The sequence below is a fragment of the Macrobrachium rosenbergii genome, chromosome 36 (assembly GCF_040412425.1).
Source record: "Macrobrachium rosenbergii isolate ZJJX-2024 chromosome 36, ASM4041242v1, whole genome shotgun sequence".
In the NCBI taxonomy this organism is placed as follows: Eukaryota; Metazoa; Arthropoda; class Malacostraca; order Decapoda; family Palaemonidae; genus Macrobrachium; species Macrobrachium rosenbergii.
This window is the reverse complement of record NC_089776.1, coordinates 20,168,361-20,312,539: the sequence shown is the minus strand read 5'-3', so window position 1 is coordinate 20,312,539 and position 144,179 is coordinate 20,168,361. Positions and strand designations below refer to the sequence as shown.

Here is a 144,179-nt window from a genome sequence, read left to right as displayed (position 1 = left end):
AAGTCATCAACAGTATTCCAATCTAATGTCTACTACTCTTGTTGCACATACAGTTAAGTCTACTGAAAAAAAATGTTCCATGTGTTTTTGAAAAATATGTGCTAATTTCATTATCCTTTATACAGCACATGTCGTCTGAATATCTGAGTTCTTCTATTTTGCTTCCTGCTCTATTTGAGTTTGTATAACTACAGTCCCACATCGGGTTGTGAGCATCAAAATCACCCACTATTAATGTAGGTTCTTTGGCATTCTTCAATAATTTTTTTAATTTTATCAATGTTGTAATTTTAATATTAGGTTGATTGTATAAATTATATATTACATAATTATAATTTTTATTCCTATTCAAATACTCGATATTTGCAGGTCAGTAAGGTTTACAGGTACTTTGTCATAACATGCTTTGTTATATACATATACAGCAGTACCTAAATTTCCTTCTTCCTCTCTAGATGTAGATGCTAAGGTATATTTACCTATTGTTGATATTGTTTTGTTGACATATTGTAAACATAATATCACTGGTTCATATTCTTTTATTAATCTTTGTATTTCTCCTAGGTACAATCTGGTTGGTAGACCATTTACGTTCCATTGTATAATATTGTAAAGTCCCCACTCAAAGCGTTCTCTGTGGAGAACATCCGGTTTTCTGCAGTGCCTTTCTGTGACCTAAGGTCTAGCGGAATATATATTTATCATCACAATTGTAAACTGTGTATATGTTGTCTTTCCTAGCAATCATGTATTATGTACAAGCAACAAGTTGTTATTTCATATGTCAGACATTGTTTATCACTATGTTCTCTGTATGAACCTGTCCTGTTTTTAAGGAAATAGTTTGACCTCATGTCACCTGTAAATCTTTGTACCAGCGGTCTCTGCGAACAACACAGACGTCCGCATCCCGCTTTACAAGCAGCTAATTTCATCAATAAAGCAGCAGTACTTGTCTCCCTGCTCATTATTTTCCACCTCTCTCACAGTGGTGACCCCCGGAGTGGTTCCCAAAAGCCATTAACGGACCTAAACAGTGACTAAGTCTTGGCCCGGTGAACCTAATCCACGCCCCTAACGGACAAGCTACGGTGCTCTAACAAAGCGTTCAGGCATTAACCAACCCTCGTTGGCAGGTCGCCAACATCATTAGCGGACCCACACGGCACACTCCCCCAGCGTGTATTGGTGTGAGTGTTCCCACACACTCCAAGTAAGAGCGCAAAGAGAGCATGGATGGAGACGTTCCCAACCACATAAAAATTACCGCGAACCTCTTGGAGGCGGACACCTCCCTCTCGCAACCCCCTCCCGCACGCACCTCCACACCAATACCGCCCCACATGATGACCCCCTTGACAGACCAACCAAAGACGGCCCTTAACATAAGGCTGCCACCATTCACCAGAGAGAATGCGGCGTCTTGGTTCTACAGGGTCGAGGGCCAGTTCAGAATAGCAGGCCTGACTGACAAGGTGTTGAAGGCAGACATCGTCATTAACGCCCTCCCGGAGGAGATTTATGAGAAGATCTCCCCATACTTAATGACCACATCTTAGAAGACGAGATGTCATGTCTTCTACACCAAGCTCTAAAGACTGCCCACTTGGCTTGACAGACCTTAAAGCCTTTGAAGCCGCTCTTGAAAACCCCTTCTGTCTGAGGAGTTTCCTGACAGTCTGAACCCTGTCAGGGTTAGAGTGGACAATCCTTGGTGGAACTGCCTGAAATAGGGCTGTCTGAACAGACTTGGCCTCTGTGGTAACAACCTCAGGAAGTCTATCAGCAGCCTGAGGAGATCTGGAAACCATTCCCACCGCGGCCAGACCGGGGCAACTAGAGTCATCGTGATGTTCATGTGGTTGCAGAACTTGTTGAGGGCTTCCCATACCATGCAGAATGGCGGGAAGGAGTAAAGATCTTTGTTTGACCAGTCTTGAAGCATGGCATCCGTCGCACATGCTAGAGGGTCTGAGACTGGCAAACAAAATACTGTACTGGAAGACGATAATTCTTGGACGTCGTAAACAGTTCTATAAGAGGTCTCCTGCCCCAGCTTCCAGAGATCCTTGCACACCTGCGGATGAAGAGTCCACTCTGTGGGGAGCACCTGTCTGTGATGGCTCAACCGGTCCGCAAGGACGTTGAGTTTGCCCTGGATAAACCAAGTCACCAATTTGGTCTGGTTGTGGTCAGCCCATAAAAGGATAGTTCTCACCGCTTCTTTATATACATCAGGGCCGTAGTGTTCTCCGAATGTATGGTCACTATTTGATTGTAGACTAAACAGCTGCTAGAGATTGATCCCTGGGGAATCTGATCCTCATCAGGAACAGTCAGACAAGTGCTATAGTCAACATTTTTTTTATTCCACTGGGGCATTTCAGCTTTAACACACTAACCCATTTTTGACCTAAAATAAAGCTGAAACGTTCCAGTGGAATAAAAAAATGTTGACTATAGTGCTTGTTTGGCTGTTCCTGATTGTAGACTACTTTTGCAAAATGTTGTAGGCTCAGCCGAATTGCTGTCAGCTCCTTGAGGTTGATGTGCCAATGCATCTGCCCCTGGGACCATGTTCCAGACGCTTCTTGGTTGCCTACAAGCGGCCCCCCAACCTAGATCTGACGCGTCTGCATAAAAGTCTAAGTTGGGGTTCAAAAGGAAGAAGGGACCTCCCCTCTGACAGTGTCTTCTGATTTCCATCACAGCAGATCCTCCTCTATTTCTTGTGAGATCAGAAAGACACGTGTCTGGATGAGCTTTCCTGTCCCAGCTGGCCCGCAGGTAAAACTGAAGAGTTCTCATATGGAGCCTTCCTAGGGAGACAAATTGCTTCTTGGAGGCTAAGGTACCTAGAAGGCTTGGCCATTGGTTTGCTAAGCATGTTTGACGGGGGAAGAATTCGTCAACTTTTTTCAGGTATGACTGAATTCTTTTGGGGGATGGAGAAACCTGAAAACTCTGATAGTTTATCATCATCCCAAAACAGAGAATCGTCTGTGATGGAACCACCTGGGACTTCTGGAAGTTGATTAGCAGACCTAACTCCTGTGCTAAGCTAAGGGCCTTCAGAAGGTCATCCATGCACCTCTCCTTCGACGGTGATCAAAGGAGCCAATCGTCTAAAAAGAGAGATGTTTATCCTCATCAGATGTAGCCACTTGGCGAGCGAGTGAAGCAAGGAATCAAGTGAATACTTGTGGAGTGGTCGGTAGCCCAAAGCATATGGCTCGAAACTGGTACACTCTGTTGCGGAACACAAATCTTAGGTACTTCCTGGACTCTGGGTGTACAGAAATGTGGAAATAGGCATCCTGCATGTCTATGGTTGCCATCCAGTCGCCCCGATGAATGGATGACATGACAAGAGTGACTTATTTCTATACTGAATTTTGTTCTTTCAACAAAGAAACTCAAGGCGCTTACTTCCAGTACTGGCCTCCATCCCACTGATGACTTGGGGACTATGAAGAGACGGTTGTAAAAGCCGTCTGACCTGATTTCTTTGACTTCCTCGATGGCTCTCTTCTCGAGGAGGGATGCGACTTCATTCAAGAGGCCTGAAAGACACTCGGATCCTACCGAGTAGGTGGTCAACATGATGGGCGTGTTGACTAATGGGGGCTTCTCCTTGAATGGGATGGAGTAGCCCTTCTTCAGCACTGACACAATCGACTCCTCCACTCCCCTTGCACTCCATTTCTCCCAGTAATGGAGGACCCTGGCTCCTACCAGCACGTGGAGGAAAGGATCCTCACTTCTGAGCAGAGGGCTTGGAGGAGGACTTCTTAAAAGGTCAAGAAGAGAACTGCAGGTTTGTTCTGGGTCTTGACTGGGTTCTGGTTCTGCTACCATGAGAGGGCTGAAGGGGAGAAACGGTCCTGGTACTTGGAAACAAAGGATCCCTGGGGCATCTAGATGAACGAGCTAAAAGGTCTTGTGTGCTTTTCTTCTGAACCGCCAAGGAAATGTCACTGACTGTAGACTGAGGGAAGAGGTGCTGGCCATAGAGAGGAGAGTATAAAAGGGCAGACTTCTGTGAAGTCATGACGCTCTTTGTGGTGAACGAGCACCAAAACACTCTCTTCTTCAGTACTCCCATGGCGTAGAGAGAGGCTAACTCTCGACAGCCATCCCTGATGCCCTCATCAGTGCATGACAGGACATTCAGCCAATCTGCCACAACCTCCTCAGGTAGCGAAGAGCAGTTCTTGATCTTTCGGGCTAATGCACCCACTGACCAATCCAAGAAGCTTATCACTTCAAAAATTCTAAAAAGATTCTTCAGACGATGGTCAAGCTCTGTAAGGGAGAGCAGCACCTTAGCAACGGTGAAGGCTGACCTCTGAGGCAAGTCAATAAGTCCCAAGAAGTCCCCCTGGGAGGAGGCAGCCACTACCAGTGAGGGAGCTTCCCTGGTGTCATCAGAAGAATACCTCAACACAAAAGATGGGAGGGAAGATAACTAAATGAAGACTTCCTCTGCTGTCTCTTCTCTGAGAGCCAACTCTCCAGCTCATTGAGAGCCTTCCTAGTGAAAGATGAGAGCACCATCTTCAGTAGCCTGGAGGAGTCAACAGGCTTGTCACTTATGAAAACGGTCGAACCTGGGGAGGCCGGGGCCGCAGGCGAGACGAATCCCAGGAAGTTTTGCGGCAAATACTTCAATAAGGCTACATAGGCCGATGGAGGGGAGCCCTCATCCACGTAACCTCCTTAACCTTCTTCCTCTGACGAAACGGGATAGATGCAACTCCTTAGGGGCCTGAACAGAAGAAGGCTCTCTCTTAAGAAGACTTAAGATGTCAGCCAGCTGTCACTGAATCAGTACTAGTGATGGGTCTGTAGTATAAGTAGTGGGAATAGAAGGGCTACAAGTCACCAAGCCTTTGGCATCTGGTGCCAGATGCGTTGGAAAAAGTGCTAAGAGCTCCATGAAAGGCAAAGTCCGCCCTGTAAAGACGTCTTCTTTACCCATTAATTACGATCATATATCGCATCTATCAACGCAGCAATAATCTCATGTATATATTTGTATGTAGAATTTCCTAGCCTTTTCGCCAATATATATTTTATCACTGTATGTACATTACAGTATGTCTCTTGTTATTGTTATTTGATTGACTATTAACAAACATAAATTGCTCTCACTCAGCGTGCGGGTCACAGAGACCTGGGGTCGGGCACCACGTTTCCATCCGCACACTGCTATGTATTATGCCCAGGTAATAAATCAATCAGTGCCCAGTTCTGTCTTCTTTGACCTCACAACTGGTGACCCGAGGAGCGACGGTAAACACAGCGGTTTTGGCTTTGCCATTAACAGACTCACTACGGCCGCTTTACCTTCAGAGAGCCTTTAACGGAACCATACATCGACAAAGTCTAGACCTCTGAAAGCTCCTTCCTCGGAGACCACCCACACCACTAACGGACTAATTACGGCGTACCTTCTTCAGGTACGTTCTGGCATTCTCAACGGTTTGGCCCTGCCATTTACGATTCACGTCGACCATATTCAGAAGTCATTAACGGAACCACATGGCGTATAGTTTTGACTTCTGATGAGCCCCAAACACCATTATTTCGCCTTTTGGTGCGAGTCAAAATGTCAGACACTGAGGTAGAAAGCCGTTCCAAGGACACACAGATCCTCTGCATCCCCCTCTCGCCTTCGAAGGCAGCAATAACCCAGGCGATGAAACTGCCACCATTCTCATGGCAAAATACCACATCCTGGTTCCTGCAGGCAGACGTCCATTTCCGTGTAGCTAAAATCACGGACAAGGAAACCAAAGCGGATATCACCATGACAACGCTGCCAGAGGAGGTCTTCAACAGAATCACTCCATGGTAGGAAGACCTATGAAAGAAACACATTGACTCGTACTCCATGCCTGTCCCAGAGAGAGCCCAATGTGCCCTTGACCTGATGAACCACCCCTGGGGGACGCATCACCCAGGGATGCCTGGGACGAACTACAAGGTCTCCTGATGCTGCCAGGCTTCGACTCAGACGGACGGCGGAGGGAGATCAGCTTGTCGCAGGAAATATTCCTGCGGCACCTTCCGCAGGAGGCGAGGGCACAAATCATGGAAGCAGACGCGCTTTCAATGTACAAATTGGTAAGCTTTGCACATAAACTCCATGAGGCCACCAAGGCCTCCAAGCACGCCGCAACACCTGCAGCCTGGTAGCAGAAGAAGCCAAAGAGGGGGACACGAAGGCGGTATGCAGGAAAAAGGCGCCGCTGCAGCAGCAAAAGACGAGGACAAATCCAGCCTGGTGTTACCTCCATCAGAGGTTCGGAAAGGACACCAAGAATTGCAGAGCCCCCGTTCTTTCACAAAAAACTAGCAAGGCAGCCACCCATAGCAGCAGTGGCCGTAAACCTTAGAGAATCCCAGCCAGTAGGATTCTTCATCCACAATGCCATATCAGGACGACGGATGCTGATAAGACATGGGGGCTAAGCAGTCTGTATTTCCGCCATCAGGGTAGGACCACGACCACACATCTGGAGCTGCAGCCGCACTAGTGGCCGCAAATGGAAGCCCCATCCACTGCTACAGAACTCGGACCCACAGAATATACATCCTGGGCCATAAATATGAATGGCCCTTCATCATCGTAGATGTCAAGTTTCCATTACTAGGCGCTGATTTCCTCGCACATCATGGGCTGCTGGTAGACGTTGGCCAAAAACGCCTACTGGATACCGGAACCTGCCGCTCCTGACCGCTCTCCGCCAGACCGGGAATGCCCACCGTATGCTCCATCTCATTGAATAAATACAGCACCCTCCTGCACGATTCCCAGATGTCTTCAAGCCAGAACTGAGTCAGGTGCCAGGTACCCAGGCCAAGCACGGCATCCATCACCACATCACCACCACACAGTCCCGCCGACACATGCCAAGTTCCGCCGCCTGCCGCCCAAGAAACTCCAGGATGCTCAACAAGCATTCGCCGAGATGGAAAGGATGGGTATCTGCAAAAAGGCGTCGAGTCCACAGGTGTCCCCCCCCTCCACATGGTGAAGAAACCAGACACTTCCTGGAGGCCCTGTGGGAACTATCATCAGCTGAACCTAGTGACAACACCAGACCACTATTCCCTGCCAAATATGCAGGACCTAACAGGAGCCCTGCACAGGGCCAAGATATTCACAAAAATGGATTTGCTCAAGTCCTATTTTCAGGTGCCAGTACATCCCGACAACATTCCAAAGACAGCCATCATCACACCGTTCGGGACATTACCCTCTCCTACTCCACCTTCAGCCTCGGGAACGCCGGGGCCACATTCCAACGCCTGATGGACAGCATCTTGGGGGACCTACCTTTCTGTGTCTGCTATGTGAACGACATCCTGATCTTCTCCAGGTCCCCGGAGGAGCACCTGGGTAACATCCGGGCTGTGCTGAAACGCCTTCAGGAGAACGGACTGGTCGTCAGATTCGACAAATGTACCTTCGGAGTGGAGAAGGTAGACTTCCTGGGACATGAGGTCTCTCCAACAGGTGTCTGCCCATGGCCTCCAAGGTGTATGCAGTGAAGGATTTTCCACTACCAAAAACAATCAAGTCCCTCCAGGAGTTCCTCGACATGGTCAACTACTACTGACGATTCGTGCAGGACATCGCCCACATCATGTATCCCCTAACTGGAGTGCTGAAGGGGAAGCCAAAAGCACTGACTTGGGAAGTCCCACAGCAAAAGGCGTTCGAACAGACGAAGGCAGCCCTCGCCAAAGCCACCACCTTAACATATCAAGACCCCACTGCATCCCTGAGACTTACCACTGAAACCAGCAACGTCGCTTACTGAGTGGTGCTGGAGCAGACAGTAAGACGGTTTCCCCTGCCCACTTGCGTTTTTTACCCGCAAGTTAAAGCCGCTAGAGACCCATTACAGTGCATTCGACAGGGAACTGCTGGCAATCTACCAAGCCGTGCGGCACTTCAAGTACCTCTTGGACGGCAGCCCATTTACCATCCTGACAAACCACAAGCCGTTGGTACATGCGTTCACGAAGGCGGGAGACGCAAGGTCAGCAAGACAGCAACAGCACCTGGCTACTATCTCCGAATTCGGATGCACCATCAGTTACGTCCCCAGCAAGACGAACCCGGTAGCCGATGCCCTATCAAGGATTGAAATAAATTCAGTCCACCTGGGCATAGACTACGAAGACCTGGCGAAGGATCAGGCCGCAGACCCGGATATGGCAGCTTACCGCACAGCACTTACCACACTGAAGTGGGAAGACATGCCAATAGGTGAATCTGGATCGACACTTGTCTGCGACACCAGCACAGACCGCCCACACCCCGATACCTGCGTCATGAAGAAAGCAGGTGTTCGACATCATCCACGGGTTGTTCCATCCATCAGGATGAACAACAACGCGCATGATGACAGAGAAATTCGTGTGGCACGGGATCTGGAAGGACATATGAGAATGGACGAAGAACTGCATACCGTGCCAGACAAGTAAGATTACAAGGCATACGGAATCAGGCATCAACCACAATGATGTTTCAGGCGCATCCACGTAGATGTCGTAGGACCTCTACCACAATCAGGGGACGCCAGATACCTCCTGACAATCATAGACTGTTACACAAGATGGACGGAAGCAACCCCAATGGTAGAAGCATCAACAAGCGCCTGCGCAGAAGCCCTACTATCAAGTTGGATAAGCCGTTTCAGTGTGCCGGACGATATAACTACAGACAGGGGCCCCGCATTCTTTCGGAACTCTGGGTCTCCTTGGCACGCCTGAGGGGGACAACACTCCACAGTACGACGGCATACAACCCAGCGGCCAACGGTATGGTGGAAAGGACCCACTGTTCATTGAAAGCAGCTCTGATGGCACGTTGTACTGACGAGAATTGGAAGGCACAGTTGCCCTGGGTCCTGCTGGGTCTCCGCACCTCACCTAGGGCAAACAGTGAGGAATCTCCCGCAGAAAAAGTCCAAGGCGAAGCATTGGCCGTACCTGGAGAATTCTTCCCCACGGAGCCGGACAATCCAGATATATCCCTTCCAAGACTAAGAGAAATTGCAAAGAAGTTCGTGCCCTGCCGGAAGACTTTCGCGGCCAAGACCCATAACTTCAGCCCAGAAAGCCTGAAAACCTGTACACACGTCTTCATGAGGAACGACGCCCACCCTTGACCAGACCATACAGAGGACCATACCAAGGCGTCAGTAGAACATCCAAGGCCTACCTTGTCAACATCCATGGGCAGGAAGACTGGATATCTATTGACAGGTTAAAGCCAGCCTTCCTAATGGACAGCGGAAGCCGGGAGGAAACCGGCAGACATCCCAGAATTCCTCCACAAAACAAGACCTCAGATGAAGAGATTGGCATCCCAAAACACAGCCGAGGACGTCCCAAGGGCCGCATTAAGGATGTCATCCGCCCGGCAAAGCCGCCAGTTGACTCAGCAGTCGAAACCGCCCCACAACCGCAGGTATCAAGAACTCGGGGTTGGCTCCTGCTCCCAAGAAGATACCATGATTACCATTCAACAAATCTTCCAATCAGAATTTCATAATAATTGTCTTGGGGGGGGGGAATACTTGTAAAGACGTCCTCTTTACCCATTAATTGTGATCATGTATCACATCTATCATCGCAGCAAGAATCTCATGTATATATTTGTATGTAGAATCTCCTGGCCTTTTCGCCTATGTATATTTTATCACTGTATGTACACCATGCCTCTTGTTATTGTTATTTGATTGACTGTTAACAAACACAAACTGCTCCCACTCAGCGTGCGGGTCAAGGAGACCTGGGGTCAGGCACCACGTTTCCGTCCACACTCTGCTATGTATACCTTATGCCCAGGTAATAAATCAACCAGTACCAAATTCTGTCTTCTTTGACCTCACAGCCCGTGTACTGAATTCTTGGGCGCTGTAGGGAACTCAGACACTGAAGGGCGTAACCAGAGGCTCGGGCACTGCTTGGCGCTCAGGCGCTGCTGGAAGCTTGGCTGCTTTCTTAACTAGAAGATGGGATAAAGAGATGGAGGAAAAAAAGTTGGTCTATTGTAATTTGGTCTCTCTGCCTGCCTGATTGTACGCTGCTGCCTGCACCAGCGAGAAGTTTAAAAATATTTTGTAAATATTGTCATGTCGGTATTAATTGCTTACCCCATCGCAGAATTGAATTATCGTAAGGCGAATTATCGTAACTCGAGCCCTACCTGGGTACCTGAGTATTTTAATAGTTTTATCACAAAAAGTGCATTTAGTCATGACAATAACATGAAAATACAGTAATTAGTGAATATTTCTCAGTGAAAAATACACAAATGGGCGAATTTTCAGCTAACAATGCGTGCATATGTTCCAAAGAGAAATCCGCGAAATAGGTGAGTCCGCGAATCATGAGACCGCAAATACAGGGAGTTTACTGTACAGGTTCATGTGTTTCCTGTTCTTTACTGCTAAACCCTAATGGATATCCAGAATGAAGAAAACGGTTGATAACCTGTGACTTTACCTTGGATCAGAAATCCCTGAAACACTATTGCCACAAAAGTAGTGGTCATATTGAAATACTACCGGAGAAGGCACACTAATCCTGCAGCCAGACCCAGGTAAGTCACCTTAGAGTCAAAAAGAATAATACTGTACATATACAGATTCTTGTGTTGTTTCCCTTTGATCAAAAATTCCTAAAACACTACTGTCATGAATGGTGGTGGTCATGCTGAGATATTGCTAGGGGAAGGTGCAATAATCCTGCAGCTAGAACCAACATTATTTGGTAAGTCATCTTATGACCACAAAGAATTTAATACAAATACAAGTTCTTGTGTTGTTTCCTGTTCTTTACTGCCAAACCCTAACGGGTATCTAGAATAAAGAAAATGGTTGATAACCAGTGACTATACTTCACACCAAAAAGTGATCTGGGTTGTTGGGATTGATTTATAAGGAGCTAAGCCATTTCATCATCTGTCAATTTCTTTAGTACGCCCTTTGAGGATGAACAGCGACTATGCTATAACAAAAAAAAGAAAGGGTTTTGATGTAGGAAAAACCTACCTTTGGTAACTGCTGTGAGTCCTTAAACCCACCCACTTTCCCTAAAGAAAAGGCATGGGAAGGGGGGGAATATTTATCTTGCACAGACCTGGCATGTAATGAAGAAGGTAGCCAACATAAGCATTGTCATCACATCTGTGTGAGGATAAAGGAAAAATCAGACATAGTCATTGCAGGACAGGAAATAAAGCTCCCTTGTCCTGAGTCCTTTATATTCTATCACTGTGCCAACTAGCACTATTCTGGCTGAGACCAAATATAAGAGAATTCTTTGAGACTGGTTGGTATGTCTTATGGATAACACATGGAGACAAAATTGTTCAGATGAAAATTACACCATTTTTGCTGAGTCTCGCCATGCTGCGAATAGAACTTACCACACAGCTGAGAGAAATTACTATAATTCCTTGAAAAGGAAACTTGAAGGAATTACTCAGCCTCATCTGTGGTGGACTGAATTGGCATCATCTGTCTCTGGGTCAAGCTCAGCTTCCATTCCAGCACTATTAACAGATGATGGTAGATTGGTTACTGGCCTTAAGGGAAAAGGGTGAACTACTTTATCGAGCTTTTGAAGCTAAGCAATTAGTTGAGGATGTCCCTCTCCCTGATACTTGTCATCTTGAACCTCTTCTTCATTTTAACATGCTTTTTCCCTTCTTTTTGAAGGACTTTGATTTGGTGTTGGGGTAGGCCGTAGCCTCGATCGGCTGCCCTACCTGACATCGCTTAGACCCCGGTAACAATGTGTATGTGTATCGTACCAATCCCCAGCTCCCTTTCTCCCAGCAGCGAGGAGAACTGGGCGGTTAGGTCGACAGTTTGAGACATGTGAGGCGTCTGTTATGTTTTTAGATGTTGGAGTGGCTTTGTTTATGTGTGTATTAGTCTGTAACACCCATTTGCTTTCAGCAAACCTATCCGTTGATTACATACGTAATCCCGGGGTGTCTACACGGATAGCAAAGTGTCCGCCTTCTCTGACCAGTCGGCTGCAGATTTGAACCTGTGCCACGGACCTCTACGAAGTCCTACGCTGCTGCTCTACCGACTGAGCCATTGAGGCTCCACTTGTCATCTTGAACCTATTCTTACAAAATTACAAAATTTGCATTTCGTGCTAGGGATGTTAAGATAGCTGGGGTGGAGAAGATCCTGATGGTTTCTTCCCTTTGTTTTTAAAAAAAAAAAGTTACTAATGTGTTGTCTCTCAAGATTAGTAGATTCCACAGGTTTTTATGTCAACGTAGTATCTTTGCGGATGAGCACAAGCTTTGTAATGCAGTGCCTGTTCCAAAGAATGACATATATGCAGACTGCAGTCACTACAGGCCAATTTCTATTCTCCCTGTACACTCTGAAGTGGCTGGAAACATATTTTCAAGCCACTATATAAGTATGGGAATCTAAAGGATTGTTAGCTGAGAGTCAATATGCATATGGGAAGCAGTTAGTGCCTGCGATGCTCTTTTAGACTTGACATGCAATTTGCAAGAGAACCTTGATAAGGGCTTTGAGTTTAGAGTACGGTAATGAAAATGACATTTTTTTTCATAATAAAATTGGTTTTATATATACTTACCAAGTAATTATATAGCTAATTTATTTACCTCAAGCAGCAACTTTTTTTTAATTTAGTGGTAGCGCTTCTGTAAGGAAGGGTGTTGTCTAGTTTATTAGTGGTTCCTTACTGAATGCATGTACAGAATCTTCGAAGTTGTTATTGGCTGGTGCAAGCTGCAAAGTAGTTTCTACACACAGACAGAGATCATGTTTCGGACATCTGTGCTTGTCGACAGACAAACAGATGGCAATGGTGAGAGACATAATAAACATACAATGATAAAACATATATCAATGGAAAGGCCAGGAAATTCCACATATGGACATTTGCATGAGATTCGAGACAGACTAATGAATACAATGCAGTAGCATAATATATGTGAAATGGTGAGACATTTGGAGTCTTCACAAACAGAAACATACATACATTTTGATACAAAAGATTTGGTGGAACATTATGAGTACATGATGAGTACATTATGAGTACATGATTGGAATGCTTGCATGGCAATGCAAGCATGCCAATCATGTACTCATAATGTTCTACCATACAATCCTCCTGTCTGTTTCTCTCTAACCATTGTTGTCTCGATTCATGTACAATTACCACTACTTACATTGCCATGCTACCATACAAGTTGCATTCCTTCAAGCGCTCCCCTCCAGCTGACACACGGGAGGGAGAGAGAGAAAGCGGGATGCTTTGTCTTGTTTTGTCTGATGGATGATTCACACACACGTGTGCCCATAGGACCGCCATGTGGTCCCTTACAATACCGCACCCCCCAGGCAGGCCCTGATGCAGAAATCGTCTTGCTGACAATTCGAATGGGCACGAAGGGCTTGGGCTTTGGGCAGGCAGGAGGCTGAAAGACAGCCCCGGCCAGCAGGAACTTGAGGAGGACAGCGGCAGGCTGAAGGATGACGTCAGCTGGTCCTTCATTGGTCAGGTCGTCCGGTACGAGTTCAGGGGCGGCGGCAGGCTGCCTGGAGGAGGCGTCCAGGGTTCCTGCGGTGGGGTGGGTCATTTCGGAGGGTCAGACATCTACTGAAGGCTCAGGAATGGTGGGAAGCTGAGTCGGGGAGGCGGCGAAGGGTTCGTTGGTGCGTGGGTTGTCATTGTGGGTCGGACGTCTACCATTGGCTCCTTCGGGTCACTCTGGGGTCACCAGTATAAGGAAGGTATTGAGTGATATACTGGCTGAGTGTTGTCTAGTTTATTGGTGGTTCCTTACTGAATGCATGTACAGAATCTTCGTAGTTGTTATTGGTGGTGTGAGCCGCAAAGTAGTTTCTACACACAGACAAGGCAAAACAGAGATTATGTTTCGGACATCTATGCTTATTGCCAGACAAACAGATGGCGATTGTGAGAGACATAATAAACATACAAAGATAAAAAATATATCAATGGAAAGGCCAGGAAATTCCACATCTGGACATTTGCATGAGATTCAAGACAGATTAATGAATACAATTCAGTAGCATAATATATGTGAAATGGCAAGACATTTGGCATCTTCACAAACTGAAGCATACATACAGTTTGATGCAGAAGATTCGGCGGAACATTATGACTACATGACTGGAATGCTTGCATGGCAATGCAAGTAGTGGTGATTGTACATGAACCGAGACAACAATGGTTAGAGAGAAACAGACAGGAATATTGTATGGTAGAAGTTGCGTTCCTTCGAGCGCCTCCCTCCAGCTGACGCACAGGAGGGAGGGAGAGAGAGAAAGCAGGATGCTTTGTCTTGTTTTGTTCGATGGATGATTCACACACGTGTGCCCGTAGGACCTTACACTTCTTTTGTTTACATGTAGGTGATGCCCCACCCACTACCAAGGGAAGTAAGAACAACTTGGCAGCCAATAACCAATTTGTTTGTGCCCTCACATCCATAAGAGGGGAAGAGGGCGGGCTCTGATTCTGAAATTACTTGGTAAGTACATATGAAACTAAATTTTATTATGAAAAATGATAGAAACACGATATTTTCATAATAAGATTAAGTTACATATATACTTACTAAGTAATTACATAGCTATAGTTCCTAACTCACATGGCAACCCTTTTTTAAAATTTCACGGTAGTGCTTCAATTGCTTTGTCACCTAGCCCCACCCACTACCTGGAAACACTGGGAATGACTTGGCAGACAACTTCAATATGTTTGTGCCCTTATGACCACAAGAGGGGAGGAGGGTGGGCTCTGATTCTGTAATTACTTGATAAGTACGAGTACCATCCTACTTACAACCGAGCTTAGTTCCAACCAACCGGTTGTAAGTCAAAATGGATGTAAGTCGAACGTTAGAAAGTGGCTGACATACTGGGTAGGGAATAATATCAAACCTTTGCTATATAAAGTACCTACATAGCAATGTAATGTAATGTACAATCTTTTTACCATAATATACTGATATATTTTAATCATTTATGCAATGTATATTATGTACAGGTAGGCATCAAGTTACAATGGGGTTAGGTTCTTGCATGCATGTCGGAAGTCGATTTTAATGTAAATCAGTTTGCAATTCACTCTATAGACAGTTAATACCAAATAATACTGCTAATAAGGCAGGGTAACTCAAACTGATGCTGCCTGAGTGATGACAGAGCTCTCGCGAGATGGAGCATTGGTGAGTCAAATCAGTGGTCAACTTCCGTACTGCGTGTACTGTTATGCATCAGCCTGCCCAGCCCCCCGCCAGAAGTACAGTTGTAAGTACGAGTGGTTGTATGTCAAGCAGGTTGTAATTCAGATGGTACTTGTATATATAAGTAACTTACCCAGTAATTACATAGCTGAATTCCACATTGAAAGGTGGGATACATGGGCATACTCTTCTTCAAAACATTAAGGAATGGTAATGACTTTGAAATAGAAAGTTTGCCAGCACTGATACAATGCTTGTTGTTTCCTTACCTGGGAAGAGACCTACTGCAGGAAAATACTGCCTCTAGTTGGTGCTCATCTTAACCTGTAACAGTGTGGCGGTTGAGCCATGGGTCACCTCTACTTAAGTGGGAGCCTTGCAGCAGAGGATAGGCCTGATCGCTAGCAAAGCATACACAAGTCCCCTTGCCCTGGGTGCAGTACCAACAAAAAAAACAACCAGACAATGCTGTCACCTACACTGAAAAGACCACCAACCATTCACTAAGACTGGAGGGTACTCCTGGTATAGTGTACCCCAGGCTTCCCAAAACTCAAAACCTTACGCCAAGGCGAAAAGATAGTAAGATAAAAAGAGTTCTTCCTATGATTCTTCCCCAATACTATGCCAACCACCAATAATGGCCCCAAGGTACTGCAATTTTCAAACACTGTTTCAATTCCTTTCAAATAGTGTGACACAAAGATAGATTTGCACTTCCACTACGTCGAATGAAGGATGGAAGTAAGGGATATATTATGCCTGAAAGCAAGGGAGGTAGAGACTGCTCTGACATCATGAGCTTTCAGTTTGAAAGTAGGAAAAATGTTCTCCTGACTCTGAGAGTGAGTCTCAGGTCCATCCTCTAATGGACGACAAACTCCTAGAGCTCCTCAGATAAAGGAGGAAGTCCGCAATTTGTGTTAAAGATGTCTCAGAAGAAGGGACTTTGTGTCTGAGACACCATCAACGGAAAACTGCCCAGTTTGCTAGGTAGACCCGCCAAGAAGACTGATGCCTGCACCTTGCAACAGCCTCTGCAGCTTCTCTTGAAAACCCTTTCACTCTGACAAGCTTGTGGACAGTCTGAGGACTGTCAGAGCAAGAGCGGACAACCCTTGGAGGTATCTCCTGAAGTGGGGTCGTTTGAGTAAAAACAGTTTTTGGGGAAGGAGTCTCGGAAAGTCCACGAACATTGCAGAAGGTCAGGGAACCAAACTCTCAGAGACCAGAATGGGGCTGTGAGGGTCATAGTTATGTTGCAATGGGAATGAAATTTGTTCAACACCTCCCTGACCATCCTGAAGGGCGGAAAGACATACAGGTCCAAATCGGACCACTCTTGCAGCATGGCATCTGTTGCCCATGCTAGAGGGTCTGGAGCAGGAGAACAAAGAGAGGAAGGCAGTGGTTCCTTATCCAGACAGACTAGGGGATCCAAGGTCCACTCGTTGGGATGGATCTGCTTCCGATGGCTCAACTCATCTGCCAAAAATTTAGTTTGCCCTGAATAAATCGAGTGACCAAAGTCACTTGATTTAGATCTGCCCACGGAAGAAGGTCTCTTGCTGCCTGGCACAGAGAGAAGGAATGAGTGCCATCTTGCTTTGGTATGTATGTTAAGGCTGCGGTATTGCCCGAAAGAACTACCATTGTCTTGCTGCAGACCACACTTGAGAAAGACTGAAGTCCGAAGTGAACCGCTTTCAGCTCTGGGACATTTATGTGAAGGTTCTGTTCTTCCGGGGACCAATTCTCTGAAACTTCCTGATTCCCTAGAAGTGCTCCCCTGCCTAGATCTGATGCGTCTGAGTAGAAGTCTAGGTCAGGGCTCAGAGGACAAAGAGACTTTTCCTCCAAAAGTCTTTCTTCGGACAGCCACCATCACAGGTTCAACTTGAACTCCTAGGTTATAGGAAACACGTAGGTGTCCGGCTGTCTTCCTGTTTCAGTTGACTTTGAGGAAGATTTGCAGGACTCTCATTGATGCCTGCCCAATTTGACAAACGTCTCAATGGATGACAGAGTCCCCAGCAGAGTCTACTGACAGGGCTAGCACGTAGTCCACTTGAATATTGCAATATAATATGGACCATCTGAAGGCAGCTGGCAATTCTCTTGGATGATGGAAAAGCCCAAAAAGTTCAAGAGTTGAGAGTCACCCCCAAGTAGAGGATCTCCTGCAACGAGGTCAACTGGGACTTCTGGAAGTTGATGAGAATGCCCAGTTCCTGAGTGAGAAGAATCTTGTGCAAGTCCTTCGAGTACTTCTCCCTCGAAGGGGGTCAAAGAAGCCAGTCGTCAGGTACAGAATGACGTTTATGCCTATCAAATGAAGCCATTTTGCTAGAGGAGCGAGGACTCGAGTGAACACGAGGTGCAGTAGAGAGGCCGAACCAATGAGCCTGAAACCGGAAGACTTTGTTCTGGGAGACGAATCTTAGATACTTCCTGGAGTCCAGATGGATGGGAATGTGGAAGTATGTGTCCTGCATATCCACGGTTATCATCCAATCACCCTGGTGATTGGATGATAACCGTGAACTTCGTCTCCCAGACAAACAGACTGAGGACGCTGACATTGAGGACTGGTCTCCAACACCCCGATGTCTTGGGAACCACAAAAAGACTGTTGTAGAAACCCTCTGAGCTGACATCCTTGACCTCTTCTATAGCCCTCTTTGGAATGAGGGAGGAGACCTCCTCCAAAAAGGGCCGAATGTTTCACCGAGCCTCTTGAGTAGGCCATCAATATGATGGGAGAAGTGACTACAGGGGGGCTCTTCGAGAACAGGATGGAGTAGCCCTCTTTCATAATCCACGGTTCTGCATCTCTGATCTTCCACCTCTCCCGAAACTCGAGAAGTTCGGCTCCCAATGGCACACGAAGGACTTCCTCCTCATTTCTTAGGCACAGGCTTTGTCGAGAACCTCCTGATGGATCTGGCCGAGAAGCGGACACTGGGCGGGACTAAAGCTGTGACTTGGGCTTACTTCCATGAAAGGACTGCTGGTGTGGAGAGGCTGTCTTGGGAGCCAATGCAGACGAATCCTTGGGGCATTTGGAAGATTGTAACAGAAGATCTTGAGTAGACTTCTTTTGGAAGTCTGAAGCAATTTCCCTCAGTGTCCTGAAGGAAGAGGTGATGAGAGTCCAATGGCAATAACAAAAGAGCAGATTTCTGGGTCTGAGTGACTCCTTTAGTAGTAAAGGAGCACCAAAGTTCTCTCTTCTTTAAAACTCCCAAGGAGGAAAGAGCAGCGAGCTCAAAAGAGCCATCTCTAATTGCCTTGTCTGTGCATGACAGAACTCCCAGCTAGTCCGAGGCAATGTCTCCCGTTAAATCATTAAAATCATATATCTTCTGGGCTAGTGTTCCAACTGTCCAATCCAAGAAACTAAAGACCTTGAAGAGATCCTTAACAAAGTGGTCTAGTTCCAAATCACGAAAACATTATCTTTGCCGACGAGAACGCAGAATGACGGGAAGAGTTGATGAGGCTGGAGAAGTCCCCTTGGGAGGAGGCAGCGATTCCCAAAGAAGGAGCTTCCCCGATGACATAGGAAAGATATCTCCTACGGACTAAGTGTGAGGGAGGGAAGGTGAAGGATGCTTTGCTCCCTCTTAGCAGAAAGCCAATCCTCAATCTCTTTGACAGCCTTCTTAGCAGATGAAGAGAGCACCATCTTTGGGAGTCTAGCTCTGTCATCTGGATGACTCCTCATCAGAAAGGTCAACGCAGGCAAGACTGGGGCAGCTAGGGTGAAAAGGGAAGGAAAGGTAGCCAGCAGATACTGAAGCAGAGTTGCATAGGCTGAAGGAGGAGCAGGTTCTTGCTCAAACTCCTCTTCTCCTAAAGATACTGGAGACAGTGTTGTATTACGAACAGGCTTGGAGATGGAAGGAGCTTCCTTCAATAAGCTCATTATTTCAACCAACTGTTAACAGCTCATCTTGATCTACAGATGCTGGAGACTGGTACTGAAGAGTTGGCGCTGGGCACTCGGGGGCTGAGACCAGCACTTGGGAGCTGGCACTGGGAGCTCAGGAGCTGGCATTGGGAACTTGGGAGCTGGCACTGGGCACTCAGGAGCTGGAGTCAGGCACTAGGGAAGTGGTGCCGAACGCTGTACAGGAGCCAGGCGTTTGGGACAATAATGATGGTCACCTGAGAGAGAGTTGTGCGCTTGGGAGCCAAGTGAGGGAACTCAACAGCTGGGCACTCACAATTAACTGCAATTTTCACTGTAAAAGCAAAAATTGATATACCAGACTCCATTTAGTAACAACAAAACAAGGAAAGAACTCATCCTGAAGTTTTTGGTTGAAGCTGCTCGACTTTCGGCTTGAACACCGAAGTCCGGTAAATAACCAGCACAAAAAGAAAAGCTGCTGCCAACACCTGATGTTAACACCAGCCATCGCAGGGGGCAAGACTAGTCACCTATACAGAACATCGCAGGGGGCAAGACTAGTCACCTATACAGAACATCGGTGTCGCTACCGCGAAATTTAAATTTAAGCTACTGCAAATAAACGAAATTAACAGCTATGTAATTACTCGTTAAGTTACTTATATAAAAAGAGTGCTTCCTATGATTTTTCACCTAATACCATGCCAGCCACCAAGAGCGGACCCAAGGCACTGCAATTGTTAAACAGCATTTATACTTCCTTTTAGTGAGAAGCAAAAATGGACTTGCACCTCCGGTAGGTAGACTGGATAATGGAGGTAAAAGACATGTTAAGTCTAAAAGCCAAGGAAGTAGACACCACTTTCTCTCACTTTACAGTTTGGTAAAATGTCCCCCTGGATCTGGGAATGTACTTTTTTTCAATTAAATCTCTTAGGAAGAACGACAAGGTGTTCCTTGATAGAGGACAAGATGGGTTCTTTAATGAACAGCAAAGATTACTAGATGGGCCCCTAATGTTTTCTGTCCTATTCAGGTAATATCTCAATGCTCTGACCGGACACAGTATACTCCCTCTTCTTCCCCTGACTAAGAAATTCCATTAAGTTCTTCACAGTGAATGACTGAGGCCAGGGCTTGGACGAGTCCTCGTTCTTGGCCACAAAGCCTAAGGTGAATGAGCAAACGGCATCCCCTTCAGAAAATACCCACTCTTTTATCAATCGTTTGCATTTCGTTGATGCGCTTAGTTGTAGCTAAGGCAAAGAGGAAAAGAGTTTTATGCATCAGATTCCAAAGAGAAACAGAGCAAAGGGGCCCATCAGCCATTTCAGGACCACACCCAGATTCCACAAGACCAAAGTGTTGTCTCTCTCGTGTTCCATCATATCAAACGACTTTACCAGGTCTTTAATATCAGAGGTCAATGAGAGATCCAGGTCTCTTTGCTTGAAAATGGAGCCAAGCACTGCTCAATAGCCTTTAATGCTAGAGGAAGACAAGTTCTTGGTGTACCTCAGAAAAAGAGAGAAAAATAACATTTTTATAATAAAGTTTTAAATATACTTACCAAGTAATTACATAGCTATAAGTTTCTGTTAACCAGCAGCTAGAATTTTTGAAATTCATTGGGGGAGCCGCAGTCCTGTCCCAGGAATCCTCGCGCTGACAAATCGGAGTGAAGTTCGCCATGAAACAAGAGCAATCACAACTTGAAAAGGAAGACCCTCGCTGCCTCCGAAGCGTGAAACTCCTGTACCTCTCTCCCTGGAAGGAGACCTTGACAGATCCCAAGAAATCCTCCTCAGCTACCTGGTTGTACTACAAGACAATCAGGGGACTGACACTGAAAGCACGCCAGGCAGCTGAACTCTGAAGAAAGACAAATTCATCGGAGCTCTCTTTATCCGTCTCATGCCCATCGGAACAACCGAGAGGAAAGAGAACAAGTGAGGAGAAAGAGTGCCCCTACCTGTCCTGCCAGGAACACCAGCAGGAGAGGCAGACCGTGAGCAATAACCAACCAAAGGAGATGACTGCCACATGGACGAAGACTGCTTGTGCTGTGGCAAAGCGCTTTCCTGGGAAGAACAGAAAGTTCACTCGAACCGTGCCGAGAACCCAATTTGGAAAAACTGAGCGGGGCCAAGCTGAGCCGAGCCAATCATGCAAACACGATCCAGACTGGGTGGTAAGCGGTGGACTGAGAGGCAAGTGGAGCGAGCTGAGCCAAGCCGAGCCGAGCCAAGCCAAACCGAGCCAAGCCAAGCGAAGCCAAGCCAGTCTCACGAACATGACCAGGGCTTGGGAGGGGCAAGAAAGCTGAGAGAGCTGAGCTGATCAAGCGAACGCAATCAGAAAAGGACAGGGCAGAACTCGTCCGCTGTGAACTAGTGCTAACATCCCAAACTCTAAACCCCTTCAAGGACAAGGCCCATCGAGAAGAAGGTTTGAATGGGGAATTCTGTGTCTGCTATCCTGCATGCTCAGACCCTACGGTTCAAGACACAGGGATGAAACCCAACCAAGCAACCGAAGCAGCTGGCAGGCTGTATCGAGACACCTGGGTGTCTCAGCAACGAGACACCCGGATCTCGGCACTTTCTCTTCGTCCCGTGCCTCTCACCAGGAGGGCGCTCATGAGTCATAGACTTCAAGCGATCTACGAGACTCCCAAAAATCAGGAGAGGCTGCTTTCGGTTTCCTAAGAAACTGAAAAGAGCCAGGCACAGAACCAGTCTTAGATGCAGACTTCTAAGACTGGCAATGAGGGCGCAGCCTCGCGGCCCCCGAAACCTGAGACACCAGAGGAGAATGCAAATCGGTTCCCATCCGACGGTGGGAAGAGTTAATGAGAGAAAATTGCCTCCCAGAAAAGAGGCAGTCCCTTACAAGTCCTGCAGGACTCCCAAAGGGAACCTCTTCCCTGCTTCTGGTGTTCAAACCAACAGGATCGAGACACCACGCTGGGAACCTGACTGAGCACTGGTAAGCACTTGGCAGGAAGAGCTGAGACACCTGGGTGCCTCCGCCCTTTCTCTCGCGCTGCTCCTGAACTGGGCCAGGGAGAATACTCTCCAGACCAGATTGGGATACTCGATATTCCACAGAATCTCAAGCATTCGGAGTGGCTCGCGAACGAGCACCCAAAGCAGCATCTGTCTTAGAGGCAGAACCTCTAGGACTGGGAACTGGAGCACAAACCAAGGTCTGCATTCCCGCAGCTCCCGAAACACAAAATCCAGGGGTATGCAAATCGGTTCCCAAACCCGAAGGTCAGGAAGAGCCAACGAGAGACCCACTGCCTTATCGGAAGGAGGCAGTCCCTAGACGCCCAAAGGGCTTCAAGGGGTAAGAGCAGCCTTCCTCTCCTTTGGCCGACGGGGTTTATCTAGTTTCCAGGGATCCTCTCAAAGATACGCTGAAGATAAGCTGAAGAAGACAGCGGCTATCTTCACAGGGCGACTTCCTTCACCTTCACTCTTGACATCTTCTACAGGATGGTGGCCACAAAACATCATAAACTCCTTGAAAATGTTCAATAATCCTGAACTTAATCAGAATCAGAATTTACAGAATTACCATGTGGGATATTAGAATACATCCCTGGATTTCATTCATTTTGAAATTTTCCCCACCAAAAATCAGGTTTCCCACTGCAGTCTCTATATTTATAGGATAAAAGAGGGTCCTGTATCTTTACAACTACTAATCTGATACTGAAACAAATATCAGTTATATTAAAAAACATAATAATAAATTTCATGAGCAATTTTGCGATATAGCCAAAACAATCCAAGGAACAGTAGTTACACATCTACACCAAGGGAGCCATGACTGTGAAGTCAGTTATTTCAAACATCTGAATTCCAAAATAGCATTAAACTGGTGAAACATATAACAAAAGAACCAATCAGGTTTCAACATTGTCTATGTACCTACATTTCCAGATGAAAAGCACAAAAGACTTTCAAAATACATCAGCCATCCTTCTGATAATACACCAGGATAAACAAAACCCAAATGAGAGCACCACTTGCAAGTACAGTGCAGCATAAAGAATTCAGAAAACGTTGGGGGGGGGGTAACAATATTCATCAGCAAATATCTTGGTAGCAATTCATTTGCAATTGATTTTACAGATCCACCCTTAGTTAATATTGTCCTACATATGTTTTTTAATTATTTACAGCAACAGAGAGAACAAACCTGTAAACCAAAATACCCACTCATAAACAAACACTAAGCAGCCAGGAAGCATCTGCATCCCTCTTCTCTCAGTCTCCCATACAATACCTCCACTACGGTATTGTACGCTGCTACTGATTTCTTTTGGTAGAATTTTCCTTTAAACCATAATTGATTTTTTACTTGAAAGTATAAATTTCCTGTTTTAATGTGTACTCTGATAGTTTTTGACATTCATTTTGTTAGCAAAAAGTAGTTACAGAGCTAGTGGACCCAGCCCTTACATCCTATAATTTGGGGGACCACAGTGGTCAAGTGAGGTTTTTGGGTGGGGAAAAAACACATGTAAATACAGGGAGCAAATTAACCTAACCTAACCTGGGGGCCATGTTACCTGGCTGGGGGAAAGAGGGTTGCCCTTTCCCCTTGGACCCCCCCTAAACCTAACCTAGAATGCTGAGTCCTTACCTAGAACTAGACCCACTACCTAACCTAACTTAGAAGACTGTGTTGTTACCTACTCGGGGGCTTTGTTACTCCTGAACCCCCCACCTTACCTAACCTAGAATGCTGGACCCTCACCTAACCCTACATCCACCAGCTAACCTAACTATTAATAAAGTTACTAACTACCCAACCACACCTCACTTAACTTATGGCACCAGGCCAGACTGTGGAGGGTTAAACAGTGGTTCACATACAAAATTAACTTCCATGTTGAGAGGTGAGAACATTTCCCAGAGGGTACCCTTGAAATAACTAAGAGAAATTTCAACACTTGTTTTTTCTTCGACTTTGAAGCTTCACTGTAACCACTACAATACTATTAGTGTCATTCTTTCCTATAATTAAAGGAAGAATTGGACTTGCAACACTGCAAAGAATCAGGTAAACATTAAAAAAAGTTGGACAAGAGTGTCTGTGAGGAGGAAGAAATTTTAGATGGAATTGAGGGTTCTGCACCCTACATTAGGCTTAGTTAAATACATCCCCGTAGTAATTCTAGAAAAAAGCTTTCCCACTGGGGTCCCCATAGCTGTCAGCCAAGGATACTTACAGGATATAAGGAAGAGTCCATTATCTCTATGACAATTGACGTTTTTCGATGTTATTTTATTTTGCTTTATACTGAATTTAAAGTAATATTTTGTCGGCTGGCTGTAACTGAACTGTAACTGACCTTTGATGACTACACGACTTGAATTACCTAACGTGGGGTAGGGCTAAGCCAGCATCCCGCGGCGAGCCCACCACCCCCCTCCATAGCTAATACAGCAAAAATTGTATACAACCAGTAAACACCCTACGGTACGTTAGGCTGGTATTTTTAGGGGTGTTTACTGGTTACAATTTTGCCGTATTAGCTATGGAGGGGGGTGGGGGGCTCGCCGCGGAATGCCGGCTTAGATCTACCCTGCTGGTAGTGTAGTCTCCAAAGGTCAATTACAGTTTAGTTACAACCGGCCGACAAAATATGACTTTAAATTCTTGTAAATCAAGTAAAATAACATAAGAAAACGTCAATTGCCATAGTCTAGCTCACCGCAGACAGCCGGCTTAGAATTACCCTTAAAGCTAGTCATTTGCTACCAAAGTGAACATCAGAAATATTCACACCTCACATTAAAACAAAGGAAGACCACATTTTGAACTCCGAAATGCGATTATGATTTACAGAACAAGTTATCACTTAGAATCCATTATAGCCCATACCATAAAAATTAACAAAAACAAACCAAATTTCGGTGTTACTGAAAATAATGAATTAACCCCGGGTTACGTTTGGATTAATATGCTCCACTGGCGTACAGCATGGACGTCTCCTAACAATTTAAATGGCAAAGGTACAACCAAGGGTAAAAAAAAAACCGTAACCTGTAACGAATTGCAGTCAACTGACTGGTCTACGTTTAGGTTAACTAAAACTATGGAGCTTTGGCTATCCTATTCTTGGGGTCAAAACCAGGCTAGCCCATAGGCTACGAGTCAATTTCTAATTGTTAGGCTACATCCCAGGACATAAACCGATTTCGCTTTTCACTATGTTATTTCAGGCTAGTCAATAATTTAATTTCAAACTTGTACTCTGAAGGACTACTCACAATTCGATTTCAAATTAGACTGGCTCGGCTCAGTACTTAGGCCTAAGTAATCTGATTCTAAAACACTAGTCTAACCTACCTGGCCTCAAGCTGGAGCATGATTAAATGTCCTACTTTTGCTGTATGTAGTTGAAATTTGCCTTATTAGAAAATTATATTGTTGCGAGTACTCACATACCTTTTTGCTACCCGAGGTAGATAGTTACAATTATTCAGAAGGCAGTTTCTCGTAAAGATCACACGCGAGACGGACACTAGGTATACTTCAACCACTGAGGCAAAAACGTAACTGACAAGTGACTAACTGACAACACCGGGAGGTAACTAGAAATACATTCGGAGTTTGGAGGACTCCTGTGACTTAATTATTACTATAATATTTGGTACTCGATTGATGTCAAGGAAACCTGATATAATGTTCCTAGACACTGTGGTCTATATGACTGAATATAACTAAAATTTTGGATAATCTTTGGGGTTTTATTACAAAAAAAAAAAACACAAATATACCTTCAAACGTGATGATCTAAAACATTCCATGATACGCCAGGTGTTTTGAAAGCAACAAATACATCCCAAAACCTACACACGTTCTTTTGCATTATATTATTAAACCTACAAACGTTCTTTGCAACATCTGGATACTGTTTAGTTAAACATAAGATAATTTGTATGCATAGTTATTTGCCCCTATAGACGATTGGCCTAGGCCTATATTCTGTCTCACTGTAATAGCCGTTCGTCTACGGTATATACTTTTCTTATGCTATATGTGCCGCTGCTGGTTTACCGTCGTAGAAGGACAGTGTTTTCTTGCCCATTTTCCCTTATCCCTGGTACTCTGTCGCGGTAACATTAACCTTGTTGGTCATTTTTAATTGAATTTCTAAGTGTTGCAAGACTCCTTGTAGCAGGGTAGACCTTGATTTTTTATGTAAAAGCCAACGTAGTTTAACTACTTTCCTAAAACCTTAGGAATGATGGAGTGTTGCCAAATGTATTATAGGTACTGAAATCCGTCAAATGTGGCCTCAAAATCCGTATTATTCACCCCACATCCGTTAATCTTCCATTGCAGACGAACCTGCTTCCATTTTCTTTTCAACAGAAGAACTTGCCGCACTATAAGCTGATATTGTTCCCGTTTTTTCCACAACACTATAGGAATATCGTATGAGTGGCAATTTTTGTTAATTCTTCTAAGTCCTTTTCTTTCAGTATGGACTGTATTGATAGATTTTAAACTTAGTCTGTTTCTTAGCTCCTTCCTAGGTTTCTGTAAAAGAAAACTATTGTGCCGGCTTTGGCCGTCCGTCTGCACTTTATTCTGTCGGCACTTTTTCTGTCCGCCCTCAGATCTTAAAACCTACTGAGGCTAGAGGGCTGCAAATTGGTATGTTGATCATCCACCTTCCAATCATCAAATATACCAAATTGCAGCCGTCTAGCCTCAGTAGTTTTTATTTTATTAAAGGTTAAAGTTAGCCATAATCGTGCTTCTGGCAACGATATAGGATAGGCCACCACCGGGCCGTGGTTAAAGTTTCATGGGTCGCGGCTCATACAGCATTATCCCCATAGAACGTCAATAACAGAGTGCCGATCTCCCTGCCGAACGTGTGACCTTGGCCATATATATATATATATATATATATATATATATATATATATATATATATATATATATATATATATATATATATATATATATATATATATATATATATATATATATATATATATATATATATATGTGTGTATATATATATTGTTACATTCTGGGGCTGGTTGGGATAATGGAATGGGGATTTTAATTAACTGCCTTGAAAGCCAACACAAGCACTCAGAATGTAAGTGATAAATGGAATGAATAAACTGACTTACCTTGATATCACATCTAAGTAAACAGAGAACGGGGTGTCGCCATGGGGATAAAATTTAACCAGTTATGTAATTCAAAGTGAATTTATTTAAAAATGAAGCAATCAGGAAATTAATATGAAAGGGCTGCCTGAGCAGCAAGCAAGCACATACAATGTACACTCGGCAAGAAAAGTGAAGATATAGTTTTCATTAGATTTCGTTCATCGAATTTCAATTTTTTTCTAACAGAAAACACATAATCTCGGTAAATTTACTCTAGAATATGAAAATACAATGCAAATTATATCATATATGTTAAATCTACAAAAAAAAAACGTTCAGATTCTTAAAAACACCATGCATGTATGAAGTAATCAGAATTTCTCAGATGACTTCGTTCATAGAGATCTAAAAGATAGTATGTGGATATCTCGGCGTAGTACTATTCATCAGAGCGGCAATATTTACTCGTTTTCCGTTATGAACAGGCTTATTATTGCATCATCATACGAGGTAATGTTAATTTCTTTAATTTTTACACATTCATGTTTGTATTTCACAGTGTTAAAAGTCAGTTGGAATTAATGGCAGTAAATGTTGTGACACCTAGGGTAGGTTGACCAAATCTATTTAAATCTGCAAGGGCGTTCTCTATGATGTGAAGGGCAGCGCAGGAGCTTCGGGGGAAAACACAAGTAACTGGACGTTTCTTGACGTTGCCATAGTTTCTCTCTCTCTCTCTCTCTCTCTCTCTCTCTCTCTCTCTCTCTCTCTCTCTCTCTTGCCATTACTAAAACATACTATACCAATATAGTGTAGCTCAATCTCTAAAAGAAAAAAACAATGAAATGAGTAGCTCTACCGATAGGCCTAGGCTTACACAACAGCAACTCTCTCTCTCTCTCCATTGCTAAAACATACTTTACAAATATAGTAACGCTCATTCTCTAAAAGAAAAAAAATAATGAAATTAGCTCTACAGTACATATAGGCCTAGGCTTACACAACAGCAGACTCTCTCTCTCTCTCTCTCTCTCTCTCTCTCTCTCTCTCTCTCTCTCTCTCTCTCTCTCTCATCATAACAATGCATTCGTTCCTTTTCGTTGGACATTGCTCAAATTTAACTCTTGATTTCATTATGGAAGATCGCGTTTCCGATTATGCAAGCATTCCGTTCATTGTGGTGTCATAAATTCATTTGTGTAAGGTTGCTTGGTAAGTTACGTCGAAAAATGTTTATTTTGCTCAGAACTGTCGTTGCAAATTACAACTTGAACGAATACTGTGAAACTTACTACTGCATTTAAGTATCAATGATTTCATTATCGTAGACTATGATTGAAAGTTATAAGAGGTCAAGCAAAAAACAAACACAATAAGACGGAAGCTCCTCCCCTTTCTAAAGTTGCCAGATGTCGCATTATTGAGCAACATATGTCCGAAGATTTAAAAAAACTGTACCCTCACTTTCCTTGCTGAGTGTACAATAAAATTAAACAATATGCAGCAAATTGCTGAATCTGAAAAGGCTTTGGCCCTGAAATAGTTTAACACGCAAATGAACGTGAAGGTTGCTACTGGTTAAATGATTTTTGTTGGTAACTCATCTTGGTTCATCAAGGTTGGGGAAGCGGGGGCGGGATGGCCAGTGCCCCGAACTGCTAATCAGAAGATTCTTGCACTTGGCAGGATGGCAGTTAATCGTCTACGCTATTTTTGTTTCACAATGCGTGGAACAGGCCGCCCGAGGTGCTGGATAACAGGTTCTGGAAGAGAATTCCAAGTTAGCATTCAAAACCAATGACTTTCTCTCACATAAACTTAATTATGCACGTTGGAGGAATTGATCAATTAGATTTAATTAGCCCGTGGTGACACTATGGAGGGAGTAATCTAATTCTGATCACTGAATTAATTTAATTTGAGTCTGGGGCGAGTCATGAGGGGCAAATGGGTCTGATTTGACAAAGGGGGCTTTGTTTAGGAGAATGAAAGTTGGAAATTCGGAAAAATGGATAGAAATTCACGAGAAGAAAAACAGAACTGGCATGGTTGCACTTCAAGATGTACCTGATTGCATCTGTGCAGAGAGCTCACTTGCACAAAACGAATTTCAGCTGCAGGAGTTCACAATGCCAGCGTACAAAAGAAGAAAGGACCACTCCAACTAAATGCGGTCATGTTCTCTCTTGGAGTTTCTGGGTGCGTCTGAGGTCTGTGTGGGCGTGAAGTGTCTCATATTTTTGTTTTTGGCGTCGGGCACAAGACATCGGTCGACCTGAAATGCAATTTCCACCAGTACAAAGTTCGAAGGGAGATAGATCTTATGGCTAAGACTCTTAAAGGTAGGAGAGCAGCCCACTTACATCCCTGATTCGCCCTTTTGTACTTAATGGCTATCTAACAACACCCCCCCCCCCACCGAAAAACATCTGATGGTGGGGCTAAGAGGTCGGTATTGTTTTCCCCCAAATCAGGTGATCTGGGGGATAGGCCTACATAAGTTCACCTCCCTTTCATGGCGTCTCCTCCAGCTGCTGGTTAAATTTGATTTTTTATCTAACGGGCCAAATGGGATATATATGGAATATGTATATATATAAATATATATATGTGTGTGTGTGTGTGTGTGTGTGTGTGTGTGTACATATGTGTAAAAAGGTCATATAGCTGTAGGCTTCTTAGGTGCAATCAACGGGGGCATCTAGGAAAAGGCACAAGTATATCATATCACAGTTTATTATTTAGCAATGCCACATTACATCATCAAGGCTAAACTGAGCTAAAAAGACTCCCTTCTTTTCAGCTCAGTTTAGCCTTGATGATGCAATGTGACATTAATAAATGCCGTCGGCAATAATAAAGTGTGATATGATATATGTATGCTTTTTCCTGGATGCCCTTTGATAGCAATATATATATAAATATATATATATATATATATATATATATATATATATATATATATATATATATATATATATATATATATATATATATATATATATATATATACATATATATACTATAAATTTTTCAAGGGTTAATATGATGGCCACTGTGCAATTTCTTCATAATTCTCCCTGAACTTACACAACGTAGGGTGAAGAACTCCTTTGACAGGCTCCTTCCACCAGGCACTAAAATCCAATCACAATTTCTTTTGTCACCAGTGTTCATTTAAATTAAATAAGTCAACAATCAGTGACCTGGACTCAAAGAAGAATAACAATACTGTGCCAAAATTAACGTGGATTGATGCAAAAGGAGTTTCCAAAAAATATTAATATTTAATTACCTAAACCTCAAGACAGAAAACCCCTTGGCTTATACAGAAAATGATGAACAATGTGGATTAATTTAGATATCCAGAACCAAAACTTTTAGAGGACTAAAGGACAACAACACACTAAATTTTTCAGCAAGAAGATCCAAGTAGTAACAGCTACAACTCCTGAACTGACTTCAAAAAGGTGATGAACTGTATTCCAAAAGAAAGCACTTTGACAAATGAGGCCAATCACAAAGCGATTGACTCCACTGACCAAATCATTTCAAATTAAATAGGATAATTATAGTTATATAACCTGGTCTCAACAAACAAATCACCAGAGAGGAAAAAAAAAGAGTGGACTGAAATTTACTGGACTAAAGTATTTTACCAAATTTTAAATATCATTATATTACAGGAAAAATTAAGCAACAAGTTACCAGTCCAGGAAGCACGCTTGGAGTGGGAAGGACACTCCGAAATCAAACCAGTGAGTGGAATGGACCCTTTAACCATGGTAGGCAACCTTCCTAAGAGAAGATTACTCTGAATGCAAACCTTATTATCCAACCTTGGACTGTGCCCTAGCCATTGTATCATGGCCTTCCATGGTCATGGGTTTGAGTTCCCTTGCTTGAGGGTTCAAACAGGCATTTTCCCTCTTATTTGTTCACTTTCCTGTTTTTTCGAAAGTGTGTAGGACAGGCTAATATGAAAGCAAATGTTCCTTGGTGGATTAACAGGAAAGCACCGTTTTCTTTACCAAATTTTTTCTTCTGGGTATTTTATAATTTAATTTCTTAATCCAACCTGACTTTCCTCCCCCAGTTGTTGTGGCAAGCTTGGCTGGTTTCTTATTTGCCTTACAAGGTGTACCGGCTCCATTTCATTGACCAATTTCTTCTGGGGCTTCAATATATATATATATATATATATATATATATATATATATATATATATATATATATATATATATATATATATATATATATTGCGACGAAGAAAACTTCTTTCCAAGCAACCTCACCTGTTTTTACATCCGTAATGTAACAGAAAAAGAAATAAATTTCATTTCAATTGTTTTAATTACTAGAACTGTGGGTTTTCATTCGCCCCTTCATAAACTCTCTCCTTCATTTCCAAAATGGTTAAGCCTTTAATCCTTCTCTCTGTTCAAATGACTGCCTAAGGCCTTGTTTCCAGGTGACCTTCAAAGAGGACTTCCTCGACGATGTCAGACAACTAGAAAGGGAGGAGCCAAGAAAGAGAAAGTTGGAGCCACACCGCTCTGGCAGGGTAACCTCTCCATGAAGCCTGACTATCCCATTTGCTCGCTAAGGAAAACAAGGCGAAGATTGATGTTTTGCGCCATCTATCTGGATGCCCAGATGTAATCCCCTGAAGTTAGAAATAGACGATGCAACAGCAGTTGAGCGAGAGAAGTGCTCAGAACTCCACCAAGGACAGATGCCCTTACCTTTGCCTGTCCCTTGTATCCTCCACGTGTTTGACCCAGAGGTTTGAACCAGTATACTTTTGTTGTGGCATCCCTTTAATTCCCTCCTCCAGCGTCAGTTCCTCATTGGACGGGTTGGTATCGTTCTCGGCTAGCATTCTGCTGGGCCCGCGTTCGATTCTCCAACCGGCCAATGAAGAATTAGAGAAATTTATTTCAGGTGATAGAAATTCATTTCTCGTTATAATGTGGTTCAGATTCCACAATAAGCTGTAGGTCCTGTCGCTAGGTAACCAACTGGTTCTTAGCCACGTAAAATAATTCTAATCCTTCGGGCCAGCCCTAGAAGAGCTGTTAATCAGCTCAGTGGTCTGGTTAAACTAAGGTATACTTAACTTTTCCTCCAGCGTCGGCACCCTATTGAACGAGGATATCGTCATCTTGACAAAGGTAATGTACCGGAATAGGGTTTCGTAGTCAGTCATGATTCCTGTTATTTCTCTGTCTGATTTATTTTCTATTTCCACTGTGCGATCACCTTCAGTAATTTGTGTTGGAGCATCAAGTGTTAAGGTAGTTATGAATTTAGTGTTGAACTGAGTTATCTGGCACCATCTGTGCATTCCCTCAGTTCCCTTTGAGCGTCTTATTATTCATGAAAGTAACCGTCTTGCATATTTTGCAGATCGGCCCTTGGCTGTGGAACCACTCGGCTCTATCCCATGTGCAGTGGCCTTATGCCATCCCCTTCTACCCCTCTGCGATGTTTCCTGTTATGAAGAGATCATCGGCGTAGAATATTTCTCCTGTGCAGGATTCATTCATTTAGCAGGCCCCTATTATTACCTGCCCAGTAATTCGTCATTCTTCTGATCTGTGTGTATTATGTAAATATAATTAATTAAGAGAACCCTTGAGTTTATGTAATCTTTCCTCACATGAAGAAGGCCCTAAGCCACAGTATTTCCATTGATTTGTTTGTCTTCAGAATTGCCTTAATCAGTCTATTTAGTCAGATGTCTTAATGAAATACAGTTGATTTCTTGATAATGTGAAGAACTCCCTGCGATTATCCGTTGCCACCCAGAATCAAGAAAGTATCGGAGGTATATTCATAGCATACATACAGTACATACACATATATATGTGTGTGTGTGTGTATGCATATGTATATATATATATATATATATATATATATATATATATATATATATATATATATATATATATATATTGGTATAGCTCTTATTGTGCTTACCGTAATGCTAAAGCCTAGTACTAGTGAGAGATGTTGTTCAGGCGTCTTGTATAGTTTATTGGGTACCCAAGAAACAATTCTCTCATGAGGCACAGTAATTTCCCTCCTTCGGGAGACTACTCTATTGCTTCCTTTCTGGTGAAGCCCCAAACATTCCCTTTCTCTTCTTCCTTCATTTATCGGAAACATTCCCCCGAAAGCCTTTGATGCTCTTCGTTTAGTCTTTTCCCTCGATGCCAAGAACGTCTCTCTCTCTCTCTCTCTCTCTCTCTCTCTCTCTATACATATATATACACATTATGTATATACATTATATATATACATATATGTGTGTATGTGTATATATATACAATACATATGCACACATATATATACATATATATGTATGTGAATATTTGTGTATATATATATGTATATACACATATGTATACACACATATATATATTATATATATTTAATTTCCAAGTCATAGAACGTCAATCACTGGAGTGGCGATCTCCCTGCCAAACGTGTGACCTCGGGCGGCCATATTGAAAGGTCCCAGTCCAGCTTATAGTCCTATACTTTATTATTATTATTATTATTATTATTATTATTATTATTATTATTATTATTATTGTTATTATCTTTTTTACTATTATTATCTTATTATTACTATTAATATTATTATTTTTATTATTATTATCATTATTATGATGATGATGATGATGATAATGATTATTGTTATTATTACTTGAGCCAATTTCACAGAGAAAAATAACCTTACAAAAATAGGTTGGCCTGAGCACTCCAACCATTGTGGTCAAGGACTAAGCATCTGCTCTTGGCTCTATGCAGTGTTTAGCATAAATGGTTCCTGTAAATTACAGGACTTTCTTTGTATACAGTCACTAAACACTAGCTAAACAGTTACAATATAAACACTTATTATTACACTTATACTATACACTATTTAAACACTCACACTATATACACTCACACTCACTAAACACACATATTACTATACACTTACCAAAACATTATTATTATTACATTACTAAACACTAACTGTCGTTAAGTGATTTTACTGGTTATTATCTTATTATTACTTACCTTCAAGTTTTTTTTTTTTTTTTGATGTTTTTCAGTTGCCGTTTTTCTTTCTTCAGTCGGGTTTTATTTTTGGAGTCGACGCGTTAGTTTTTCAAATTACGCCTACGAAGTGAGCACGTCGTAGAGGTGATGATGATGATGATGATGATAATGGTTATGGCGTCTCCATCGGAGGTTTTCTGGTTTTGGATTCTTGTCCCTGTCGTGCAGCTGAGGGCTGTCTTTCCCAATGGAGGACGTATGTTTGGTTTTTTTTCTGCCTGCTGTTGTTTATTTTTTGCCTTTTTGTTCAAAGCTACTTTTTGTTTATAAAGTTATTGTTTACCTTTATTGTACTTAATCTTTTTGCCAGACCTGACTACTTGGTAAATAAATTAATTTTGGCCTTTATTGTTTTTGTTGTTTTCCAACCATTGCATCTGCCGTCAGTCATGACTAGTATGTTAAAGCATCGGTGCTCAATGGCGACCGTGACAGGATGGCTCTGGCAGTGTTTAGCATTGGAAATGTAAAAAAAAAAATAATTTTTTTTTTTTTCTTTTAGGTGGGTAGGTGTCACAGTGACTTTCGGAACTGCTGGTTATACAGTTCTTTGTGGAAACACTCAAGTTTTTTTTTTTGTTTTGTTTTGAAACAGTGAGCTGTTTTTCTTTCTTACAATAAGCACTAAACACAGGCAGTTTTTGGAGTCGACAAGTTTTTGAGCAGCAAATTGGACACGCCTTTACAGTGGAGCACGTCGTAGAGGTGGAGTGTGACCATGAAACGTGTGACCACACTTATCTTTGATGACACTGAGGCTGTTCGTCTATCGGGTTTTTTTTTTTGTCGTTCTTGTCCCTGTCGTGCAGCTGAGGGCTGTCTTGGTCGATGGAGGACTATACACTTTTGTTTCTACTTTTTGTTTATAAAGTTAATTGTTTAACTTGATTTTGTTTACTGCCTTTTGGCCTTTATTGTACTATGGTTTTTATCTTTTTGCCAGACCTGACTCACTTGTAAACACTTAAATAAATTAATTTTACTTTATTGTTTTTGTTGTTTCCACTCCTTTGTTTGTTGCATTCAATAACTGAGTACTAAACACTAACTGAATGCTCAAAACTGAATGCTCTAAACGCTCACTAAACACTCACGAAATACTCACTGTACCCCAAACACTCAGTAAACATTCACTAAACACTCACTTAATCCTAAACATTAATTAAACACTAAACACTCACTAAGCGTTCACTAAGCACTCACTATATACTAAACATTCACCAAGTACTCACTATACACTAAACACTCACTATACACTAAACACTCACTAAACCTTAAACACTCATTAAAAACTAAATACTCACTAAACCCTAAATGCTCATTAAATCCATAAACAGTCATTAAACACTGAACAGTCAATGATCATTCACTAATCACTCGTTAAACTCACTAAACACTTACACACTAAACATTCACTAAACACTAATTTTCACAAGACATTCGCTAAACACTCACTAAACATTCACTGAATACTTACTAAACATTCACTAAACACTAACATTCACTAAACCTTAAACACTCACTAAACATTCACTAAACACTTCCACATTAAACATTCACTAACATTCACAAAAAGTTTACTAAACTCTAAACACTGACTAAACATTCACTGAATACTTACAAACTAAACATTCTCTATATACTAACATTTACAAAACATTCACTAACCCCTAAACACTCACTAAACATTCAATGAATATTTACACACTAAATATTCGCTGAATACTTACACACTAAACATTCACTAAACACTAACATTCACAGAACATTCATTAAACCCTAAACATTCAATAAACACTTACACACTAAATATTCACTAAACCTAACATTCACAAAATATTCACTAAGCCCTAAACACTCGCTAAACATTCACTGAGTAGCCTACTTAAACACTAAACATTCACTAAACTCTAAACATTCACTAAACACTATTTAAACCCTAAACGCTCACTAAACATTTGCTAAACACTTACTCATTAAATATTCAGGATAAAAAAAATTTACAATCGCACTAAGCCCCTGTTCAATTTGCGCGGTTACCAGACCTTTAAAGATGGCCGCAAGGCTTTGCAGCATCGCCCTGGTGGAAGACCACCGAACTACAGTGCATAGTGCTGGTACACAGATAGCATCTCTAGATATATACCTTCTACGATTATACCGAGACCACCGAAAGATAGATCTATTTTCGGTAGCCTTGATTATACGCTGTAGCTGCTGTACAAAAAGCTCGATTGCGCCGAAGAAACTTCGGCGCATTTTTTTACTTCAAACATTGAGCTGCTAAAATGCCTTTTCACTGAAGCAATTTTGATTGCGGTAAGAATAATATACTAATAGCCAGCTCATGTAACTCCCAGAATGGTTAATTCCGGATGCGACTTTGTAGGTTCCTGCTTCAATCCAGAACTTTTCTTGCTGTATGACTATTGATAAACTGCGCCGCTGTCTTTCAATTTCCTCAGTATCTTCAGCACTGCAACCAAGTAATTCTGCAATATTATCGATGGGATCCTTTATGTGGTTTAAGCAGATGTGACTGAAGATACCGTGATGGATTGGGCGGGGGGGGGTGGGGGCAACGATTTGGAGGAGGAGAGCATACAAGCCCCGTTTCATGTAATTGTGTTCCAGCTGCAGTGAATGTTTCTTTACATCATTCAAGCAACCAAACAGCACTTTGAGTTGAATGCTTTAATATTTTTTTTTCATCACATTTTCTCCTGCCTTCTTCCTCATGTGTTCCTGTGCACGATCTCCCCCTTCTGTTTCACAACGGCACATCAAAGAAATCTTTTTTCCTTATTAAACTTCTCATTTCCTCACCCCACCACTTGCTACAGTGTATTTATTCTCTCCTCCCACCCTCCTGTACAAAAAACAATTCGCTGCTACAGCATGAAATATTTAACTCGAGCACCCAATTCACCGATGTTCTCTTTATACGCTCTTCTCACTTCCAAATTCAACTCACTTTTCTTTATTGCATGTACAGCCACGCTTTCACCCTTTCTTCTCCATTGTAAACTTATATCTATTTTAACTTTTGCACCAATAAGATAACAATTAAAAATACTTCATCTACTCATGAAATTCCAACCGCCAAGCCCCTTACCAAAAATATTACTAAAAAAAAAAAATCCGCTCTCATTTACTCTAGGAACTTTACACTTTCAAATATCGCCATCTCTCTAGCAGGATTTCAGTCACCCTAGCATAATCACCGTTTCTTATTTTCCAAACCGAGCTAGGTATGCATTGTCTCACAAAAACATTCTCATTTCAACAACATAAAATCAACCTGGGTCTAAGAACGTTCGGTGTAGTTAAAGATATACAATTTTGCACAATTTGGTAGTTACCCTGTAAAAAGGTGCTAGTAGTTTGCACAGAGGGATTTAAGCAAACGATACACATCAGGGTTTTGGGTTCCCCTGTATACACTGCACTTCTTATACAATTAATTAGTGCGATCTAAGATGATTAAGAATGCCAGCGGCATTCTTCGCTGACAACTCAGAGACCGTAAGTATCTTGTGTAAGACTTTTTCTGAACTGCCATGACTAATCGTCGAGTGATGGTTTCAGGAAAGTTACAGTATGCAACTTATCGCAGAGGACCACCATATAACTATATATACATTTGTTAGTCTCTCTCTCTCTCTCTCTCTCTCTCTCTCTCTCTCTCTCTCTCTCTCTCTCTCTCTCTCGTGTGTGTGTGTGGGTATGTGTGCGCGCGCGCTTCGTTTACACAAATTTGAAGTTTCCTTTACTATTATCATTAGTTTCCAGTTTGAAATCGATACTTTTATTAGCTTGAATATAAATTGAAACGCCATAGCGGGTGTGGGATCAGCGTTAGAAAGAAGTTTACCATGTAATTTAAGATATAACAATCTTGTTGAAAAGAAATCTAAAAATATAAGTCTGACGAGTGTTGTGAAATCTAGTGAACAGCCATAATAGGTAGTTTACATTGCGTGAAATAACCCGAATACCATGGTTGCAAGTTGATGAGGAAAATTCACTAGAATGGCTATAGCAATAACAACGTACATTTTTTTTTATATAGAAGAATCATTATTGCTAAAATTATTATGATACTGTGTTCTAAACCAAGGAAAATACTGACCAATGTCTAATGTTAAATTCGAAAACACTACACTGTATCATTCATTTTTGGGGCCAATGCGCATGCCTACATTGTCTCTTCTGTCATCGACCAGGCAGTGCGTGAGTTGCCATGAATTATTTTGTTGATTGCATCAGCGAGCTATTGCGTGAACAGAAACATGAGGAAGATATTCTTTAAACTACTTAGTTACAATTTGATTAATTTAAGGATAAATAAATACATTAAATAGATCTGAATAAGTGGAAGAATGAAAATAAATGACTAAAGGGCAACTGTATGAACGTTTGGCGGGCTGTCAAGTGAGAAAATTACCAGAGTTGTGCATACCTCCGTAGTCGTTGGTTGTGTCGTCTCGTTGTCGGAGTTCCGTTTCTCTGTAGTTTCATGATCACCACGTCGAGAGATTCTCAACGACATCTGTTCCCATTTATTAGTGAGATAAACTATTCTTTTGTAAATAAATAGTGTTGGACGTTTCGCCATCATGTCCTCTCTTCTACGAGCACTCTTCAATGGGACCAGTAAACATAAAAGTAAGTAACGAATGAATTGTACGGTGTTTAATCAGGCCACCTTTGTTGACCGTTTTTTTTTTTATTTTTGATGGCTTAGTGCTGAAAGGAATACCTGCATCTTTCTTGAGACTAGTGGCTTGCACTCCAGGGCTATATAGATGAAGCGTAAACTAGGGAGACAAGCAGTCTGACTTGAATTCGCCTAGTTGTAAGGTGAAAATTTCCCCAACGGTATATCGTCAGCTTGCGTGAAAAATTTGCCTGCTATGGCCATTTTATTATTTTGGGCCATTCGCCGGCTTTTTGTTGGTAGACTTTATTATTATTATGGGAAGGTTTCATTTTGGCTACAACTAGGCCCAAAACTAGATTAGATACGGCACGGGTATTAGCTAAACGCAAATAATAGGCTACAACTAAGCCTAAAACTAGATTAGATACGGCACAGGTATTAGCTTAACCTAGATAACAGTTTTAAGTACGTTCTGTGAAGGTTTAGGTCATAGGATTCAAGTAATCCATACACATATACGTAGTTGTTAATTTTTTGCTGAATTTAAGGCAGGACCATACACAATCTTGGTTCATTATGTTTGACTAACCATTAATTCGAGGTATCAGGTCCCGAAAATTGCCACCAGACTTGACCGGAATGTATGGCAGTAGGGCAGTTCAGCATTTCTTAAACTAAATACAATTGTTTCCAGTACGAATTTGCAAACCATGTTTTATGATAGTCCTTAAATACACACTGAAGCTGAGCATCTCTGGTTCAGTACAGTGTCATTAGTCTTGTTTAGCCTAATACATACTAGGCCTGTAGAGTATCCAGAACATTGGCTAGTAAACTGCAACAAGCTTCATCTTTTTGAGCTATTTTACCCAAAAACATCAGCTATCCCAATTACACTGCACATAATCGTAAATTCTGTGACTTCCTCTTTGATTGACCTACAAAAATAAACTTTTTTCCTAAGTACCAAAATTTCCGTCTCCTAAGTACCAAAATTTCCGTTTTCATGCACAGTTATTTTTTTAACTATACAAACCTAGTACAGTAGGCTAGGTTTTTTAGTTGCCAGACATCAAACTAGTTTATTTAATCCTAACAGCACACGCATCCATGTAGTCTCGAGTGAAATAGGTTTATGGGCTTTTATTTTGAAACATTTTCGAAAAGCCATTTTTGCTTTCCCACATTTGGGCGGGCATGAGTGTACCGTGGTGGTTGACCCACGCGAACTCACCCGGTGTGTGTCATAGCAACGTTCAAATAGAAGCAGCATTCTCTTGTTTTTAGCCCGAAATACATCAGAAATATGTATATATATATATATATATATATATATATATATATATATATAATGTATATAAGTAAATAGTTCAGGCTTGAGCTGTCTGCAACGATAGCTTAGGTAACGAAGTCTGAAGTGTTCCAGTGTGTCCATGGCCCCCGACCCCCGTATGACATTCATTCTGCAATGTATTTTCTGTGTATTAATGCAAAAATCTGTACCTGAATTAGTAATGTGTAGAATGTAGAATGTTAGTCAATGTAGGCTAGACGGCGAGGCGTTCTGTATGTGTTCACAGTTTCAAATAGCTTGTGATGTGTTTTGAACCGTGTGATTTAAGTATATTTTTGTGCATGTTGTTCGAGTCTTATTAGATATTGAAAATAAGTTTATAGAGTATTAATGTCAATTCTAAGACATTTTTGTTTCTGTGCCTAACTGTGGCATATTGTAGCGAAAGAGATTTTGGTTGGATTTAAGAACTGTAATTCGTTTACATATGTCCCCATAATACTTTAGAGCAATTTTCAACTAAAGGTCCAGTGGGTTGCTTTCTTGACTGTTTTGGTCATGACATTTATCTTTTACCAACGACGAATCCTTTCTCAATTTGTCATTTCACAACTGATATTTCTATCTTCAATTTTGTATGTAATGTTTAATACGTTAACTCATCTGTGTCCTGCTTGACTCCTGTTTTCCAGTTGTTCCGTCTACAGTTTTCTGACACCCATGCAATAGATATCGTTTATAAATATCATTTTTTTATCAAACAATATAGTAAGGTATAGTAATACAATACAGGTGAGATCATTTGAGAAATTTACAAAGATAAGGAGGAATTTACCGTCTTTCGTTTTGTTTTTGTTCGTCCCCGAGGGCCTGGTGCTAAACGTGGCAGAATCTCCCCGTGGCGCCGTGTTTCGTGTTTAGTGCCAGCCCCTCGGGAATGAAAGCAGTGATAGCCTATAAGCAATAGAAGGCCAATTCTCCCATTATCTCTGTAGGTTTCTCATTATCTCACCTTTACTGCATTATATACACCCTTTTCTATGTTCTCCAGTTAAGAAATTACATTAGAAGACGTTATCTTCGTGCGGCCGCCTCCTTTACATTGGCCATGGATTCTGATGTATTATTGACAAATTTAGCATTACCATCACGAATGTATGGTTAACCCATTATAAACCTCACCCTACTTTTGCAAATTATTAGGGACGAGTTAGGTTTCGGGGTCCAGGGCAGTCCGTTTCTTTCATAAGCAAATTTTTCAGTGATTGAGTGCTCAAGAATGTGTTAAGTTGTGAGGATTCCAAAACCTCCCTTAGTTGTGTTGGATAATGTGATATGGGTTAGGAAGCATCCCCGTTTCATAAGTTTTTGTTTTCCCTTGCCCAGGCTTCTCACTGTAGCCTCCCATGTTGTTAGGAGGGCGGGCCCTTTTGTATTGTTTACCTAGTATTTCAGACATATTTGAAATTCACTTAATTCACCCCTTTGTCTAACAATGTGGGACCCTAGTGGGAAACAAATCAATGGTCACATTAGGTTGGAGTGTCCAGAGGCTACCCATTTTAGTTGGGATAGTGATTCGTGTGACAAGGTCAGTCTAGGTTTTAGAGGTCTAAACAAGTAGTGTGAAGCCCCTTCGGTCAGTATGTAGCTCTTAAGTGTAGGTTAGGATGCATCCTTGTATTTCACTAGTTGTGTCCCCACCCTGTGTCCCAAGTTTCCATGTATAGTCCCCCCATTATTGATTGACGGTTGGTCTTGTAATGGGTCGACTAATCAATTCCAAAGGAAGTGAAGGTGGGGATCACCAGAAGCACATCAGACCTATTAGATTATATTTGCGACCCCACTGCATCATAGGTTGGGAGGTAACAAGAAATTATCTTTCCATATAAGTTACGAACGACAAAGTAAAATATCCCCTCTGTCCTTGAAATTACAGTATCAGAAATTAATTTGAACACAGCAAGAGATGAGTTTGGTATATGCTGCTATCAAAGGATATATTAAACATTTTTTAAGCACGTTATTTTTCAGATATAACCTTATTCTTGCTTACCAAACATAGGCACTACAGAAGTATAGAGTGGTATGATGGTAAGGTTGTCTTATGCAGTTATACTTTGATGTATATGGCAGCCTTGGTTTTTAGATGGTACTGTTGTTCAAATTTTCTTAAGCCGTTATAGGTTTACTAAAAAAAAAAATGTGAAATAAGGTCTGTGCACAAGACAGGATATGACTTCAGCAGTTTTCCATAACTAGTGTTACACTAATTTTAACGTAAGGTCCGGTAATGCAGAAATATAGTAAATTTGTGTTGTCAGCTGAGCTTTGGTTGACTTCATAATATTGTCCATCTTCATCTTCATTGTCATACCTGTGCTCGAAGTTTGTACGCTGTTCATAATGCCTATTATGTAAATTTCTCCATTATTCGGACGAAAATAGATGAAAATCATTGCTGATGTCATAGGTATGAGTATCTGTGGTCTGCCAGTATTCTCCACAGGGTTATATCCCGGTTCCATCACTGATGCCATTCAGTTTAGTGATCAGCCGTCAGGTTGAGGTCGATCGACTATGTAGCCATGTATTAAACAAATTGTTACTCGCCAATAAGTACCGATTTCATGTAGATATATGCATATTAGTTGTGCATTGTTAAACATAGTTGCCTGCACCGTACATCCTCTAGTGATTGATGGTAAAATAAAATGGCAATTATGGTGTGTTCTGGGAAATGCTTCCTTACGTAGAAAATTTAATGTAAATTATATCTAGGGTTGTGCAGAGATCTAGGCCACGTCAAGTTTCTTGTATCATGTTTTAGTACTTTTCTTCGGATGAATTGTTTTGGAGGGTAAACTTACTGCTTTGCTAAGTAACTGGGGAAGTAACGCTAAAGATTCTTAAATGGTAGAAGATTTTCTGGCTCGTCAATTCACGGCTTGACTCAGTTGAATTCAAAATAAGACATTTACCATTGTTATTGCATTGAAATGCGTAGGGAATTAAAATTTGTGGTCCCCACCCTTATTTTGTCACTATAACTCATTATAGGACAAAAGCCACGTACTATGCATTATTATTATTATTATTATTATTATTATTATTATTATTATTATTATTATTATTATTATTATTCTGAATATGAAACCTATTCATATGGAACAAGCCCACAGGGGCCATTGACTTGAAGTTCAAGCTTCCAAAAAATATGGTTGTCATTAGGAGGTAAAGGGAAATACATAAAGAAGAAAAGATCCCACTTATTAAAGAAGAAAAAATAACTAAATTACTAAATGGATAGAAATGTATTGAAATGCATCTTCGCTTGAGCTTCTGAAGTTCCAGTTGCTTTGGATCTGTTTTTTCGCCAAACATACTTTGAGTTGAAAAGATAAAAAAAAAAAAAATATCGAATAAAAGCTCAGAAATCCTTGTGACGTTTTTCGACAGTTTTAACTGCACCGTCCGTTTCCATTGTAGGCCTATACAACATCAGTGATTAATTAGACGTTTCAGTACACTTTATATATCTTTGTAGCAGGGATACTCTACTGTATATTTTTCAGTTGTCCAGTAGCAAATTATGCCCAAATGTGTCACCCGGTATGTTAGGTTTCGAACAGTTCACCTCTTCTGTACACTGAGCCCTATGATGCCTAGAGACTTGGCACTAGGATCATTGACGTGGCTCTTGATCATCTGTGCAGCTAAACCCCCTTGCTGCAATGATAGCAAAGTTTGTCGGTCCTTCGGATAAACATTTTATCGTTTGATCAGATGTTGATATTGCAGCGACCTCCAGTGTCCGTTCATTCTTCTTGCATTGCCAGTATGTATTGTTGGATGGCCAGTTTTTAAAGCAAAGTACACACGTATACTAGTTTTACTTTTATCGAATTCTGTTATATACTGAAAGGTCGTTTTCTCTCTCTCTCTCTCTCTCTCTCTCTCTCTCTCTCTCTCTCTCTCTCTCTCTCTCTCTCTCTCTCTCTCTCTCTCAGCGCCTTTCAACGAGATTTAATTTACCTTACACAATTCATTTTTATGCTGGTGGAGTCTACCAGCGCCCGCGTGTTCTAACCATCGTAATATTAACGCTAGCATCTTAGTTCACAAATTTTCGTACACTTACAAGACCGAAAAATTATTAAATACTATTTCGAAAAGTATTTAAAGCAGTAAAGATCCAAAATTACTTGTGTTATAGAGAAGTCCTTTGGTCTACTTTTTCAATCCCTGGATCTTGCACCCTTTGCAGGATTAGAAAAAATGGAACTGCACGAAAGGTTGCTTATCATAGTTTAGCACACTAGATTGGGTTTTCCAGCCCCACAAGATATCTCGTGTCATTCTCTCTCCAAGTATTTCATTGCATTATTGTTTAAACGTATGTATATATATTTGTATATATATATTTTATATATATATATATATATATAGGTATATGTATATATATATATATATATATATATATATATATATATATATATATATATATATATATATATATATATATGTATATATATATATATATATATATATATATGTATATATATATGTATATATATATGTATATATATATGTATATATATATATATATATATATATATATATATATATATATGTATATATATATGTATATATATATGTATATATATATATATATATATATATATATATATATATATATATATATATATATATATATATATATATATATATATATATATATATATAGTGTGTGTGTGTGTGCGCGTGTGTGTGTATGTAAACGTATATGTATATATGTATATATATAAACAGATTAAGTAATATAATTAAGCTATTAATGTCATAATATAGGTCAAGGTTTTATATTTCAAAATCAGATAAATCCTAGGTATTTACGTAAGAACGTTTGTAACGCTTTCCACTTTGTCGTCAAGCAGAATGTTAGATTTGCAACGATCGTCCGCTAAACTAGTTGATGTTTATATCCTCAAACCTTGGCTGGTTTTTATGAATAAAAAGGAAGGTCGCTTAGGGGTGAAAGGCAGACAGATACAAGAGGAAGATCGAGGTCCAGTAGCTATCTAAAGCCATTGGAGGGGGTAAACCACGCATAATTATTATTGTCATATTGTTTTAGAAGGAAAATGAATTAAAATTTCTCCTTTTCCTCCCACTGTTTCCTTCTTTAAGCAGTTTTTATATAGACAGCTTAAACTGGCCATGTTAATTATTTTTCGTCTTGGTATGTAGGTGCAAAATTCCCTTGAGCTCATGAAGCTGAGAATCCAGCCCGAGTTTCCGGTGTTTTTCTCTCATTAAATTAACTGCCTTGTGTTCCGAGATTTTCATTTCTGAGGTTGGAGATATACAGTAGTTGGGTCACTCCTGACTGAAGTTATCGTATTCTTGGTAGATAAGAGTGCCATGTGCAGTAGTTTCAAGTTTTTGTTTATATATTTTTATATGTATGTATTATGTAGATATATAATTGTGTATGAGAATATATATATATATATATATATATGTGTGTATAAATATATGCATATATTAAATATGTATAAATATATATATATATATATATATATATATATATATATATATATATATATATATATACAGTATTATATATATATATAATTGTGTAAGAGAGAGAGAGAGAGAGAGAGAGAGAGAGAGAGAGAGAGAAACTAGATGCTTGCTTAAGAGGAAGCCTCAAGGTTTCGTCACCCGGTCTCGGTAAAACGGGGGTGGTGTTGCGTCAGCTGGGCACTCTACTGTATACACACCACGGAAGTCACGTATTTGCCGTAGTTGGTTAAATGACAGCTTTATTTAATGACTCTGGAATTTCGTGCGATTGAAGGAAATGCCAATTTAGTATACAGACTTGCATTTAAAAGACTAAAATTAATGTACGTACGGGAAGCAAAATAAACTTTTTTTTTTAGTTAAAACATCTGCTGTTGTGTTGCGTATTTCACGTCTTTTATTTTTTTTAACTTGCAGTTAAATATACAAAACGCATTCACACACGCCTTCAACTCCCAAAATGTCATTTACCGGTATATGCTTAGTGATACTAGGTACTAGGTAGTCTATATTTTTCCATCTTTACACGATGGAACCCCGCCAGTTTTTAAAGGCAGATGGGGAGTCGGAATAGAAGTTCATTTCGTTGATTCGTCCTGGGGTCTAAACTGGTCTAGACTAAATATAAGCTGACAATCCACGCAACAACATAAGCAACGGCTACAAGTCACAAACATTCTTATCGGCTGGAATAGATTTGTCTACCTGATATAATATGAAAAAAAGAAACCGGTTTTACGATATTGAATATTGATTTCTTGGCTGGTGAATTGAATGTTTATCAACTGTGATGTCACTTTTGAAGCACTAAAGCGACACAGCTACATGAATGGCTAGATTTTGTAGAGACAACCATTCTATGGTTAAAATTTTCCCATAAACTTTGTCTCCATTCTTAAGTATTTTGATGCATATCAAGAATTTCATGTAGTGCGATCATTTCGTAAATTCCATCGGTTATAATTTTTTTATCTTATTTAAAAATGTTCAATGTACAATATACATAGTCTCGAGTTGCAATATTACATGAAATTTCCTGTAATAATGTTCCTCAGTACCTCACCTTAGTACCTCACTTTAAACCTATCCTAAATTTTTTCCTTATTTTTATTTTACAAGTGTTCATCATACAACATTTACAGTATATGTAATAAGTTTTATATAGTCTGTAACCATACACAATACTTAGTCATTAACATTCAAAATGTTTTTGTAATATACACCTTAGGAAATAAGTTTTTAATTTTTACCTTATAAATCTCCATTAACAGCTTTTTCCGAAGATTCCATTTATGTTTTAGAATGCTAAACAAGGCGTTACAACTTATATTCTGTCTTTTCCCGTTCCATACTGTTAATAGAAAATCAATAATATCTACAGCATAATTATGATCTTTATTAGTATTACAATTAAAATAAAAAAGAATAACATGAAGAAAACTTTGATTTCTTAAGTTACGTAATATTTCTGTACTTTAAAGGCTCCAGAAAATGTGTGTTTTGTTACTTCTCTTGACATAAAACTACGGTTTGTGATTTTAACAGAAACGTAACCTTACCGTGACTGGATCACCCATATGGAATGTTACGTAAGATCAGAAGTTGTATCTGGGGCTCTGTTGCCAAGCAGACGAGGAATTGTTGATAGGCTCAGGACCAACTGTGTTGGTAGGGGGTTATGTCAGTTAAATAAAAAAAAGGTGGTATTATAAAAGACTTTATGGTGGCGACATTGTATTCAGGGAGGGTAGAAATGCCACTGTAACAGTTTCAAGTGGATGGTATAGTTTACTTCGTTTACTTGTTCGCACCAGAATTGACCTCTTGTGCTTCTAAGAACGGGGAATTTTCATGATTACCATTCGAAGATTTCTTATAAAAATGGTTTAAACTGTTCCATTTTGAATGTATTTTACAGAGAATTATTACAGGACCTGCAAGCTCAGAGCTTTGAAAAAGAAGCCATGAATTTTGCTTACGTGCACCTGGGAAAAGGGGCTACAGGTGCTGATTCCCTTACTCTCACACGGCCGGAAAAAAAATTCCCAAGTCTACTTTGTTTAATTTTGATGAGCCGGTATTCGAGAGGAGTTCTGGAGGCAATTTAACATGTTTAAGCTTGCTCTTTGTTCGGTGTTGTAAATCTTGCCTTAGATCATGCGTTAGGGAACACAGTTTCTACCTTTCAAGCTACGCTCTTGCGTGTTTTTCTCTGAAAGCATTTATCACATCCTTCAAACCTTCAGTATTTCTTAGAGAGTTTTGGTAATTAGGGTAAGGAACTGTCGTGAAACCCGTTTTTATCCGGCCTGCACACCACGTTCTTTGAATTTCAGGCTTAATCCTGGTAGTATTCTGGGGTAGAAGTGTGTTTAGGACAGGATGCAGATGTTTCGTGTATGCGTTCGTCATGGGAACTTCCTATCAAACACCTGTTTTTCGGTTTAAATGCAATATTATTATGCTTTTAACTCTCTCTCTCTCTCTCTCTCTCTCTCTCTCTCTCTCTCTCTCTCTCTCTCTCTCTCATATAATATATAATAATATATATATATATATATATATATATATATATATATATAATATATATATATATATATATATATATATATATATATATATATATATATATATATATATATATATATATATATATATATATATATATATATAATTATCTTCTATAACCCTCTCTCTCTCTCTCTCTCTCTCTCTCTCTCTCTCTCTCTCTCTCTCTCTCTCGTGGTTTTAAACAACTAGTATGATGAAGCTTATTGCAAAAATGTCCACGTTTTGGTATGCTCGATAGTACCGTATTAGCATCAATATAATAAACTCGAGGTTTCTTCTGGCAAGTAGACATGAACTCTAGTAAGAAATAAACATTGCAGTTTATGAGAACGATAAGGGTCATAGTAAATATTTTTGAAGTTTTTTTTTCCCCTTGGTTCGTTCTTTTTTTTTTTTTTTTTTTCTTGGTTCGTTCTTCTACGAAGTGCGAGAGACTTATAAATTCTGTTCAGAAGCTATTCAGAGATTCGGGACCCTGAATTGAGGCATGAGACGAATAGGTTTACTCGGCCTATGACCGATTTTCTCCCTCTTATCTGCACATCGGAAGTAAATCAATTTTTTTTCGTAAAGTTAATAGAAAAACGAGAAGCGATTTGGCTTTGGTCAGGCTTTTACCCGAGGTCACATGTCAAGTTCGTTTGCTAATATTGATAGTTCAAATAATTGGGTTATTTGGCTTTAAATAACCCAATTCCTCCAGTATTCTCCTCCCCCCCACAATAAGTGTGTCGTTGTCTGGGAAAATTTATGATACAGCTTTTCTCCATGCTGCGTATCCGTTTGACAGATTTTTGTATCTTTGGAAAAGTATAGTACTACTTAGGCATATCAGATTTTTGTATCTTTGTTAAAGTGTTGTAGTTCTTAGATTTTTGTATCTTTGGAAAAGTCTAATAGTTCTTACTATCACCTACCCTCAGTTCTTAACCCAGAAATTCTTTATTCACAAAATCCAGTCTTGTCTTTCGTTAAATTATTTCTTATTTTCCGAAACAGTATTTGAATTGCGTTCCCATAGTTTTGGCAGTCCTCCAACCTGCAATGTATCTTGCAGAGTTCTCTGTATTCCTGGCAAACAGCCAATATTGCTGAAGGTATTCTTGGTCTTTTAATTTTGTGCAAGTTTGGCACAATGGCCCGGGAATGTCTTCGTGCTAATAGTTAGTTACTTTTAACATTTGTCTCCCGGTTTGTGACTGAGATTCGAAGATAGGATATTACCCCAATATGTACAGTATGTATTGTCTTGATATATGTAAAGTTCTTTCGGCATCATATATATATATATATATATATATATATATATATATATATATATATATATATATATATATATATATATATATATATATATATATATATATAATTATGGATGTATGTGTTCGTCCCAAACTCACTCACTCTCTCCTTAAAACAACTGTGTCATTTTATCTCAACAGGCACAGAAACATTTTGTAGTCGTGTGAGAGAAAGTTTGTTCAAATTCTCTAACTGAAGTCACGTTCATACCGAAGTGACTGTACGCACATCCTGTTATAAAGCTATTTTTTTCTACTTAGGTATACTCTTAGTTTTCCCCTTACGTGTTGGAAATTAATTTAAAAACTTTTGTTTATTCTTTTTATAATGGTAATACAGTTCTTAGTTTGATGATATATCTAATTTTGTATTGTTCATTTGGTTTCACCGAGGTTCATGGAACTCCATCAGGTCAGCTTGACCGGACTTTCTCTGAACAAAATCTGTTATTTGATATACGGTTACAGGTCCGTAATTATGGCATAAAATTTGGTAACACTGGTAACAGTTCCAGATTTTTCTTTCTGGCATTGATTTGAAGTGACCTCTTCTTTTTTCCCGTGAATGTACTAGCCTTATTCCATGCAGACCTTTCTCCCAAAAAGATTTACATTAATTGCGAAAAACAAAGATATATGAAGCAATGTTGTCTGTTTAAAACCCTTGAATGGACAGTTTTTCATGCAAAATAAATATGCAAAAGTTTCTGAATAAGTTCACTATGCCGAGGTGTATTGCTAATTTTGATTGTAACCACGGACATAATATGAACTAAAGGTCTCTTTGGGTAGGTGAAATTGAATTTAGATACTGATTGCGCTGGAGAGACTACTTGTGTTGTACAGTGTTTAGACTGTCAGGTTTAGAACATGGTTATTTGCTTGGCAAAAAAAACCTGCGTTTTTGTAAAAGTTAGTAAATGGTGTAGATAATTTTACATTTTCCTCCCCATTTGCGCGTCGTATTACTACTAAAAGAACTTTTCTGTTATGAATTCCACATGAGAGATTTATCTAATTCCTTTATATATAGAGAGAGAGAATTTCCGACTGGTTAGCTAGTGTTGTTAGGGGTATCTCAATAGCATATGAAGGTAGCATTGTTCTTGACCGAGAATTTTAAGGTAAAGAAGGCAGCGTTCTGATGGTAATGTTATTGGGTGAAGGTTGTCGTCATGTGGTGCTGAATAGTTAGTAATCCGTTACGTCGTTCATGTTGTTGCATAGATTTTGTACGACTTACAGGTGGCATGCGCTCTAGTTCTCGTTATTTGTGTGGGTAGTACACTCTTAACGCTGGTGTTGATTGTTATAACTTTCACTTACATTGTGACAAGAGATCCTTCATTATTTTCTATAACAGGGTTTTTTGCTTGGTAAAAGAAAAAGCAAAACTGCGTCTATGATTTTGTGCTGACTGTCGCTGCAAAAAACCTGGTGCAGTTTGTGATACGTCTGACCGATCTTGTACGATCTTCACGTAAGGGAAAAGCCAGCGTGCGAGGGAGGGAGGGGCCAGGAGTGTTCACGTGAACAGCACGGGAACAGTATCAACCCCTCCCCCCTCCCCCTCCCCTTTTCTCTCCGTCTGTAGAGTATCGCGGTGGGGAGAGGTTCAGTAGAAATGATATTTGAATGAAAAAGTCCGACTGGCCGAGCAGCTGTGCTTGGTATCTACTATGACTTCATTACTGCATATATTCACTAGAAGCATTTGTTTATCTTGGGAGCTTTTTGTTAGAGGTACATAAGCGCACGCTTTATAAACCTTGTTCGCTACGTGAAAGATTTCTCCTTAAATTTTGTTTGGATTTGCAAGTGTGGTAACATTTTCCTTAGAATAGGAAAGCAGATTCACATGTTTTTCTCGATCATCAGACCGGTTGAAGTTTTGAGCTGTGGTTTGAGCTAGTTGTGAGTCATCTTGCGCTTGCTTTTGTTGAATAACCTTTCTTATTCTCATGTTGCATTTGATAAATCCACATACTGAAGGCTTAAGTACGCCTCTCTCTCTCTATGAAAGGTTCCGGTTCGTTGTTGTATCCTTCTCTGCTGCTTATTAAATTTAATGACCAGTAGATTAAAGATAAACTTTCGTGTGTAGTTTTGTGCCCAACTCCCTCTGATATATTTACTTGTTTTAGATGGTTGCAGTCGTGTCGTTTTTTCGAGTTATTGCCGATATGAGATTGTGCAAAGTGAACGTTACCACATCCATAGCTCATAAGATTAAGTAGCTTGAAAAAATTTGTCATAGGTATTTTTGGGTTCCTTTCGAAATTGTAGATAGTTCTTGTGATTTTCATTGTCAAAGAATTCCTTTTCTATGACCAAGTGTCCCTTTACCGTGAATATGCACTGCCGTTTCAAATTAAAAGTAAGGAACTTGCATGGCACTCAGCATGAAAGGAAATTTTCTCAATAATGTACTGGCGCTATATCATCGCGGTAATGTAGCATGGTATTTAAATGTTTCCACACTAGAGTTGCAGTTCGTGCTTGAACTTTGCATGACATGGGTAAACATACTCTAGCATTAATTACAGTAGAATCTGGCTTGTTGGATGTCACATGCAATGTAAGCGAACTTTTGATGAAATTAAGATTAAAATATTGGAGGTTGCAAAGTTTTGATCACGGGACCACGTGCTTCAGCCGTGACGTTGTAGAGAGTTGCCAACTAGTATCAGCGGTCTCCAAGTGTATTTTTCTCCACCTCCCCACTGCAATGGGTATTGTGCTACCTGCTGAGTGTTCGTTATTGTCGCGAAGATTGCATCATGACCCCATTAGTGTACAGGGGTTGCCCTTGAGTATTTTGTTCGAGATGCTGATCTCCAAGCAAATCTTATATGCTGGTTGCTTTCAGCTTTTAACCCTATTTTTAAACGCAGTTATTGACCTTGCTTGTGTTTTCATTAGGTTTCAGCATGGCATTTGACTCGGTTATTGCCATTTGATGTTGTGATTGGTTTAAATTCATCGTTTTATCACGAGATTTCCGTAGGAAATTAAGTGAATTTCATATGATGAAGATTTAACGGACTTAGGCGTCTTGACGAATGTAACCGAGTCGAGAAATGTAGATGCAAATATCACTGTAGATGTGAATATTGCCGTCACTACAGTTCGTTCATTAAAATTTTATTGTAAGAAAGCGAATGTTATCTGTTTGACAGTGTAATAAAACTCGTCTTCAAGAGAAGTATTGATATTTGTCGTGTGCAAATCGAAGCGATTCATTATGCACGCTGCCTGCAGAGCAAGATTCCAGAAGCAGAATGTGGTTTTGAAGAGCATTTTCTCAAATACAGTATTTTATATGTATTTGTGGATTTATCGCTTTAACTAAGGTGTATTCATAACCTGCCATGGTTGTTAGTTTATCGTGTTGTAGAATGGTGTATTAGTCTTCGTCAAAATATTTAATCAAGAATTTGAACAAAACAAGTTGAGACTTGGACGGACCCTCCTTTCCTCCCGCGCACATTCTTCCATGTTCCATTTTTGGCAGCTGTCTTGCAGGTCTTGTCTTTGGCACCGTGCAACTTACTCGAATTTCCGTTTTCCTAGATAACTGGAATAACTTAACAATAAATCACAAATCACAGATTGAGTTCTGAAATTTTATTTTATCGGTGGATGTTACTAAACGTGCGAAATTCAGTTGGTAAGGATAGAGTTACCAACAGCACGAGGTATTCTCGTAACCTAGATGACGTCCAGTCAGTGGTTAATTATATTTGAAAGATTTTTCTCTTTCACATTATTTTAGCCACGTTCGAGTGCTATTTCTCAGACATATATTGATATTTAAAATCCTCAAGGTCTTGCTCTTGATATATCAAAGGAAAATAGATATGCGAGTCAAGTATTTATTATTAAATGAACGTGCAGTATATGCTCAGTGTTTTGTGCGATAGCACAAGCGCACACGCACACATTTTTTATACCAGAATTATCCACTGCAGGACTTGGAAAGTTGATGAGTAATATTATTTTCCATTTTAAACTTTCAAGATCAGCTGACCTTGAATAGTCTGAACAAATTACTAAGAGAGCGTGTAAAGCAAATTTATGCTTGAAAGTACTTGAAGAATTCCATTGTTAACATTTATTTCCTAATCCAATTAACCCCAACCTTCACATCGAGTAGTGTCATCTTTTCTATGAAATTCCTATATTAGTGTTGTCCAAGTTTTTTCCCTTCAGCATATGACCTTATAGAAAAAGCGTGTCCGTTCTCAGGTCTGCACCTCAGTGCAATTAAAATAATGAATCCTCTTCCGCACGAAGCATTTCCTGTTAGATACTACTTCCACATTCTCTTCTCTCTCTCTCTCTCTCTCTCTCTCTCTCTCTCTCTCTCTCTCTCTCTCTCTGCATTGTATTTCCATACAGTGCCTTCCCTGGGTACATGACTCTCAGGGAGGTACAATGCATTTACATTTCCTGGATAAGCATGATTGCATTCTCTCTCTCTCTCTCTCTCTCTCTCTCTCTCTCTCTCATTCGTACAATGCATTTCCTGGATTAGAGTGATTCCATTTCCTGAATAAACAACTCTCTCTCTCTCTCTCTCTCTCTCTCTCTCTCTCTCTCTCTCTCTCTCTCTCTCTCTCTCTCTCTCAAGAAGAGTTATTATTTTACAGTGCTGCTGTTATTTGTGGAACTAACATGGAAAGATGCGTGAAATCGACGGAACTGGGTCTGTAGACCTCATTTTCTAGAAGGCTTTCATTCCTACCCTTGACTTCCCTTTGTTATGGAGTCGTACCTCTCCAGGTGAAGTCTTGCCAAGCACTGCATGCTTACGAAAGGGACGTTCAAAGCTCAAAAGTAGTGTCATTTTGGAAGAGGAGTTGTACCGAACGTCGAGGAGAAAATGATTGTTCTCAGGCTGTAGTCGGGGAGAGTTTGGGACAGTATGTTGGGGGCAGGGAGTATCCTTTGAAGGTTCAAGGGCATCTAGTCTTAAGTCTGTGTGGATAGGCTCCAACCGCAAACAGTTCTTATCGTCGGAGATAATCTGAGTGGAATACCTTGCTTTGTGTATGTAGGTTATCATGGGCTAGTTAGAATTTTCCAAGTAATCGTAAGTTTTTTACTTATTTGTGGGAGTTGGAATTTGATGTTCATCATGCTAGTGGCTGAACAATACCTTGAAAATACCTTGCCTGCTGGTTTTGATGTGGCTGACATTGAGGTTATCTCTGTAATTTCAATGCTTGGGACGTTTCATTTCACTAATAATTTTAACTTTTCGAATGCCAGCTTTCGTGGTGGAGTGACTAGCAATATGTTAGTCTTAATGGCCGGTACGGTAGTCCTTAGAGTCACAGTACAGTGTAAGGTAGTCCTTAGTTTCACAGTACAGTGTAACAAGTTTAGACTAGTTTCGCGAACATTATAAATTCCCATCTCCAACATGGTGGAGGAGACTTCCTTTTGTTTTATTACCGTGGAGATAACTCAAGATCTGCGCTAGTGCCTGTACATTGCTATAGATTACCTATATTTAGTTCGTCCATGGTATCTGGCTTGTTCAAAGCCCATTATTTACGTCTTTTAGTTTGAACCATAAATCGTGGTTTGCCTCTAATGAAACTTGTTAGTATACGTATGCGCACGCATGTTCCTGCAAGGCACGTGTAATAGAATTATGAAAAGTATAGGACAGTCATTTTCGTGATGGCTATTAACCAAGTTTGTGATAATAACTTAATTAGAAAACTAGAAAAACTCTGAACTTTATCACTTCTGTGTACTGGTAGCAACGACTAATGGTAGTTCCTCGTAGGACGAGTCGGTAGAGTTCTCGGATAGCACTCGGCTAGGCCCGAGTTCAAGCTCTTAGAGGAATTTATTTCTGGTGATAGAAAGTCATTTCTTGGTATAATGTGGTTCGGATTCCACAATAAGCTGTAGGTCCCGTTGCTAGGTAAGCAGTTGGTCCTTAGCCATGTAAAATAAGTCTAATCCTTCGGGCCAGCCCTCTCTAGGAGAGCTGTTAATCAGCTCAGTGGTCTGGTTAAACTAAGGTATACTTAACGACTAATGGCAAGTACCAGCCTTGTGGTTTTTCAGTCCCCACAATCTCTCTCTCTCTCTCTCTCTCTCTCTCTCTCTCTCTCTCTCTCTCTCCAAGTGTTGAATCACCTGTGTAATACACTTGAATCACCTGTGTAATTTGCCTTATTATAATTCTGACTTACATTTTTAGGCGAAAGCTTAAGCTCCGTGTTCATGGTTGATCCAGATAAAGACCGTGAAAATATTGTAGTCCTTAAAGTTTTGTAGTGTTCTTAAGAGTTTAATCTATTGTAATGGAAACTTGAAATATTTACCACTATCAAGAGAGAGAGAGAGAGAGAGAGAGAGAGAGAGAGAGAGAGAGAGAGAGAGAGAGAGAGAGAGAGAGAGAGATTCACAGGGATCATCCAAGTATAGCATAGAGAAAAGGTATAAAGAAGATCCAAACCCTCTGAATATGCTGTTTTAGGTCACAGGTTGGAGTAATGGATATTTCTTGTAGCTGATGTAGGAGAAATTATTCCAGTCCCAGAACTCTCAGTTGTCTTCGTTTGAGAGTTGAGCAAAGTAATGTTGATCTTATTTCGAGGGTTATGTCCACAATGAAGTTCATGTAGGCCAATCCTTGGTATTTAAGCAAAGCATGTTGAACTTCCGTCTGTGTGCTCAAATCCTACAGTATGCAATATTAGTCGTAGGGGTTAAATAGGTTCTGGAAAGTGCAAATACACTTGATAAAAAAATAACTGCTGTATATTTTGCAGATGAAGGGTTTCGCCAACAGCGAAATTTTCATAATTCATGAACTGGGTGGTAATTGGAAACTGCTGACCTATTCAAAACGCACATTTCTGATGTAATTCTGTAGTAACTCTTTATGGAAAAAGAACCAAAGTCTGCTGGATTAATAGGAAGCGTTTCATTTATAAAATGGTGAGGGGCAGTGGGTTGGCGAGAGTACCCCTGCACTTGCTTGTGACAGTCTCATCAGGTGTAGTGCCAACTCTGCGGAGGTGGAGTGTCATTTGTTTTTAAGTGTGTTTACTATTACATTTCGAAATACGATGGCTGCTGAATATCTTCCCCCAGGTGAAAATAACCAGAAAGCAAAGAGTTTGGATTTTCCGGCTTTTAATTTTTAGGACTTTGTTAGGTATAGTGATTGATGTAAATTTTATTTTCTTGAGATGTGGACTCGGTGTAAACAACTTGAATTGGTATTGTCATCTTGTATTCATAGCAAGATTAAACATCAAAAAGACATTTTTTCTGGTTCTGGAGATCTGTGGCTTTTTTGTGAATATGTGAAGTGTATTCGTGATTCTTAGTATTTACATTTCTGCACGTGGCGTATACACAGAGGTTCCTGTTTAAAATTACTGTAACGTTGAAATAGAAATTTAATTCTGAGGAAACATTGTCAGCTCTCCCAGAATATCATTGATTGTCAGCATTTCAGGAAGGTGACGAATTTCACACCCCTCACTCACCAGTGAAAGTCCTCGAGTGTATTGACAGGGAGAGATTGCATCACCCATCCAACTCATTTTATATGTAACATTGTATATAATTTTGTATGTAACTATGACTGTTTAATCATGAAAGTTTATGCATTTTAAAAGCTTATTTTTCGTTGTACTCGTATACGGCTCGACAGAGTTTATGCTGTTATTGATAGAATAAACCGAATTGCTTTAGTTTTGTCAGGTGATAAAAGGGCTCTGTCATCATTCCTCTGATTGAGATGTTAGAATACCTGGAGGATTGTTGTAATATTTGTATTAAAATGTAATTCTCTCTCTCTCTCTCTCTCTCTCTCTCTCTCTCTCTCTCTCTCTCTCTCTCTCTGAATGGAGAGTTTACATGACTAAACGTATCATGAAACTTAATTTGTTGTGTTTTAACATCTTAGCAACAATTTTATAAATGTTCAAGTATGTAGTTTCATGCGGTGAAACTTTTTGGAAATCCGGTTATGTTTTGATGAAAGAACACATGCACAAGTTGTTCCCGTGGTTACTTTCCAAACAGCGTTTAGTTCAAAGTATGTTTGCTTTCACGTAATGCTTATGATTAGATTTGTGAAAACACTACCCCGTTCTGATAAACATCTCTGCATTAAGAAATTATAGCTCTGTTGAGCCATTCATATCTAGTTCAGATACTTAAAAGTTATTTTTTGTCTGCTTTTTTTATTAGTCTGTTGTAATGGGGCATATCGTTTCTAGGAATGTCATACTTTGGGTGTTCGAATGTATCGTCCATATTCCAGTAAGCTATGCAATGTTTGGATGGAGTCTGCAAAACAGTATACTCCTGTCGGTGTCACTTCTATTCAGCAAAGTGGGTAGGGATTCTTTAGGTTGTGACATCGAAGATGGGATTGTATGCAGTATTTTTGCATTCATCTGGGTGTTAACGTCAATATTTTTTCATGTTATAAAAGTACATTATCATATTTTGTTGTAAATACACATCTTAGCATTTTCACAAAAATGCCGAAGTTTTGTATTCCTTGGGATGTGGAAATATTCAGTGTTTACGTTGTGAATTTTTTTTATAATACAGTTTTGAATATTGATCTGATATATTGCACGGTGGCCTAACTCGTGCGCTGCCCTTAAACGAATATGTAGTGCAATTAATTTAGTATGATAGTAACAGTCATTAGTAGTAGGCCCATCTTTGGGTAACCAGTGCTTCGTGATTAGGGTCATATTTCACTGCCAAAGTAAGGCGTTCGATAATCTGATCGCAATGAAAACGGTTAGCCCTGGTCTGTGTGGTTCTTCCTGCAATATTGTAGGTAGTGGACCCTGTGGCATGTCACCTTTAAAAATGGGGACCAGAAGCCAGGAGGGATGCAACTCCACAAGTCGTCTGTTTTATTGATAGGTTGTCTTCATTTGTTGCCCGAAAGTATGGCGTCATGAAAGTAGGAAATAAGACGATAGCCGTTTTGACTTCATGTATTTTCAGTATCATTGTATAAAAATTATATTTACAGGCTAATCCGTTTTGACGATGTATATTTTCAGTATCAGCGTTTAGCAATTTAATTAAACTGCTTATGGTTAGGTTAATAGTCCAAATTGTTTTTTTTTTTTGGATGTGCAATCAAAGTAAATGTCTTCGACAATTTGAATATTTGCTGTTAGCGAAATGTAAGTTCTTGATTTACGCGCGTTTCCACTGTATGGCTGGTCGTGATGAGTCGTTAGTTTCTTCCCTGTAATGACGACTCGTATGTATCTCCCTTCCATCGTATAGAGGTCAAACAAGACGTTGCTATGTGGAGGAGTGGCACTTGTTGTCACGCCAATCAGGGCAGGAATCGGCAGCACCCTACAGCATTTCCCTCACACGCACATCCCCGATTGTTGCTAGGAGAGTGGGGAGAGCCGCTCGTGTTGTTGGAGCGAGTGGAGAGAGCAGGTGGTGAGGAATGGGTATGGCAGGGGGACGGAGAGGGCTTGGGTGTTCGCTTAGAGGCTTCCACAGAAGGTGGGATTAGGATTTTGTCAGCAGAGGGAGGTGGTAAAAGTTTTGTTTGCTGCTTTGCGAAATGTTTGATCAAAAATGTGTACTCAACTCCTGGGCAGCTTGAATTAATGGTGTGTGACGTAACTTCCTCCAGCCGATTCAGGGGAGGAGAGTACGTTTCTTGACAGGTTTACTTGAGAACGATTCGAATGCAACGGCCTGCAGCCGCCTTAAATAATTGTACAGGATGTGGGGGCTTGAATACCACGTAAGTATTTGGATATGACTGTCCTTGAGACGGTAGATCGGTGATGGTATTTTTGAACAGGTAATGGGATTTTTCTCTCTCTCTCTCTCTCTCTCTCTCTCTCTCTCTCTCTCTCTCTCTCTCTCTCTCTCTCTCGTGGCTCAGGTGAGAGGTATTTATTTCCATAATAACGACGGTGCTCACAGGGGACACTGGGTGGTTTTTGGCTCCATGCCCACAAATGACTTGTGCAATGAATACTGTGTGGGAAACCTTCATTTGCTGTTATTTCCATTGATCTTTAGATGGGGACCATACTGTAAAAATGTAATTCTGTGAAAGTTCAATAGACAATGATTCACTGTCAGTACCGAACCACATTGTAGAATTTGAGTGGCCAATAGGACTGTTTCCTAGTCTAGGCCCGAATGTCAAAGTTCGTGTGCGTTATTAGTGTAATGTAACTTTAAATGCATTTTGGAAAATAAAGATAATGGTTTTGTACTAAAAATTTCCGTATTCAATATTGTATAATAGATGGGAAATTTCTTATGCACTAGATTAATAATACATTTTAGGTTGATAGTTCACACTGACTTTTGACTTCAGACCAGATGGTGATTATTGTAATGACAAATTATGGATTATTACACATGACTTGTAGTTCGTAGTTACCGAGAAAAAGTTCATAAGCACACAACGTTACACTGTTTAGTATGACAGCGAAAATTATCTGAGACGTCTGAACCATAGACTATATCTGCGGTCTGAGCAGCCTGTCTTCCATCCCTTGATAATTTGAGGAATCATCACAGTTATAATGCTTATTCAGCTTCTCACCTTTTCATACACAACGCAAATTACATGAATTTATAACGTGAAGGCTTTTACCAATTGAATTTTACTTATGTAAATAAGATGGAAATTTTCCTCTTTTCAACTGCCGTATATAATTTTCAAAATGTAATATGGAATATTTTTCGAAATAATAGTATTTCTTCTTCAAATGCACAAACTACTTGAACTTGATTCTTTAGTCAGATGTTTGAACCAAATGAATATTCTTTTTTATTCTTCAGAGCATACTTTTGAATGTTTTTATTAAAACATTAAGTGAACTCCAATGGGCGAGTTCGGCAGCATTTCAAAGGCCGCGGGACCGGTTTCCCCAGGAGATTCAGTTAGTGATAACTGCGTCTTTGTCATTGGGAAGGTATGATGGAAGCGTTGTCCAGAATATGAAATATTCAAGATACAGTCTTTCGGCAGTTCATTATCATTATACCAAATAACACCAAAAGTGAGGTTATGAATAAAATTGAGTGTACATTGCAGTAAATAGTATATCCCGTCCTTGGATCATCCATTGCCTGCAGTAAAGTATAATTCTGGTGCGGGGTATTTAATATATAATTTCAAAGTATAAATTGCATATTAGCATTCAGTATACAGAATATACAGAATTAATGGTTTATATTCGGTGTGCTTCAGAATATTGCAGATGGGGTTTTTGTTTTGGAAGCACAGTACGGTATATCACATTTGCAGTATAAGTTTCCCAAAGTTATTAATTTCAAACTGTGGTTTGGCTCGTTCAGAAAAGAGAAAGTTGGAGTGGGTTGACAGCAAGATAGAGATCCAAAAAGATAAGTTAAAGGCTATAAACGGGTTATAATAGGGGGAAATGCCGTTAGTAATGCCAACAGTGCACCATGCGAGGTGCGCTGACGGCACTACTACCTTACGGGGGTGGGGTTATGATTTGGGGTTGAACGCTGAAGGAGTAGGAACAGTGAAAGCAACGGGGTGGTGGGTGCCTAACTTTCATGTTATTCCGTTAATCCACAATGTTGCTGTACGTAAACACCCGCGGACACTTGTCTAACGTCGTCAGGTATGAACGTGACGATGTGACTGAAGGAAGTTGCAGTAATAAGTGTATCAGATATTGATAAAGAGCTCCACTGGAGGAGCATGAGTTGTACTTTGTTTTTACGACGCAGGTTATGTAGATCTAACTATTCTACTGAAAGAGTCGTGATATGTGTTCAGGGATGGTGTTGAGGTACTTTGCATGTTGTAGAACGGTTCTAGTCGTTGGTAATTTTTCAGTTTATATCTCTCTATCCAAAATTCTTTTAAATACAGTTCATTTCAAGGAAACAATGTTCATAGGTCTTTCACTGTACACAATTCCCATTGTATCAAAATAGGAGATAATTGTTCATCATTGAATGATCGTATTTGAAGCTCTTAAATTTTGTATCGTCATTGTTTTAACTTTGATGCTTCACAGTTAATTTAAACATCACTTAATTTTCAGCCCGGCAGACATACGTTGGTGCGTGAAGTGAGTTTACAGATGATCGAAAAGTATCAACTTTGCACGAACAATCCTCCAATCTTTTTCATTATTTAATCGCCTTATTGCCCAGAGAATACTATATAGGATCGTATATGTTGTAAGTGGGTTACGAGAGACAGCGCAAGTAATTTTAATTGTGAAGTATGGCCTTCGGATAGCTTCTTTAGTTGCATAATTAGAATGTCGTTGTTTAAGAGAAAGCAGGAAATGGTGAACGTGGTAATGTGGTCATGGAGAGAGAGAGAGAGAGAGAGAGAGAGAGAGAGAGAGAGAGAGAGGTAGCTTCTTTATTCCATTCTGTTTTACTGCATATACGCGTTACGTGACATCTGCCATGAATCTCCTCCAGAGATTAACCGTTTGTAATTGCCCCGGGTGGTAACATGCTAGGCTAACGTATAGGACGACACAGTGACCTTAATAGGTGATGGTATCTTGAAGCGTTCTAGAACTTCTTTCGTGCATCTCATTAATTGTTTACCTTGATTGACAGCTAAATTCTTTTTTTTTATCTCATTTGTCCGGTAATTATAGTTAAGGACAAATTCTGTACAGTTGCTTTTTATAAAGACCAATTGTGATATATCTTGATTAAAGATTGATTTCCGTTTCCCATGAAAACCGATTGTTAAGCATAAATTTCCGGGCGAGTGGTTCAGATTCCAGTTCCTCTTAGTATCCAGTTTTTCCTGAGTATTGTAACGAACCCGTTTCACTGCAGGGAGAGTGACGTCATTTAACGTTATGTGTGAAATTATTAGTTTTGGGAGAATCTTTTGACGTCGAATTGGTCAGTTGTTGGAGATCGTAGACTGTTGACAACCTGTCAGTTTTGTGTCTTGGGCAGATAGTTATTTTACATGATGGTTCGAAGCTTCTTGGAAGGAGGTTATAAATTAGGTTGGAGAACTTTTTTTTTCTTCGCCTTAGCATGAATTCGAAAGCATTCGTATGATTTTTTCTGTCGAACACACATGTCAAATAATTGAAGGTGACGTTCTTTGGTGCTAATCGTATCAGCTCTGTTTTTAACTCCTAAGTCTAATGAAACATCTTTTTCTTATGTAGCAGTTATATAACGGAAATTGCCTGCGTTTCGAAACAGGACCAAGAGAACTGGTAACGTGGCGGTATTTTTAACTATTGAAGATTTTGAAGGTCGCTAATGACAGCTGAAACAAAAGACAGGTGTCTCACTGAACATAAACCCTTTATGATCTTTGCCTAAGCCTCGCCTCACCCAGGTTACGAGCCAGGCAGAATGTTTTGGAAGCCTTAGCTGGTAGAGCTACCATCCTTAGCTCACAAGAGATCGTAAGGTTGTGTTGCCAGTTGGAATCTGTCAAGTCCTGAGGAATGTTTAAACATGGTACCATAATATAAGCGAAGCCTGATGATAGCCCGTTGGTAGAAAATGCTACTTACAGACTCCAGACTGTATACTTTTAAGCTGTGGTAGAGGAGGCTGGCATGGGTGGAGTTACCCATAGGCAGTCGTGCCTACCCCAAAGGACAGAGTACCTTCCCAAAACTCAGACCAAAGAATCTTCATTCAGGTTAAGTTAGATGAGGAGAGGGCTGGCTGGCACTGGTGAGAATAGGCTACCCTTAGGTTGTCTTGATCCTAGGTTTCAAAGAATTCATGAATCTCGAATTTTCTTGTATCATAGCTCTAAGTCAAATGGTATGAAGATAAAATTTGAAATTTCAACTTCAAGAATTTAGAGATGCCTGTTCTTCAGCAGAAGCCACAGCCCCTGGAAGGATACAGTGAGTATGGAGGTTGGGTTTAAATCACAGTCTACAAACTAGTTGCTCTAACCTGTTTAAAAACTAATGGAAAAAGTGATTAACACTAGACTGGTATGACATTTGGAATCAAGGCTTAATTCCTCAATCGCAATTAGGTTTTTGAAAAAACTGGTCTACTCAAGCCCTGGATTGTCCAACAAAATTTAGCAGGGGTAATATGGCAAAATCTGACAACTGTGCCAAACAGGTATTCGCAGCTACATGTTTGAAATTCCATAGAGAAGTATCCTTAATGGTATATTATTATCAGAGAGGTTGTTTCCTATCCTGTTAAGAGCTCTTTGTTGATGAAGTAGCCAACCACTCTACTGAACTGTAATGCCACATCAGCCCGTAAGCACCAGTAGAAATTTATCAGTATCATCAGTAAATGGGCTGATGACCATGTACTAGATGCCGACATACGTTTCATGTAGACTTGTACCGTTTAAGCATTTAAAAATACTTGTGCAACATGTTGTGTGTTCCCTTTTAAGCCGATGCTGACAACATAAATCGTAAATACTGGACACCTTTGGCCACATTTTTAGAATTTCATTCTTGCCAGCAAGGGTACAGAGGTAGCCAATACATTAAAATTTAGACCAAGCATTACTAACTACCTAGGTAGCATTATTCTTTAGTACCATGTCTGCCCTTTATTATTTACCGTAAAGTAGACCGTACCTGTTGACAAAACCATTTTCCAGAATTTTCATATCCTTGCCTTTACCATGGTCTTGTTGAGGCCTAGGGCATACCATCCCGGTACCAATCATCGTGACTTACACCCAAGATTTTCAAGTCTTATCTTGTGGATTTAGTGATAAAAACACATTCTTCATGTTAACATTGAATGGTTAAGAAAAACCCACTGTAGAAACAAATTTTAAGTAAATAAATGTATTTTAGTGACAATGTATGTACTTGAACTGTTTTCTCTGTTTTTTTTTAACCATCTAGTAGAATGTTTGCTCTCTATGTAGATGGAAAGTTTCCTAATCACGTTCTGAGACTCGCTGGTCTTCGGCATAGCTGGATAGTCAAGAATTTTTGCACCAACATCCAAAGAATACCTGTATCCTCTGAACCTCCGTTTGTATTTACATTAAAGCCAATCAGTGAGGCCCACCCCAACTCATTCTGTCGATTTATTACACTGTGAATACACGGTGATAGATTCAGGTTTATCAGCTCTGACCTGCTGATGGACTCTTCTTCTGTCGTTAAAGCTTATATTTTTCTTTTTCCCAATTTACGTCATGGTTCACATTGTGTAAATATCATTGCCAAAATTATACAAAGCTGCTCTGCCTCATGTGGTAGGCAAATCGTCCATTTGATTGTAATAATGAATTTCAGCAAAGACATTTAAAGAATACGTAATAGGACACCTGTGCATAATCATTATGATTTTCGTGACTTGTGCTCTGACGGATGATGGTGTTCTGATAGGAGCTTGAAACTTTGCCGAGATATCGCCTTCGATAGATCTTGTTTAGTGCTTTAATGTTAATGTATCCTTAGCCGAACGAAAAATTAGTTGTTTCCAAGTAGACGTACATCTCGTGGCGTCGAGTGGTCCTTGTTTTCTTGGGTGCGTTTGATGCAACCAGGAATTGACGAACGCGGCAACACACACACAAAGCCGTGACCTTGAACTCTTGCATATACAAGACTGAGATATCGTTAAATGTATGCATTTGACTTGTAGGAACTTCATTCTTGAGGCATGTTGGAAGGCCTTCCTGTTGGGTTTCAGGAGACAAAACTCGATGACACCTACCTGATGTCAAGGTTTGTTATGGTGTGATGTCCCAGTTAAATAATAATGACAGTGATCACGTGAAGTAATAAATTATTCGAGTTCATGTTTCTTCACGCACTATAGCTATTTGAATGCATAATGCTTAACTCTTTTACGCAGTCGGACGTTTATCATTAACATATCAAGTCTTTAAAATTGAAATTCGGCAGTTCCTCGTTGGAAGGGTCGGTATAGTTCTCGGCTTGCACTCTGCTGGGCCCGCGTTCGAGTCTCCGACCGGCCCATGAAGAATTAGAGGAATTTATTTCTGGTGATAGAAATTCATTTCTCAGTATAAAGTGGTTCGGATTCCACAATAAGCCGTAGGTCCCGTTGCTAGGTAACCAATTGGTTCTTAGTCACGTAAAATAAGTCTAATCCTGGCGAGCCCTAGGAGAGCTGTTAATCAGCTCAGTGGTCTGGTTAAACTTAGGTATACTTGAATTGAAATTCGGTCTACCATATATCATAAGTCGATGCTGCTCTCCACCAAAAACATATGCAGTTTGTTGACACAGTACCTAAGGTACTGGAGAGAAGTTTAGTTATCCTGAACACTTTGTTACTTTAACTTTTTCCCTGTAACTTTGACATTCTTTCTGTAACATGTGAAAGGAAAAATTAAACATTACGGAGTGGCTGTTAACCTTAGCGGATGCGCACGTTTGATTAGCATTGTTATTGTTAGAATATGTTAGTTTTAACATCTTATTTAAAAGTAAAATCCACTCGAAAGCTGCTGAATCACTTAATATTTCAATATCCGCTTGGATAACTTATGGATATCTTAGTAACGTGGGTCATTGCTCTTAGAACAAAATGTCACTGACATAGTGTACAATTAAATTATTGGAACCATATGCAATTGAAATTTGTCTTAGCCACTCAGTTTCAGGCAAATATTAAGCTTTAAAATCCGGAGTAAAGGCACATCTGTCATGTGTTTCATAGTTTCTGAAGTGTATTTGTACATGTATTTATTAAATTACTTCGTAAACATGACCACTAAAATCTCCTATTTTTCAGAATTGTCGGAAAACTGGGCCACAACGCGGGAACCCGTAGTGGAAGGTGTAACCTTCTACTGCAAGTATCTTGGGTCAACAATGGTGGATGACCCGAAAGGCGAAACCACAACGGCCGAGGCCATCAAGCGCATCATCCAAACGGCCAAGATGACCCTCCTGAAGCCTGACAAGGTCAGCCTCCACGTCTCCGTCGAGGGAATTCGCGTGCAATACACGGAGACCAGTGCAACGTTAATCCACACATCTATTTACAAGTGAGCAGTATGTTAGTTCATGTGATTGTAACAGAGGGTTTACTTGCTGCTTCAAATAAGTGCTTGAATGAGAGGCTTACAGTGACCATTAGTGTTCTTATTGTGCGAGCAACTAGTCACCTCCCCATGACTTTGAGGTTATTGCTCTTCTCCCAAATCATGCCGTAGTGAGGCTTTGTGAAAATAAATGGGTTTTGTAAGTTATTCATTGTTTACAAGAACTTGCATCATATTTACCCTTCGAAGGCATTTTTTCTCTATTACAGTCAGCGCTAGTTGTGAAGAGGCTTGTTTATGAACATTTGGTTAGTACTACATTGTTTGTACTGCAAGGTATGTGAGTGGTGGTTCTTTCTCGAGTGACATCTGGTCTGGCGGTATCCGTGTCAGTGTAATATTTGTGGCTTAATAGGCCTCCCCGTATTGGAATCCTGTGGCGTAACCATAGATAATTTTCTGGCTTCTCTATACGGACCCATATAGAATTTGCCTCGTTGCTGACCCGTTATTGCATAGGTCTCAGTAGTGTGATTGGTGCAGAGGGTGGAAGTGACTGCATGTTTATATTTCAAGTCTATTAAGGTCATCGGTAAAAGTGTCATTGTCATTCGTCGAGTTTCCGAATTCGTTTCGGATGACGGAGATTGGGGTCGAAGTAACTGTCTGTGGACGCTGTTCGGAGGGAATTTTTATGGCACCGTAACAGCCGCAAGACGCACAATTCCTCGCTATGGTGTGGGAGAGAGAGATCTAGAACATGAATAATTCGTGTAGGGTTTGTGACTCGTCCAGATAGTTTGCTTGTTTGTAAGGCTTAACAATTTAGGTATCGTGGAGCCTGGTTGCACGGAGACTTGGAAATATTCTTTTTTTTTTTTTTAGCAAATTTTTTTTACTAAAATGTGATGTTGATTTTTTACTGTTTAGTAAAGCAGTCTAATTTGATAAACACTGACGTTGATTATTTTCATAATTCAGCTACTTATCAGTCATAATAATGGATCCTTTGTTGATTCCGCCGTTTATTTAGATTACCATAACACAGAGGATAGTGTTACGGAAAACCGTTTTTATTTTAGATTTAGTACTGACGTTTTTATTTTAGATTTAGTACTGGTAATTTATACGGAATGTCTAACCGAGGTAAGGTGGAAAAACAAGCATCGGTTTTTAGAAATACGGTAACCTAGGGTCGTTTTTAAGAAGTGGATGAGGATAGCTTACAGCAAGTTTTCAGTGATGTTTAAGACTGTGGGGAAATTGGGTTCATCTTTAATATTGGACTTTGTTAATAAGACATGGTGTAACCAAGACTTTGGGTAAGTTTTGCTCGTTTTTCGTAGCATTAATACAGAATCATAGGATTTTAAGTATAAAAGATTATTGTACATAAATTCTGCGGGACCTGGATATGAACATTCATGATATCGAAGCCATTGCACGAACATAATTAGCAATAAATTTATACAATCAACAGACGTTTTAAGGTAAATGCAGGACTCAATGAAACGATAGAAGCGAAGCGAAATCAAGGCACGAAACTCCTTTTCCCTAAGCATATTTCCGAGCGCTTAACTCTTTGAAGTTTATTGGGTTCGATTGTTTGTGTTGTAACTGGATAATCACGCGATTAGAATGAGGTCAAGATGCGAATGAACTTTGCAAAACTTTGCAAGGTCGGCGGGTGACATGAACACTGTTCGGCGGTCGATTGCTAAGGAAGGTCACCTGGTTTCTGCATTCTCGTTCTTCGTTTTTCCTTGCGTTGATAGATACAGGAAGTACGGGGCTTAAAAACACCCCTGACTGTCTGTCATCCTGTATGCTTTCGATAGAACTTATTGCTTGCCGCGTGCATTTCATGTATTTAAGACGACGGTGAGTACATTTAAATGGCGTTTAAGTAATATATGATTTACATTATGTTATCGTGATGCTTAAGTTCTCGTAGTCTGATGTCATTGCATTTCATTCACAGCTATTTTCCGTGGCTAAAATCAACATGAATCATATAAATGTGAGGCTGTTTCCTTGGCATATTTTTATCGAAGATCATTTTATGAAATTCGTTATAATAAAGTTGTAAAAATGTCAGAAGGGAACCACACTGTAAATAACACGCACTAGAATGTTAAAATATATCCGTCAGAACAAGAAAAGAACCTTAAATGGTGAACTGCGTATAGTTTGACGAGACCTTGGTCAGAATGGCAAGTATATACACGTGTGTTGTCATTGTTTGTGTTTTGAGTAGTCTTGCTTTGCTGGCTGCGCGTAAAGGTCACGGCATTCCGAGAACGCCATCCTCTTGTTGTGTAATACGATATGCCACGTGAAATGTTTGTTCCATTTGAAGGAGGGGTTGAGAGCAGTGGAATGTGACAGCACTGCACAGCATACGAAATAGATTTGACCGTTTAGTTTTTAAAGAGGATCTCTTTCGCAAACAGGGGCGCGCGCCAACTTTGGTACATCAGAAATATGTGAAAGTAAAACGGTTTAGGTGAAACGGTTCCTACCGCCTGTGTATGTAAAGCCTTCAATTTACGTTTTAATACATCAGGGGCTCTGCTGCTATTACAGTATTGGCTTTGTCAAGTCACTGAATGAAGTTCGTGTAATTAGCCCCAACTTGAATGCTGCTTTCGATCATATAAATAGTGAGGCCCTGTTATCAAACTTAGAGGGGCTTAGATTGGCTTTTTTTCTATATTGGGTCGTTATAGTGACTACAGGAATGTAATCTCGTGTTACTGAGGGTAGTGTTTTTGCTGTTCACCCTTTTATTGCGTACTTACGGGTTTGGCCTTTAAAAACAAGCGTGCTGTTTATGTAGATGATGCTACTTTCTTCGCACCGATCCCTTCTCCTTGATATGGACTTCTGTTTGCTGAATCTCTCGAACAGAAAATAAGTTAAAATTAGTTAAACTTGAACAAAACCCAATGAGTGAAACACAGTAGGTCTCAGATATTTGACCACCCCCTCCGTTCGTTTCATTGGCAATATATCTTGTGTGCAACTCGTTTAAAACTGTAGGTGTTATTCTTGATTGCAACTTCACTTTTGAGATGCACACCCAGTTCATCTCCTTTCCAACAGAAATGGGTACACTAAGTTGCGATTTTGAAGACCAGACTTTTATGAGGAGGAAGTGTTTTAATTTTATTCTGACAAAGGTTGGGAGACCTGTATGTCATCAGCAACTGACTCGCAGTGTGAGTTGTTGGACAAACACTAGAGTTCCGTTAAAGTTTTTATCCCTGATCTTGTTATTAATCTCTGGTTCCGTCGTTCAGTTATCCGTTTGCATGCTGTTCAAGATACTTTATCATTTTGGTCACCCTTTTCATTCATTTTCTCCTAAACGTATTATGCCATTTTCTAGATAACCAGTTAATTCTAACACTGTTTTTCTTCGGAGGTTCAATACCGCACAGTTTTCCATAAGTCTCTTGTGGAAAGATCTTAATCCTGTAGTTAAATCGCGGGAACTTCAATAGTTCCAACTTTGTGCAAATGGCATTTTGTTTAGGAGGCAGACTTGAGTCTCAATACACACTATTATTTTTTATTTATTACGTTCTTTAATTTCAACTTGTTATAGGAAATGGGGATTCTTTGAAATAACCATGCATAATAAGCAGGCTTTTTGTGCTGTGTATTGATCAGTCGTTATATCACTCGTAATGCATTATACTATATCTGGCTATTTTAATATGTTAATATCTTGCCTGTATTCTTAGCTACATCTTCGTCCGTCAGTATTTTCATGGTTCCATACATTAGTATGAAAAACATTGCTGTGAAAACTAGTAACGCCCCAGCTGATCGGGGGGAAAGTTTATTAACGACTCGGCTGAAAAAGGAAGTCGTGAAAATGGTTTGGAAAGGAAACAGCTTTGATATCGGTTATCAAAGGTTATACCTGAGCACGTTTGTGCCCGTGTAGCCCGGTTCTCGCGTTTTGTTGTTCCGGTGGGAACTTCACACCAAGGCTTGTTACGCGTCAGAATCCAAGACATCTTGAAAGTGACGCGTTGTTCTAGATTACCCTTACACTAACCATGTTTAACATGGACGAGCAGTATTTAGGGACTTTCATGTCTATTGATAAGGAAAGATATCGCTGCTTTGACCTTTATGAATTTGAGCACATGTATCGAATGCAGAACGAAACAATACAGTATTTTATATTACCCATATTAACTATTTTATGCTCGTTAATTTAATTGCATATCAATTAAAGGAATTATTTTGCTCATCGCAGCTGTATGACGCGGCTAAGGTAACTTGTTTAGGTACACCTGCACCAGACTCGGAAGCAGTTGAGCTGGCAGTCATGCCCTTGAACCACCAAGCCGTGGACATTCGTGAATGTATTATACTTTATGAAATTCTTCGCTTGTATTTAACCTTGTAACTGACATTTTGGTTTTCTCTGATGAATCATTTTAACTTGCCTACTGTGCGAGCTCGGCTTTTACTGCGTCATTGTTTTGAAGATGCTGTTGAAGGTGAGAAGTATGCTGAACATGGCTTTAGCCCCCATAAGTGGGTGGGAGAGCGAAAGGTCTTGGCATGTTGCCTCTGCCCCACTAGGAGGGTGTTGGGCTTGGTTCCCAGTCTCGTTGATGTAATGGAGATTATCTCTCGTACTACAATGATCGTCTTCGTTTTGTGTTCGTGGAAAGTAAGGGAATTGATAGTAATGAGGGAATAACTGGAGAAGCGGGTTTGATGTCACTTCAAATGAAAACAGCCTTGGTTGGTTGATGAATCCAGAGGTTCATACCATACTTTTTTTTTTTATTCAAGGTACAGGACCGGCTAAATTTAAACCAACCAACCAACCAACCAACCAGTAATGTAAACTTTGATGTTTAAGGTCTTTAACTTCCGATTGGTCCTTGATCTCTAAAAGTGCAAAGCAAGTGAGTAGCACAAGATGTTGTCTTGAAGACTTTCGTTTTGCACTTTTGTTATGTTCTTGTTGAAGAGGATCTTCGGACAATGTTATTGGTGTAGCTATTTGTTTGTTTTATCGTAAATTTTAATTAGAACCTCTTAACTCATTCATTCACCCTTCTTCAGCAGTAACTTCAGATTTCCAAAATGTCAAGACAAGCATTTAAAAAGCTGATGATCCTTAGCAATACGGGTAAATAAAATTAAAGTTAAACCCTTGGTTGAACAAGTTAGAGAAACTTAGGTGATTGGAAAGTTTGTGCACTGGTCATATATTTTGGTAAGGTGTAACAGTTGGAAGTTAGTTACTAAATCTCTCTCTCTCTCTCTCTCTCTCTCTCTCTCTCTCTCTCTCTCTCTCTCTCGTAGTGTCAGCAAAAGGTTGGCTTTGGTTAATTTTTAATGGTAACCTGGTGTTAATGTCCCAGAGAACGTTGGTTTAACTTTTAACTTTATTTACCCGCATTGCTAAGGAATTATCAGCTTTGTAAATGCTTTGTCTTAACTTGATATTTTGAAATCTGCAATTACTGTTGATGAAGAGTGAATGAATGACTCAAGAAGTTCTAATGTCCTTACCATACGGCTTCCAAATCAAGGTAAAACGTAGTAGGTCGTATCCTGCAACCTTGAGGGTAAGGGCCAGATCACGTGCCTGGCTCAACTGTAAACAAAAGTTCGGAGACTGGATGCGGATAATGTAGGCTGTGTAATCTGTAGATAAAAATTGATATCGCTGGGAACAGATAACTTAGTTGTCTGCATAGTTGGGGTAACACTGAAATACCTCAAAACTTTACATTTTAAAAGAAAGTACACACGTCCTCGATATGCTCTGATAACTGTAAAATCTGCAGATACATTTTCATGTGTACTTATGAGAACATGAAAAAACCTCGGTTTCTTGTAAATGTATCGGTTGCCCAAGTGAAAGGTGAATGTTCGGACAAGTTGTGTGTGCCTAGGAAATAGGGAGGATATCTGCGTAGTAACCTCCTTCCTCCTGGTGGCGCCAGCAACACAAGGAGACGACTACGTCATGTGTACAAGTAAACGTGCCCAGGAATGTTATTTGAGAATTAAGTGTTACATCGTAACTGAGCATGATATGCGAAAGTTTGTAAATCATCTTATCAGTCACACACTTGTTTGAGAAAAGCTTTAAATTTCTCCCTGTTAGTGCTGACATACGGGACAAAATGAGGATGAAACTGGTGTCAAGTGAGGCCCTCGTGGTGGTGAAATGCTAAGACGAGTGTCACTAGGAAGGAAAGCGAGTTAGACACAACTGCAGCCAAATTCTCTCTCTCTCTCTCTCTCTCTCTCTCTGCCCAGTAATTCAGTAATTTAAAGTAGACAATGCTAGCGAGTTTGATTCTGTACGGTAAGCTTTATTAACTGCGTTCAGAGAAAACGTACGTAAGTAAATCCGCGCCATTCGTGGTTGAAGGAGCGCCCTATTCATTGTTTTTCAGGTGCTATATAAATAAGTCACTGTTCAAGTTGCAATACAGAACATCTGCGTAGAACTTCGGGGGAATCCAACTTAAGATATATTATATCAGGTTGAGATGTGCGAATTTGGTTTGTACCCATAAAACCCTTCTCATTTTAAATGTAATGGAGTAACATATGGCTAAAATTTTTAATGAGTGCCGTGATGGCTACTCCATTAGGGAGATACCTTTTAAGGGAAACCCCCATATTAGAAGTGGAAGATCAGTTGATCGTTATTGATTTTTACTCTTTACCATACCATACACGAGTCTGTTTGCAAAATTTGCTTACCTGTCACCTAACAAGTATCGTTGAGAAACTATTATAAAAAAGAACGGATTTAAGATGTAATTAAAGTTTAAACAAATCCCTTGAACAGGCTGTATATCGCTGCGAAACCTTCGTTAAAAAGTTTCCCGAGATGGTTGGCTCTGCATTCGGTCATTTGTGACAGGTTGGTTAGAATTCCGTCTTGGGTTAGACGATGTACTGTATATATGTGCTGTGGTATGATCACAGATGCGATCCGTTAACATTGCCCTAGTTCAGAAAAAAAGAGGCTTGATTAAATTGAAAAAGTTTCATCCCCCAAAGTCTATTATTCCTTGTTGTTGAATATATTAAATAATTAGAAATTTGGGTCGAATTTTTAATTCGTTTTAAGAACTAGCGAGTTTCCTTGAATCTTATATCAGTTGACAGCACTTTACAGAAAATCGTGTAACATTAATATGCAGGTTACGTGAAGATTTGGCGTCGTTAGGAGTCGAGATGCCTTAACTGCACAGGAACACTTGTGAGGGCATAATTGCCTGACTGAAATTTTGGGATGTTCGTACCACAGTTTAGTGGACCTATTGCGTGTGACATAACTGAATGTGTTTGACTTGCTTGGTGATTTGTGGAAAATCTCAAAGGCAGTGATTGGTTCAGCTCTTAGACAGTTCAGTGTTTGGTGGTGGGACATTTTAACTTGTAATTCAACTGTGTTTAGTTTCACTGTGTCGTTGAACGAATTCTCAGAACAATCGGATGAACTACTAGGACACGAATGAAAGCTGTGCATTTAGGCAAGGTCTAGAGTATTATACTCTCTAGAGTCTAGACCTTGCATTTAGGTGCTCAGTGTAATCCTCTCTCGAACTGGAAAGCTTGCTGTACTGGTATCGTGCAGAATTTTTAGGATGACTTCATACCAGTCTTGCTCCGAACTTTTCGTTTTTGTTTTTCCTTGAGTGACCGTTCATTTTTCTTTTGAGTGATAATCATTTGTCCAAGACTGCTCGTTTTCGATTGTCGAATGTTTCCTCAGCGAGTCTTTCATGTTTCAAGTTAGCCTTTGTGGTAAATAGTATGCTTTAGTTATTCTGAACAGTTTCTGTACGGGGTGCATAAAAGGAGGGGAATATCAGGCAACAAGCCAAAATTCAGGAGCCACTGGTCTAGACCAACACGTGTTGGCAGTGATACTGAAAGACATAATCCTAATTGACAAGAGATTCCTTGAACAGACCTCTACTGACTTTGTGCTTATATAGTTTATTCATACTTGTCTCCAGGTATGATTTGGCTCAGCATACTGAGGCTAGAGGTCTACAAATTGGTATGTTGATCATCCATCCTCCTGTCATAAAACATAACAGATTGCAGCCCTGTAGCCTCAGTAGTTTTTAAATTTTATTTAAGGTTAAGGTTAGCCATAATCGTGCGTCCGGCAACGATAATGGACAGGTTCAAGTTTCATGGGCCGCGACTCATACAGCATTATACCGAGACCAACGAAAGGTAGATCTATTCTCGGTGGCCTTGATTATACGCTGTACAGAAAACTCGATTGCGCCGAAGAAACTTCGGCTCATATCTTTCCTTGTTAGGATTTGTGACAGTCGTACATTGTGTGTATCGCCTATAGCGACGCATGACGCCGTATGACATTTTCCATTAATCTTTTTCTAAGTTGCAACACCACCGTATCGTTAGACTTGACACCCACTTAAGACTAGTGTTCTGGTTCGAAATGTCGCCTGCCGTAATGATAAATTTCACTGACTCATGTCTTGACGACGGTTTACATTAATTACTGAAATATTTGAAGATCTGCTTGAGTAAATATTATAATGAACTAAAAGAATTTCCATGTAGGCATTAATTTCACACCACCTGTTATTCTCTCAAATTTCAAATTAGGACTAGATGAAACGTTTTACAAGCTCTTGTATTGCTTCTGTCACCCACGTATATATATATATTTATATATTTCAGGATCTCATACTGCTCGGCTGACGCCCATTATGACCATGTCTTCGCTTTCATCGCTACGAACGATAATGACACGTGTGAGTGTCATGCCTTCTTGTGTCCCAAAAGGAAAATGGTGAGTTCGTTCTGGCTGTCGTTTGCAAGTTCCGTAAACACTTATTTCTAAATCTTTGAGGTCGTATTCCTTAAGGTTCAATCGGCTGAATCTACTAACATGTAGCGCCGTCCTCGCCCCTGTTGAAGAGAAAATGTAAAATTTTGAATTCATTTGATAAGAAATGTACTGTTAATATCCTCAGGTATTTATCACTGAGGAGTAATGTGATTTACTCCAAATGTTCGTAAATATAACTGGTCCTGTACTCTACTGTGTTTTCATAGAAGTTTTAGTTGGTAATATAGTTGGTAATAGTTGGTTATAAAGTCCTTCCGAAATGAAAGGCCATTTACTGTAATGTAAGTTCTCCTTTAATTTGAAACCAAAAAAGAATCATAATCTAGCTGGTCGGACCAGTGGATGGATCAATTGTCATTTTTTATCAATATAACTGAGCACACTATTATTTTACTGTGATAGTAGCTTACTCCCTGGTATATCGTATGAAATTTGTTACTTGTGAATTGTTTCTTTTTAGGCTCAAGCTGTGACAGTATCCATAGCACAGGCATTCAACCTTGCTTATGAATATTGGAAGATGGCTGTGGAAAATAAGGAAAATGGGGAAATCTTTGCGCATGAGGAATTACCTGCGGAAGTGACGGTAATGTCAGTGTGTGTTTGCTTATATTTACTAGTAACCTAGCAAAACCCGTATGTCGTTTTTCACTTAAGCTGCATAGAAGTAAATTCTCTTAATCCTGTGGGGGTCTTGCATTTCAGAATGTTGGATGTAGTTTTGATTCTAACTCGTGTATAAATACTTATGTTAATTCGTTGCCGTTACTCAGTCCGTAAAATGAATGCAATAGTTCAAGCATACAATAGGTGAAACTAACCCTTAATGTTATATTTCATTCAGCGCAGTTTTAGTTATTTCTGTCATTGCAGGTTAATGCTACGTCACCCAGTGATCAGTCGAAGAGTAACAACTCCCAGCCTTCGAGTCAGGCCTCTTCTCCAATCCCCATTCGTCCTGACTTTGGATCCTCAGACATGAGCACCTCAGGTAAGCTGGGTGTTACTGTAGGGAATGTACGAAGAAAGGTATTACCCATACAGTAATAAATTTAAAGGAAAGTACTGTATTGCCCTGAATGCAATTAGTAGGAAGATAAACTCCTGCTTCAAACATTGAAAAAGGTTGGAGTAATAGCAGAAATATAACAATGCCTGACTCTAAAGTTAAAATGGTGACCATATTCTAATTAATTAAGTCAGTAAAATTGTAAGAGGTTTGTGTTCACCTCTCTCCATCTATCGAAGATGTTTGAAAAAATGGACGTTTTTGTGCAAGATGGGCTGCAGGCCAATGAATTTGTAAAACTACAAATTAATGTCGATCTAGACTTACGGATTTTACAAATGAAAGCTTTTAGGCATCATTGTATATTTAATAGAAATCTTGATCAGTTTAATATGGCTTTCATTTCTTTTTATTACTGCAGTTCCCTGCTGCACAATTTTCAGCTGTAAAGGATATCATTGAATAAATGACAGTAGCCACTCAGCTTGCCTGATGTTAACATAAATCTAGACTTTCTGATAAACAAAGTCTGTAGTATACACTATCTAGTTCTGGTGACTGAAACTGTAACATTACATACATACATACATATCTGTTGATGACTCGGAGTCCAAAGAGATATTATGTAGATTTGTACAAAGTGAACAGTGGCTGGGTTCAGAGAGAGCTGAATTTTTTTAATGGAGGCGCGAGATATCTTGGACATTAAAGATATCCCACAGCTAACAGCAGTTCCATTTAATTTCTAACCCAAACTAAACTGTTTTACGCATTCATTTCAGGATTTATCTGCCTATAAAAGTAACCTAGCAAAATACTGACATAATGTAGCTCATAAATAAAGACGACAAGAGATGTTTAGGGGTTACAAATTTTATTTTATATTCAACTAACAAGACACCATTCCCTTAAGTCTCAACCCACATTTTGGAATATGGCATTTTTAGACATGACCAATAATTGTTTGATGTAACTAATCCTTGGTTGTGTGTAAAAAAAATAAAATGTACCACACAAGTGTGGTGTGAATTGCATTGCACACAAGTGGTAAAAACACTAAATATATTTATAATTGCAGGTTACCAGTCCAGCACCCAGGCTCTCTTGATAGACCTTGACGATTCTTCTGAAAAGATGACTGAACAAACTAAAAATAATGAAGTTTCCACTAAAATTAATAAGCCTTGGGTAAGTAATTTGCAATTCATTGACAGTAATTGAGTTGAAGAGTATTGCATTTAACATTCCATATAAGTATAGTAAAATTGAATTGTGCACTTTGTTTTACGCAAGTAGGTGCAGTATAACCATTTAGAAATGGTCACAGTAGATTTTGCTATAACAGAAATATAGTATACAGCTCTTTTAATAAACTGTCATTATAAAACTAATGTCATTAATTACATCTTCTCGTGTTCACATGTGAATAGCAAGGATTTAATAGCTTGGAAGGCAAGTACAGAACTACCATACATGCTTTTTTCAGCATTTTTGTGTTAACTTTTTTTTGGTTGTCTGTGGCAGTTTTTTTTTGTTTTTGGTGCTTTTAACCTTAAATCAAAATATTGAAAATTTGTAACTAATAGATATGAAAACTGTTGGTCTAAATTTTTATAAGTTTTTTTTATTTTTAGGAAAATAGAGTTGTTTGTAGTCTAAGGGATGAAGGAAGTTTTCTGCTATCAAAAATAAGTAATCCAGGCTTGTTTAGTACAGTATATACTCTTGAGTACTTTTTTCATTCTTAATTGAACTCTTCATAGAAAAACAGTAAATCTTGATGCAAGTACTGTACTGTAAAGTTAAAAATACTATAGTAAAGAAATGATCATCATACAGACCTATCAAATACCACACATGATGATGATGCAAATACTATTCACAAAAGCTACACAGATGACAAAAGGAACCATACAAGATAGTGATCCTAATGTTTCAGGCAGCTATCACAAAGGCTATGGTAGAGAAATAAGACCTTTCACCTCCCTTCTCTTGACCCTGCCAGACGGCATTGCTTTAGGGCTTGTATCAGACATGCACTCCTAAGCAACACCCACTTCTGGTCAAGTAATCCAGAAAGTTTTAAATGTTTTTCTATACCCACTGTATACCTTGGGGAGCCTCCTGGCAGGCCTGGTATTGAGAGATTGTTTTATGTATGTTTTGGGGAAAAAAAGGGAAAGAAAAAATTTGGGGAAAAATGTCAAAGAATCAAAGATATGAATATTAAGGCTGTAAAATGATCCAGCCTTCGAAATCTGAGACTCCAGTATCATACAGTATTATTGTGAAAGAGATGCTCTTTAGCTTGTGGGATCTGAATATTACCCCGCTGATAGATGAGATGTGCTTGCCTTCTGTACTGTGCCTTAAGATGAGGAGGATCACTCAACTGTATTTGGCTTGATCTAGGTTCATAACATTTCAGATTTTTATTTGGATTAGTATCATTTGTTATGGTTGCAGTTTTGCTAAATAAATTCTGCTAATGAAAACTTAATATACTCAAAAAAATTTTCAGACTTTGTAGGCTTTGATCTCAGTTAAGGACAAAGTAGGAGAGTTAGTATTTATAGTAGGGAATTAAATGGAACTTAGGGTAGCCACACCCCATATGGTGATAGCATTGTAAGTGTGCTGAGAATGACATCCTTTCAGTCCTAGCATGTGCAAGTCGTTTTGCTTTTCAACTTCATTCATTCTCGTTTGGTCTCCTCCCGAATCGTTGTCAAAGTATTACGATTTAACCTTACCCCAGTTTTCACCTCTGAAGAGTAAATCCATAGAAGATCTAGAAGTTACGTTTGTTTTACCTTATTTTTATTAATAATAGTATGGCCATTGCTAATTTCAAAACACCGTGTAGTTACCACACTAATACTACTTGTAGCTGGCAGTACCTTACTTAAACTTTTAAGTAATTTTTATTTTGGCCCTATTTTTTATATCCACACAATTGAATCGGAGTAGGTATTGCTAGTGTAATAAGTAGCCATTGTGTGAAGTGGGTGTGCATGCTAAATATTAGCTTCAACTGTCTCATCAATGATAGCTAACCATACACCAGAACCCCAGTATCTTTCACAGGAAAGAAATTAGATAATGGTAATCAAATATGCCAACTTCATGCAAAAAAATATATCGGGTATAACCATGAAGTTCTTCACATTGTTACTAGTTAATATCTAAACATGAAGGAGTTCTTCATATTGTTACTGGTTAATAAAGTAATTTTAAAGATAACATGCAAGAATGCCAATAAAATTTTGTTGGCCCAGTGTATTTAAAAAAAAAAATTCAAGACTTGTACAGGTGAGAGGTAATGTGATTTTATTGTATATTTTGTTTTTGAGGCAATCATAGTATTTAGTAGGTAAAAATATTTTATTTAAAGTGCTCAAACTAGCACATTCCTGGGATTTGGTGGTTTTTAACTTTTATTAGTTTATTGAACTTTGCAACTGGCAGTGCTGATTTTTTAGTGTAGCTGCTCTTATATTTCATAGCCCAATATTGCATTGAGATTTAGAAAGATACCCACTAACCATTAATTTATGGATTTCTAACAGGATGCCTTTGATGACTTCAGTGATGTTAGTGATGAATTTTCAAGGTATGTTACTTACAACGTTACAATTCCAACAAAAAATATTTTTTCCAAAGATGTGAACATTACATATTTTTTATACTTAATTTTTAGTCATTGAAGAGAATGTGATTATCATAAGTTTTAAGCAAAAGTATCTCAGCGTTTTACAAAGCAACAGAATAGTTTCCATGTTTAGGTTTATCACTTGATCTGTTGTGAAATTGTTTTGGTAATGAAACTACAGTATATGGTAGCCAAAATTCTTTTCTCTTGGTCTTGGAACTTTTTCTCGTTCAGGGGAGTTTTATGGGAATAGTCTTTTAATTGAAAAGTTGCACTTGAAGGTAATCAGTAACTTACGTAAAAATACATAATTGGAATATTGTTAACTCTGTCTCATGACTAAAACCAATAAGGTCAAGTTTTGACATTTGTAAACTTTTCTGTACCAGATTGGCTTTAAGGGCCGTAGAGGAACCACAGCATTTGCCTGGGACATCTCCATCGGAATGGGCCGCCCCAGGTCCTGTAGCATTCCTGGCTCCCCTTCCAGCTTCTCAGACAGAGAATACCTCTTGGCCATCAGTTAGCTCACCATCTTCAACTTCCCCTACTGCCAGCTCTCCAACCAGTCCTTGGCAGGTTGGTCATTCTCCTCCAGATTTTCAGGATGACTTTTCAAGATCTCCAAATATGGCCTTCCTGCACTCATGCCAGTCTCCATCTAACACATTTGATGGATTCAACAGTATTTCAAATCAAGCAACTGCTTGTGGGTTTCCTGAAAACAAACCAATGCAGAATCCATTCATCAGTCACAATAATGCAGTTATATCTGTACCCTTGAACTCTACTCCATCAAATCCATTTTGTAACATGAACACCACCATTCCTGTTAATGGTTGTGGTTCTTGGCAGCCCATATGGGGTGGAAGATTGTTTGACTCCAAGAACAAGTTGATATGCTCTTGAGCACCCACTTGGGATAAGGTTACATCAGGTGTGCATCTTTCACTGAAAAGACAAATTCTATTTGTTGTAGATTCGACTTTGAAGTCATTCAGTAGTACAGCTGCAGTACAACTTCTGAATTGTTCAGGCACTGAAGCTGTAATACTGTTAATATCCTGCGTAATTTGTAGATGAGAAGAGTATAAATTAGTGATATTTAAACAAAGTAGTTGGTAATACAGTAATATATGTAGGAAATTACACCCAAAGTACAAGAAATTTATACCTGCTTGTATCAAGTAGGTTATTTACTGCATTTTGTTGCTTGATGCAAAGTATGTGCAGTTAGTTATGAAGTGGCAGGCTAGGCTAGCTGAACAGAAAACCAGACTCATAAGGATGAATGATTGAACATGTTATGAAGTAGGCACTGCAGGTTTTGTAAGTTTTTATCACCCTTTTTAGTACTTTTATAATTGCCAGTGCATTAATTTGCAGAGTGAGTGCACTAAGAGACTGGATATAATTAAACAATTTCAAAATCAACACAAGTTCCCCAATAAGGTTGGTGCTGAGAGCTGGGTAGTTTTTATAAAATTCAGTTGTCTTGTAGGATCCAATTACTTTATGCTGTAACAAAATTTTATCCTACTAACACTTTTAAATGGTTTCATGCTATTTTGTGCAAGAAACAACCATAGAATTTGTAATGTGAAACTGAAGTTTCATTTTTTGAATTTTTTAAGACTAACGTTAAGGGATAGCGATCCAAAAGACAGCATGAAAAATTTTGATATTTAAAATATTCTTGAATCTCACAAATTTAGCTGTTTTGGTACAAAATACTTTTAACTTCAGGCTGCAGGTAACACACACCCTTATTCATTGTGCTCGCTGGATGATGTACATTATGTAGTCAATAACTTGCAGATTTCTGTAGGTAAAATTTGGCACACATGGTATACAATTCAGTAAAGTACATTAACTGAATTTTGTGATCTTATTTGGAAGTAAATATCCTGGTAATGTTGTAGAGAATCTTTACTGTGTTATGGAAACATCATTGTTAGTCGTGTAAAGCATTTTTCTTGTCTATTTTAACTCATATAAAGGTTAATTTTTAACATAGGTTTACATATCCCTTCTTATGGAAGTTAGTTTTGCAATTGACTTTCTTCTCTACCACTACTGTGATAAATAGAGATGTATTTCCCGTGTAAAGTTTTCTATATTTGCTATTAGGCATATTCTGAGGTTGAAGATTTGCTGCAATCTATTTGAAGTTATTTGATGTAGCATTGTTTTTTCAGGTGTTAAAGGAAGTGTTAGTTGTACATTAGTAGTAAAAAATACAATTCAAGTGTACTTTGGAAAAAAAAAAATTTGATCATTTTGTACATATTGTAAATAGTCATTTTTCATACATGTACTTCTCATCCATTGTCTTTGATATACTGTAATTGTGCAATAATTGGGCAGTGTTGCAGCGCTGTGTAGTTCTTTACTTAGGAAATTCAGTACAGTACTTTAAAAAAAAAAGTTTTGACATTGTTTTACCATTTCTAGTACAAGGGCATGAATGAATTGCCATCCAAGTTTTATTTAGGAGGAGGGAGTATTATTGTTGTTTGTCAAAATTAAGGAGCACCTGTCCAACTCTGAATTTTTAGTCTGGTCTAGTGCCACTTGGTGATGCACATTGCTGAACAAAAAATTCCAGTTCTGTGGTACAGTTCGTAAGTAGTTTCTGCAACTTTTCGTTAAAAGTTTAGCTGGAACATACAGTTTGATTGAAGCCATAATTTTGAAAGATGATAGCTGCTGTTGACAGACAGACTTGAGACCAGACTGCTGGTTACTGGAAATAGCTTAAAAATTCCGAGTGTTAAGGTCAGGCATCTAGTATTATGGTGATGGTAGGGGCATATATTTTCTTGTTTCTATTTTGTTGGGAAGTACCAAGAAGTTAAAATATTGTATTTAATTCTTGTATGGAATAAATTTGTTAAGAAAGAGTTTTGTTTTAACATTCCATAGCTATGTTTTTCTACTTGCAAATGGTCTTATGGATACTGCAAGAGTTGCAAACTATGTACGCAGTGGCGTTCCTGAGAGGGGGATGCCTGTTTGAAATCGCCCCCCGGGCCCCAGTGTGAGGGGGGGGAGGCAAAACGCGAAATTTAACCATTGCTGCTATGACGGGACAAGCTAAATCCAGTGGCACCAAAATGGTCGAGGGCCCCATTTATATTTGGACCCGAAAGTTTGGGGCCCACTAAAAGGGCCCAATTTCCAATTTTGTGAACAAAAAAGTAACAAAAATGTTATGATAAAGAAATATGGCTCTCCAGTGGCCACCTCCCAATCGTAGAGCCCATTATAGACTACCTCATACGGATCGGAGGAGGGTGGGTAACGCTGATTGGGGTAATTACAAAGCCCATCTAAGGCAATTGATTACTGCTTATAGGGGTCCTAATTATCCTCTGAGGGCCCCCTTAATGGCCTCATTTGCCCAGATAATACACATTCAAATGATTAAATGAATCTGGCCGCCACATCATATCGCCATCAGAGTACATTACTGTTATCCTCGTTTTTATCATTTCTCATTGTTTAACTGGATTACGTGGATCTTCAGTTATTCAATGTACACCTAGTTTTAAGAAATAAAAATTCTGGAATTTTCATTTACAAGTGTCTTTAAAATGATCCTACAATTGCTTATATTCTAAAATTTTCCCGGGGGGGATTGCTTACAGCGCCCCCGGCCCCGAATCCCCCACCAGCTTTGGCTCGCTTCGCTCGCCTCCCACCACATACGAGGGGCAATAATTGGAACGGTGCCCCCGGGGGCCCAAAAGTCTACGAACGGCCCTGCCTCTGTCTGCAGTGGATGAAATTATATTGGCAACCGGTTGAGAAGAAACTGTTGCTGGCATCGCCAACTCTACTACGCGGTTTTGGTTTTCGCGATCGTTGACCTGCCCCACATAAAAAGCCTCATTAGTGTTAATGTTTCCACATACGCGCACACATTGGTGAGTTTACCATAATCACGGAGAAGCCACATAAGTCTAAGAAAACTATACCCAAACCTAAACTACTTGTTTACCTTTGGGTTGATGCTTTAAATAAGAACTGGATAATTAAACTGAGTATATGCAACTCTCAGTACCGTAAATAATGAACATACATAAAAATTAAACCTAGTGTTTACCGGCCTTACCAATGTTCGTAAGATTCGTTGCTGGACTAAAAGTTACGTCAATATTCGTCCGTTATCTTTAACTTTTTTTTTATACATCTAGTCAGTCAAATGTGTGTCATTTTTCCATTACTATATTTCTAATTACTACAATACTTTGGAAAGCCACTGTATTTAGCAAGACCCTTTTCATAATAATGTTTTATAAGCGAATTCATTCTACTTTTGAGCTGGTGGCATGAAGGATGATCAGTCTTGAGAGTTTTGTAGTAGCGAGTAAATACGACACAGACAACGCACACTGTTTTAGACAATTGTCAAGTTATCCTCTTCATTAGCGTGAACCAAAGGTTTGTTCTGTAAAGTTTAATTTCATATATTTATCGAAAGGCGTTAGAGACAGTTTTTTAAAAGCAATGAATTTCCTGTATTTCGGCGTGAAAGAACCGTGTTCCTGGAGTAACCAAACGATTTAGTATCCCAAAGTTGAGAAATCTAGTACCACTTGCATCTGTTATGATTGGTGTTTTGACATCTGTCTCATCGAATTCGGGTCGTTTGGCCGTAAGTCATTTAGGCCGTAAGCACGTTTACGTGCAAAATGGGCGCCGTGTTTAGTACCAGCCCCTTGGGGATGTACGTAAAACATGAAATAATAATGGTAAATACCATGACGTCTTACATTGTTTTGGATGTTACGGCCGAAACGACCAGGACCGGTCTCATGTTTTAATTGGTGCTTTTGCATGTGTCAGTAAAATTTTACATTGTTTATTGTGGCTCATGGTGAGTGTAATAGTATTTGTACGTAAAGCATTTTTATTGTAGACACCCCGTCATTAGGCCTATTGTAAAATATCAGTGACATGCTTTGCAAGGCTACGACAGGTCTCACTGCTTGAAAAGTTGATTCCTTCCATCTTTCGATCTTGAAAGCATAGAACGAAGTTTATTTTCCCAATTCCACTTCGACCTGAGGTCATCTATCCCTGAAACTGTGTAATTGTGTTCAATTTCCTTTTTTCTTTTCCTTATAGGTCCAGAACCCAATGCTTTAAGGAAATGTATTGTAGTACAGTACTATCAAGTTTCTATGGCATGGTAATCTTAGGCCTATTAGTGTCTAACATGAGATTTTTTATCTAATGATCTTTTAAAATTTCTCTTACGACGACTCCTATAGCTTTAAAAGTACTTTTTTTACAACCAAGAGCCAATTTAATGATAAAAAATTTGACAAGGGTATTCCGACTCATTCAGAATAAGTATACCATTTCAAATCGTTAGTGTTATCGTATAGCCTAAACGATCTGAAACGTACTGACCCTAATCGTAGCCTAAGTCTTATACTACGACACCCAGGTTACTTCGCTCTTATACTAATTCAAGTTGTGATTATATCAATACATTGCGTTGTGTATATTAACTAAACTAACAATAGGAACTTACTATTGGCGCATTCAGTGTTCCCTTACTATTGGCGCATTCAGTGTACAGTAGTGGGGCAGATAGAGTAATTTTTTAGAAGAAGCATGCAAATGATACAAGCATCAAATTTGGCACAATTGTTCAACAAGGGATACTAATCAAATCTGCCCGATTGGCCAATTGAAAATCCAAAATGGCAGCCATTTTTCAAGATGGCCGCCAAAATAACCACCCAAAGTTGATGTTTTGCTTAGAAATATTTGTAGTTGTCCGAATTGCATGATCTGTGTGGATTCCTATGTTTTTAAGCCTGCTGATGTATATTTTCTAGTTTATAACATGGTTAAGGCACTGTATTAAAGGAGTGATTGTCAGGCACTACCAAGGCACATTGGTGACATCACTGCTGTGAAGTTCAGCATGGGGTTCAGTGTCAGCTAAGTAGGAAATTTATGTTGGCATCACACTGGAACAACCTACTAGTATCCCAAATGCTGCCTAATCAACCCCAAATCAGTTAGGCAGCCATACCTGAATGGACAGGACGTGCCAGCGCGGGAGAGCCTAATCAAGGATAACAGGGTTTTAGTTATCTGTATGGTGTGCAGATTGCACGGGACTTATGACACTGGATGAACGATCGGACTAGGTGTATGGCACAGTGCAAGAACCTAGTTGTATCCTATACAGGAAAGTGCCTATTGCAGGTGTTGCCTATGTCAGGAGGTTAAGAAAGAAGATCTAAAATCTCCCCAGGCCACTCCTGCCAGATGAGGGGATGATGGATATACGAACCTGGCAAAGAATATTCCTCTGTTTCACTCACTCAATGCGCTACCAATCAAGCTAGACCTTGCAAGACTTGACGAAGGTTCTGGGATAAAGGAAACGTTGAGAAAAAATAAGGCACAATATCATGAGAGTTGTCGGCTTCTGTTCAACAACACAAAGTTACACCAAGCTGAAAAAAGAGCAAGTCATGTAGATACTAGTGATGAGGGCAGTAGAAGTAAGATTCCATAAAAGCTCCAAGAAACTAAAACAAAAGAATGCTTCTTCTGTGAAACTGAAGGAGGGGAGCTTAGAGAAGCAATGACAATGCAAGTGAATAGGAGAATAAATGAATGTGCCAAAACACTCAGTGATACAAAACTTCTCGCCGAACTAAGTGCAAGAGATGTCGTAGCCCAAGAAGTGAAATATCACCCTGGCTGTTTGGTGGCATTGTATAACTGAGAATGGGCATACCTAAATGTGTGGGAGCAAGAAAAAGCACAGGGACACTGGAAGGATGCATATCCAATTGCTTTCTCTGAACTAGTCACCTACATCTGCAAGATGAAAAATGCCAGTGAGAGGCCACCGATTTTCAAGCTTGCTGATTTGACCAAGCTTTACAAGCAGAGGCTGGAACAGCTTGGTGTTGAGTTGCCTGATGTTCATCCTACGCGATTCAAGGATCAGCTGCTTTTGCACATTCCACAGCTGCAAGCTAATCGCCAAGGACAAGAAGTTCTGTTGGCTGTTGAAACTGATGTAGGTTCAATCCTATCAGAAGCATCCCATTATGGTGAAGCGATCCATCTAGCAAAAGCTGCTGGGATAATAAGACATGACATGCTATGTCAGAAGTTGAATTTCAGCAGCTATTTTCATGACAAAGACTTAGAAACAAATAATTGAAATGCTCCATGAGAATGGGCTCAGCCTATCATATGACCGAGTCCTAGAAATCTCAGCACAGTTAGGAGAAGCAGTTGTTGCACAGTATGTGGAAGATGGAGTAATCTGTCCCCCAGTCTTGAGAAAGAATTTGTTCACATCTAGAGTAATTGACAACATAGATCATAATCCGACTGCGACCACAGCTAAAACATCTTTACACGGTACAAGTGTGTCCATTTTCCAGCATCCAAACACAGGAAATCCTGGTGATGAACGTGAGCCACTCAAACTAGATGTAAAAGAGTCAAAAATGAATGTTAAAAAAGTTCCAGAGCTTCCAGAAGCATACACCAATATTCAACCAGCATACATCACCAAAAACCCCAATCCCCCTCCAGTTACAAGACAATCCTTACCAGCACCAGAGTCAATCAGGTCACATTTGAAAGAAGAATATTCTTGGTTGGAGGAAGTCTTCCTCACTGAGAATGTGGCTGATGTGAAGCAGAAATGACAAGCACAGTCATTGTCACAAAAGGAGAGGATGCCATTAGCAACACAGTGAAGTCTCTGGATGATGTGTCCACATGTTGTCACGAAGAAGCTGACAGTTGAATATTTTTTCATGCTAGGGATGCAATGACTGACAGGAGCAAGTCTATAATCATCAGAGCTAATGACACAGATGTGCTAGTCATAGCAATATCTGTACTTCCATCCTTCCAGAAACTAGGTCTTCAGGAAATGTGGATTGCCTTTGGCCAAGGAGCCCATATGCGATGGATTCCAGTTCATGAGGTAGTTTCTGCTTTCACGCATTCACTGGATGTGACATTGTGTCTGCCTTCCATGGGAAAGCGAAGAAATCTGCATGGCAGACTTGGAATGTATTTGATGATATTACTGAAACATTCATCAATCTCAGCCAGCGTCCAACACTGATTCGTGATCTTGACATGCAGAGGCTGGAAAGATTCGTTGTCCTCATGTACAACAGATCAAGCGCAGCCACTGGTGTGGACGAAGCAAGACTAGATCTGTTTGCCGCAAGCAGAGGCCATACAACTCTATTCCACCAACACAGGCAGCCCTCAGAGAACATGCAAAGCGTGCAGCCTACCAGGCTGGGATCATCTGGGGCCAGGCAACCCACTGTAATCCACACATGAGCAGTCCAGCTGAATGGGGGTGGACACAGAAAGGAGAAGCATGGCAGATACATTGGACAACACTATCACCGATTGCAGCAAGCTGTCAAGAATTGACAAAGTGCTCCTGTAAGAAAGTTTGCAAAGGAAGATGCAAGTGCTCTCAGGCAGAGCTTCCCTGCACATCACTCTGCAGCTGTATATGTGAACAGTAGCAGATCGAGAAACAGCAGCACGGTATGCATAACTTTGAAAATGTACTAGCCGGGACAAAACTTATGTCAAGAAAGACCAACATCTTGGTGGTCATCTTGAGAAATATGTCTCAGGGTGCTTTTTAAACAGGAAAATATAGTTCAGCAGGCTTCAAAACATAGGAATCTACACTTAGATCATGCAAATCAGACAACTACAAATATTTCTAAGCAAAACATCTACTTTGGGTGGTTATTTTGGCAGCCATCTTGAAAATGGCCTCCATCTTGGATTTTCAACTGGGCAATCGGGCAGATTTGATTAGTATACCTTGGAAGACACTTGTGCCAGATTTGATGCTTGTATCATCATTTGCACGATTTTTCTGTTATCTGCCCCACTAGTGTTCCTAGCTTGAAATACAATGGTTAGATTGGCGTGAACACAATCTCTATTTCACAACCCTTATCCAAAGCACACCACAAGGAATTATCCTTATATTTAGATAGCATCATCCAAAGCACACCGCAAGGAATTATCCTTACATTTAGATATGCATATCTTCCAAAGGAAGTTTCCCTTAGTGTACTTTAAGATGAATAGGAATACTTAAATGGATTTGTAGACACCGACAATTATGGCTGCATTCTTGAGTCCCCACTAGCTCGAACCACTCTGTATCTAAGTTATGAAGAGACTGACCTCACGGCCGTCTCTGACCAACACCAAACCTTCGACTTATCACTGGACAAACAACCAATAAGGGTAGTTAAGCACTATTACACGTATACTTACAATTGAAACAGCTAAAACAGCGCCTTTCAATACTAAATACAAACACAACAAAAACATAATATCTTTCTTCTACATAATATGCATTTCCACTTTACATAATTTTGAAGAGAATATATAAAACTATACTACAACTTGCGGAAAAGTACAATCTCGCTTGTCAAAGTTTTGAAATACTCCCCACAAGAAAAACTTATGCCAACATTATTTACAATAGTTCTGTTGTTATCAATGCCTTTCTGGCTTCTGCAGCTGTTTGAGCAGTCCTCCTGCTCGGGTGGATGCTTGACTGAATGTCATCTGTCGCAGGATTAGTTTCCCTTATCTCCTGCCACAGCTCTAAGGGGTGTAACTTAATTACAGGTCTCATAAGCTGGCTATGTGCCCTTCTTAGAGTAGCCACTTTTGGGACCTTGTCTCTCCCCATGTGTAACTCAATCACTTGGCCCAACTTCCACTTGCTCCTTGGCCCCTCGCCATGAATGAGGACAACTTCCCCTATCCTGGGCCAAGTGTCCTACTCAATGGGGTCTGTTTTAACGTTGTTAAATACTCCCTCTCCCATCTTTTCACAAGTCATCACACAACTTGGATACAGAGAGGAATCTTTTCTCAATGAACTCTCTCCGTCTATAGGTAGGGTCACTGGAGATCTCTTCCCAATTTACTACTTCTCTTGAGAAGGATCAAAGGATCAAATGGTTAGGGGTTAAAATTTCCAGCTGATTCAAGCCCCTGGGCATGTAACTTAATGGTCTGTCATGGATAATTCCTTCCAGCTCCACCAGCACTGAGCAAGGCTTGGCCTACGATCTTTTTTTAGGCATGACTTCAGAAGTCCTATCAGCCTTTCCCACATAGCACCAAACCATGGTGCTCTCGCTGGAATGAACTTCCAGTTACACTTTATATCTAACAGATGTTCTTTTACCCTGGGATTCTCCAACATGATCTTAAGGTATTCTGATGCCGCAACAAACGTGGCGGTGTTGTCACTCAACATGAGTGTTGGGAAACCTCTTCTGCTACAGAACTTTCTAAAACTCATGAGGAACTTGTCACAGGACTGGTTATCAACTAGCTCCACATGTATGCCTCTGGTTATCCGACACGTAAATTAGGATAATATAAGCCTTCTCAGGGCTTTGTTTTTTCCCTTAACCCATAATGTGCCAGCGTAGTCCACACCTGTGGTATTAAAAGGTTGCTTACATTGCACACTGAACTCAGGTAATGGAGGAAGTATATTGGGCTTATATGGCCTCCCTTGCATTCTACAAATAACACAATGGTGTATTATACTCTTAGTCAGTTGCCTTATCTGTGGGATCCAGAACTCCTGTCTGACACTCACCAGTGGCATTTATACCCATATGAGCATTAGCATCATGATGTTCTTTATTAATTCCCTGAGTAACACAGCAACTCTTAGTATGGGAACTTAACAGGTAAAGATTAAACTGGTGTACGAGAGCTAGTTTTGGTTTTCTTACCCCATTCATCAAACTCTCGTATTCCTCTTGGAAATATTCCCTCTGTATGATGGCAATGGTCTTATTCTTTGCCTCTTGGAGTTCTTCCAAGGTCAGTTCACCATGCCTCTTCATACTGGTTGAACTCCTACAATTATTCAAAAATCGTAGGATTCATGCTGTGGTCCTACAGACCTTTTTAACCTTGGTGAATCTCCCAATTCAGCAAGTGAGTATTACCATTCAGGTTGTCCCCTACAGTATTGACCAACATGTTCTCTTCCCTACCCTGCGTAAGTGATCCACCAACCCATGACCTATCTATTGGCCAAGAGGAATTTTTTAACCGATGGGGTCCTTCCCACCAGAAAGAACTATCTGAGATCATTTCTGTCCATTTCCCACTTGTCAGCCAGTCACTGGGATTATCATCTGCAGGCACATAAGACAAGACTGCCTCTGGAACTAAAGAGTTTATTTCCTGTATTCTATTTTTCACAAACACAGGGAGAACACTTTTTGATACTAGCCAACTTAGGGCAACTTTACTGTCCAACCAAACGAACAGTTCTGCAAACTCATCCTTCTCAAAGGATTCTTTAATAAATTTGGCCATTCTTACTGCTGGCAACAATGCCATCAATTCAAGTTTCAGAACAGTTAATTCTTTAATGGGTGCTACTCTTGCCTTTGCCATCGTTAAATGAGAGTTTGTTCTTTACTCTGGAAGCTACACAACCATATGCTAACTCAATGGCATTGCAGAATATGTGTAAGGAGTCCCCCTTTCCTTGGCTAGTATTCCTGTGAAAGAAAATATCAAGACATTTTTCTAAGTCTTCGGATAACTCAACCCATTGGTTCTGTAATGGGTCTGAGAGTTGTTCATCCCAATCCAGTTGTTGCTTCCACAAATTCTGCAGGTATACCCTTGCCCTAATAGTAACAGGTAGAAGCACTCCTAATGGATCGTACATCCGTGCAACAGTTCCCAACACTTCTCTCTTAGTCTGACTGGACTTATTTATCTTTGTCTGTTGTAATGTCAAGGTATCTTTTTCTTTGTCCCAGTTCAGACCTGAAACCTTATGAGTTGTTTGTTCTCTGGCACTAAATCCCATATGCTTTAGCAATAGTTTGCAACGAGTCATTATTACTTGTCCATTCTTTCAGATATAAATGTGCCTGTGCAAATATCTTATTTGCTTCAAAGAAAAAATTCACCAGTTCACTATCATCATTGCTAGCGAACAGCAAATTATCTACATATACCTTTTTTTTTATCCTTTCTACATCACCTTCTACCATAGACAGGTGTTTCTTAATTGTTGCTTTCAGCAGAAAGGGAGAACATGTAGCTCCAAATAAAACAACTCCAAGCCTATACACTAACATTTTAGCGTTAGGGTCTGTTGGATCTTCCAACCTTAAAAACCCAGTATAGTCTCTATCCTCCTCCCTCAGTTGCTTCGTTAAAAATGCCTTCTCTGTGTCACTAATACAAGCAAACGATTTTGTTTTAAACTGCAGCAGAACTTAGAGCAGGTCAGCTGTTATATGTGGTCCCATCCAGAAACAGTTGTTCAAGCTTAATCCACTCTTCCCCCCTGTCTGACTGAACAGTCAAATACTATCCTAATAGGGGTTGTTGCACTGTCCTTTTTAACACCATGATGTGCCAAGAAATGACAGTCTTCTGTTTTATATTATTCCACTCTCTCTACGAATCTTCTATCCTCCTGATCCTTCAGGATTTTCTGGTAGTGTTCTAGATACTGAGTGTCCTTCTGAAACTTGACACACTGTTGTTTTAATCTGTTCAAAACCAACCCAAAGTTGGAAGTTAATCTCTTTTTATTGGCTTTCCAAGGCAATGCCACAACATACTGTTTGTCAATTTCAGAATATGTTATAGTACTCTCAAAGTTCTCTAATTCCTTCTGTTCCGTTGTTCCGTTATTTCATTGCAGTCAGTACCTAAATGATCCAAAATCCATAAACTTTCAAGATCTTCCCTTGGATCCTTTAATTGAGTAGCCCCTTCAGTTTTAAAATGGAGACATGAGTCTCCTTGGTGGGAGGAGAACTACATGTTCCGGTTACCATGTAACCAAATATGGTTGGTAGCAATAATAAATATTCAAATTTCCTAAACCCTGGGTGTAAAATGTTGTATACATTGTCAACCCCTATTAACAATTCAATAGGCGATTGTTTCTCCACGAGTAGATCAAAATCTTTATCAGCCAGGCTGATTTTCGTTTTACCTAACGACCTTAAGTTCTTAACGCTGAATTTCTTTGTATATTCTGGTAGTTCGTCGACCACTATACAATCCATATTTATTAATCTACCCCGATGAGGAACAGCAATGTTCACCATTTCATATTCTTTACTGGTGTAGAAATTAGGTAACCTCTCAATGACATGTTTTCAACCCCCTTGCTTTTATAGTGGAGACCCTCAAGAGCAGACTTCTTTATAAATGATCTTTCGGCACAGGTATCTAACAATCCTCTCTTTCTCTCTCACAATGTGACCTCTTTACCCTTTAGGGTTATTGTGGCTGTAGGCAAGATCGACTTCCTAGTCGTCTTATTTCCCTGTATGGTGTTCGTCAAAGAGAGTGTTCCAACTTGTACCCCACCTACCTTGGATTTATTTGGCTGGTTTCTATTGCATATAGCACTATGATGTCTAACAGTGCAACCGTTATTACAACCTTGCCTGTCACAGTCGGAACTGAACTGTTTACTTTATGCACATATGAAACACAAACCCAGAGTTCTGAGTTGTTCTATCTTTCCTCCTTTAGTTGCATAGGATTTGGGTGTCCATACGTGGTTGCTTCTGCAAAGTGCACATCCTTTAACCTGGTTTACCTTGGCTTTGTACGTACTTTCTATAGGCCTTACCGATGTTGTTTTTGGTCTCACAGATTGCCGTTGTTCTACTGCAAAAGCAGATACCGTTGTCAGTGTATTAGCTTTTGCTGTTTCGGCCTGTGGAAAGGCCCTCAAATTGTGTATCTCTTCTTCAAGGTATTTTTTAAAAGTGTCAAATTTCAACCAATCTTCTCCACACCTTCGTTTTATTATTTCACTCACACTACTTGGTGGTATAGAGCAAGATGGTATATAATTCACTCAATTCCAGTCTTTCACTCTCCAGTGATCTTATGCAGCTTCGAATTGTGCTCTAAACCCTTGTAGTGATTCTGCATCTGCCTTGGGAGTCTCGGTTTGGAAGAGTTTTCTAACTAAACACAACTTGATTTCGTCTTTTCTGCCATAGGTCTCTTTCAGCAAGTTCACTGCTTGCAAATATTCATCACCTTCTAATTTAAAACCAGATATCAGTTCCAGACCCTCACCTTCCAATAGGCCCTTTGAATAAGAAAACTTACATATATTCTCAAAATCTCAAAATCAGTATGTTGGTGTACTGATACTTAATAAAGTTCCCAAAATGAATTCCATTCTGTTATATCCATCGAAATGTTTGAGGTCTAGTATGGGTAACTTGACAGTAGCTTTAACAGGCAATATCGGCACACTAGGTTCACCTCTTACAGCTAGAAGACTCGTGATTGGAGGAATTTAGTCTATGAATTTGTGCCTACCTTTAGGTTATATTCTGCTTGATTCATAATTTGGTCAGGTTGTCCTACAGGATCTGTTAGATCCAATATTTCATTATCCAATTCCTGGATTTTCTGCAAATATTCCTTCAAGGAATCTCTCAATGAAGAAATACTATTGATATCACCTGCATCAACAGTGGTTTTGTAAGGAAGGTATTGAGTGACATACTGGCTGGGTATTGTCTATTTTATTGATGGTTCCTTACTGAATGAATGTACAAAATCTTCGAAGTTGTTATTGGCTGGTGCGATCCGCAACGTAGTTTCTACGCACTGACAAGACAAAACAGAGATTATGTTTTGGACATCTGTGCTTGTCAACAGACAAACAGATGGTGATTGTTAGAGATATAATAAATGTACAATGATAAAACATATATCAATGGAAAGGCCAGGAAATTCCACACATGAACATTTGCATGAGATTCGAGACAGATTAATGAATATGATGCAGTAGCATAATATATGTGAAATGGCGAGATGTATAGAGTCTTCACAAACAGAAACATACATACAGTTTGATACAGAAGATTCGGTAGAACATTATGAGTACATGATCGGAATGCTTGCATGGCAATGCAAGTAGTGGTGATTGTACATGAATCGAGACAACAGTGGTTAGAGAGAAACAGACAGGAATATTGTATGGCAGAAGTTGTGTTCCTTCGAGCAATCGCCGCTGACGCACGGGAGGGAGAGAGAGAGCAGGATGCTTTGTTGTCTTGTTTCGTCCAATGGCTGACTCACGCACGTGTGCCTGTAGGACCGCCATGTGGTCCCTTACAATACTACCCCCAAAAGCAAGGCCCTGATAGCGGAAATAGTCTTGCTTACAATTCAAATGGGCATGAGGGCTTGGGCAGACAGCAGGCTAAAGGGCGACGCTGGCCAGCAGGAACCCGAGGAGGTTGGCAGCGGGTTGAAGGATGACGTCGGCTGATCCTTCGGTAGCCAGCTCGAGGGGGACGGCAGCAGGCTGAAGGATGACGTCGGCTGGTCCTTCGTTGGTCAGGTCGTCTGGTACGAGTTCGGGTGCGGCAGCAGACTGCGACATCCAGGGTTCCTGTGGTGGGGTGGGTCGTCTCGGAGGGTCAGACATCTACTGAAGGCTCGGGAATGACAGAAGGCTGAGTCGAGGAGACAGCGATGGGTTTGTTGGCGTGGGTCGTCTCGTGGGTCGGACATCTACCATCAGCTCTTTCGGGTCACTCCGGGGTCACCAGTGTAAGGAAGGTATTGAGTGACATACTGGCTGGGTATTGTCTAGTTTATTGGTGGTTCCTTACTGAATCCATGTACAGAATCTTCCAAGTTGTTATTGGCTGGTGCGAGCCGCAATGTAGTTTCTACACACAGACAAGACAGAACAGGGGATATGTTTCGGACATCTGTGCTTGTCGACAAACAGATGGTGATTGTGAGAGACATAATAATGTACAATGATAAAACATATATCAATGGAAAGGCCAGGAAATTCCACACATGAACATTTGCATGAGATTCGAGACAGATTAATGAATACGATGCAATAGCATAATATATGTGAAATGGCGAGACATTTGGTGTCTTCACAAACAGAAACATACATACAGTTTGATACAGAAGATTCGGTGGAACATTGAGTACATGATCAGAATGCTTGCATGGCAATGCAAAATGGTGATTGTAAATGAATCGAGACAGCAGTGGTTAGAGAGAAATAGACAGGAATATTGTATGGTAGAAGTTGTGTTCCTTCGCGCTGGCGTTTGACGGGAGGAGAGAGAGAGCAGGATGCTTTGTTGTCTTGCTGCAATGCTGACTCACGGGAGGAGAGAGAGAGTCCGGGATGCTCTGTCGTCTTGTTTAGTCTGATGGCTGACTCACACGGGTTGAAGGACATCGGCTGTAGCCAGCTCGAGGGGCGGCCCAGGCTGAAGGATAACGTCGGCTGGTCCGACATGCGGTCCCTTACAGGGTTCAACTTTTTTGACCAGTTAGTTACCACAGACTTAAAACACTCCCTGTCTCCTCTTCAATTGGTTCTAGGTCAGACATCTTAGCCTATAATTACCAACACCAAATAGAACAAGTTCTCAATTACTTAAACGACAAACAGGTGGTGATTGTGACATAATAATGTACAATGATAAAACAAACTGCCAGCTCCAAAATTCGAGACATATATATACTACATTAGAAACATACAAAGTTTATAATATTTACAGGTTGCAATGCAAGTAATGGTGATTGTAAATGAATCGAGACAGCAATGGTTAGAGAGAAATAGACAGGAATATTGTATGGTAGAACCCTTCTTCAGCGGGAAGTCTGATGGCTGTCAATGGTAGATCAGTACAATTTCAACTTTTTTGACCAATTAGTTACCACAGACTTATACCCTGTCTCCTCTTCAATTCTTCTAGGTATCTTATATAATTGCCCAAGTTCTCAATTACTTGACTGCCACAAAACATATATATACAATGCAAATATAAGGTTTTATTCAAATTAAATATCATTATTATATGTGTGACTACACATATATATACAATGCACAACAAGGTTTTATTCCAAATTAAATATCACTTAAGTATCTTAACACTTATCATAAATTAAAAAAAAAATTAATATTTCCTTTCCATTACCTACGATTTCTAAAGAAGGAAGAAATAAATAATTTACGAAGTGGAAATGCGTCAATCATCATTTTGCCTCACCTAGCTTAATCAAACTTCTGGGTTGGCGTAAGCACAACCTGGTATTTACCAATCCTGGGTGAAAGCATAAGCATCTGCTGCTTCACATCAGTGACTTGCCAGTATCTTGTAACTACTATATTGAAAATGCACTCTATCACTGGCAAAGTCTCTTTCTACCACCTGATTGAAAACAAAGGTTATTTCTCTGTTTCTCATCAATAATTGGTTTATTAGATTTTTTTCGCGCTCGATATCTACCTCTAGGGATGTTTCTAGGAGTGGAATGAATTTCAATACTAACTACCAAAACCTTACAGTTACAGGTACCATCCAATCTCTCTACTAGTCCTAAAATCTTATTTTTTACCTTATTGACCAATTCTGGATCTTCATCATCTACATCAATATCGTTTCCTCCGATGAACAGGATAACGATATCTGGGGCATAAGCTGTCAATTTGGTCACTCACACAGGATCCAGAAGGTTATTGCACACTGCCCCTGATTTCCCAAAAGTGTGATAATACAAGGGCTGTTTTAGTCTCGCATCACTTTTACTACAGCACCCTGTCATAAAATGACTGCGATGTTTTACATGAGAATGTCTTATCACAGCAACCTTTTGCTCTATGCGAAATACATCTGGATAGGCCATGGTCATTTTATCAACTTTATTAAATGTGCAATGATCCCGAAAATAAAGAAAGGAAGGTTCAAATTCCCACCGAGTTACTATCAAGTTTCAGCTAGGCTAGGCAATGATTGACCGAGTTAATCCTACTATTCCATTTCAGGCTAGGCTAACACGTGACATTCTAAAATGGCCGCCACCATCAGCCGGTCACGTCTCTATCTTTATTGCCAAATATCACAACGATCCACAAAATTTCATAAACGTCAACAATACAGATCACTGTTATAACAACCAGTCACTGAAATCCTGGTCATGGCACCATTTTATTCTGACTCATTCAGAATAATTATAGCATTTCAAATCGTCAGTGTTATCGTATAGCCTAAACGATCTGAAACGTACTGACCCTAATCATAGCCCAAGTCTTATGCTAGGACACCCAGGTTACTTTGCTCTTATACTAGTTCAAATTGTGATTGTATCAATACATTGCATTGTGTATATTAACTAAACTAACAATATGAACTTAATATTGGTGCATTCAGTGTTCCTAGCTTGAAATACCATGGTTAGATTGGCGTAAGCACAATCTCTATTTCACGACCTCATCCAAAGCACACCGCAGAAATTATCCTTACATTTAGATATGTATATCTCCTAAAGGAAGTTTCCCTAAATGTACTTTAAGATGAATAGAAATACTTGAATGGATTTGTAGACATCGACAATTATGGCTGCATTCTTGAGTCCCACTAGCTTGAACCACTCTGTATCTAAGTTATGAAGAGACTGACTTCACAGCCGTCTCTGACCCACACCAAACCTTCGACTTACCACAGGACAAACAACCAATACCAATAGTTAAGCACCAATACACATAAACTTACAATTGAAACAGCTAAAACAACGCCTTTCATTACTAAATACAAACACAACAAAAACATAATATCCTTCTACATAATACGCATTTCCACTTCATGTAAATTTAAAGAGAATATATAAAACTATACTAAAACTTGTGGAAAAGTACAATCTCTCATCAAAGTTTCGACACAGGGTAAAGAAGCAGTTACAGGATGTCAAGGAAAACACACGATGATATGTATGGAGCAAAAAATGCACCTGTACGAAATGTCAAATCTGTTTTACTCTTCATATTTTCGTGTATATGTGAAACCTGGCCATCCATGTATTTTGATCAAGAAATCAAAATGATGACCCTAGAGGAGAGGAGGAGATCATATACCAGAACAGTAGCTAACACTGTATATGGTAGTAATCTCTGGCGGCCTCTCAGACTAAAGCTGCTGTTGACAAAATCTGCAGTGATTTTGCCAACGAAACCTTCCATATAGTGAGGTTTGAGATCAGGAAGGAAGAGTAATATGTGATGGTTCTGATTGTAAATGATATTATTTCCTTTGTTACATGTCTTTAGTTATTACCGAGGCATACACTTCGTTAAGAAATTTGATGGTTCTGATTCTAAATGATATTGTTATAGTTATGTTACGTGTTCTTGTTGTGTTGTAGATTGAGGCCTTAGGTAATTATAGTGTTTTTAATCCAATTTAATTGATGCCCATCTTAGTCTTTTTATGAATTTGCAACCTGTAACGAAATAACCCAACATTAGTGAACCTGATAGGTAAAACATAGGCTCAATTAGATTGCGATTTCAGTGATTTTCTAGGAACTCCATGTAAATTTTGCGCCGTGACTTCAGCCCCCACATGTTCCAGAATTAATCTTTTATTCTTTGTTTAATTTGTAAGTTAAAAACTTAACATAAGTTATCAGTAGGTGAACCCTACGTTATTTCTTTGTAAACCCAGCTATAGATTGTGTGAGGTTCAAGAGAAATGTCAAAAGAGAGACTGATTCTTTATTATTCTTGACAGGTGTTTATAAAACAAAAAGCCAAAGGAAAGGTAGCAGGTGACCCGAGGGTCCTTGCTGCGTCCATACAGAATTTGTTTTCTTACAAGCATAAAAATACGTACAATATTCGTTACATGGCATATAAAAGGTATATACATATCGGCGGAAAGGCCATACAATGATGCATAAGATGAGGTACATAATCTGAAATAAAGACAGGTAATATACATGATGTGATTAATGTACATCTGAAGGGAGAAGCACAAGAAAGAGAGGCGCAATTTGTCGCCCTTACAATACTCCCCTCCCCTCAAGACAATAATTAGAGGAGTAATTATTGGATGAAATAGCATTAATCACGGAGGTGCTGGGGCGGTCAGAGTGGGTCCCTGCTTCTGGAGAACTGTGGGCACGGGGTGGAGCTGACACCTGGGGTTGGCTGGATGAGTTTCCTGGGCTGCCTTGGCCCCACCTTGGTATTGATGGGGAACTCTAGGGCGCCTGCCTTCTTCTTTGCATACTGTCCAGCTGTCCAACAGGAATGTAGGTTTTAGCCTGTTGATGGTGATCCAGTCCTCATGCCCATGGATGCTTTGGAGGAATGCTTTGCTGGCTCGCCTGATGACTTGGTGGGGCCCCCTGCAGGGCCTGGTTAAGGGCGGGCGTCCACCCTGATGAAGATGTAGGCGCAGGAGTGTAAGGCGGGTGGGCTGTAGGTGATGGTTCTGTCGGTGAAGGTCTTGTGGCAGGGCGTGGACTTTTGTGCGAGTTCCCTCAACCTCGGGAGGGGGTGTCGGCGTCGTCGGTGGGAAGAATTCTCCGGGGACGGCCAGTGTTTCCCCGTAGACTTTCTCAGCAGGGGAGGCATCGCCATTTGCTTTCAGTGTGGTGCGGAGCCCCAGCAGGACCCAGGGCAGCTGTTCCTTCCACTTCTTGTCGGTGCAGCGTGCCATGAGAGCTGCTTTTAGAGAGTGGTGCGCCCTCTCGACCATGCCATTTGCTCCGGGGTTGTATGCTGTTGTGCTGTGTAGAGTTGTCCCCATCAGGTGTCCCAAGGAGACCCAGAGCTCTGACAGAAAGGCAGGACCCTTGTCTGTAGTGATGCTGTCTGGCATTCCGAAGTGGCTTATCCAACTGGAGAGGAGGGCCTCTGCGCATGATGTTGTTGATGCTTCATCCATGGGGGTTGCTTTGGGCCAGCGAGTGGAGCAGTCTGTGACCGTCAGGAGGTATCTGGCTCCCCCAACTGCGGAAGAGGCCCGACAACGTCGATGTGGATGTGGCTGAACCGCTGACAAGGCTGGAGAAAATCTCCAATCCCGGACTCTGTATGCCGGGATGTTTTGCTCATTTGGCACGGGATGCAGCTCCTTGCCCACTGGCGGACGTCGTCGGAATGTACAGGGACTTGGAAGTACGACTTCAGTAGGTCCATCTTGGAGAAAATTTTGGCTCTGTGGAGGGCGCCTGTCAGATCCTGCATGTTAGGGAGGGGGTAGTGGTCTGGTGTTGTTACTAAATTCAGACACCAATAGTCCCTGCAGGCCCTCCATGAACCATCAGATTTCTTTACCATGGGCTTGATGCCTTTTTACAGATGCCCATGCATTCCATTTCTGCGAAGGCTTGTTTGGCGTCTTGTAACTTCTGGGGGACAGTCGTCGGAACTTAGCATGGGTTGGTGGGCCCGTCGTGGTGATGTGGCGGAAGATGCTGTCCTTTGCTGAAGCCCCAGGTGACTGGCAGTTCTGGTTTGAATACGTCCGGGAACTCCTGTAGGAGGGACGTGTAGCTGTGGAGCAGATGGTGGCCATTCCAGGTCCGGTGGAGAGATGACGGGAGTGGCATGTTCCTGTATTGAGGAGGCGTTGTCTGGCGCCGTCGACTAGAAGTCCGTGGTGCCCTAGGAAGTCCACGCCCAGTAGGGGGAACTTAACATCTGCTATGACGAAAGGCCAGTGGTATCTGCGCCCCAGGATTGAGATAGCCCGGGTTGTTGTGCCATAAGTGCGGATGGGAGTTCCGTTTGCTGCTATGAGGGCGGGTATTGAGTCAGGTATTCTTTCTAAACCTTCCCTGGATGTCGGGAAAACCGAGTGCATTGCTCCCATATCTAACAGCAGGCGATGTTTGGAAATTCGTTCATGATGAAAAAACCCTGCTGGGCGGGGGAGTTGGATTTCACAGCCACAGCTGTTACTTGTGGCGGCCTTTGTCATTTTTTGTGAAAGAACAGGGAGGCCAGCAGGTTCTGGCGTTGGTCCCAAACTTTCTATGGTAGAAACACCACGTCAGGTTTGACCATGTCCTGTGCTCTCTGAGTGGCGGTCTCTTCTTATAAATGGCATTGATGTCTCCGTCATCGTCACTGTCTTCCTTCGACAGGTTGTAGGCTCCCAGGGTGGTGGTTGCGTGTGTCAAGGCCTTGGTGGCCTCGTATAGTTTCTGGGTGTCGTCGACTAAGGCATCCATGTCTAGGTTCTCTGCATCCCTTATCTGGCACCGAACTTCCCGCGGGAGGCGCCGAAGGAAAATTGCTTTTGTTAGGTCTATAGTCTGCTTCCTCCCAATCTTGTTGCGGCCTGTGAGTGTTATCAACCCCTGCAGCTGGTCCCAGGCTTCCCTGGGTGATACATCTCCAAGGGGCTGGGATAACAGGTCAAATGCCGCTGCGCTCGCTGGGACACAGGCATGGAGTAAGAATTCAGCAGTTTGTTTTTCAAGTCCGCGTATGTGACTTTGTCCGGTTGCGTGTCCAGCCAGGGTGAGATTCTGTTGAATACTTCTTCCGGGAGTGCCGTCATGACTAGTCTGGTTTGGTAGCATCGTCTGAGATGCGCGCCATGCAAAAGTGCGCGTCTGCGCACCAGAACCATGATGCCGTGTTTTGCCGTGAGAATGGGGGAAGTTTGACTGTGTCTGGCTTTGTTGGTGAGAGAGGCATACAGATGATGCTCGCAGGTTCGCATTAAGGTTCTGCTTCTGACATCTTTACTTCTCACGCACCAAAATGAGGGAAAACAGGCCGTCTTGAGTTCGTTAATGGTGCTGATTTGTTTGAGAGGTCGAACGAAGTGCCAAAACGTGCTCTTTTGGGTATGTGTATTTAGTCCGTTAATGGCATGGTTTCTGCCAGGGATGGTGCTATCAGAGGCATAAACTTTACGCCATAGTTAGTCCGCTAAAGGCTTTCTGATGGTAGGGTGCGGCTGTAGTTAGTCCGTTCAGCCCCATACACACTATGCATCATGTATCAGCCAAGTGATGCAGTAGTGGTGTTGAATAAAATCACTAGCAGCCAAGCTGTACTGCAACACTGCTCACTTGTTCTCATGCAACAGTTGTGGTGAAAATGAATGCCTGTAAATGGCAGATGAGGTTCTCCACGAGAGATGAAGAGCGTCAGATTCTCAGTTCTCTTAAATGGATAGAAAATAATGACATCCCACTACTCTGCACAGTGTGAAAGTCAAAAAACAGCCGTGGTATAGGGTTTGTAACCCCACATTGTGTATTTCTATGCATCTTCCTGGTTTAAATGTATATTAATGTGGTGCAGAATATAAGGAATGTGTGATAGCTGATGGGTTTAAGAAGGGAAGCTGCCTGGTTTGGCACTGAGTGAGATAGAGGTGAAAAAAAAAAAAAGGGCATTTTGTGTGGGAATGGTAAGGATAAAGGGTCAGTGTGTTGAGGATAGCTGAAAGTGTACAGCTTGGGAAGACGTACCGATTGTGGAATCAGTGAAAATCTGGGCAAGGATTATACATATGTGTTAGTATGAAGATTGTATGGGGTAAGACTGAGCCTGACAAAAGGGAAAGTTCTGATAGAGAATGTGTGTGGGCCAGGACTGAAAGAGAATTAGAGTACAAGAGTTTCTTGAAGAGTTTGAATCTGTGCATTGCAGGTTTTTAGAGCATGCCAGTGCACAAATAGGTAAATGAGAAAGAGATGGTATATTGGGAAGGCAAAGCTCTTGGGGTACATGAGATAAGAGCCTGTAGAAGTATGTTCGGAAAGGGAATTCATTAGAAAACGATTTTCAAGGAAAAATATTTACAAAATATACATTTGAGAGAGAAAATTAGCTTCTTACTACTTTTTTTTTTTTTTTTTCAAGATAAAGTCAGTTGGCAGTGAGTGACTTTAGGTTTAGGAAGACGGAATAAGAGTGGTGAAAACAGGAAATGAGAAACTTAGTGGAAAAAGAAATTGCAAGACAGATTGGAAGGCTGTGCAGGAATACAGGAGGATGGATCAGGTCCTCAGGAGGAAGGCGAGAATAAGAAAGAGGTCTCGTAACGAAAATTAGAAGAAAGGGAGTATAAGGACTTCAGCAGGAAAAATAACTTCCGAAAGAAAGTAAATGCAGACGTGGAAATACAGTCAACATGAGTAATCAGTCATTACACGTAATGACAAATTTCAGTCATCTCGTAATGCACTTAGGGACATTTGATCCCCAGGAGCTAGTACTAAACATAAATACATTTGACCCCCAGGGACTAGTATAAATAGGTGACTCACTGTTTTGCCGTGTTTAGTACTAGCTCCTGGGGATCAAATGTCCCCTAAGTGCATATATGACTGAAATTTCAGTATATATATATACATGTTGACTGTAATATATATATATATATATATATATATACTGTATATATATATATATATATATATATATATATATATATATATATATATATATATATATATATATATATATATATATATATATATATATATATATATATATACATGTACATGTACATGTACATATACATTATATATATATATATATATATATATATATATATATATATATATATATATATATATATGTATATATGTATATATGTATGTGTGTGTGTGTGTGTGTGTGTGTGTGTGTGTGTGTGTGTGTGTGTGTGTGTGTGTGTGTGTGTGTGTTTTACTTAACCATAATTTTTAATAATATTATTCTGAAAGGTATGCATCAAGTGGTTCATTTATCTTTTTGTTGTTCCGAAACTCATAGTGCTGACTAGGCTTGTGGTGAGTGGTTAATTGAAGAATGTGAAGGCAGATGGTAGAATTTTGCAGACTGTTATTCTTTTTCACATCGATCTCCCACTGAATATTTGAAAGGAACTTGTTAGGGGCAGAAGGAAACCAGTGGGACACTCCAGTGCTTTATTACACGTCCAATCAGTACAGAGGCGTGACTGCAAGTAAGGTGCAGCGCTGGAAACATTGGCGCCAATTCCGCTCTCCTCCTGACAACAATCACACAATCAACCATCCTACATCCCCTAAGATTATGGCATGGCAGAATGGCAAAATATTAAATGAAAATAATAAGTAAACATGTATTAAATGCATAAATATAGACAAAGAAAGCTGTAAAAGGAAGATCCCATAGGACAAAAGCAATGGTTAACACTGTCACAACATACAAGGACATGCATGGCAACAACATATAGTACATGCATAAAATATGTTTGCACAACAGAATTTCTATCCAGTTCAGCTTACTGAAAACAAAAGATAAAATGAGCATAAGGGACAACAAAATGTAACTGTACAAGGTGACACAAGCACAAGTATGGGTTAACGCTCGATATCACCCATGACATACGCCCATCCATGAGGTTGCACTGTGCGCCTAGGCTTGTGGTGAGTGGTTAATTGAAGAATGTGAAGGCAGATGGTAGAATTTTGCAGACTGTTATTCTTTTTCACATCGATCTCCCACTGAATATTTGAAAGGAACTTGTTAGGGGCAGAAGGAAACCAGTGGGACACTCCAGTGCTTTATTACACGTCCAATCAGTACAGAGGCGTGACTGCAAGTAAGGTGCAGGCTGGGAAACATTGGCGCCAATTCCGCTCTCCTCCTGACAACAATCACACACAATCAACCATCCTACATCCCCTAAGATTATGGCATGGCAGAATGGCAAAATATTAAATGAAAATAATAAGTAAACATGTATTAAATGCATAAATATAGACAAAGAAAGCTGTAAAAGGAAGATCCCATAGGACAAAAGCAATGGTTAACACTGTCACAACATACAAGGACATGCATGGCAACAACATATAGTACATGCATAAAATATGTTTACAACAGAATTTCTATCCAGTTCAGCTTACTGAAAACAAAAGATAAAATGAGCATAAGGGACAACAAAATGTAACTGTACAAGGTGACACAAGCACAAGTATGGGTTAACGCTCGATATCACCCATGACATACTCGCCCATCCATGAGGGTTGCACTGTGCGCCTAGGCTTGTGGTGAGTGGTTAATTGAAGAATGTGAAGGCAGATGGTAGAATTTTGCAGACTGTTATTCTTTTTCACATCGATCTCCCACTGAATATTTGAAAGGAACTTGTTAGGGGCAGAAGGAAACCAGTGGGACACTCCAGTGCTTTATTACACGTCCAATCAGTACAGAGGCGTGACTGCAAGTAAGGTGCAGACGCGCGGGAAACATTGGCGCCAATTCCGCTCTCCTCCTGACAACAATCACACACAATCAACCATCCTACATCCCCCCCCTAAGATTATGGCATGGCAGAATGGCAAAATATTAAATGAAAATAATAAGTAAACATGTATTAAATGCATAAATATAGACAAAGAAAGCTGTAAAAGGAAGATCCCATAGGACAAAAGCAATGGTTAACACTGTCACAACATACAAGGACATGCATGGCAACAACATATAGTACATGCATAAAATATGTTTGCACAACAGAATTTCTATCCAGTTCAGCTTACTGAAAACAAAAGATAAAATGAGCATAGGGACAACAAAATGTAACTGTACAAGGTGACACAAGCACAAGTATGTTAACGCCGATATCACCCATGACATACTCGCCCATCCATGAGGGTTGCACTGTGCGCCTTTTTGGACGAGGTGGAGCAGGTTCCAGGCTTGGGGAATGGCTGAGGACATTGGGGTTGCCGTTTTAACACTTTCAGGTGCTTCCTGTTTCTAAGTGACACCCGACCGCTTCCATCCAGCCTAATGAGATACTGTCGGTGGCCCTTAGACTCCACTACCAACCCAGATCGTTCCCAGGTTTTGGTTACAGGATCCTGCACTCTTACCCTGCAGCCTACAACCAGGGGTAGAAGCTCCCCCTGGTACCAGTATATGGTGGGGTCTCCTCTTGGGACTCTGCCATTCGTAGCTCCCTCCGCTGAATTATCTCATCCCAGTGTCTCTCCACCTTGTAATGCTGTCTGGGTGTTGGCACTCCATCTCTGAGCTGCCTGCCGAAGCAGAGCTGTGCTGGGGACTTGTCAAACCCCTTAGGGGTGTATTGAGGTACTGAAGAATTGCCAGGGATGCCTTGTTGCAACGAGGCTGCCTCCTTTGCCTATGTTAGACCTGATGATCCTCTTGGCAGTCTTGACTGCTGCTTGGCCCTTCCATTGTACGTTACAACTCTGGGGTGCAGTGAAGCCTAATGTGTTGAACTGCATCCGTTGGTTGAAGCTTATATAGCCTAAGCCACTGTGTCATGGACCGTTTCCAAGTCCTGAAGGAGGCCGATGACATTTCCAAAGCACACTTCTCTGGTAGTGGTGGGGCTGGGGCCCTGGGAAAGACACAAGCCACGCCATTGTAGCAAAGCGGTCATTAAACAAATCTCGCCCTTCGCAACCACATGCTGAAGAGCTGGTGATCTTGGCGCCACTCCAAAAGTACTGTGGGCACCCCTGGAGGAGTTGCCCTCCTTGTCGTGAAAAGACGGTCTCCCTGGTGTAGACATCCTTATCCTTTTACAACATCCTACTCACTGCGCCATGTTAGAGGCAGAAGGAAACCAGTGGGACACTCCAGTGCTTTATTACACGTCCAATCAGTACAGAGGCGTGACTGCAAGTAAGGTGCAGACGCGCGGGAAACATTGGCGCCAATTCCGCTCTCCTCCTGACAACAAACATCACACACAATCAACCATCCTACAGAACTGCTTACAACTTTCAATAAATTTGTAAATTAAAATTGAAGTCGTGCATTAAAAATTGATCCTTAACCCTTAGTGGACGGATTGAGCTTGATTGTGAAGTAAAACAGGTTTGTGGAGGTGGACGGATTGCGCACCAGTGTGAAGCAGAATTACGCACCAATGTTATGGTAATAATGATTCGAAACAAAGGTTCCAACACTTCTACATGCTATAAATTCACTAATGGCAACTTTTATACAGACGTGAGAGCTAGGCTAGTATCGGCAATGGTTATGACTTCAAGGGGGAAGAGTCTTTTTGTAAATCTGCTTGTAAATATACGAAGGGGTTGCTGTTGTTTTTGTCTTTTACGATAGTTTATTGGTTGTAAATGTAATTTTACAAAGAAAATTGCAAAGAAATATCAGAAAAAGCATGTAAAAGTAAAAAAAAAAAAAAAAAAGTTACTGAATCTTCCTTCTCGTAAACTCGTGAATATTTTACAACAAATATGCAAAAAATTTGTTATTGCTTTTATTTCTTATCTGTTTTGATATAGTGTGAGCAGTAATAATAATTTTACAAAATCCTAAAAACTTATTTATTAGAAAAAACATACATAAGTTGGTAAAATTTATGATCGTCTTGTAAATGAGGCCCCACAAGGGGTTGTAAATAGTAATTTTCAATTTCTCGTGGAAGGTAGGGAAAATTTTTTAGAATTTTTTTATTTATACAGTGTGAATGTGTGCGTCATTCTCTTTCCATTGATGTGATTTTTTTTTTTTTTTTTGCTGACCTCAAAGTTTCCCCGGTCTGGGGTGCTGCACATTGATAAATTATGCTGTTCCTTAAGGGTTAATAAATTACTTTTATTCGGTTTTAAAATGCTATGCTTTAAAATGACCATTGATAAGTTCATTTTATTTGTCCTGGCGCTGTGTCGTCCTGGTGTTGAGTTGGCCGGTGGTGAGTTGTCTGGGCAATGAGTTGTACTGGTGCTGAGTTGGCAGTGGTGAGTTGTCCCTTCCTGCCTATGAATACTAAATTTGCATTGAAATGGTTCTCAATGTATTAAAACATCTAAGAAAGGGATGCAATTATCTTTTTCTAATTCTAAAGTAAACTTAATGGATGGTACCTGGCTATTCAAATTAGAGAGTAAATCATTTGCAACAATACCAGCAGGCAAAACAGCTAAAATACCGTCAGCATATCTATACCACTTTAAAGGAATATATATGACATTAGGTAAATACAATTTTTCAAAGAATTTCATATACAAGTTTGAGAGGAGTGAGGATAAAGAGTTGCCCATTGCCATACCAAATATTTGTTGGTAGAGTTTACCATTGACTATAAACTTACAATCACAAATGCACAACCTAGTGAGTGAAATAATGTGACTTACAGGTAGAGGTAATTCATGATGGACTAGTTCGTTACTAAGATACTCTAAAATAGAATCTATAGGGACTTTAGTAAAAAGAGAACATCTAAACTAACAAATCTATCAGTGGGGCAAAAAGTGATTTGTTCCTACACGATATACAAACCATCAGTCCTTTACATTAGGAATTACTTACAGTGAAGCTGGAAACAGCTGTTAAACTCTTGGACAAGGCGGTTAGGCAGTAACTACTGTCCGGTAGGCGGGAATACCCCGCCTGCCTGGATGCAAGCATTCTAGTTTGCTTTCAGCCGTCAGGCATTGTAGACATGTTTTTGGAGCTCTTTGCCCGACTGTCGTGAAGCTCTTTTCCCGATGGGATATTTTTCTTTTATCTTATTGTGTATATATTGTGTTTGATATATTTGTTAATAGACAAACCCATGATTTTTGATAGCCTTGCGCAGGCCCTCATCGCCCAGCATGTGTGTCTTGGGGTCGGCAGCCAGGGGTGTAACAAGTTCGCTCCCCTTTTATTGGACCTCACGCCCTCTGCATGTACAAGGGTGTGACTGTATCCCTATTCTGACTTGTGCTTAGTGTTGCTCTTCGCCACCTTGCTGTGGACGAGCTTGCTGGGGGGGAACCTTTGGAGGAAGGTTGCTGGGCTTTGTTGGGAAGTTTTCGCCCTAGAATGCACCCTTGGTAGCTGGCCCTTTGTCATTGTTTCTCTCTCCCGGTAAGCTTTCCTTCTTGCTCTCTCTCCTTCGCCCTCTTCGCTTGCTGACCCCCCGGAGTATCCCGGAGCCATTAGCGGACCGACACGGCGACTCAGTCTTGGCTCCAGGAACTCTCCAACGCTCTTAGCGGCCTAAACACGGCGCTGTAACCAGCGTTTGAGCGTGCTGACTCTCGTTCGCAAAACCACCAGCGTCACTCCGGGGAAGAGGTGCAAAAGAAACGAGCAGGTAAAAGTTACTGCTGGTTTATTACAGATTCAGGCAGTTTATATAGCGGCCGACTGGCGCCGAACCACGGAAGACAATGACATTGAGCGTGACCTGAGGTCAAAAACAATTAACAATAATATACGGCGAACAAGTACAATTTACAATACAAAAACATACAGAACTCCAATATGGATACAGTCTTGATGCCTGCAAATAAAGAAACATACGATACAAAATTTATGACAGTTGGACAAATACATATACAGTAATGAGGGACGCCTTCAGGGATCTGTGGAACCGCTCGACCAGGCCGTTGGCTGCCGGGTTGTACGCCGTGGTGGTGTGATGCGTGGTCCCCAGCAGCTGAGCCAGGGCAGACCATAATTCAGACAGGAAGGCGGGGCTCCTGTCGGTTGTGATGTGGTCCGGGACGCCGAAGCGGCTAACCCAACTGGAAAGCAGGGCCTCGCACACACGCTGGCGTTGGCTTCTTGCATAGGTGTGGCTTCAGGCCACCTTGTCGAGCGGTCTACCACCGTCAGGAGGTATCTGGACCCGCCGGCGCATGAAAGTGCGTTCTGACGTGAGTACCCCACACTGTAAGAGGTGCAAAAGAAACAAGAAGGTAAAAGTTACTGCTGGTTTATTACAGATTCAGGCAGTTTATATAGCGGCCGACTGGCGCCGAACCGCGGAAGACAATGACATTGAGTGTGACCTGAGGTCAAAAACAATTAACAATATACGGCGAACAAGTGCAATTTACAATACAAAAACATACAGAACTCCAATATGGATACAGTCTTGATGCCTGCGAGTAAAGAAACATACGATACATAATTTCTGACAGTTGGACAAATACATATAAAGTTGAAATGGTAGAAAATGCGTGACCTGGCACGTTAGGCGTGACGAATTGAGTGCGAAGAAAGTGAGAAGTCACCAAAGACAACTTGCTCAGCGGAGACTTAATTAATGACGCCTTCGAAGCACTCCGCTGACGTCGATGTGGTGACTTTACATATTTATTAATCTGTCTCGAATCTCATGCAATTGCCCATATGTGGAATTTCCTGGCCTTTCCATTGATATATGTTTTATCACTGTACATTTATTATGTCTCTCACAATCGCCATCTGTTTGTCTGCCGACAAACACAGATGTCCGAAACATTACCTCTGTTTTGCCCTGTCTGTGTGTGGATACTACTTTGTGCTCGCACCAGCCAATAACAACTTCGAAGATTCTGTACAGGCTGCTCTAGGAGCAAGAGCCTGTGCTGGCACAAGGCCAGCTAATTCTAAAACAACAACAATGTACATTCATTCAGTAAGGAACCACCAATAAACCAGTCAACACCCAGGCAGTATGTCACTGAATCCCACCCTTACAATGGTGACCCCGGAGTGACCGGAAGGAGCCGATGGTTGACGTCCGACCCAAGATGACAACCCACGTGCCAACGAACCCTTCGCCGCCTCCCCACTTCCCCCCATCTTCAATAGATGTCTGACCCTCCAAGAGGACCCACCCCACCACCGGAGCCCTGGACGCCTCCTCCAGGAAGCCTGACGCCGTCCCCGAACTCGTACCGGACGAGCTGACCAATGAAGGACCAGCTGACGTCAGCGTTCAGCCTACTGCCGTCCCCCTCGAGCTGGCTACTGAAGGATCAGCCGCCATCATCTTTCAGCCTGCTGCCATCCCCCTTGAGCTGGCTACCGAAGGATCATCCGACATCACCCTTCAACCCGCTACCATCCTCCTCAAGTTCCTGCTGGCCAGCGCCGCCCTTCAGCCTCCTACCCACCCCAAGCCCAAGCCCTTCGCGCCCATTCCAATTGTCAGCAAGACGATTTCCGCATCGACGCCTTGCTTGGGGTGGGGGGAGTATTGTAAGAGACCCATCGCACCAATCGCGGTCTCTTTCGAGCACACGTGTGTTCGTCATCCATCGGAAGGGACAAGACAAAAACAAGAGCATCCCGTATTCTCTCTCTCAAGGGACGCAACTTCTACCATACAATATTTCCGTCTGTTTCTCCCTAACCATTGTTGTCTCGATTTATGTACAAGCACCACTACTTGCATTGCCATGCAAGCATTCTAATCATGTATTCATAATGTTCCACCAAATCTTCTGTATCAAACTGTATGTGTTTCTGTTTGTGAAGATGCTAAACATCTCGCCATTCCACATATATTATGCTACTGCATTGTATTCATTAATCTGTCTCAAATCTCACGCAATTGGCCATATGTGGAATTTCCTGGCCTTTCCATTGATATATGTTTTGTCACTGTACATTTATTATGTCTCTCACAATCGCCATCTGTTTGTCTGCCGATAAACACAGATGTCCTAAACATTACCTCTGTTTTGCCCTGTCTGTGTGTAGATACTACTTTGCGGCTCGCACCGGCCAATAACAGCTTCGAAGATTCTGTACATTCATTCAGTAAGGAACCACCAATAAACCAGTCAACACCCAGCCAGTATGTGACTCGGTCCCTTCCTTACAATACGACTTATAAAAACTAACAAAAAATCACCTTGATCAAGTCATAAAAAATTTCAATAGCACAGTGAAAAAATCCTTAGATAAAAAAGAACTAATAGGCCAGTTGTCAGTAAAATTTCCCTCGTTACCTTACTTGTACGGATTAGTAAAAACACACAAAGAAAATTATCCTATGTGGCCTATTGTCAGTACTGTTGGCTCGATATCATATAAGCTTTCAAAATATATCATCAAGCTCTTGTCCCCGTTACTTGGAACTATCTCTGATTCTCGCATATACAATTCTCTAGATTTAGTTGATAAATCAAACAAAATCGTCCATCATGAATTATCTCTACCTGTAAGTCGCATTATTTCACTCACTAGTTTGTGCATTTGTGATTGTAAGTTTATATTCAACAGTGAATTTTACCAGCAAATATTTGGTATGGCAATGGGCAACCCCTTACCCCTACTTCTCTCAAACTTGTATACGGAAAAACATTTACCTAACATTATATAGGCTCCTTTAAAGTGGTATAGATATCTGGATGTCCAATAACAAAGTCTGTGTGACTTGCTAAGTTCGAATACCGGTTTTTCCAAAATTTGTTCCTGAAGTCAAGCTGTATTGCTGCAAGACTGGGATTCCATTCAAGATTCTCTTAATTTTGGATAATGACCCTGGTCACCCACCGCACTTAGGCGATTTCTATTTTTATGTGAAAATTGTCTATTTATATTCCCTAACACAACTTGACTCATTCAGCTGATGGATCGAGGCACAATAACCAATTTCAAGAAAAATTACACTCGCTGTACTTATAGGCAAGCATTGAAGGAAGTGAATGACCCTGGTGTGACCTAACGGTGACTTTCGGATGGGATACATTTATAATTGCATCAAGAATATTGATGCTGCATGGTGTGAAGTAAGTGACATCAACATGAATGGAGTATGGAAGGCTTCATGTCCACAGTCTGTAAACAACTTCAGACAATTTAGCCAGGAAAAAGAAGCAAAGGGAATCGTTAACAGTCTCACTGAGACAAGTGAAAAGCTACAGCTTGACTAGGGGCGGAAGAGGACTTTGAAGGAGTTTGAAACAAAATTGATGGCCGAGGGGTTTTCTCTTATAGAAAAAGCTTTACCTATTTATGAGAATCAGGATCCAAACGTTGAGATTCTCAAAAGTAGCAATAACCATCAATGATGGTATGCAGTGTTATCACCAGAATGTGTGCCCAATCTGTCGTGAAGTTTCGCTTTTGCTTTGTTGTGCTGCGTTACCACATCTTTATATGCATTGCGACCCTTTAAAAATATGCCTTTTTTTTGTTGCAAGAAGTTACAGGTAACATTAGCAAAATTAGGTTTTATGTAAACACTTGGCTTTTTTTGAGATTAAGTCGAATTTTTAATAGATTTGCCTTTCACAAGACAACAAGAAATAAAACACCTAATTTTGAAAACAAAAAAATATAATAATAGATAATAGTAAGAATGGCATGTTTTTTTTTTTTTTTTTTTTTTTTTAATTATACAAACTTTACTCAGGTGGGGAAGTGAGAACAGATGGTGCTGCATGGGTATACATAGACATTAGAATGGGTATATGAATTTGGGTTTGGGGCATGCTAGTGACTTGACTTCTGGTGTCCACATTCTCCTTTTTGAATCGACAAGAAATTAATGAGTTGGGTGAGTGGCATTGAATCACGGTAGAACAATTGCTGAAGATTTCCTTGATAGTACTGCCGCTGCTCTGCAGTGTTGGCGAGGCTCAGTACTGCTCTGAATAGAGTAGTACCGTTAGGCTCAGATAGATAGTCACAGTCGTCACTTTTTTCTTCAGATCATCAGTTATTCTAATAACTTGTAGGACACACCATTGGAGAGCTATTGTCTTCTTTAGTGGATTAGTATGGGTCTTGAAGGCGTCAATTATTCTGGGAATTGGCATGTAGTGTGAAAACAATCGAGAGAGAATAAAAGAAAATTAAAATGATAAAATTGGGGAAAGGCATAAGGGGTTGCCTTTTACCTCTTCTCGTCCCAGTGGCCCTATAAAAAAAAAAAAAAAAGATTGGAAAGAGCATATGGTTAACCTAGTGTCAAGTTTCATCTTGCATACAGCGTCTGGACTAGGGAGGAAACTACTCAAGAACTCAGTAACATACACCTGAAAATGAATCATGATTAGTAAGTGTTTTAAACCATACAAATTCTTCCAAGCACTGCAGATGACTTAAAATTCTTATAACTACCAATCTCCATTCACATATAAATACAAATGTAGCCTTTTATTGAACACATGTACTCAAGTGTGAGCAACAACCCACTTGGGATTCTATGATAAAGTAACTTGAATCAATCAGGTGTTACTAGCATTCCAAATTATTAACACACGTTCTGGGCCCAAAGGATTCTGCGTCAGCCTTGCTAGGCCCCAGCAACAATTAAACACGACCATAGTGAAACGAGATACCACACACAACATACCAAATCACAAGCTACGAATAACGAACCATTTCATTTACACAAGACAGTTCTTTCAACAATGACAAAATACAAGCAAGCAATCATAACCTCAAGGAAAGTAATGCTCAAAGTTACTTCGTCAATCATATTAATATGATTCCGTTCATAAAATAAACTTAATTCATCAAAACTGAAGCCGCACGACCAAACCCAAAAAACGGAGAGGTGAAAAGCGGGCTTCACATATTCCTAAAAAAAAATGGAAAAACTAAATAGGTACAAAATCAAGCTTCAAGGAATTAAAAGGTGAAAACTCTGGAATAACTACTATTTTTCAAGTCAATTACAAAATCAAGGAAAACGACTAGAACCAAGAATGAAAAAGAAGCGCGAATATGGTTTGGAGTAGCATTTTACCGTAAAGTAAGTTGTTGCCAAGATTTACAAATGCATTTCACTAATTGATAGACAGTCAGTGAGAGGGAATTATGCTAATAAATATATCATCTGCAGTTTATTTATTTGCAGACAACGATTTGATTTTATCTGGTTTGATTTATGAAATTTAGCTATAAAGCCAAGCAATGAGGCACTATCAGCCATTTAGAACAGAAGTGAAAGTATGTATTTAAAGTGGCTGGATAGCAGGCTAACAGAGATTCAGAAAATAGGGGAAAACTGGACTAAAGTAACAGTTAGAGGTGATGATGGACTGCAAGCCTGAAGAAAGGAAACATGAATAGAGTCAAGTATAGCCAAAAAGTGGATGCGGGTACGGGCTGAAGCCTGAAAGGACACAGCAAGCACACTGACACCACTAACTCCCGTCGGAGTTCCCAAAAATGAGTAGAAAAACAAAAAGAAAAATGGAGAATGACTCTCAGAATATCCTCATAAACTTCAGTACAAGCAAATAAATAAACAGTGGAACATGGACCATAATTTTTTCTTTCAAGTGGTTTATGTACGTTCAGCAATTAGTAATTCTCCTTCAAATTACTCAAGATTTAAATCACTGCTCAAATGAAGAGATAAAATTACGTTGACTGTAAGGAAAAGGTTGTGTGCGACAAATACCACATTAAAATACAAGCAGTGGTTAGCAAAGTATGTTGATGGTTGCTGCTTGTAAGGGAACAGAGATAATATGTTTCAGTTGCCTCCCCCAAAAATCGCATATTAACCCGCCTCCAGTGACCCCTTCCTCCAGTTTCCAACCTCCATTTTGTGTTAATCTTTAAGGGAATTCCACAAACAGAGATGAGGATGCTGTGGTGGACTGTGTTGGATCTCTAAATGGAAAAATTAGAAGTGCAGGGATGGTCAGGATTACTGATTTGATAAGTAAGTCGACAATGAGAAAGTTTGGGCTCGTGTTAAGGTTAAGTGTGGAGGAAGAAGTGAGAAGGATGTGCGTAGTATTTTATGTTTTATTCAGCTAAGAGGGAGACGAAAAAAAAAAGATGGCAACCTGCCACATGCAGGGCCGCTCGACTGGAAGCGTCGGAATGAATCGATTATCAACACCCCCATTTGATATTAATCAAGGCTAGCATGAAAGCAGATGCTAAGGGAGAGGACAACCAAAGACCCAGAGAGTAGTTCCCAAGGGCTCAACCGTGCGGCTAGACAGCGGGAACCCTATATAGAAGCGAATGTGACACTAGCGAGCAGATCAGAGCAAACGGACCGATCAATGTTCGTGTGCCTACGAGACACCGCTTCCAATACACCTCGTCTCGGAACTACTATATATACCGCCAACATCCGACTGCGGACTTCAAAGTTTTTTCTCGGTTTTCCTTCCTTGAAATGTTCGTACATAGTTTAAGATTTGTTTATATAATTTCATATTTTAAAAATATTCTGGGAACTTCTTTTTTTCAACATGACTTTAAGCTATAAAGTTGAGTATTTACCATTTAATAGCATATTAATGAAGCCACGGATCCTTGCACACACAACAGCTTCCACGGCTCATTACATTTATCAAACTTCGTCCTCTGGCTATAGTGATCACGCAAATCAAACTATTAACATTCACAATACTATTTCCTTCCAAACTGCCGATAATTTAATTAACATTTAGGCAATATAAAGAAAAATTCCATTTCATAGAGAATGGGACTTCAAATCAAACCCACATAGAAAACTATATTGCAAGGGTGAACGCATCTCTTCAAAATACAACCAGTTTCTTTACGGTCAAAACTCTGTAATAAAAATAGTTGTAAAACACTACTACTATCAGCATTTCTTGCATACCGCGTAAAGACATATTTATTGTCCGCCCAAATGTAATAAAAATATTCTTATAAAACACTACTAATATCAGCATTTCTTGCATACCGAGTAAGGACTAATATTTACTGTCCGCCCAAATGGTACAGCACGACTTAGTGAAACAGTACAATAATAATTCCAGTTAGTCGAAGAGTCCACAGGCCCAACCCATCGTCTAATTCTCCTGCAGGCTTTGATAAACGAACCATTTCTGGGCAACGGTCTGGGCTGGCATACTGCCAGCTTACTCGAAGCCAAGCAAACAGAAAAATTCATACAATGATTTTTTTCATCTGTCCACTCTCGGGTGACGATGTGGCATATGGGCGTGGGTAGCACGTGATTGGCTGACAATCAACGCTTCGGATATCGTTGGCTAATTGCGACAAAAATGATCTATTTCTCAAATAACGTACTTGAATGTTTATATAAACAAAGAACCCTCGCCCCATCTGATATAAGTCATAAACCCGTCGATTTGTATTCACAACATACCAAGAAGAGCACGAGATTGTCAAACAATCTTCCCAGACCAAACACAAATGAACGATGGGCTTTCAGTAACTATGATTTATCACCTGTTAAAATCACAATATTTTCTTATCACTCAAACTATTCTATGTAGTTTCATTGCATGTATATAAAAATAACTATTATGATACCAGAGTAATATTATACGTTTGTAAACTGAAAAATAACACCCATTAATGTTCATCGCTAAAACATAACACCGAATAATGTTCATCGCTAAAACATGAAGCATGGACCAATATTCTCTAGACCTTGGCTAGGCCTATGCTACCGATTCGTTAGGGATTTTATTTTACTGACCTTTTAAGCACACGTTTATTCCATTTCAGTCAAAATCACTTTTTTATTGGAACCTTTCATTCTCTCTATCATTTCAATGTCCCGCAATGAAAAACATTGTATGCCTATACTGCTGCACCATGCTATTTGTATGTCATCAACACTAATCAAGAAGGGAACTGAATGGGATTTTAAAACTTGCATATTTAGCTAAACAGTCTGAAAGCGGCTGAGCACCGAGTTATTTTAATTATTTGTAAGCTCAAGAAAAAATTAAATAAATTTGCGGTTCTTAAAAGACCACAATACTATTATGCCATGTTATAGCTGAAGTTTCCCGCCTTCCAGCCAATACAGCAGTGGATATTCCATTCACCTCCCCGGGACCTACAGCCACATAGACAACATTTCTTGCTTACTTTGAGTAATTTACATGCTAGAAATTATTAAAATGCCTCTTATACGCACTTGCATTGCCAGATGTCTTTTTATGTGGCTAAATTAAAAAAAAAATGTTTAAACTTTATCGTTCGTTTGCATTTGACCCGAGTAGGCTGTTTATTACAACTTACAAGCTCGTCATTCGTGTGATTGTACTGTTACATTATCGACATATAATCGGCATGTTTATGATGTAAAAAGGTGCGAGGGTTCTTTATATATATATTATATATATATATATATATATATATATATATATATATATATATATATATATATATATATATATATAATCATCATGTTTATGATGTAAATAAGGAAATAATGAGTGAGGGTTCTTTGTGTGTGTGTGTGTGTGTGTGTGTGTGTGTACAATCATGGTGATGGAAATTTGGATGTAGAAATAACACAGTGCCGGCTAGATGGAAAAATTAGAGAAAGACGTCAGGTGTCTTGTCTGACCGCAGAATCAACATAAAGGTTAAGGAAGACTGTATAAAACAGTAGTAAGACCAGCTTTGATATATGGAGCAGAAACACGGCCGGTAAAGAGTACAAAAGAAGAAACTGGATGCGGTAGAGATGAAAATGCTTAGGTGGATGTGTGGAGTAACAAGAAAGGACAGGCTCAAGAATGAAAGGGGAGGAACTACTCAGAGGCTCAACCGTGCTCAGAGGGAGGTAGCCTGGTGAGAGAGCGAGTGGAAGACCGAAGAGAAGTGGTGGAGGATGCATATAGTTACAGAAGATCTAAGAGACAAACAATTGTCTGAGGACGATGTGTTTGACAGACAGGTGGTGGAAAGTTGTCAGAAATATAGACTCCCCACAGAAGTGGGCAAAGATGCAGAGAAAGATCACAGTAAGCCTACGGTATCGGAAACGTTCATTTCAGCCAATCGAGAGCTGCTATGGATACAGTATGCCATCTCTACCTAAAATATACGTTGGTGAGTGGCCTGATGAAATGAAACTGGCTATAGTGAACTGCATCAATCACAATTGAAAATAGTAGCAATAAAGCCCGTCAAACATTTACCAGAAATAGCAATAATGAAGTTGGAATAAAACACAAGATTCTAGTCAATACATTACTTGGTCAAGTCGGCCAATCAGAGTCGCCCACTGTTTGTGCAATAGTATGCTTCTAAGGAAAAGCCCTCTATCAAAACCTTTAGATCTTGCCCTCTATAATGTATGGCATGTGTTATAACAATATGTACAGTACTAAAGATAACATGAATTAGTGCCAACATACAAAATCATACTAGTTTGATGTTAATTACAGTCGATCGACAAAAAATAACGGTAAATTGTTAATAAGCAACCAAAATACTATAGGAAAAGTCAATTTCCAAGGTAACACTCAATGCGGAGCAACATCATAGTTCTACCTATTGGTAATTTTTCCGTGAAATTACTCTCAAGTCTATCGAGTAAAACTGTGAAACAAGTTGTAAAATTAGAAGCAATGTTCGGCAAGCACTGCCGTTCATGGAACAATGCAAGAAGTTAAGCCTTCCCAAGAAGCTGACCACACAGAAGGCAAAGATGCTTTACCGATAAATGAAGTTCAAGGAACCAAATCGTTTCTCTGATGGGTTGTTACATAATTTTATAGGCTGGCATGGCATTGGGCAGCTGATTGTTATGGTCAAATCAAAAGGTTAAAGAACTAAGTTCAAGCAATTCATACAAGAATATAATTACAGCCAAGCCAACTTTACAGCACAGACAAGACTGTTCCTTTTTTTGGAGGGGAGGGGATTCCTTAAATGACTTCAGGAAGGTCCCCCAAACAACATATAAAAAGGGCTTTGGGAAGAAATATATGAAAGTTTGTCGGAAATTTTACCTAGATGCACTGGTTCCAAGTCGAGGTGTCAGTTGACTTGCAATAGCCTCACCTAAGGGCAAAAATCTGCAAACACCTAAGTTACAGAAAGTAGGCTACAACAAGATTCGGAGCGGCTATGGTTTACTGGGGCAACCCTGTCCTCGGCCAATTTTCTAGTCAGAACCTACCACTAGATGGTGGTAAGCTCTGCCAAGAAAATTGGTGGAGGGACACAACAAGAATGGCGATGAGATGAAAAGTAATATTTATCAAAAAATTTTAGCTGTCAATTTTTACACATTTCTGATTTCAGTTTTGGCGTGGCAGAACAGCACTTCACGCCTTATCTGCACTTTGAATGATTCTTGGTAAGCACATATGTTCTGGCAAGTGGTAATATTGCACTGTGTGCACTTCCCACAGGGGTTTCCCAGGGACGAAATTTGACCCCTACCCTCTAATCAACAATTTACTATCCTAACCAAGAGAGTCCTACCGTATCCCACTTATATTATATATATATATATATATATATATATATATATATATATATATATACCTTATCCGAAATCGAAATCGTAATTGTCAGACCATTCTGGCAAGTCGATTCTTTTGTTTTGGATGACGGGCACTGGCTGTTCCGTCTGTTTTCATCTTTCACAAGACCAACTGTTCCTTCCTTACACTGTTCACACAGACCACTAAAATCACCTACAAGGTCACTTTTCATCAGAAACAAATCCAATTCACTTTCATCATCACATAATTTAGCCAAATCAATAACAGTGACCGGATTTGCAGCGGCAAATTGAACATGAGATGGATGTGAAAACGCCATGTTGACAGTTTGAATTCTGTGCTAGAATGGGATTGCTGACTCGCCTGGGGTCACGTGGTGGGTCGAGGTCGAACTATTTACCTATGCGGAGGGATTTGGTTGGTTGTTGCGTGGTTGCCCCAGTAAACCATAATCTACCCCAAGATTCATTTGGGATTTTTACAGTTTTATTACAAAATTAGACTGAAATTTTACCATACACTAAAGTAAAGTACAACCTTAAGGACCACGTGGTTGGCTATAAGGCACACACCTCCAACACAAGGAAATTTTGCGACATCGACCCAAAAAGGACTATAATTATACAAGTATGTTACTTCTAGATCATTAAGCAATACCTTGGATAAAATTTAACCACGTCAAGACGCGGATGACAACAATAGAGATTACATTAGCACTATATGAACCGGGTCTTTACTACAAAGATAAAACTTGGCTGGGAAAGTGACGACACGGAATAAGGACAGGTTACCTTTACGTTGTGCCCTCGAGAAAGACTCTCATTGCCTCTCCGCAAGCCTCGTCATCACTTTGGTTCCCGTTCAAAACTTCTACATCGCATATTTATCAAAAATTACATTTGAATCACTTAAAGGAGAGCCCTTCTATTACTTGGATATTGCTTATATATAGGCGACCTGCCCGATACTAGTACTTCTCGAACATATTTAGAAACAAAAGAAAACCACGAACTCGGCCTCCTGCTTCTCCCTTTTGTTCACTTATCCTGAAAGTTGTGAAGGATTGTCGGGAAAAAACAGATCCAATTTTTTCACAACAGAGTTCATGTGTGCCAAAGCTATGGGCATAATTAAGTTTTATGTAGGTGCAATCTAACTGACCGAGACCGTTGAATAGTGTGCTGCATTTATCTTTTTAGTATGATGCCCAGAGTAGAAATTCAAAACTAAACGACATGCTGTGACATAGACTAAGAAATATATATATGTATACCATCAAGTTTATTTTATTTCTTCAGAACTATACTAAATAAAATGCAGGGTTTATTTACACCTAAAAACTGCAATAGGCATTGCAAAGCAACATCATACAAATTTTCAGTGAGTCAGGGAAACAGACTATGGATATTGGTCATTCCCTGGTTTCCTACTTTTTCCATGAATATTTTGTGTTGTCCCTTACTGCGGCAGGAAGCCTTTTATCCTTTGCAATGGTTGTGAGAAAGTCAACACAACTCTGTTCAAAACTGAGGGTTACAAGGGGTTCAGATTCAATGAGCTCAGTGGAGCACCTATTCCTGGTGTCAGTCCAGTTTTGCATAATTGAGAACGTAATTTTAAAATACAGCAAATACAGAACAAATGGCGCTCTGTGTTGGTTCAATACAGAATGCAACATTCTCTCCAATACAGAACGGAACCTCTCTCTCTCTCCTATACAGAACGAATCTGTATTTTACAGATTGGGTGGCAACCCTATGCCCAAGGGAGATCATGAATGATTGCAGTGGCTTCAAATACTGGTTCCACCGTCACCTCACACCAGCAGTGAAAATTTATCTGGAGGAAGATCTGAAAACTGGACAACTGTCCTCTAAACAACAGTCATTCATCCCTTGGTGAGTCGCCTACTCTACAACATTTTTGTTATACCAAATTTGACCTCTTGAATCCAGCCTATAAACCAAGTGTGAGCTACAAATTTGAAATTGTTTACCATGCACTTCTGAGCTCTTAACTTACAGCAGGAATTTAATGGGATAGCTAACATATACATGGCTCTTCCCGACTTTTGAAGGTCATGGTGGAAACTATGACCCTCTGCTGTGTTCTAAGATAATGAATATGACCAGAGGACATTTTAGGGCTTTGTGGACATGTGAGCCACTGATTATCGCATAGGAACATTTTGAAGATTGTCCGAATTCCCAAAGTACCAGAATTCTAGATAAAAAAAAAAAAAAAAAAAACTGGTTGTTGGGCTGGTGCTGTCTTTCAACATCATGAATTCAACCTGGAGGACATTTTGGAGCTTTGTGACATGCGAGCCACTGACTACCGAGTGGGACCATTTTTATGATTGTTAGAGTTGCCCCAAATATCAGTTCTAAGCAAACGCAAATACTGGCTGTTGGGCTGTGCTGTCTTCTGAGATAATGACTACGACCTGGAGGACTTTGGGGCTGTGTGAACATAAGAGCCACCGACTACTAAGTTGGAACATTTTCAAGATTTCCCAAGTTGCCTCAAATACAAGAGTTCTACACAAGCTCACAAACCTGGCTGTTGTTGAGCACCTACAACAAGATAAGGATGCTGTAGTTGTCAAGGAATTGACAAATAAGCATACCATTTTGAAGATGCACCTGTTGTCAAGGAAGCATGTCATTTTGAGTGTTAGAAATAATGAGCACTTTTTACACTAGATTTGGTAGCCAAAAATTAAAGTACATGACGTAATCCATGGCCACGGACACAAGTGAAACTGAATCACTCACCAGGGTCTGTATCAAAAACCAAATCACTAAAATTTACTACAAGTTCACATTGACCTTATCAGACACCTTTGGGGCCAACTATTTCAGTTTTTGGATTTTACAACTAAAATACTCAAGCAGATTTTATTTCCAATAAAAATGTTTTGACAACTAACTTCCAGCACCAAAAGAACCATAAATAATGTACATACTTATGTATCATCCAATCTGTGTGACCATCAAATTTTTGTTGCTAAACCATGACTTCATCACTTGTATTCACAAATCGTGTGAGCTGCATTTTCAGAAGGTTACAGCAGGATTAATAGTGACAGGGTTAGTCCACCTCTGACCAAAATAAGAAAAATCATGCATCGTCTGGCTGCAATTGGTCGAGGTTAAGATAAAGAAGTCATCAGTCATTATTTGACCTTACCAAAGTGAAGAACAAGGAAGCTGTAAGGATGGTATTGAGTGACATACTGGCTGGGTGTTGTCTAGTTTATTGGTGGTTCCTTACTCAATGCATGTACAGAATCTTCGAAGTTGTTATTGGCTGGTGTGAGCTACAAAGTAGTTTCTACACACAGACAAGACAAAGCAGAGATTGTTTTGGACATATGTGCTTGTGGACAGACAGACGGCGATTGTGAGAGACATAATAAACGTACAACAATAAAACATATATCAATGGAGAGGCCAGGATATTCCACATATGGCCAATTGCATGAGATTCGAGACAGATTAATGAATACAATGCAGTAGCATAATATATGTGAAATGGCGGGACATTTGGCATCTTCACAAACAGAAACATACATACAGCTTGATACAGAAGATTCAGTGGAACATTATGAGTACATGATTGGAATGCTTGCATGGCAATGCAGGTAGTGGTGATTGTACATAAATCAAGACAACAATGGTTAGGGAGAAACAGAGAGAAATATTGTATGGTAAAAGTTGCATTCCTTGAGAGAGAGAGAAAATGGGATGCTTTGTCTTGCTTTTGTCTGGTTTCCTCTGATGGATGACGCACGCACACGTGTGCTCGAAAGACTAATGCACTCTTACAATACTCCCCTCCCCCACCCCCTGCAAGCAAGGCCCCGATGCAGAAATCGTCTTGCTGACAACTGGAATGGGTGCAAAGGGCTTGGGCTTTGGGTGGGTGGGAAGCTGAAGGGCGGCGCCGAACAGCAGGAACTCGAGGAGGACGGCAGCGGGTCGAAGGGTGACATCGCTCCTTCATTGGTCAGGTCGTCCGGTACGAGTTCGGGGACGGCGGCAGGCTGCCTGGAGGAGGCGTCCAGGGTTCCTGTGGTGGGGTGGGTCATCTTGGAGGTTGGACATCTACTGAGAACTCTGGAACAACGGGAAGCGGGGAGGCGGCGAAGAGTTCGCTGGCACATGGGTCGTCATCTTGGGTCGGACGTCTGCCATCGCCTCCTTTGGGTCACTCCGGGGTCACCAGTGTAAGGATGGTATTGAGTGACATATTGGCTGGGTGTTGTCTAGTTTATTGGTGGTTCCTTACTCAATGCATGTACAGAATCTTCCAAGTTGTTATTGGCTGGTGCGAGCCGCAAAGTAGTTTCTACACACATACAGGGCAAAACAGAGATTGTGTTTCGGATATCTGTGCTTGTGGACAGATAAACAGATGGTGATTGTGAGAGGCATAATAAATGTACAATGATAAAACATATATCAATGGAAAGGCCAGGAAATTCCACATATGACCAATTGCATGAGATTTGAGACAGATTAATGAATACAATGCAGTAGCATAGTATATGTGAAATGGCGAAACGTTTGGCGTCTTCACAAACAGAAACATACATGCAGTTTGATATAGAAGATTCAGTGGAACATTATGAGTACATGATTGGAATGCTTGCTTGGCAATGCAAGTATTGGTGATTGTACATAAATCGAGACAACAATGGTTAGGGAGAAACAGACAGAAATATTGTACGGTAGAAGTTGTGTTCTTTGAGAAAGAGAAAACGGGATGCTTTGTCTTGCTTTTGTCTTATTTCCTTTGATGGATGACACACGCGTGTGCCCGAAAGACTGTAATGTGATCTCTCACAAAGCTCTCTCAACCCATATTAGGGTGCTCTTCACCTGGTCAGTCCCTTTAATCTCAACCTTATAGCGTCCATGGCTTCTGCGTTAGTCAAATATCAATACACACACAAATGGAGGGTTATTCGTATCCTCTAGCTCAGCAGGACCTGGAGATTAACGGGGAATTCTTTCGTCTGAGGTCGTGAAAGTGAGAACGTGTATGGTCAAACACTTGCATAGTGACCCTTCATTTCCTGTTTTCCTGGTTTTCTTGTGGTAAGCATCCAAGTATCCAGCCTACATCACAAAGATGCACAGTATTGCCGGGACGGAAAACAGTAACTCGATTTTGAAGAGAAAAAACAGTTACTCTCCTATCATTCATTAGGTTTCTCCAGCACAGGAGCTGGCAGTTTTTCTGGTTTTCATTTGGGTTGACTCTTCTCTTTCTTCAGGACCTCCAGTTAAAAGTTGTACCTCTTTCTCACAAGACTCTTCAACTGGCCAAACCTTTCGGGGATGCATTCAGCCCTAAGGTTCCGGTAGGAGGCTGACTTCAGAGCAGAAACTTGGGTGGTGGATGTACTGGCGGAGGGCAATGTAATTCCTTTTCTGGCTTCCTCTCCACTAGCGTCATCTCCTATAGCTTTCCTTTGTATCTTCACCAGCAGAAGTACTTGTTCTTCAGGAAGAGGTTGAAATTTGGTTAAAGAAGAATGCAATAGAGCTGGTGTTGGTAAATTCTGTGATTTTACAACAGACTTTTTCTAGTGCCATAACCGTCAAATAGTGTTGCCCAGCATTAGTTGTATCATGACTGAACAACTTTATTTGTCTGTTCCTGTTCTCCATGGAATTACCAATAATCCTTAGTTGTGCAAGTTCCTTTCATTTGTATTTACAGAGAGGGTATACAAATTCAAGGCACTTTGTTTTGGCCGGTGTACAGAGCCGCAAGTATTAACAAGGGTTTCATCTCCCCTAGGGGGATGGTGCCATCTTTAGGTAACAAGAATTATCTACATAGACAACTGGTTCATGTTAGCCAACTCTTTTGATGGGATTTCCACGGTCAAGGATCTGTTGCTTCGTCTGGCTCAGTCACTGGCCATTATGGTTTTCAGTAGTCCTACCTAACTCCTTCTCAGTCCATTCTCTATCTGGGGATGAGGGTAGACTTTGACAATTTTCAGATTTTTCTGTTGTAGAGACTTGTTTCTTGTTCTTCTTGATGAATTTTAGCCCTTAAGCTTCCTACCAAGCTTTCTCTGTTAGGATACATGGCCTTACTAGAAAATTTGTCAGATTAGCAAGGATCAGGAGGCTGCCAGTTCTATGTAAGAGAGACTTGGGACAGGAAGTATCCCCCAGATGCTATTTAATCTTGGTACCAGTAAACGTTTGAGAAATGTTAGCATGGTGGAAAGGCCGTCAAAGATTCTAGTAGGTTTAACCCTAGGAATAGTGATCCCAGACCTCACCTTCTTTTCAGACACATCATTGAGGGGTTGGGGAGTGTCTGGTTGACCTTGAGAGGTCAAAATGTGGTGATCAGAAGAGAAAGGGAGTTGCATTTAAACAATCTCAAACACTTGGCTATATGGAAGAGTCTTCTACACTGTAATCAGGTTTGAAACTAAGTCACAGAGGTATTTTCAGACAATACCTCCTCCTCAACATGTAACAGGAACCAGGGCAACTCGAGGTCGTGGACAATGTTCCCATTAAATTAAGACTGCTTTTTTGGGCAGAGGCAAGGCACATATTTAATTCCAGGGGAGGACAATACTTTGGCAGATCGACTGATCACGAAAGAACAAGTTTTGCCAACAGAGTGGTCACTACATCCACAAATCAACCTGTCACTGTGGAACTGGCAGGGTGCTCCAAACCTTTTAACAACATGATTAGGGATGGCCAGTCAATTGCTTCCTCTTACAGGGTCCTCAGGCCTGGGCAGTAGATGCATTTCTTCAAGACTGGGCCACTTAGATGCATATGCTTTCCCCCCCCCCCAACTTAGCAATTAATTTATATAGAAAGTATTGAGTGAGCTTGAGTACAAAAAGCTGCACAATGACTCTGGCAGCTGCTGAGTGGCCTCAGGGAAAATTGTTTTCAGTCTTTCTAGCTCATAGTAAATCTCTATCATATTTTTCCATTAAGAAAATATCTACTCAAACTACTTATTTCCATGCGATTCCACTAAACCTCCCCAAGCCACACTAAACCACTTTGAACCTCTCCACAACTTTCCAGCAAGGGGGTTTCTAAGGTATCTCAGAAAATATCCTTAAGGTTAAGTACAGCCAACCTTGGCCTTGTATCTGAAGCAGCAGTTTGTGTAATGTTCCTGATGCCGTTCTAGAGTAGTTTCCAGCACCCATACCTCTATGTTACATCAGGTATTTTTTTTTTTTTTTTTTTTTGCTTTCTTAGATATAATTAAGTGTCTTTTTGTGTCTGCTATTTGAGGTTATAGATCCATGCTTGCCTCAGTATTGTGTTATATGCAATTGGATCTGTCTCATGATCTGCACCTTAAGGGGTGGTTGAGATAATTTGAGACTGAACCCCTGAGTATTCAGTATTAATCCCTCTTTGGAATTACATGTAATTTTAAATAATTTTATCTGCAGACCCTTTTGAGCCTTTGGAATTAGCTCCATGGACATAATGTCTAAGAAAACAGTTTTGGGTTGCACTATTAGCAATTAAGAGACAGTGTTGATTGCAAGAATACTCCTATAAGGAAGGCTGTTATAAATGGGAAGCCGTTTCATCTTTTTTTTTGCCTTATCCAGAGCCAAGAGTGATGTTGAGCCCGAGTTATTACCCAGAAATGTAAGAATTAAAAATTTGACATCTTTGGTGGGGAATAAAGAGGAGGCACTTCTCTGTCCTATTGGAGCAATTAAATTTATTCATATAGGTTTAGCCAGTAAGGAGCCTAGTTAACCTTTTGATTTGTGGTGTTAGAAAATCTAAAATTTCCTTGTCAAAGAATATGTCCTCCTTTGCTAAATATTGGATCAGGCTAGTGATATGTCCTCCTCTGCTAAATATTGGATCAGGCTAGTGCATGGGAAACTATACCCAGATCTTTTAGTTTTATTGACAATTAACATTCATGTCAGAGTGGTTGCTACTTTTAGATTTATGATAAATTTGTCCCCTGGTGAGGTGGTTAATGCAGCACACTAGAGGTACAATGCAGTTTTTATCACTCAATACCTTGAGCATGCAATAATTATGTATGAAAACTGTAAATCCCTTAGTAGGCTGGTAGTGGTGGGTAAAGTCTTTTCTTGAACCAAAGAAAAAGAAATCTTGTAGGCCTTTCGTTTCAAATCCCAGGTTTTGATTTTATGGGGAGCATGACAGTAAATGTTGCAAAAGAGTACCTTATATCATTAAGTAGTATTTATATTTAGTTGGCTGTTGTTTTTGGGGCTTTCAGACCCAGGCACAGGGACTGCAAAAGTGTACCTTATATCATTAAGTAGTATTTATTTTTAGTTGGCTGTTGTTTCTGGGGATTTCAGACCCAGGTACAAAGACCCCTCACCATGCTTTTATCACTCTGGCTGCAGTGGTTTTCTCAGAAAGGCTGCTCTTTGCTAAGCACACAAAAACCTTGCCCTCTGAATGGAATCCAATTTCTGGCAGCAGTAATATCCAGGAAGGACTCCAGATCAAGTAAGAATGTTTTGGGTTGCTTGCAAGAAACCTTTAGTTGCACTACCTACAATCCTATTCTCAATCAGCAATACAATTTACCTAATAAAATTTACTACTTTGATACTTAGCATCAAAGTAGCCAGGCCCCAGCCTCCCCACAACTGGGCTGTCACGAAGAATTCCGGCAAAGAGCCAAAACATTCAAAACACAACTGGCAGAGAACAGGTGAGCTTATCGATCTTCTTTTACATTAATGCTGACTCACTTGTCAGAGCAGAGACATAGCTACCTTAACAGTAGGCATGTCTCAAAATAATACATCTCACTATGAAATTTATATTTTTTAGAAACTACAGCTATCACTGCCAAAGAAAAAATTTTCTGGGCGCAAAAAATCACTGAATACGTGTGATACAATTCAGCAGAGTGACATTTCATAACAAGAGCAATGTAGGAGCAAAATTAATGAGCTTCGCTTCTGGGATTGGAGCAAAAAACTGACTTGTAGAGTTTAAAGAAAACAATATCAGCACAAGTAACTATAATGCATCTCACTGGGACAATTTTGTTAAGTCATGATGAATTTTTAATAGCAGAAATGCCTTCTGTCACAGCAATGGGGAAAAATGTTCATCATTGGAGACTGGATGCACAAAATTCCCTGGCCATAACAAACCACAAATATAATTTCAACAGGTACAGACCAGGACATTTTTTGCTTAGACTATACATCCAGATGTCTACAAGTCAGGTTATACCTGGCAAACTTATGAATCCACCAACCAAAAAACATTTAAGAGAAACTGGGTTAGGTCGCAAAGTGTGGCTGCACATTTGCACAGGTGCCTATGGAAAGTATAAACATGCTTGGCCAAATTAAACCTAGACTACCTCATTAAAACTTTACCATAGAAACGTAATCTTAATTACCAATACGTGAATTATTTCACGAAGAACATAGACCTGTAAAGTTCCCGCTCAACACGTTCTCTATAGAGAACATCCCGTTTTCTGTGGTGCCTTCACATCGACCTTGGTCAATCAGAAAATATGTTTATCACCATAATTGTAAATTGTACATTTATTGTCTTTCTAAACAACCATGCTTCATGAATAACTAACAAATTATTTATGGTATGTGTCAGACATTAGTGATCACTATGTTTTCTGTATGAACCTGTCCTGTTTTCGTAAAGAATTAGTTTGACCTCAGGTCACCTGTAAATCTTGTACCCGCAGTCTCTGCGAAGTACACAGACATCCGCATCCCGCTTTATAAGCAGCTCGCTTCATCAATAAACTAGCAGTACTTGTCTTCCTGCTCATTATTTCGCACCTCTCTCATAGAGATGACCTGCAGAGTGGTTCCCGGAAGCCATTAACAGACCCAAACGGAGACTAAGTCTTGGCCCTGATGAACCTTACCCACGCCCCTAACGGACTAACTATGGCGCTCTAACAAAGCATTCGGGCGTTTACCAAACATCGTTGGCAGGTCGCCAGCTTCATTAGCGAACCTACATGGCATGCCCCCAGTGTGTATTGACGCGAGTATTCCTTTGCATTCCAAGTGAGAGCGCGAAATGAGCATGGACGCAGACATCCCCAACCACGTACAAATTACCGCGAACCTCTCGGAGGCAGACACCTCCCTCTTGCAACCCCCTCTCATGCGCACCTCCACACCAGTACCTGCACCCCACACGAGTACCCTGACGGACCAACCAAAGATGGCCCTTGTCCGTCAAACAAAGATGGCCCTTAACATAAGGCTGTTGCTATTTACCAGGGAGAACACAGCGTCCTGGTTCTACAGGGTCGAGGGGCAGTTCAGGGTAGCAGGCCTAACGAACGAGGTGTTGAAAGTGGACATCGCCATCAACACCCTCCTGGAGGAGATATACAAGATCGCCCCTTGGTTGATGACAACGTCGGGCCCCACCACCTTCCTAGAAATCAAATCCACTCTCGTCGAGACCTGCTCCCTGCCAGTCTCCGAGAGAGCTGCCTGCGCCCTCAACCCCTGGCAGGAGGGAAACCTCTTGGTAGCGTGGCATGCCCTCCAAGAGCTCCTCCTCCTCCCTGAGACTGACAGCAGCGGCAGGCGCAAAGAAATCAGCCTGTTGTGGGGAGATCTTCCTGTGGCAGCTACTGCCGGAGGTCCGTGGGCAGATCACGGACACGTATACCCTGCTGGTCGAGGGCCTAATCAGGGTGGCACAGCAGCTGATGGATTCCATGAAGACGGCCAAGCAGGCAGCCACGCCTGCACACTCCGCCAACTGCCTCCTGCTGGAGGACCCCACCACAGAGCCCGTCAACGCCATCAAGTTGAAAAGGCCATCCCACCAGCAGAAGAGGGAGGGGCCGGGGCTTTGCTATTACCACCAGAGGTTCGGGAGAGCTGCCCAGAGGTATGAAGGCCCCTGCCCTTTCTTCCCTTCAAAAAAACCAAGGAGGCAGCAGCCAACCACACAGGCTGCCATGGCAGCAGCAGCAGCAGCAGCAGAAACAGCCAGGGGCCCTTACCATTAGGGTTCTACGTCTGCGACACCATCTCCAGCAGGATGATGTTGGTCAACACTGGAGCCATGCGTTCAGTGCTTCCGCCTTCAGGAGAGGACCACAGACGCCCGCCAGACCCGACTGCCTACCTGACAGCTGCAAACGGGTCCTCCATCTTCTCCTACGGCATCAAGCTCCTGTCGATCTCCATCCTTGGCTGGAGGTACAGCTGGGAATTCATCATCACGGACATCAGGACCCCACTCCTGGGAGTGGGCTTTCTTGCCCACTTGGGACTGGCAGTCAACGTCGGCCGCAAACGCCTGCTGGACACAGAGTCCTGCCAGTCCCTGCCCTTGTCGCCTGGCCCCAAGGAGCCCGCCATCTGTTCCGTCGTGCCCCACCAGTATGGTTCCCTCCAGAAGGAGTCCCGGTCTTAAAACCTGAGCTTCGCCAAATGCCTGGGACTCCTGCCAAACACAGGCTATACCACCACATCAAGACAAAGGGGCCCATCGCACACAAAGTTCCGACGGCTTCCCCGCAGCGGCTTCAGGAGGCCAAAAAGGCCTTCACTGAGATGGAAAAAATGGGCATATGCAGAAAGGCTCCCAGCCCATGGGCCTCCCCTCTTCACATGGTGCAGAAAGCAGATGGCACCTGGAGGCCCTGTGGTGACTACAGGCAGCTGAACCTTGCAACAGAGCCCGACCATTAACCCCTGCCGAACATGCAGGACTTGACGGCCTCTTTCCATGGATCTTTTAGTCTTATTTTCAGGTACCAGTAGCGCTGGAGGACATCCCAAAACCACCATTGTCATGCCCTTCGGGTCCTACGTCTTCGCCTTCACCTTCGGCCTGAGAAACGCAGGCGCGACCTTCCAGAGGTTGATGGACAGCATCCTGGGGGACCTGGACTTCTGTGTCTGCTACGTCAATAATATCCTAATCTTTTCCAGATCCTGGGAGGAACACCTATGACACATCCGGAAGGTCCTGCAGTGCCTGCAGGAAAGTGGCCTTGTCGTCAGGTTTGACAAGTACACCTTCAGCGTCGAGAAGGTGGAGTTCATGGGCCACGAGATATCCCCAGAGGGCATCCGCCCAATGTCGTCGTAGGTCGAGGCTGTCGAGAAGTTCCCCAACCCTACCTCCATCAGGGCTGTACAAGAATTCCTCGGGATGGTCAACTGCTACAGAAGATTCATCTTGGGGATTGCTCACACCATGCCCGCCCTGATGGAGGTCCTCAAGGGACATCCAAAGACCTCAGTGTGGGGCCCAACCTGCAGAAGGCCTTCCTCCTGATGAAGGCCACCCTCACCAAAGCAACATCTCTTGCCCACCAGGGCCCTAATGCTCCCCTCTAGCTGACAACGGAAGCCAGCAGCGTCGCCTGCAGAGCTGTCCTGGAGCAAGATATCAGGGGGACCCCTCAGCCCATCGCCTTCTTCAGCAGGAAGGAGGCGTGGGTGTCCCCGGGAAACCCAGAAACCAGACAGTAAGGCACCCAAACAAACCGCTCCAGAGGACACTGAGGAAGACGACCACTGTCTCCAGTTGACATCAAGAAAGCAAGGCCCCTTCGTCACCCCAGCAGATACCTGCTTTGACCAGACATTGCCTCCGTCTTGTGGGGGGGGGAGGGAGTATTGTAAAGTCCTCGCTCAATGGGTTCTCTGTAGAGAACATCCCGTTTTCTGCAGTGCCTTCACATTGACCTCGAGTCGATCAAAGTATATGTTTACCATCATAATTGTAAATTGCACATTTATTGTCTTTGTAAACATCAATCATGCTTCATGTACAAGTAACAAATTATTTATGTTGTGTGTCAGACATTATTGATCACTATGTTTTCTGTATGAACCTGTTTTTGTAAAGAGTGAGTTTGACCTCAGATAACCTGTAATTCTTTGTAGCCGCGGTCTCTGCGAAGTACACAGACGTCTGCATCCTGCTTTATAAGTGGCTTGCTTCATCAGTAAACTAGCAGTACTTGTCTTCCTGCTCATTATTTTGCACCTCTTTTACAGACCTCGTCTGCCATAAGGTAAAAGCAAGCATATCTTAGTTTAACCAGACCACTGAGCTGATTAACAGCTCTCCTAGGGCTGGCCCAAAGGATTAGATTTATTTTACGGGGCTAAGAACCAACTTGGTTACCTAGCAATGGGACCTACAGCTTATTGTGGAATCCGAACCACATTGTGACAAGAAATGAATTTCTATCACCAGAAATAAATGCCTCCAATTCTTCATTGGCTGCTTGGAGAGTCGAACGCTGGGCCAACAGCGTGCTAGCCGAGAGCTCTACCCACCCCTCCAACGAAGAAGTTTGCTGCCATAAGGTGGTACACTAGAGAAGGTAAGTACAGAAATTGGTACGGATCACACAATTTGCTTGTGACTTAACCAGGGAAGTCTTTGATGAAGGATGCTTGAGTGAAAATTTCACTGTTATTTCAGATTCTTGCAGGGCACATCTTAATACAAGAGTTTCGTGAAATTTCGTTCTCAATTCTGACTTTAGCGGAGATTTATTATTACTAATTAGTAAAATGCAAGTGCTGAATGCCTGGTCATCCTGCATTCACGCAGACATATCAAGACGAGTCATTGGATATATCACGATCTCATCTATGGTTATATGGAAAAAAAAAAAAAGTAACATATATGGCAGCTGAAGAGGCGATGGGATTACATAATCGGTCAATTACAAATACCCATATATGTAATATATTTTAATGAAGAATAAGGGGCAAGCTAATTCATCATATCAAGTTGACGGACAACGACCATCCTTAAAGATACGACAGACTTCAAATTACCCTGCTTATACAGGACCAACATAATTTTAGCAAGGATATTTATTGGGCATAAGCATGGCACCTCCTTTTAATGCTTACGTAAAAAGCAATACTAAAATTGAATAAGGTAAGATAAAAAAAAAGGAAAATAATCTCAGAAAAAACCAAAGGTCAAAACATTGAAATTATATAATCTGAAAGCAGATAAAAAAATTGTTCCAGCATAATTACAAATTACTTTTTAATAGCAAAGATGTCAACAATGTTTTAAGTATGGTTATTCATACACATTAAATGTATAAACAATCAAAGTTAATAAAACCAAATTTCGACAATTTCATGCCTTGACAGCGACCTCGTGTTTCCCACCTTAAATATACTGTAGATCTACCAAAGCAATTTCAGCCCTCACAAACATAAAATGTGAAATAAATGTAGGATATTAAAATCTTTGACTCCCTCACAAACCTAGTGTGAAATAACTGTAGGATATTAGAATCTTTGGAGAGACACGTCTCCATACAAGTGGCCATCACAGTGAGAGAAGAGTGAATTAATATGCTTCATAATAGGAAAAGCTTTACAAAATATGCAAGACAGCACTAAAAATTTTAATAAAAAACACAGGACAGGAATTGCAATGAAAAAAAAAGTAACAAATGCGCCGACGTTTCTTCGGCTCAATCGATTTTCTGTACAGCAGCTACAGCGTATAATCAAGGCCACCGAAAAGAGTTCAATTACTTGGTGGTCTGTACAATGCTCTATATGAGCCGCGGCCCTTGACACTTTAACCACGGCAGGTGGTGGCCTATTCTATATCGTTGCCAGAAGCAAGATGTTGGCTAACTTTAACCTTAAAATTAAAACTACTGAGGCTAGAGGGCTGCGATTTGATATGTTTGATGATTGTACCATGGATGATCAACATATCAATTTGCAGTCCTCTAGCCTCAGTAGTTCATATCAATTTGCAGTCCTCTAGCCTCAGTAGTTCATATCAATTTGCAGTCCTCTAGCCTCAGTTTTTACGATCTGAGGGCGGACAGACAAAGCGGCCACAACAGTTTCCTTTTACTGAAAAACTAAAACTAATGCAACCTTAATCATAAAAATTCCCTCTAAGAAGAAAATCACGTTCACGGCATCTCAATCTCCAAGCGCTAAAACACAATATTGTAAGGTGTCAAAGAAACGAGCAGGTAAAGGTTACTGCTGCTTTATTACAGATCCAGGCGGCTTATATTGCGGCCGACTGACGCGGGCCGTGAGAGACAATGGAATTGACTGTGACCTGAGGTCGAAACAATAAACAATAATATGCAGTGAGCAGTACAAATTACAATACAAAATATACAGAGCTACAATATAGATACAGTCTTGATGCCTGTGAATGAAGAAACATGTGATACACAATGTGTGACATTCGTTATAAATACCATAAAGTAAAAATGATTAAAATGCGTGACCTGGCACGTTTTAGGCGTGACTAATTGAGCTTGAAGAAAACGGGAAGTCACCAAAGAAAACAAGCTCAGCGGAGACTTAATTAATGGCGCCGCAAACACTATCCTGGCGCCGAATTGGTGACTTTACAAATACTCCCCCAAGACGAGGGACGCGCCTGATTAATCCCTGTACCTGGTGGGACGCTGAAGGGTGCCGCCGGCTCCTTGAAGATAACTGAGGGGCCTCCCGCCTGTGAGGCTGCTGTTTGGCGGTCCCCTTCCTGGGGCGGCCGCGCCTGCGGGGGTGAGGGCGTGCTGGAGTGCGTTTGGGCGGAAGGGTGCTGCGTCGCTGCCGGGACTCTCCGACAGGAAGGCGGGCTTTAGCCGGTCTATGGAAACCCAGTCGTCCTGCCTGGGAGTGCCAGCCGAACGCCTTGCTGTTCCGCTCCAGCACGCCGGAAGGGTCCCCTGTAGGGCTTAGTTAGTGGTGGACGGACGGCGTCAACTCTGGCGAAGACGTGGGTGGCGGATGACAGCTGTGGCGGCACGAAGGTGGTTGCTCTGTCGATGTATGAGCGCCTGCAAGGGGGCGAACTTGCCGCCACGTCGCGGAGCCTCTGCAGAGATGGGGAGTGGCGATCATCCGTCACGAGCTCTCCCGGCACCACGAGGGGTTCCCCACAGGTTTGTTCAGCTGCGGATGGGGTGCCGTCGGCTCTGGGGGCGGTCCTCAACCCGAGGAGGACCCACGGCAGCTGATGTTTCCAGTCCTCGGCGGTGCAGCGGGCCATGAGGATGACTTTAAGGACCTGTGGAACCGTTCAACCAGGCCGTTGGCGCTGGGTGTACGCTGTGGTGGTGTGGTGCGTGGTTCCCAGCAGTTGAGCCAGGGCAGACCACAGCTCGGAGAGGAAAGCGGGGGCCCTGTCGGTTGTGATGGTCGGGACGCGGCGGCTAACCCAACTGGAGAGCAGGGCCTCGGCGCACGGCGCTGGCGGTGGCTTCTTGCATGGGCGTGGCCGGGCCACCACGCCGAACGGTCTACCACCGTGAGGAGGTATCTGGATCCGCCCGATGGGGAAGGCCCGACGGCGTCGATGTGGATGTGGCGGCGGCGCCCTGGCTGTGGGAACTCGCCTACCCCGACTGCGTGTGACGACCCACTTTACTGGTCTGGCACTGCAGGCACTGTTTTGCCCAGGCTGTGGCGTCCTTTTGCACCCGTGCCAGACGAACTTTTTGAAAGCAGTTTGGCCGTGGTCCCTGCCGGAGGTGTGAGAGGCCGTGAATGATGTCGAATACCTGGCGGCGGCGTGAGGCTGGAACCAAAGGCGGGGCTGGCCTGTGCTGATGTCACAGAGCAGGCTGGGGCCTCCGGCGAGGGTCACGTCCGCCACTTGAGGGATGTGATGGCGGTGCGGTATGCTGGGGTTTCTGGGTCAGCGGCCTGTTCTCTGGCAAGGTCCTGGTAATCTACACCAAGCTGCACTGCGTTCAACTCGACTCTGGAGAGGGCGTCTGCTCTGGGATTTTTCTTGCCGGGAGGTACCTGACGGAACAGGTAAATTCGGCTATGGCTGAGAGGTGGCGCTGCTGTCTGGAAGACCATGCGTCCCCTGCTTCGTGAAGGCGTGAACCAGTGGCTGGTGGTCTGTGAAGATTGTGAAGGGCGTCCCCTCCAGGAGGAACTTGAAGTGCCGAACTGCGCGGTACATCGCGCAGAGTTCCCTGTCGAAGGTGCTGTAGCGGGACTCTGCGGGACTGAACTTCTTGCTGAAGAAGGCGATGGGCTGGGGCGCCGTTGATGATTTGCTCCAGAACAGCACCGCAGGCAACGTTACTGGCGTCTGTCGTCAGCTGGAGGAGCCTTGGGATCCTGGTGTGCCAAGGCGGTTGCCTTGGTGAGGGCGGCCATCGTCAGGGAAAAGGCCTGCTGCTGGCTGGGTCCCCAAGACAGGGACTCTGGTTGACCTTTTAGGACTTCCGTCGTCAGGGCCGTGGTGTGCGCGATCCCGGGATGAACCGCATGTAGAAGTTTACCATCCCAAGGAACTCCTGGACGGCCTTGATGGAGGTGGGTGTCGGGAACTTGGCTACGGCTGCCACTTTCGATGTAAGAGGGCGGACGCCTGTCGGAGACACCTCGTGACCCAGAATTCTGCTTTCTGGACGCCGAAGGTACACTTGTCAAAACGGGACAACGAGGCCGTTTTCTTGGAGGCGCTGGAGGACTGCTTTGATGTGCCTCTGGTGTTCGCTGTGAGACCTGGAAAATATGAGAATGTCGTCGACGTAGCAGACGCAGAATTTTAGGTCCCCAGGATGCTGTCCATGAGCCGCTGGAAGGTGGCCCCGGCGTTCCTCAGCCCGAAGGTGGAGAAGGCGAACACATAGGACCCGAAGGGCGTGATGATGGCTGTCTTTGGTATGTCCTCTGGCGCAACAGGTACCTGGAAATAAGATTTAAGAAGGTCCAATTTAGTGAATATTTTGGCCCGTGAAAGGAGGCCGTGAGGTCTTGCATATTGGGCAGAGGGTAGTGGTCGGGCTCCGTTGCAATGTTGAGCCGCCTGTAGTCGCCGCAGGGTCTCCAGGAGCCGTCTGGTTTCTGCACCATGTGGAGGGGAGGCCCATGGACTGGAGGCTTTCCTGCAGATGCCCATCCGTTCCATCTCCGCGAATGCTTTTTCGCCTCCTGAAGGCGCTGAGGGGAAGCCTGCGGAACCGCATGTGTCGGGGGCCCTTTAGTCACTATATGGTGGTATATGCCGTGCTTGGCTGGGGCCCGGGGACTTGGCGAAGCTCGGGCTAAAACACCTCAGGAACTCCGACAGAAGGTGTGCATACTGGTGGGGGGCGACGGCGCTGATGGTGGGTCTGGGTCCCGCCGTTAACGGGAGAGACCGGCAGGAGTCGGTATCGAGGAGGCGCTTGCGCCCACGTCGACTAGCAGGCCGGTGCGCCAGAAAATCGGCCCCCAGGAGTGGGGTTCCTCGTCGCGACGATGAAGTCCCAGGAGTAACTCTGGCCAGGATGGAGATCGACAGGAGCCTGGTGCCGAGGGGAGAGGATGGGGTTCCGTTGGCGGCCGTCAGGAAAGCGGCCGGTCTGGTGTCTGGTTGCGGTCCTCTCTGGATGCTGGGAAGACCGACTTAAAGGCTCCTGTGTCGACCAGCATCATCCTGCCGGAGACGGTGTCGCGGGCGTAAAAACCTACTGTTTTGAGGCCCTGGGTTCTTCGGCTGCCATGGCGGCCTGTCCTGCTGGCGCCGCCACCCCGTTTTTTGAACGGTTGAACGAGCAGGGCGGCAGGCAGTTTCGGGCGTCCTTTCCGAACCACTTGTGGTAGCGACAGAAGCCGGGACCACCGTCTGCTGTGGTTGGTGGACTTCTGTTGGCGATGGCGTTGACGGGCTGCTCTCGTCCTCTTCAGGCTGGACGGAGCTGACCGGCTGTGTGGCCGGTTTTAGCCGCTGTGAAGCCTTGACGGAGTCTGTGAGGTGTTGTGCCGCCTCTATGAGGTCCTCGACAGGCATGGTGTAGGGGTGAGCGATCTGGTTGCGTACTTCGGGAGGAGTTGGCGAAGGAAGATTTCCCGTATGAAGCTTATCTCCTGCCGCTTGTTTGTGCCACCCAAGACTGGTGTTGACAGGAGATCTACGACCATGCCCAAAGCGTCTCTTGGATTGAGGTCGTAGGCGTGGATTATTGGCAAGGTCGATAGCACGGGCGGCCCGCCGGCGATGGGCAGGGAGCAAGCTTCGAGGAGGAACTTTTTGTGGTGCTGTATGTGAGGTGAGTGTTTGGTTTCGCGAGATGAGTTTGTTGTACACGTCCTCGGAAGGGCGTTGAGCACTGTGTCGGCCTGTAGGATTTCGTCCGTGAGGTCCGCGATTCTGAAGTGGCTCTCCACCCTGCGCAGCCACCTCGATGGGTTCCCCTGCGTAAACGGGCGGCAGCTTTACGGTGAGGGCGCCCGCGATTGTGTTGCCCGGCCGTCGTGTGTTCGGGGCGCTGGTGTGGAGTTGCGGGGAGGGCCTCGGGCGCGGGGCGGCGCGGCTGTGATGGGAGGTAGGTAAACCTCGGAGTCCGCGGGGTCCGCGTTTAACTGCATGAAGGAGGATATCCGCATCCATGCTCGCTCCTTTGACCCCTTACTGGAGTGGGGCTTCGTCGCGTCAGTACGCACTTTCGTGCGCCGTGTGGTTCCGCTAGTGACGCTGGTGGGGTACGCCGACGAGTCAGCACGCTCAAACGCTGGTTACAGCGCCGTGTTTAGGCCGCTAAGAGCGTTTTGGAGAAATCCTGGAGCCAAGACTGAGTCGCCGTGTGAGTCCGCTAATGGCTCCGGGATACTCCGGTCACCACTGTAAGGTGTCAAAGAAACGAGCAGGTACAGGTTACTGCTGCTTTATTACAGATCCAGGCGGCTTATATTGCGGCCGACTGACGCCGGGCCGTGAGAGACAATGGAATTGACTGTGACCTGAGGTCGAAACAATAAACAATAATATGCAGTGAACGAGTACAAATTACAATACAAAATATACAGAGCTACAATATAGATACAGTCTTGATGCCTGTGAATGAAGAAACATGTGATACACAATGTGTGACATTCGTATAAATACCATAAAGTAAAAATGATTAAAATGCGTGACCTGGCACGTTTTAGGCGTGACTAATTGAGCTTGAAGAAAACGGGAAGTCACCAAAGAAAAACAAGCTCAGCGGAGACTTAATTAATGGCGCGCCGAAAACACTATCCTGGCGCCGAATTGGTGACTTTACAATATATTACCCAAGGGCAGTGTCAAACACGATTCTGTCCGAGATTATGAAATAAACTATAACCGTATCATCCACTATTCCACTTACGAAATGTGTAGGTAATACACCCTCGAAAGATATTTTCGACGATACTGTGTGGACTAGGATTTCTCATTCTCAGCCTGGATGTTGTAGGCTTGAGATGCCGAGTTCTAAAGATACAAGTACCAACCTCAGATTCAGGTGTTGGATTACGCAACCTACCTAGATTTTAACATTTTATTTACAAAAATTTAACTCTACCAATGACCAGGTTGTGCACATTTACTTTACCTTTATCCACAACAGCCATAATAACACGTTGGCCTCGGGGCCAAAGTAAACAGAATATTTGAAAGGCAAAATTAACAACGATTTATTACTCGCGGCGCCTCGCAAAACGCAGCGTGATCAAAGCATAGAAACACTACGACAAAATTATTCTTCTACATTAAGAATTACTATGATCACTTCTGGACATCCAATTAAATTAGTAAACTGCAGTATATGGTAGATAACTCTTACTTACTTTGTAACAGAATTCTAGGTTACCTTCCCTGACCAATCGTTCCTCTAAAACGGTCGGTGTCTTACTACTTTTCAGGATTTCTCAGCAAAGTCTCGATAAAGTGGTTACGCTGGACTTTGCCACAGCGTACAAGTCTCCGGCGTATCGGCTCTCTATGGTCACACCTGAAACGCGTAACCCGTACCAAGAGTAGCTAGGAAGGCAAGAGGATTGCGGCGCCACATCAGCTTTTATAGTCGCGTTTGGGGACGCGTCTAGAACTTTTTAATTTTTCTTCCAGAACGGCGGTCAGAGAAGGTATTCTAAATTGACAATACAGAATTTCACAAAGGGTACAAACAAAATACATGACAAAAAAATGTCAGTCGAAAAACTTCGGGTCATCCACGTCATTCCAAATTGCGCGTCGATTGCGGGTCTGATGGACACGTTTACGGCGTGAATGATTTGACTCCCACAAGTACTGAACAATGTTTAAAACGACTAGACGAGAGTTTTATGACGGCAAAAATTCGCGCAGTAATTTTTGACGACAGCCTACAGCAGCATTGTCAAACTTTTTTTCTGACTCACAACAGGAACTGTATTTTTCATTACAACCCAGTATACCTATGTGTAGTATACATGTTCCTCTATTTACTACTGACACAAGATAAATACAAATCAGTGGATGGAACCTATGGGATTAATTTACATATATTAATATTTTTACGAAGAATATAGACCTAGTGAAATCGTACATTTTGTATGAAATTATACCAGAAAGAGCACAGGAAACAATAATTTTTTAAAAAGTTTTTTATGAGAAGGCTATAGTTGGTTATTCGTAAGTCAATGATTCCAGTTGGGACACAAGATGACGATGCTATGGCATGTTTCTATCTTTCGTTTTCAACCGACTTAATGTGTAAAATCTTAATTGACACAAATACGCAGCGTTAAAAAGTAATAGTAATTCTTGGTCACCAGGCAGCACCAGTTGCCTGGCAAAAAGAATACCAACAGTCTCGTAAATAATGAGTACGAACGAGATTGTTGTTTTCACTTGTTTATTTATTCATTTATTCTCTTTTTCGAATTGTCACAAACCCAAAGTTTAAAATTCCAAGATCTAGAACGCAAGTCGATCATAGTTTACTTTTCACTGTTAACCACGCTACCCCTTACTCCATCATACAAAATGTTAAGGCAACGCACTATCGTCTAGAAAGCGGCACATTCAGGGTCCTTCATACCCCATCCTACCAGAGAGAGAGAGAGAGAGATATCCTTAAGAAATAAAATAATTTGGCCTCCAACTACTACCTGAAAACAACATAAGAACTTACGGTGCTACAATGGCTGGTTACCTGCGGGTCACCTCGTTGGTACTAGTACTAAACATGACATGACGGAAACTCAATAGGACGCCTGTTTAGTACTAGTCCCTCGGGGAACAAAGATATCGTTTATCAATATAATTTACTGACCAGATAATGTAAATTTACAAATGGGTGTATAATATAATACTTTGATCCCCGAGCTTCTGCCACCAGCGGATCCAGAAAAATTTCATGGGGAACCAATTTATATATATATATATATATATATATATATATATATATATATATATATATATATATATATATATATATATATATATATGAAATGGACAGCGATCGCCTGTTCTGTCAGGAAATATTATTATCATTAAGATTATTTTTATTATTATTTGTGTTTTCATAAAAATATTTCTGAAACATTTAAAAAAATTTTCCCCTTTTTATATTTCTCATTTATGTTATTACTATTTAAATCTTCAATATTATTATTTTGTCATTATTTCTCATTGAGGGGTCAAGTGTCCAGGTGGCTGGCCCCCCCGCCATCCGTTAGTGGCTTCCGCCATGTTTAGTACTAGCACCTCGGAAGTGACGCGTAGATAACAAGCTGAAGTAACCCTGAGCTTACTGACACTGTACCCCTCTCAATCTCTTTCTCTTTGCGATCCTCAACGGCCCTCCCAAACCTAAACCTACAGGAAAGTTGGAGATAACAAACATCGAGATCAAAAAGGTTCACCAGTTTCATATTTCCTCTCATAATTCGGAATTCTCTTTCTTCCCTAGATTCCTCCGAATCATCCAGTCTTACTCTTGTTCAGAGGCGAGTCTGTCATCACGCAAATAATGAAGCTGATTAATGCTCAAATTCATACAAAAAACAGCCTTGCTCTATTTGGTATCTAGGATGTCGTTAAAAAAAGACGCTTTAGTTTGTCTCGACTGGTTGGTTAGAGTTCATA

The 144,179-nt window shown here is 41.2% G+C and overlaps 1 protein-coding gene across 2 annotated transcripts; it reads left to right on the top strand.

The window, feature by feature from the left end:
• The first annotated feature begins 38,694 nt into the window (after window positions 1-38,694).
• LOC136825011 (low density lipoprotein receptor adapter protein 1-B-like) lies at window positions 38,695-83,384 on the top strand. 2 transcript variants are annotated; one of them, XM_067081044.1, is made up of 8 exons: window positions 38,695-39,160; window positions 66,666-66,921; window positions 75,649-75,760; window positions 76,281-76,406; window positions 76,694-76,811; window positions 77,908-78,017; window positions 80,399-80,442; window positions 80,871-83,384. In XM_067081044.1, the coding sequence occupies exons 1-8, from the start codon at window positions 39,112-39,114 to the stop codon at window positions 81,388-81,390; spliced, it is 1,335 nt and encodes a 444-aa protein (XP_066937145.1). In that variant the 5' UTR covers window positions 38,695-39,111; the 3' UTR covers window positions 81,391-83,384. The 2 variants fall into 2 exon arrangements, with proteins under 2 accessions (XP_066937145.1, XP_066937143.1); XM_067081042.1 differs by lacking the exon at window positions 38,695-39,160 and adding an exon at window positions 51,173-51,656.
• The last annotated feature ends 60,795 nt before the right edge of the window (window positions 83,385-144,179 follow it).

Bases quoted from the DNA above. Each gene is read 5' to 3' on its own strand.
- LOC136825011 (XM_067081042.1), top strand. From the start codon at position 51,593: ATGACTTCATTACTGCATATATTCACTAGAAGCATTTGTTTATCTTGG. The intron at 75,761-76,280 runs GTGAGTTCGTTC...GTTTCTTTTTAG, and splicing joins TGTGTCCCAAAAGGAAAATG to GCTCAAGCTGTGACAGTATC. The intron at 76,407-76,693 runs GTAATGTCAGTG...CTGTCATTGCAG, and splicing joins AATTACCTGCGGAAGTGACG to GTTAATGCTACGTCACCCAG.